This window comes from Dendrobates tinctorius, unplaced genomic scaffold (genome assembly GCF_039654945.1).
Source record: "Dendrobates tinctorius isolate UK_male_01 unplaced genomic scaffold, ASM3965494v1 ptg000073l, whole genome shotgun sequence".
In the NCBI taxonomy this organism is placed as follows: Eukaryota; Metazoa; Chordata; class Amphibia; order Anura; family Dendrobatidae; genus Dendrobates; species Dendrobates tinctorius.
This window is the reverse complement of record NW_027361741.1, coordinates 18,397,067-18,527,500: the sequence shown is the minus strand read 5'-3', so window position 1 is coordinate 18,527,500 and position 130,434 is coordinate 18,397,067. Positions and strand designations below refer to the sequence as shown.

The following is a 130,434-nucleotide window of genomic DNA, read 5'->3' as shown; positions in this document are numbered from 1 at the left end:
CCCTAACTCTAACCCAAACCCCTAAATTCCATTGTCTAAACTAATGTTAAAAAAAAAAACGCATGTGCAAAAAAACGCATACATAAGCATGCCAATGCGCACATATGCGCATCCATAGGCTATAATGGCCATTTTTAGCGCAAAACGTGCGCATACGTGCGCATGCGCTTTTTTGCAGGGCCAAAAAATGCAACATGCTGCGTCTGGAAAATACAAACGCACACCCCAAAAAAACGCAGTGCATGAAAATCACATACGTGCGCATGCCAGCGCGCAGGTATGCGCACCCATGTTAAATATAGGGGAAAAAACGCATGCGCAGGTATGCGTTTTTTTCCAGCGCAAAAAAACGCAAATGTGAAACCAGCCTTAGTCCTGCTTTTCTCCATCTGAGCATGTCCGTGAGACGACCGCTCATTGGTGGTCGGAGGTCACATGCTCAGGTCCTCAAGCAGGTCAGATTGGGCCTTCAGGAAGGTCCCGTAAGGCTGCAGTTGTAAAAGGATCCCATGGCCGCACTAGTATAGACAATATGGTGTGAGTATTGTATGCAAGTATAAATGTCTCTGGTGACCGACTCATTATGAAACCCCTACCCTTGGTACGCATGTGTTGATCAGCCTTGCCAGGTAGTGCAGGCAGGAGGCAGAGTTAGGGCCTAGCGTCAGCGCCAAGTACTGGCTTTACCTGTACGCCACTGTGCACTTGGTCTGCACTCCACAGTAGTCAGCGTCTATTAGTGGCGTTCGCAGGTGCGACACCATGTGCCTAGTGGGTCTAAAGAGGCTCTTACCCTGCATCTTTGGGGCAGAGTCTTGTGACCATACACTGGCGCTGACTCAGCTGTGCCCTGTGACAGTTAACAGGGTACAGCATCTGTTTTATGTGGTACCGTGGTTCTGTGAAGCAACAGAGCCCATCTCTACTACATACTTGGTGGTGTTTAACCCATGTGTGTCCAGTGTGATACCGCCATTTATTGTCTGCCATTACCGAGCAGTAGTTAACATCTCTACACGGTGGACCCCAGGCTGTGAACGCACCTTATTGCCATCTTTTTATTATTTAGTGAGTTCCGCCAGCCCTAACAGTGCCAGATTTGGGAACACCTAACCATTGGCCTGGCAACTTAAGCTGTGTTGGTGCTCAGGTATGAACTGAATATTGTAGGTCCAAAATGTATCAGTATTATAATGCTCACCCATAGAGTATTCTATGTTCTGAGGTTAATTTTGTTGCTATATAAACCTCAAAAAAATTGTTAAAAATGTTATAGTTATTATATTGCTCACCCATAGGGTAATCTGTGATCTGAATTACATTTTCTTGACATATAACCCTCAAAAAACTTGTTCAAGTTGTATTGGTATTATACTGTATTACTCAATAATAAACAGCAACTAAAAGAGGACTGAAATCCTCCAAAAATTCAAAAGACAGCAGAAAAAAAGGCAGCAATGTTTTTACCTGCCTAGCCCTCCAGCCAAATGCACTTCAGGGCACAGCAGGCCCATGTGGTTAAGATGGCAGTAACACAGGTGCAAAGATACTGATGAGACAGCCACTCACTGCCTATCAATCCATGGAGGGGGTGGCTACTTAGTATATGATTGCACAATGAGGACTTGTATGTAGCATTGTTCACACAGTGGTAATGCACAGCATCCAGGTTAACAGCCTATTAGTGATGCCCTTCTATTAGATCAGGCGGGCTGCCCAGTGCTATCAAGATGCATCCCACGTGAACAAGCACCACAATTTACAAGACAAAATGGGCCTAGCTGCACCCTGATATTAAAGTGCAAAAAAATACATATAAAGTGGAGCAAAAGCGTGACACCATTGTTCTCGGCTGCAATCTGGGATTCAGAGATGCTTCCAGGGATCTTCCCCATGCTGTTCTCCTTCCATTCAGCAGTTTTCTCATCCATTTGAACATTTTCACTGCACGCCATACCTCTTTGTAGGGTCTGTCGGAAAAATGTCCGGCTTTCCCATTGACTTCCATTAAACTAGTTACTTGAAACAAGCATGTGAGTATTAGAAATTGCTTGGTTCGACCAACAAGCGTCACTATTCATAGTGGCATCACAGGGGTTAAACTCCTGCAGTCTGTGCTATCACCAATCGTGGGCATTGCTACAGATTGTCAGCTCTCATATATTGCATTTGATTAAGGCGGCGCTCAGTATGAACCCGTGCAATCATAGCACTGTATATATAATTCTTCTTGCAGAAATGCAGCTCCCGCAGAGCAGTATATATGGCGCATGTCAGGAATAGGATAAGGGCATATTATTTAAAGTTTTAAAATTGCACCATTTTCACTTTTTTTGTCAAATTTTTGATATTTTCATAAATATACGCAAATCATACCAAAATTTACCACTAAGATGAAGTACAATATGTCATGAAAAACATTCTCAGAATCACTGAGATCCATTGAAGTGTTCCAGACTCCACAGATATTACCTTATAAGTGTTAACAAGTGACACTGGTCAGATTTGAAATATTTGGTCTGGTCATGAAGGTCAAAATTTGCTCCATCGCTAAGGGCTTAAATAAGTTTCAGCCCTGGGAAAATGGCAACGTTTATGGATTCTTTTTTCTATGATAGAGCTTTAATTTGCATTTGTGAATTTCACAGCCAATTGTGTTCACAGACAATGATTCCTGAAAGTATTTGCATAATTGAATCTTGCCATTTTTTAAATCAATGTCTCCTGAGGGTCTGGAGAATAAAGCCCCCGTTACACATAGTGATATCACTAGCAATATTGCTGTAACGTCACCTATTTTGTGACGTAGCAGCGATATTGCTAGCGATATCGCTATGTCTGATACTTAACGCCGACCGGCTCCCCCGCTGATTATCGCTGATCGTGCGAGAACGTCCTGGACCATTTCTCATCGGGCGCTTCCTGCTGGGCTTCCTGTGGTGCAGACGAGCGACGCGTGGACGCGGGCAGGAGGACGTCAGGATCGCCGCGTCTGACAGGTAAGTAGCGACCCCCGACCCCTGCTATGTCGCTGGTGAAATCTGCCTGTGTGGCAGCTCACTAGCGACCACTTAGCGATGCACCAGCGATCCATATCGTTGTCGGGATCGCTGGTGCATCGCTAAGTGTAACTGTACCCTAAGAGCATCCCATATTGACCATTGGCTTTGTTCTTTGTGTGCATGGATTTCTCCAGAATCTCTGAATCTTTTGATAATAATATGTGATCTGCTTTTCCAGCCTTTTGTTAAACATGTCTCATTTTACTGCCATTAATTTCTAAATAAGTTAATTTTTTAAAATGAGATCAAAACATTTCCAACTTTCAACTGCTGATCTGTGTTCTATATTCTGTTGTGAATAAAATATGTCTAACAGATTTTGAAGTAATTGAATTCTTGCTTTCTTTACATTTTACATAGTTTTTTTTTTAAATGGGGCTGAAATTTTGGGTTCCTATGGAAAGGAAGGATATTGTTGGCTAGAACGGGTGTAAAGGAGAAGTTTCAGAAGTATCAAAAAGGGTATCAAATTTGGTTTATTCGGTTTAAAAAAATCTTCAGAGTGATCTTATTACATGCATAGTACAAAGAACTTCATAATGATCTTTTTACACATGGGTCAGCAATGCCGACAATGGCGCATTCTCAATGTGTAGAGGAAAAAAAGGTTTAATCATTATCACAGCAATTCTTTACTTTGAAAGCAGGGAGACTATGGAACTCTCTGCCAAACAATGCAATAATAGTCAATTCACAAGCCAAATTAATGAAGCACTCCCGGTAACTTTTTAATTGATTTCTGGGAGCATATTAATGTACTTACCTACCGCTACTTTCTCCAATGTCTAACGCCAGTCTGCAGCTCTATTGAATGATGTCACAGCTCTGTAGATGCTCTGGGTCATACTGCAATCTGCATTACCTGTAAGTGACTTTTACAGTGGAAGCCTGTGGAGTGTCAGAACAAGGCTTCATAGGCTTTCACTGTAAAAGAGACTTCTGGGTCACCCTCAGAGAATAGAATGAGCTGGATAGTCTCATTTGCAGTGAACTCACTCAGAAGAGCAAAAAGCCAGTGCTAGGCACTGGAGAGAGAGGGGTAGGTGAGTATATTAATGCACTCACACTACATTGCATGCACATGCACACACATTTAATTGCTAAAAAAAAAAAAAAAAAAAGTTAGTCAGACTGCTTCTTTAAAGAAGGGCTTGGATGTCTTTTTTGAAAAATATATTACAGGCTATGGACACTAGATTTTGTAATGGGACATTGATCCAGGGAACTAGTCTGATTGTCATATGAGTAGTATGGAAGGAATATTTCTACTAAAATCATTAGTATCTTCCTCATAGGATTTTTGGCCTCCCGAGGTCAACACATTAGGTTATAGTTTGAACTGGGTGGACTTATATCTACTTTCAAAATATGAAACTATTAAGTTGAAAATAATCTTGAATGCTTAAAATGTATACAAGTACATACAAAACAATTTTTAAATATATAATTTATCACTAATACCACAGTGCATGCCAAACCTAACTCATGGCTATAAAAGTAACAAAGGATTCAAATAGAAATACAGTTCAGAAAGTCAAAGGGACCAATTCATGAAGACTGGCATTGCACATGCTCACCCTACACCAGTTTTCATAGACTACACAGTGCCAAATTAATTTAGAGGCACATGCCACTTAATACATTTGATGCCTTTCCTAAGTGGCATCCGCTTCCAGTCAGACACTGAAATAATATTTCTGGTATAGAAAAAAACAGCACATTTGATGAATGTGATTAGAGTGTGACTAGGCTCCTTCTCAAACTTGCCCATTTCAGTGTAGCAGTTCAAAAGTGGCGGGAAAAAGCTAAACTATATAGCACAAAAAAATTGCAACTTTTCATAGCTTTTACTTCACTTTTGTTGAGCCAACCCCAAGGCGTTTCAAGCAACTCTAATAACTAGAGATGAGCGACTTTGCCTTTTTTAGGGTCAAGTCGGGTTTCATGAAACCCGACTTTCTCAAAAGTCGAGTAGAACGAAATCGGCCGACTATCGGGAAAAGTCGAAGGTCTGACTGAAACACGAAACCCAATGCAAGTCCATGGGGAAGCAAAGTCGGCAGGGAGTGGAGGACAGTAAACACACCTACATGCCGGACCACTTTTTTTAAAGTGTGCAAAATCTCTCTCTCTCTCCCCGGACGCTGCACATGTCATCTCATTGCCACAGTGTACGTCCTTGCTCAGTGGCTGAAAAAAGTCACGTGCAAACATTCTGGGAAATCTGACTTTGGCGCTCGTTTTGCCAACCACATGGCCGACTTCATGCTGTGGTCAGGTTTCGGTCGGCGAAACCCGACTTTGCCATAAGTCGGCGACTTATGAATCTTGCCGACCTGTTTCGCTCAACTCTAGTAATAACAATTGACCGTAACTTAAAAATACCCATATCCGACTGTGAAGAAACCAGAGAAAAAAAAGCACAGTAAAGACAAATGAACATTCTAAATTTTCTATTTAAGATGAAAAACTCTAGTTAGCACAGAAAGATAGCTAATCATTTGTGATGGGCCAACCCATGGAAGTTCAGGTCTGGCAGGATCGGCCAAACATCTAAAAAAGTTTTTTTTGGACACCAGAATGGTACATAAACCCAATCCCCATTTAGTTGGCCAGAACATCCGTTGTTTACCACGGTCAGAGAGCTGTGGTTCCAATGCTGTGTGAGCCAGCACCTGTGACCAGAGATAAAAAGATGACCTCCGGTCAGAGAGCGTACTACTCCTATCAGCCTATGCTTGCTATCGTTAAAAACAGTGAGAGTAGGGGCTCTGATGGAAGTATAAATTTAAAAAAAAATGATGTGGTGTCTCTTCTATTTTTGATAACCAATACTGGCAAAACTGACACTTGTGGGCTGCAACCCTCAGCTGTCAGCTTTATAACCCTTTATATACCCTCTTATAAATGAAAAAATTTAATGTCCTTATATCAAGATTTGTTATTGCACATTTTCCCAAAAATAATAAGTAGAGTATTAACCCCTTTCTGCCATCCGACGTACTATCCCGTCCACGGTACCAGGGCCCGTATGACCGGGGATGGGATAGTACGTCGGCGCAATCAGCGGCGCCCACGTGGTGAGCGCCGCTGATCGCGGCCGGGTGTCAGCTGATTATCACAGCTGACACACGGCACAATGTGTCAGGGGCGGTCACGGACCGCCCCCGACACATTAACCCCTTGCACACCGCGATCAAACACGATCGCGGTGTACTGGGGGTTAAAGGGAAGCATCGGCAGGGAGGGGGCTCCCTCCGTTCCCTGAGCCCCCCACGGCAGCGCAATGTGCAGCGCTGCTGCGGGGGACTCCCTTCCTCCAGGCCCCCGAATCCAAGATGGCGACGGGGGCTTTCGGGGGCCTGCGGAAGCTGGCTTCCTCAGTGGCTGCAAAGCGCAGGCATGAGGAAGCCTTCTGCACTGCCTGTGTCAGATTGCTGATCTGTCACAGTGATCTGTGATGTGACAGATCAGCGATCTGTCACAGGACAGTGATGTCCCACCTGGGACTATTTAATAAAGTAAAAAAAAAAATAAAAAAAAGTGTAAAAATAATTAAAAAAAAATCGCCAAATAAATTAGAAAAAAAAAAAAAAATATTCCCCCAATAAATCCATTTTTTGGAAATAATAAAAAAACAAAACAATAAAAGTACACATATTAGGTATCGCCGCGTCCGTAACGACCCGCCCTATAAAACTGTCCCATTTGTTAACCCCTTTAGCGAACCCCTTAAAAAATAAAAAACGAAGCAAAAAATAATGATTTATTATCATACCGCCAAACAAAAAGTGTAATAACGCGCGATCAAAAAGACGCATATAAATATCCATGGTACCGCTGAAAACGTCATCTTGTCCCGCAAAAAACGAGCCACAACACAGCATCATCAGCGAAAAAATAAAAAAGTTATAGCTCACTGAATAAAGCGATGCAAAAATAATTATTTTTTATATAAAATAGTTTTCATTGCATAAAACCGACAAAACATAAAAAAACGACCTAAATGAGGTATCGCTGTAACCGTACTGACCCGAAGAATAAAACCGCTTTATCAATTTTACCACACGCGGAACGGTGTAAACGCACCCCCCCAAAAGAAATTCATGAAACGCTGGTTTTTGTTCATTCTGCGTCCCAAAAATCGGAATAAAAAGCGATCAAAAAATTTCACGTGCCCGAAAATGGTACCAATAAAAACGTCAACTCGTCCCTCAAAAAATAAGACCTCACATGACTGGGTCAAAATACGGAAAAATTATAGCTCTCAATATGTGGTGATGCAAAAACTATTTTTACAATCAAAAGCGTCTTTTAGCGTGCGACAGCCGCCAAACATAAAAACCGCCATAAATAGTAAATCAAACCCCCTGTTATCACCGCCTTAGTTAGGGAAAAACAATAAAATAAAAAAAATGTATTTATTTCCATTTTTCCATTAGGGTTAGGGCTAGGGTTAGGGCTAGGGGTGTGTTGGGGTAGGGTTAGGGCTAGGGTTAGGGTAGGGTTAGGGCTAGGGCTAGGGTTAGGGTTAGGGCTAGGGTTAGGGCTAGGGTTAGGGCTAGGGTTAGGGTTAGGGGCGTGTTGGGGTTCGGGTTGGAGTTAGAATTGGGGGTTTCCACTGTTTGGGCACATCAGGGGCTCTCCAAATGCAACATGGCGTCTGATCTCAATTCCAGCCAATTCTGAGTTGAAAAAGTCATATGGTGCTCCTTCCCTTCCAAGCTCTGCTATGCGCCCAAACAGTGTTTTACCCCCACATGTAGGGTATCAGCCTACTCAGGACAAATTGCAAAACAATTTTTGGGGTCCAATTTCTCCTGTTACCCTTAGGAAAATAAAAAATTGGGGGCAAAAATATCATTTTTGTGGAAAAAAATGATTTTTTTATTTTTAAGTCCGAGTGTTATAAACTTCTGTGAAGCACTTGGGGGTTCAAAGTGCTCACCACACATCTAGATAAGTTCCGTGGGGGGTCTAGTGTCCAAAATGGGGTCACTTGTGGGGAGTTTCAATAGTTTAGGTACATCAGGGGCTCTCCAAACGCACATGACACCCGCAGACCATTCCATCAAAGTCTGCATTCCAAAACGTCACTGCTTCCCTTCCGAGCCCCGACGTGTGCCCATACAGTAGTTTTCTCCCACATATGGGGTGTCAGCGTACTCAGGACAAATTGGACAACAACTTTTGGGGTCCAATTTCTCCTGTTACCCTTGTGAAAATGAAAAAATTGGGGACTAATTGATCATGTTTCTGGAAAAAATACGATTTTTTTATTTTCATGCCCGGGCATTATAAACTTCTGTGAAGCCCTTGGGGGTTCAAAGCGCTCACCACACATCTAGATAAGTCCCTTAGGGGGTCTCGTTTCCAAAATGGGGTCACTTCTGGGGGGTTCCACTGTTTAGGTACATTAGGGGCTCTCCAAAGGCAACATGACACCCGCAGACCATTCCATCAAAGTCTGCATTCCAAAACGTCACTACTTCCCTTCCGAGCCCTGACATGTGTCCATACAGTAGTTTTATCCCACATATGGGGTGTCAGCGTACTCAGGACAAATTGGACAACAACTTTTGGGGTTCAATTTCTCCTGTTACCCTTGGGAAAATAAAAATTTGGGGACTAATTGATCATGTTTGTGGAAAAAATACGATTTTTTTATTTTCATGCCCTGGCAATATAAACTTCTGTGAAGCCCTTGGGGGTTCAAAGTGCTTACCTCACATCTAGATACGTTCCTTAGTGGGTCTAGTTTTCAAAATGGGGTCATTTGTGGGGGGTTTCCACTGTTTAGGTACATTAGGGGCTCTCCAAAGGCAACATGACACCCGCAGACCATTCCATCAAAGTCTGCATTCCAAAACGTCACTACTTCCCTTCCGAGCCCCGACGTGTGCCCATACAGTAGTTTTCTCCCACATATGGGGTATCAGCATACTCAGGACAAATTGGACAACAACTTTTGGGGTCCAATTTCTCCTGGTACCCTTGGGAAAATAAAAAAATGGTGACTAAAAGATCATGTTTGTGGAAAAAATACGAATTTTTTATTTTCACGCCTGGGCGTTGTAAACTTCTGTGAAGCACTGGGGGGTTCAAAGTGCTCACCACACATCTAGATAAGTTCCTTGGGGGGTCTAGTTACAAAATGGTGTCATTTGTGGGGGGTTTCCACTGTTTAGGTACATTAGGGGCTCTCCAAAGGCAACATGACACTCGCAGACCATTCCATCAAAGTCTGCATTCCAAAACGTCACTACTTCCCTTCCGAGCCCTGACATGTGTCCATACAGTAGTTTTATCCCACATATGGGGTGTCAGCGTACTCAGGACAAATTGGACAACAACTTTTGGGGTTCAATTTCTCCTGTTACCCTTGGGAAAATAAAAAAATTGGGGACTAATTGATCATGTTTGTGGAAAAAATACGATTTTTTTATTTTCATGCCATGGCATTATAAACTTCTGTGAAGCCCTTGGGGGTTCAAAGTGCTCACCTCACATCTAGATACGTTCCTTAGTGGGTCTAGTTTTCAAAATGGGGTCATTTGTGGGGGGTTTCCACTGTTTAGGTACATTAGGGGCTCTCCAAAAGCAACATGACACCGCAGACCATTCCATCAAAGTCTGCATTCCAAAACGTCACTACTTCCCTTCCGAGCCCCGACGTGTGCCCATACAGTAGTTTTCTCCCACATATGGGGTATCAGCATACTCAGGACAAATTGGACAACAACTTTTGGGGTCCAATTTCTCCTGGTACCCTTGGGAAAATAAAAAAATGGTGACTAAAAGATCATGTTTGTGGAAAAAATACAAATTTTTTATTTTCACGCCCGGGCGTTGTAAACTTCTGTGAAGCACTGGGGGGTTCAAAGTGCTCACCACACATCTAGATAAGTTCCTTGGGGGGTCTAGTTACAAAATGGTGTCATTTGTGGGGGGTTTCCACTGTTTAGGTACATTAGGGGCTCTCCAAAGGCAACATGACACTCGCAGACCATTCCATCAAAGTCTGCATTCCAAAACGTCACTACTTCCCTTCCGAGCCCTGACATGTGTCCATACAGTAGTTTTATCTCACATATGGGGTGTCAGCGTACTCAGGACAAATTGGACAACAACTTTTGGGGTTCAATTTCTCCTGTTACCCTTGGGAAAATAAAAAAATTGGGGACTAATTGATCATGTTTGTGGAAAAAATACGATTTTTTTATTTTCATGCCATGGCATTATAAACTTCTGTGAAGCCCTTGGGGGTTCAAAGTGCTCACCTCACATCTAGATACGTTCCTTAGTGGGTCTAGTTTTCAAAATGGGGTCATTTGTGGGGGGTTTCCACTGTTTAGGTACATTAGGGGCTCTCCAAAAGCAACATGACACCGCAGACCATTCCATCAAAGTCTGCATTCCAAAACGTCACTACTTCCCTTCCGAGCCCCGACGTGTGCCCATACAGTAGTTTTCTCCCACATATGGGGTATCAGCATACTCAGGACAAATTGGACAACAACTTTTGGGGTCCAATTTCTCCTGGTACCCTTGGGAAAATAAAAAAATGGTGACTAAAAGATCATGTTTGTGGAAAAAATACGAATTTTTTATTTTCACGCCCGGGCGTTGTAAACTTCTGTGAAGCACTGGGGGGTTCAAAGTGCTCACCACACATCTAGATAAGTTCCTTGGGGGGTCTAGTTACAAAATGGTGTCATTTGTGGGGGGTTTCCACTGTTTAGGTACATTAGGGGCTCTCCAAAGGCAACATGACACCCGCAGACCATTCCATCAAAGTCTGCATTCCAAAACGTCACTACTTCCCTTCCGAGCCCCGACGTGTGCCCATACAGTAGTTTTCTCCCACATATGGGGTATCAGCATACTCAGGACAAATTGGACAACAACTTTTGGGGTCCAATTTCTCCTGGTACCCTTGGGAAAATAAAAAAATGGTGACTAAAAAATCATGTTTGTGGAAAAAATACTAATTTTTTATTTTCATGCCCGGGTGTTATAAACTTCTGTGAAGCACTGGGGGGGTCAAAGTGCTCACCACACATCTAGATAAGTTCCTTAGGGGGTCTAGTTTCCAAAATGGTGTCATTTGTGGGGGGGTTCCACTGTTTTGGTACATCAGGAGTTTTCCAAACGCGACATGGTGTCCGATCTCAATTCCAGCCAAAAACGTCAAATGGCGCTGCTTCCCTTCCGAGCTCTGCCATGCACCCAAATAGTGGTTTACCCCCACATGTGGGGTATCAGCGTACTCAGGACAAATTGCACAATAACGTTTAGGGTCCTGTTACCCTTGGAAAAATAAGAATTGAGGGTGAAAAGATCATTTTTGTGGAAAAAATATGAATTTTTAATTGTATGGCTTTATGTTATAAACTTCTGTGAAGCCCATGGGGGTTCAAAGTTCTCACCACACATCTAGATAAGTTCCTTAGGGGGTCTAGTTTCCAAAATGGTGTCATTTGTGGGGGGTTTCCACTGTTTTGGTACATCAGGGGTTTTCCAAACGCGACATCGTGTCCGATCTCAATTCCAGCCAAAAACGTCAAATGGCGCTGCTTCCCTTCCGAGCTCTGCCATGCGCCCAAATAGTGGTTTACCCCCACATGTGGGGTATCAGCGTACTCAGGACAAATTGCACAATAACTTTTAGGGTCCTGTTACCCTTGGGAAAATAAAAATTGGGGTGAAAAGATCATTTTTGTGGAAAAAATATGATTTTTTAATTGTACCGCTGTACGTTATAAACTTCTGTAAAGCCCTTGTGGGTTCAAAGTTCTCACCACATATCTAGATAAGTTCCTTGGGGGGTCTAGTTTCCAAAATGGGGTCACTTGTAGGGGGTTTCCACTGTTTAGGTACATCAGGGACTCTCCAAACGTGACATGGCGTCCAATCTGAATTCCAGCCAATTTTGCATTGAAAAAGTCAAACGGCGCTCCTTCCATTCTGAGCTCTGCCATGCGCCGAAACAGTCGTTCCCCCCACATATCAGGTATCTGCATACTCAGGACAAATTGCACAATAACTTTTGCAGTTCAATTTCTCCTGTTACCCTTGGTAAAATAAAAAAAATTGAACCTGAAGTATTTTTTTTATGAAAAAAAGTTAGATGTTCATTTTTTTTAAAATATTCAAAAAAATTCCTGTGACGCACCTAAAGGGTTAATAAACTTCTTGAATGTGGTTTTGAGCACCTTAAGGGGTGCAGTTTTAAGAATGGTGTCACTTTTGGGTATTTTCTATCATATAGACCCCTCAAAGTGGCTTCAAATGTGATGTGGTCCTAAAAATAAAATGGTGTTGTAAAAATGAGAAATCGCTGGTCAACTTTTAACCCTTATAACTTCCTAACAAAAAAAAATTTTGGTTCCAAAATTGTGCTGATGTAAAGTAAACATGTGGGAAATGTTAGTTATCAAGTTTTTTGTGTGCCATATCTCTGTGATTTAAGGGCATAAAAATTCAAAGTTGGAAAATTGCGAAATTTTCAAAATTTTCGCCAAATTTCCATTTTTCTCACAAATAAACGCAAGTTATTTGAATGAAATTTTACCACTACCATGAAGTACAATATGTCACGAGAAAACAATGTCAGAATCACCGGGATCCATGGAAGCGTTCCAGAGTTATGACCTCATAAAGGTACAGTGGTCAGAATTGTAAAAATTGGCCCGGTCATGAACGTGCAAACCACCCTTGGGGGTGAAGGGGTTAAAGTTCATATATCAGAGTGCAGTCATATTCACACCAAATATTCTTGCATATAGACAGCCGAGTATGCACATTGTCGATGCTTTTCCCCACCATTCGGTTCATCAGGAGAACATACTAATATGTATAAACATAAAGGGATCAGGATTTATCTTAGTGTTCCAAAAAGTCAAGGAGACAGTATGGGAGTGGTGTCCATCTGTGCATGTCAGGGAATCAATGTCTGCCTTCAGTCACCACTCTGAATATACAGAGAGGACACTGTAACCATGCCCATCCTTGACTGATGCCCCATACCGGCCTCAATGTAGAGATAGTGTGCGTCAAGGTCAGAAGTGCTTTTACAATGGCCACTCTGTATAATCAGTGGTGACTGATCTGGCACTGCCCTGCCTCCATGACTGAATACTGAATGCTAGCAGGGAGAATAAAGATCATTTCCCTCCTGCTGTATTTGGATATGTTCAGGCTCTGGGCAGCATCATAATGCAGTTAAGCTGCATATTAACCACATATCTGCAGTTTAATAGTTACTTCTGGTAACAGATTCCATGCAAAACAAGGTAAGCAGTGACGATATCTCCACACAGCCCTGACTATTGTTCCAATGACCTGTTCCCAGGAATCTCCCAACCTTGAGGGTATACAGTACAGTGGAGAAAATAAGTATTTGACACTCTGCTGATTTTGCAAGTTTTCCCACTTACAAAGAATGGAGAGATCTATAATTTTTATCGTATGTACACTTCAATTGTGAGAGACAGAATCTTAGAAAAAATGGTGGGATGGTGTTCTTGGGGTTGTACACATTCTTTTGATAGCAAAAAGTTTTATTTTGGTGTCATCTAACCACATGACATTCTGGCTATAGGCAAATTTCAAACGGGCTTGGAAATGCACTGTTGTGAGCACTGGGACTTTGCGTGCCATGCAGGATTTTAATCCATGATGATGTAATGTGTTAATAAGGTAATGTATGAGACTGTGGTCCCAGCTCTCTTCAGGTCATTGAGCAGGTCCTTCTGGGTAGTTCTGGGCTGATTCCTGACCTTTCTCAGAATCATCCTTGCCCCACAAGGTGAGAAGTTTCATAGAGCCCCAGACCGATGAGCAATGACAGTCATGTTGTGCTTCTTCCATTTTCTAACAATTGTGACATTTGTTGCCTTCTCATCAAGCTGCTTGACTACTGTCCTGTACCCCATCCCAGCCTTGTGCAGGTCTACAATTTTGTCCCTGGTATCCTTAAACAGGTCTTTGGTCTTGACCATGGTGGAGAGATTGGAGTGTTTGGAGTGTGATTGATTGAGTGTGTGGACAGGTGTTTTTATACAGGTAACAACTTCAAACAGGTGCATTCAATACATGTAATAAGTGCAGAGTAGGAGAGCTTGTTAAAGAAAAAGTAACAGGTCTGTGAGAGCCAGAATTCTTTCTTGCTGGTTTATTAGGTGACCAAATACTTAATAAAATTCAATTTAATTGCTTAAAAATCAGACAATGTGATTTTCTGTTTTTTATTTTTAGATTCTGTCTCTCACAGTTGAAGTATACCTGCAATAAAAATAAAACCTCTCCATTCTTTGTAGGTGGGAAAACTTGCAAAATTGGCAGTGTATCATCTACTTCCCCACTGTATTTTCTTGGACCCCAATATGAAGATGGACTCAGAGAAAGTTTTTTCAGTTTTGATGTGGTCGGATGATGGAACGTCAAGGCGGAGGCATCTTCCAAGTCTCTACTATCCACCGACCAGGAGAAAGAATTCCAGTTTGTCTTTCAAGGTGGTAGCTGGTGTTGCCAAGAAAGAGATTTTGCAATTCAAGGTTTCTGGTTCTACGCCCGCTTTGTACTACTATCAGGATGTATCTATGTGAGAAGAATACTAATCATGAAGAAGGCTAGAGAAGTAACCTTTCTTTTAGGAAGAATGAAGAGATTGCCCAGAAGAGAAGTCATGGGAGTCCGTGAAGAAGAGTCTGGCTCAACTCACCTTTTTTTTCTTTTATCAGTGTATTGACACATAAGTTAACAGACAATGACTCCATGGCAACTGGTAAAGTGGACATTGTTAAGTCGGAACTGTTTACTAAACTTCATCCGTATTTGAACTGCCACCTACAATCTACTTGGCAACCCTTGGACAAAATCATTAAGTACCACAAACGTAAAAAGAGAAAACTTGGACAGATTATTCTATATGTATCATTTGATAAAGTAAACATAACGTTGAATTACCCTAGTCAATTAGTTTGTTTCATAGGCCCTGTATTGTGATTGCAAAGATCAAGGACATACTAATGGGAATTTAAATTGTTAGTCCCAATGGGAAAAGTGACGATAACATCTTATAAAGAGCTGTGGAGCTTATGGCGATCAGAATAAAATAAATAAAAACACAAAAATCAAATATATGACATTGATTTAAATTACTGCAAGGAGTGATAATATTATTCTTTATAAATTAATGTATCCTATACCTAGAGCTAATGGTATTTCTTTAAAAAGTAGTTTCTTAATAGCCATTTTTACATCTTTGTTACGAAGGCTATATATAAGGGGATTTACCACAGGTGTCATTACTATGTAAACAGCAGACAATACTTTATTAAGTTCAAAGTCTGTGCTGGCTCTTGGGCGAACATATACAAAGGCCACTGCCCCAAAAAATATAAGAACGACTATAAGGTGTGAAGCACACGTTGAGAAAGCTTTAAATTTCCCGGTTGCAGAAGGAATTGTTGATATTGTCATTATAATGCGAACATAGGTTCCCAAGGTCAAAGCAAATGAAAACAAGACAATTGAAGAAGCAGTGAAGAAGTTCAAGGTCTGCAGCTTACTTGTGTTTTGACATGATAGTTGAAGCAGAGGTGAAAGATCACAAAAAAAATGCTGAATATCTCTTCCGCAAAACTTTAAATTGGCAATTATGAAAGTGGGGATTAGATTTGTAGAAAGGCCCATGATCCAACAAGATAAAACTAGAGTGCGACACACAGGGCCACTCATAATTAGCTTATAGCGTAGAGGGTTGCAAACTGCTAGGTATCGATCAAAAGACATAGCCGATAAAAGAAAACACTCAATGGACCCTAGTGCAAAAAAAAAATAAAACTGAGTGATACAGTTTTCAAAAGAAATGGATCTATTCCTCCCTGTTAATAACACAAGGATTTGTGGAATTGTTACAGATGTATATAAAATTTCTAAAAAAGAAAGGTTACTGATAAAGAAGTACATGGGGCTACGAAGACGGATATCAATGCAGGTTATAGTTATAATTATGACATTTCCGGTGATAGTTAAAATGTACATGACAAAAATGACTCCAAACACACTCCAGTGCCATGTATAGAACACTGGAAATCCGAGCAATATAAAGTCTGTAATATTCTCCAAGAACACCTTCTCCATTGTGCATATAGATTCCAAGCAGAGATTAGTAGAGAACTAATACAAAGTCCATATTTTTCTTACATCCGACGTCTAATTGCTTTTTATTTCAGCTCATTTTTCATATTGATTTACAGATGAGTATTTCTTTCGGAAGTCAATGAAAATTGCAGCTGTATTAAGTATTCAGCTTGTTTAATAATACATTTTTTAAACTGGTAATTCTAAAGATGTGTTTAATAAGTAGATCAGATTAATATGCAACTTTCATCCTAATATTAATAACTAATTCAGCAATATAAATGAATACTATTTTCAATATGAGAAGTTTATTCCATTTATTCTCCAAACCAAGCAAATGCATAGGCAGCTGAAAGGTTGTTTCCATAGATCACTGTGAGAATGACTGTCCAACTGTCCTCCTCTTTGTTATCTAAAGAAGAAGGGTTGTATTATTCACAAGTTTCAATAAACTGAAGACTAGTAGCCATTATTTCTTTTTTTTGCTGAGGCACTATTATCTGCGCTTTAGGACTCCCATAGGTAAAGGTACTTTGGATTAAACAGCAATTTTTTTTCTGCTTTTCGGTCTGAGAAGTGAAGTTATGGAACTCTTTGTCACATAATGAATTAATAGTTACGGTAATTCACTGGAAAATTTTGTGAAGCTCCAGGATGCCTTTCTTGAGAAATAATACTAGCCAAATATTAATTTATGTGTCTGATTGCCATACATGGAGTTAAAGGGAATCTGTCACCCTTTTTTTCGGCTTGCGGCTGCTGGCATAGACATCGGGGGCTTATCTACAGCATTCGGGAGAAGAGGATGTCATCGCATGAAGAAGGGAGGCGCCGGACCGGACCGCAACGCCCACCGGACCGGACCGCCCACCCCAGTGAGTATAATATAACTTGTTTTTCTTATCTTTCAGGTTACATCGGAGACTTATCTACAGCATTACAGAATGCTGTAGATAAGCCCCCGATGTTTATGCCGGCAGCTGCAAGGCCAAAAAAAGGGTGACAGATTCCCTTTAAGAATTTTATTTCCCCTTTTATTTCCCCTAATATGAGACAGTTGCCATCTGCCTCATGGGGTTTTTCCCTTCTTCTGGATCAACATGTTATGTTATAGTTGGAACTCAATGGACTTGTGACATCTTGCAACTTTAAAACTATATATTTCTTTCAGCTCACCAATAACATACTAGAATCATATTTGTGGCATCTTGATGGCAGCTCCCTTCTTACATGTCTATAAACAAGAATATCATTGATATTGTCACGATAGTCGCGACATTGAAAATTCACTCTCACGTGATGTTGAGACTATACAAAAGAGTTATTACTTATTCACTGTTAAAAAGAAAAAATGCAGCCAACATATATAAGTACAAGTCAGTATTTCAAAAAAGAATAGGAACCACAATTGTGCTGTATATAAGGATGTCAGCAGAATTTATTTGAACTGGGTATTTGTGTCTTTTTGAATACTGTAGATTTAAATCTTGGCATAAGCTCTGCTTCTCAAATATCTGCCAGTGAATTTGACACCGAGATGGACACTGATATAACTGAGAAATGCTATGTGCATGATAGGAAAGAAAAAGCTGTTGTGGGATAAAAGATTGAAGCATTGGAGGGGGCCTAAAAACTTTGACATCTAACTGCCAAGCCATGGGTTAATGCAGACCTGTAATAGAGTAATATAAACCACATAGATATTAAAGAAATTGATACAGAGTAACATAAAAATAGGAGCATGAAGCCAACGGGAATTCAACTTAAAGTTGAAAAGCATAATGAAACAGATTTCATGAAAGAGCTGATTCTCCTATATGAAAGTAGTAGGAGATGTGTGTACCCTGCTCTGCTTGATATGTGTCCATAAAAAAATCCAACATTGGGTGTAGAAGGTAAGAGTGTGGTAAATTCTCGATGCATTTCGAAGTTCTCAGATATTTTTCTTCATCTTTGTGATTCGCCTAAAGAAGAAGTATAAGTACTTTGAAAGGCGATGAAAATAAACTGCACTGTTGCCTTCTACAACGCATATAGGATTTTTTTGTGGACCCGCAATCAGCATTGTAGGTTAGCCACATATCGTACTACTTTAATACTATGTTTGATCTGCTAACCTTTGGAACTGAAGCAGCTGGAAAAGCTATATTTTGAAACCTTACTAGCATTGTTTCTCACACTCCTATTCTAGGTGTGCAGCATCATTTTCTCTTGTACAATGTTAATTGGATAAAACCCTATTGCGCTTGATTTGTCCCCATAGCCAATTACAACATTCCTGTATAGTTATACTTACACTGTTAAGGTGACCCTCTGAATTATTGGAGGGGGCCTGAAAAACATGGAAGTCTAAATGCCCAGCCATGGGATAATACAGACCTGTGAGAGGGTAATACAAAACAGCATAATTGTTAAAGAAATTAATAGAGAATATCATTAAAATAGGAAAAAGAAACAAACCTTAATTCAAGTTAAAGTACACAAACTAGTAATCTAGGTTTCATAAAAGAGCTAACCTTCCTATATGGTTATACTTACACTGTAATGTGACCCTTTGAAAGGTAATATGTTGAATAAAAATGTTAATTAGAAAGTAATAGTAGCATAATCAATTCCCAACAAATATGTCTGGTATAGATGCATTTGTTATGTATTTAATAGATAGCCAGCACAATGAACTAAAAGAACTAAACTGGAAAAAAAACTAAACAATGTTGCATCAGAAATAAAAGAATCAGAAAGCCTTTCAAAGATTGCACTCAGCAGAGCTGAATGTGATCTAAGACTGTACAAAAGTAACAAGACTGATTTTATAAAGGATTAATGAATGAGCGTTATGTTTCCCCCGTGTATAGTTATGGTATAGATATGGTCCTTTGAGAACTGAGTTTTAAAAACCAATAATAATGATAATTAAAGCATATTGTAGCATATTCCCTGTATTATTTACAGCGCATACCCTGTAGGTTTTATGTTTAATTCATGCTTTCTTTTTACAATTTGGTTATGTATTTATTTTAATTTTCCATTTTGCTATCTTCCCGTTACTTACTGTTCTAAGCAAATGACCTCTCAGTAGAGTAATGCAGTTCTGACGGGATTCTAATTTGCAATTTGCATGGATTTTACCAGGATATTCACGTTAATGTGATTTTATTCTCCATGAATTGAATATCCCTTATTATGCTCTGCGATCTGGAGACAGTTCAAAGCATAATAAAAATAAGATCTAGAAAAAAACAACTAACAACTCACCAATCAACTCTAGGTGGTATTTTTTACTTACAAGCACTAAAATCCCAAGCCTCTTCATGTTAAGTTGGGACTTATGGACAGGACATAACTGTGCATATGGTTGTGGCGCACGTTGTGCCATCATTACATTGCGACCTTAAGAAGGTCACACCCGGAGGTCCAGGCCTTAGAGTGTGTGATGTATGTCAATGAAATTCATGACTATTGTGAAGAGGCACAAGGCTTTAATGTGCACAATATGGTGGACAATGAGTGGTAGGTGGTTGAAGAGGTGAGTTGAGAGGTATTAGATCTTTATGGAGTTAACCATTTGCCCACTCTCTACATTTCAGCAAAATGGTGACCAAATTACAAAAAAATCAGTATACAAGAGAATATCACTTTTTGTAAAATACGGACAGACTTCAGTTCCACTGGAATAAATTCACCCATCTCTAGTTCTCAGCCATCTGTTTATCGTCACAGGAATTATTACAATGAAAGATAACAAGCTCTATATAAAGCATATAAAACTGGATTCCCCTTTTAAATTAGGACAAGTTTACCTGTTACCTCCTCTTTACAATGACCTTTGCCCAGATCAGGGTGAGCAGAAAAATCTCTATGGTAGAAAGTTAAGTGAGTCACTGCTAGTGTGCTGCAGTTTAGGACCATGATTCAGCATCCAAGCTCAAGAACAGGTTGTTAATAAAGAATGGAACAAGACACATGATGCAATATGTAACCAACTTGTTTAATATGTGTCCAAAAGACTAGTTGTAGTAGTCTGTGATGTGAGGAGTATTCATTTTTAAATCAACTAATTTAAATAAAACTGAAGATTTTATAATGAAAGGCCCCCTTTTATAATGAAAGGCCCCCTTGAAGCGTCTCCTTAAAAAAGTATGCGTGAGACAGTTCGGTGTTACTATCTGTGTGGCTTTCTGTTAGCCATCACGTTCACGTGTGTATCATATTTGTGATATACAGGTGACATATGTGTGCCATCCATGAACACCATTCGTGTGACACATACTGTAATAGAAGTTACAGATCTTTATGTGTTAAAGATGTTCAGAGAGACAGATAGAAACAAATACAGAGAGATAGAAAGATAGAGTTTTGTTTTTAGGGTTTGCATCAGTTCATGTAAAGAACATGACTACAACTGTGAACATTTGGTTTTCTTTTTTTTGGGATGCAAGCAACAAATAGGACAAAATAACAGTGTACTATTCACCCCTTAAAGTCAGTACTTTGCAGACCCTCCTTTTCCGGTAATTACAGCTGTAAGTCAATTTGGTTAAGTCTCTATGAGCTTTCCAAGTCTTGTCACTGGGATTTGTGTCCATTCCTCAGGGTAAAACTGCTCCATCTCCTTCAAGTTAGATGGTTTACTCTTGTATAAAGCAATCTTCAAGTCTAACCACAGATTCTCAATTTTATTAAGATCTGGGCATTGACTAGGCCACTCCAAAACATTTACATGTTTCCCCTTAAACTACTTGAGTGTTGGTTTAGCAGTATGCTCTGGGTCAATGTCTTGATGAAGGTGAACCTCTGCCTAGTCTCAAATCCCTGACAGATTGAAACAAGTTTTGCTCAAGAATATCCCTGTATTTTGCATTATCCATCTTTCCCTTGACTCAAAACATTTTCCCCTGTTCCTGGTGCTACAAACATCCCCACAGCATGATGATGCCACCACCATGCTTCACTGTGGGGACAGAGTTTTTGGAGCGATGAGCCGTGTTGTTTTGGCATCAGACATAGGGCTTACCTTACCAGTACCTTTGTGGAGTCTCCTACATGTCTTTTGACAAACTCAAAAAGAGTATTAAAATTTTTATGTGTAACAAAAAGGTTATTTTCTGCTAACTCTTCCATGAAGGCCACCTCTATGGAGTGTACAGCTTATTGTGGCAGTGTGTAGAGATGAACGAATTTGCTCGAAAACGTTCACCAATTTCAAATTCGGCATGAATGTAGCACACTCGGATTTGTGTTTGGTTTCACGAGCAATTTTACTCAAGGTTGGCAAAATACTACTAATATACTAATGCTTTTTGTTATTACTTTGGCTAGGATAATGGTGCTGTATCATGAGCAGGGGGCGGGGTGACATGTTTGAGGGGAGGAGGTGAGATGTTAGAGGAGTGGTAAGCTCTTTTTTTCCCCCTTAACTTTATGTATGTTGATTCTGACAGCCAATCAGGGTGCAGAAACCATCCACAACATCATGAAACAAGGCTGTAAGTCTTCTTTGATTGGCTGCCGAAGTCAAATGTCCCTTTCCTTATAAAAAGCGGACATCTTGTTTTGATGGCGTCATTTGCTCAGTATCACAGTGCAGAGAAGCCTCTCCTGAGAGTGCTGCAAGTGAATTTGTCATTTAGCTTGATAGGATCATGGGATGTGTGAAATCCATCATCCAGCATCTAGCTAGATTGACCAAAAGCTGTGTGGCTGTCTCCGAAGGCCCCACTTGCTACCCCAAATGATTTGTGATAAAACTGTTTCAGTGGCAAATCAGAAGGCAAGATTTCCACTTAAAAATCATTAGGTATAATATTGGAGTGCAATCACAAGACCCCATCAGCTAATCCAAATCATTTGTGATAAAACTGTGTCTCAGTGGCAAATTAGAAGGCCAGGCTTCCACTTAAAACTCATTATGCCTAATTTTGTGGTGCAGCAAAGAGACCTGGTTAGCTAAACCAAATCATTGTGATAAAACTGTGTTTTGGGGCTGGACAATGTAGGGTTCGAGCAGAATCCAGATCCTCATCACCAGACCTGATGAGACTTAGATAAAAGAGGGGCACTCTGACTGTACTGTGGTGTCAGGGCAAGAAGATGAAGAGTGTGACTCTCAGGGTGAGGAGTGTAAGAACAGAGAGGATGATGATGAGGTTGTTGATCCCACGTGGTGTGAACCCAGAGGTATGCATCTGAGTTGCTCAGCAGTGGACGTTGGGGACACGGAGTGATGCAACCATGACAATCACTGGATCCTCAGCCCCAGCTGGCCAGTAGCGGTTTGCGAGTCTGCAGGCAATTTTGCAAAAAACTACTCAGTAGGGACAAGAATTTGTTACACCGCTCCGCCATACTCACCCGGCCTCTGCTCCCATGCCGCAGTTGGCCTCCGCTCCCACGTCGCAGCCTCTCTCCACCCGAAGGCCGCGGCGGTCACCTGAGACGGCTCACGACCGATGCCTTCCCTGCATGCTATGCGCATGCGCCATAGGCCGTGGCCGCGCCTCCCTCCTGCTTCTTATGCTCCGGCTGTGCCCTGACCTGGAAGCACCTTTGGACCAATGGCTGACCAGACGGGGCCATATAAGGCCGCTTCCCCCTGAGGGAGGCGCCTGATCGTTGTGTTTCCTAGCACTCTGGCCTCGCTCCATCGTATGCACTCTGCTCCTGCAGTTTCGTTCTCGGCTGCTCCCCGCAGCAGCTTCTCAGTCCTGCTACCCATGTTTCTTGTTCTCTTCCGCAGTCCTGCCTCCAGTACTCCTGCCGTCCTGCTCCAGTCCAGCCTCCAGTGTTCCTGCCGTCCTACTCCAGTCCTGTCTCCAGTGTTCCTGCTGTCCTACTCCAGTCCTGCCTCCAGGTTTCCTGCCGTCCTACTCCAGTCCTGTCTCCAGTGTTCCTGCCATCCTACTCCAGCCCTGCCTCCAGTTCTCCTGCCGTCCTGCTCCAGTCCAGCCTCCAGTGTTCCTGCCGTCCTACTCCAGTCCTGTTTTCAGTGTTCCTGCTGTCCTACTCCACTTCTGTCTCCAGTCTTCCTACTCCTGTCACTCTTTACTCCAGTCTCAGTCTTACTCCGGTCCATCCTGAGCCGCCCCTCTCGGTACCGGCTACCGTGGTACTCGAACCCCTGGGCCTGCTCCTAACGGTCCCTGTATAGGGGTCGGCTCCACCTGGCAGCTCGCCCGGGGTCCCTCGGTGACACGGTCCATAGGGTCCACTCCCGGAGTCTCCTGCTCCAGACCACCCACGCTAGCAGAATTGAAATAATTTGAATACTATATGCATGAAACGCCACATGTGCAATCAGCATGCCTTACTCTGGGATTCTCACTGGACTAAACTATGGACTAGCCAGCCTTGCCGACCTCCGGCTGCCCCATCAACTGGATCTCCTGCTTCTTTCTCCTCCGTCACCTTGACAAGTGTCTTACACGGGTCTTACGGAAGTGGAAATGCCTGCTGTTTTTATTTCACTGAGCACACCACATGTTTCTCACACCACCATAACATCTCTGCCGGCACTTAACTCACAGTCCAGCACTTATTCATGTTTATCCTACACCACCCTCTGTCAGCACAGCAGCTAGCCCTCAGTCTTGCAGTTGTGGCTATATAAAAGAATGTTTCCTCCTACACAAGCCCAAGGTGTTAGGGACGGCGGAATGCACTAAATATAAAATAATAGAAAGTGCGTTTGCTGCCCGGGGTCCACTGTGCAGAGGTGTTAAACTGCTGCTATATAATGGCAGAAGCACAATATGGCGGTATATCGCACACGGGTTGAATGTCACCCGCTGTGCACTGGGCGTACTCTGTTATATTCACAGAGTCGCCTTAAGGCATAAACATAAATGCCGAGCCTGTTGACCTCACAGGTCTCAGCGGCTGTGCACTAGGGTGACCGCAAAAAATCGATGTTGGAATTTTGTCCGTCTGGACACCACAAAACGATTCCCCTTTCCAGATATTGAGATAGCCAAAATTTGAGCTCGATCAAACGACGTTAACCCGTGCCGCTCGTCGCTCAAAGTTTGAAAAAATCCAAATTGAGGTATTTTAAGATTTAGGTATTTTGCAGTCTGTTAGACTATAAAGAATGTGACAACAACATTGCAGAAATAGCCCTGACCAAATTTTCAAACCATTTGTGGTATTTGAATGCAGAGTTGGTGGGATTATCGTTTTTTGATCCCACCATTACAGACAATGAAAAGTTGTTAATGGCTAATAAATTGCTCAGTAGCACAGATGAACCATCAGAGCACGCTAGGGTTGTAAATCCAAAAGTTAGGAAAGAAAAATTAAAAGAGGTAGGAAGTAACCGACTTTAACGACCTTCTGACAAAAGATGAAGAACAAAAGCAATATGTCCTGCAAGTTGTAAGCAAATGCCGAGCATTATATTCTGACGTTTCAAAAACTACTTTAACAAAAGCTCTAGAATAGATTAGATAACTATGTAAAATTATCAACTCATGTAGGTTAGCGTGCTTCAATGGTTCATCTGTGCTACTGAGCAATTTATTAGCCATTAACAACTTTTCATTGTATGTAATGGTGGGATCAAAAACCGATAATCCCACCAACTCTGCATTCAAATACCACAAATGGTTCGAAAATTTGGTCAGGGCTATTTCTGCAATGTTTTTGTCACATTCTTTATAGTCTAACAGACTATGCAAAATACCTAAATCTTAAAATACCTCAATTTGGATTTTTTCAAACTTTGAGTGACGAGCGGCACTGGTTAACGTCGTTTGATCGAGCTCAAATTTTGGCTCTCTCAATATCTGGAAAGGGGAATCGTTTTGTGGGGTCCAGACGAACAAGATTCTGACATTTTTTCCCCCCCATATGAGATCCGGTCACCCTACTGTGCACGCACGGTATATGGTCACAGGACTCGGGCCCAAGACACAGGGTCGGTATCCGTCTAGACCTACCGTGCGTGCGGCGTCGCTACCACGGATCAGGAGAAGGACCTGAGCACGTGACTCCCGATCTCCAGTGGGAGCATGCCCAGTAGTGTGACGAGAGGACTTAGCCACTGGAGTGGCTTACTGCAGGGCAGCCTGCGCTGCTGTTGCTGACCCAGAGTTGGCAGCAACAACCAGTCATACAGAGCTGGTCTGAGAAGAACGCCAGCAACACTGAGCTTGCTGTGCAGGCTCCTGAGCGGTTGGAGAAGAATGGGAAACCGCAGGATGCAAGGCTCTGGATTCTCGCTGTGCAGCTGCAGGAACCCGACACCTAACATTAGCCCCCTCCCCTCTGAGCCTCGGCATGCTCAAATGCCATGATCAGGTGTGGGGCGTGGATGTTCTCTACTGGCTCCCAGGTCTGAGCCTCCGGACCATGACCTTCCCAGTCCACCAAATAAAATTTTTTGCCACGCACAATCCTGCGTCCCACAATGGCGTTGACCTCAAACTCATCCGAGGACAGGTCTGATGTCCCGGCAGATGACTCGGAAAACCGAGCCATGTGAACAGGCTTGAGAAGGGACACGTGGAAGACATCAGAGATGGCCAAGTGTGGTGGAAGAGCCAGATGGTAGACCACTGAGCTGACGCACTCGAGGACCTTGAAGGGACCAATGTATCGTGGAGCGAACTTGGAGGACTCGGCCTGCAGCTTGATATTACGTGCATAGAGCCACACCAAGTCGCCAGGTGCAAAAGTTGCAGCGGGATGCCGATGTGTGTTGACTAACGCTCTCATTCTCTCTTTAGAGGCTCGAATAACATCCTGGGTGCCATCCCAAATGTCGTGAGCCTCCACTGCCCAGTGTACCACCCTGGAATCAGTTGAAGACACTGGCATCGGGACAGGGAATCGCGGAAGCTGGCCATAATTGAGAAGGAACGACGTCTGACCAGTGGAATCAGCCACTGCGTTATTCAGGGCAAATTCAGCCCATGGTAGTAAGGATGCCCAGTCATCCTGCCTGGCAGAGGCAAAATGTCGCAGGTATGTGACCAGAGTTTGATTGGCTCTCTCAACCAACCCGTTCGTCTCAGGATGATATGCGGAGGACAGATTGAGCTCGATACTGAGTAGACTGCAGAGCTAGCTCCCTCCAAAATCGAGATGCAAACTGAGGACCTCGGTCACTGACTATTTTGTCTGTCATACCATGCAAACGAAATACGTGCTTTATGAACAGTGCGGCGAGACCACGAGCGGAAGACAGCCACGCGAGTGGCACCAGATGCACCATTTTAGAGAAATGATCGGTGACCACCCAGATGACCGTACTGCCACCAGATTTGGGCAGGCCGATCACAAAGTCCATGCCGACCATCTCCCAGGGTCTGTCTGCCACCGGCAAAGGATACAGTAACCCAGCCGGCCACTGCCTAGAGGACCTGTTCCGAGCACAAGAGACGCATGCTTGAATGTACTCTTTAGTGTCCCGAGCCATGTGCGGTCACCAATAAGACCTTGTCAGGAGTTCTGTAGTCCGCTTAATGCCATAGTGACCACCCACCATGGACGCGTGTGCCCACGCGAGGACCTCCAGCCGCAGGTGAGGAGGGACAAAGGTCTTGCCCAGCGGAACTGCCTCAAGAGCGACGGGAGCCACAGTATTTAGGCTCTCCGTGGGGACAATTAGCCGAGGCTCAGCCTCCTCTTCCTCCGCTGAGACCACCGAGCGAGAAAGAGAATCCGCACGGACGTTCTTCTCTCCAGACAGGTTATGCAAGGTGAAGCGGAAGCGGGAGAAGAACCTAGCTTGACGAGAGTTCAAGCGCTGGACCGTTTGCAAATAGACCAGGTTTTTATGATAAGTGTACACCTGGAAGGGAAACTGGGCTCCCTCCAGGAGATGTCTCCACTCAGAAAAGGCCAATTTCATGGCCAGCAACTCCCTGTCCCGATGGAGTAGTTTCTCTCCGCCGGTGAGAAGGTCTTTGAGAAGAAGAAGCAGGGATGCTTCCGACCTTGAGCATCCTTCTGGAAAAGGACTGCTCCTGCACCAATGGACGAGGCATCTACCTCTAGGATAAAGGGTTTATCCACATCGGGACGGTGGAGGATGGGAGTGCTAGCAAAATGGGTTTTCTGAGACAAAAAGGCCATGGAGACCTGCTCTGACCAAACCTTTGGATGGCTCCTTTCATGGTGAGAGCGACCAAAGGAGCTACCAGTGTGGAGAAGTGGGGAATGAATTGGCAGTAATAGTTAACGAACCCCAAAAAGCGCTGCACCGCTTTTTAGAGAATGGGGCTCCTGCCAGTCCATTAGTGCTTGCAATCTGGCAGGATCCATAGCCAACCCCTGGGCCGACATGATATAGCCCAGGAACGGCATGGACTCCTGCTCAAACTGGCACTTCTCCAGCTTGGCGAAGAGAGAATTCGCCCACAAACGGTCGAAGACCTTGCAGACGTCTCTCCGGTGAGAGGCCACATCTGGAGAAAAGATGAGGATGTCATCCAGATAGACCACCACCGAGGTAGAGAGCATATAGCGAAAGACGTCATTTACGAAGTCCTGGAAGACAGCAGATGCATTACAGAGGCCGAAGAGTATGACCAGATACTCATAGTGGCCATCCCTGGTATTAAAGGCTGTCTTCCACTCGTCTCCTTCGCGTATGCGGATCAGGTTGTACGCCCCCCATAGATCTAATTTCGTAAAGATCTGGGCCCCTCATAACCTGTCAAACAACTCAGAGATCAAAGGAAGAGGGTATTTGCTTTTTACGGTAATGGTGTTGAGACCTCTGTAGTCAACGCAGGGGTGCAACTCCCCACTCTTCTTCTGCACGAAGAAGAACCCTGCACCAGCCGGCGACACCGAATTTCTGATAAACCCTCTTGCCAGGTTCTCCCAGATATATTGTGACATGGCCTCTGTCTCCGGGAGAGATAGATGATACATGTGGCCTCTAGGAGGCTCCGCGCCTGGCAATAGGTCTAACGGGCAATCATAAGGAAGGTGCGACGGAAGCTTCTCCGCTGATTTTTTGGAGAAGACGTCCGCATACTGCCGGTAGTATCCACAGAGCGCGGAAAGATCCGTGGGCACCTCCTTGGATGCTGCTTGAACACTGCCCCTCATGCGCCTTCCCTCACAGTCCTTGCTCCAACCCAGTATACTCCCCGAAGACCAGTCTATATGAGGGGAATGGTAATGGAGCCACGAAGTCCGAGAAGCATCTGGCAAAATGAACAGGGACAACGTCTCATGGTGAGAGGGTGAGATTGAGAAACCAAGAGGTGCTGTCTGGTGTGTAACTTGGGATGGTAAAGGTGCACCGTCAACCACCCTGATGGTCAAGGGATGAGGCAGTAGTACCAGCGAAATAGCATGCTATTGGGCAAAGGATGAGGACATGAAGTTTCCTTCTGCCCCGGAGACCACCATGACCTCTACCTCCCAGGTGGAAGCACCGCTATCTAATGTCCCTCGGAATACTGGTTTGAGGGAAAAGGTTTTCATATTAGTTAAACCACCACCACCTACGACCACTGGACGTGATCGTTTTTTAGACCGCAGAGGACACGTGCTAGCCGAGTGACCAAACTGCCGGCACTGGTAACAACATGCGAAGCTTCGCACCGGACGTGGCTTGGGGCCAGCGCGAGGCACCTCCATAAGTTCAGAAGGTGTAAGCTCCTGAGCAGGAAATCATAGTGGCTCGGAGAAGGAAGGAATGATGAGGTTCCCATATGGAGCGGAGGCCATCCTATTGATGTGTGTCATTTGAAGGAAGAGGAGGTGGCCTTGATGACACACAGCACAGCAAAAGCGTTATCAGGGTGGAGAGGCACACCAGGCATCCCCTAGCCAGTACGTCAGCTGCTACTGCCCACTGCACCACTGAAATAAGCACATCATAGACAGCTCAAAAGTAGAGTTGAGCGAAACGGGTCGGTCAAATTCAAAAATAGCTGGCATTAGCTAAAGTTGGGTTTCGAAAATCGAAACCCGACCATAGCGTGAGGTCAGCCATGAAGTCGCCGATCAGAGCGCCAAAGTTGCGTTTCAAATAATGCTTCCAGCACCTTTTCTCAGCCAATGATGGAGGACGCACACTGTGGGCAACGTGATGACATGGGCAGCGGCCACCACCATCTTAAAGAATGGTATTGAAGTGATTGGCTGGCTTTGTGTGGTGTCACAGTGGGTATAAAAGGCTGACCGCCGACCGCCATCTTACTTCTGCCGATCTTACAATAGGGAGAGGTGCTGCTGCTTATTCTGAATAGGGAGAGCGTTAGGCAGGGAAGAAGAAAAAAAACTGCTTCTGCTGATAGCGCTTTTCACTGCACAGTTAGTGTGCAGTGAAAGGGGAGGATTTTTGTTGAGTGCAGCAGCGCTGGTGGTGATTAGGCTGCCTTTTAAGGCTACCTGCTAGCTGCATTGCTGTGTGCACACTGCTGTTCAAACTGCTTTTTTCAAAGCACTCCAACTTTTATTATTTTGTCCTGGTGAGTTACTGAGCGTTCATTTTTTCACACACCGTATAGCAGTGTACGCTCCTCACACATTACCGTGTACCGCCTTGTATCACGGACAAATAGAAGCGATCTGTGTGTGACTCAGGAAAAAAAAGCCGAGGAGTTTTTCCGTTTTTCCAGACCTACACCTTAAAGTGCTCTCCGCTTTTCAAACAGTTTTGTATATCTGTTGTTTGAATACGGTCAAAACCAGACAGAGACAGCATGTGTCAGTCCCAATACAAATAGACGGAGATTGACAATTTTCTATACAGACACCGTATAGAGCTGTCCAATTCTCAAAGAGTATTGTATATCTGCCGCTCGCATTACAGTCACATCTATACAGAGTCAGTGTGTGTGTGTGACACTCCGTAAATACATATACGGAGATTGTTAGTTACACAAAAACGTATACAGCTGTACACTTCTGATACAGTTCCGTATATATGCTTGTTGGATTACGGTCAAATACATACTGTGAGAGCGTCTGTGACTAACAAAATATATACGTAGATTTAATTTTTTTAATACACCTTACACAGCTGGATGCACCTCATACAGTACTATCTCTCTGCTGGTATTTTTGGTACATTTTCCCAAACATGAGGAAGTATGGTGGAAGAGGCCGCAGACGTGGGCAGGGGGGGGGCACAGCTGGTACTGATGGTGGTGGTGCATCGGCTGGTTCTGGCAAAAGCACAAAAGCAGCTAAGGCAGGAGGTGTTGAGCCTGTGTCATCATCTGGCCCAAGAAGGCCTGTAGGGTTGCCTTTTCTTGGAGTAGGAAAACCGCATTTAAAGCTGGAGCATCAGGAACAGGTTTTGGCGTACATTGCCGAAACAGCCACCTGCTCTATTGCCTACTCTTCTGAACGTTCGAAACCTGCAAGCACGGAGTCGTCAGTGCAGGGTTCTGGTCAGGAAAAACACCTTTCCTTGTGTCCTTCACCCCCATCAAAAGTTAAGGATGCCGCAGCCCACAATTCAGATTACTCTATGGAACTCTTTTCACATACCATGCCTGGGTTATCCAGTCAAATCCTGAATTCCCCAGTCCAAGATGAATCTGACATGGAGTGCACTGATGCACAGCCACTGCTAGATGATTCTGCTTGTACATTCACCCACAGCACTACATTCCCCTCACACTCTACAGAGCCATAATCTGACCCTGATGAAACTCAGGTGCCCCTTCCCGCATACTATACCACCTTACATGGTGACACAGAGGAAGGTAAAGAAGAAGGTGCAGATGACTTTGAAGAGGAGGTGATGGATGACCCAGTTCTTGACCCGGATTAGCATCCATTGGGGGAGGAGGGTAGCGCTGGCAATAGTTCAGATAAGGAGAAGTATCCCAGCAGGCATTGACATTGCAGCAGCGGTTATCTGGCAGGCCCGTAGCTGTCCAAAAACGTGGAACAAAAACTAAAAGAGTTGCAGGACAGCTTGGCCAGATGGTCAACTTAGCACAGCATGCAAGGCCAGAAAATGTATACCATAGTAGGAAGAGTGCAGTGTGGCACTTCTTTGTCCAAAATCCTACTGATGAAGGAAGGTTTACCTGTAAGAAGTGTGGAAGGACCTTTAGCCAAGGTAAGCAACTTGGAAATTTGAATACCAGTTGCATGCTTAGACATTTAATCAACATGCACTTGCAAGTGTGGACTGACTACAAAACCTCAGGTAGCACATGTACACCTGTTCCGACTGAAGGTAGCCAGCAACGCTCCATCGCTTCCCCCACTGTAAGACCACCGCCACCGTTAAGCACACCACCAGCACTAAATGTGGAGGTGTTGTCGCAAGGCCAAAGCACTCAGGGAATCACAATGGTTTTGCAACAAAACACTGAATCTAGGCCATCAACACCAATACCATCACCAACCTCCTCTCACTCCGTTCGGTCTACCGATTCTTCCCCCATATGCAGCTCTCCAGTCCAGCTCACCCTACCAGACACTCTGAGTAGGACAAGAAAGTACTCATCCTCTCATCCGCGTACACTTTGTTTGAACACCTACATTGCCAAACTAATCTCATTAGAGATGATGCCCTACTATTTGAGCGAAAGCGAAGCTTTCCGCGACCTCATGGCCTACGCTGTCCCACACTTTGACCTACCCAGTCGGCACTTCTTTTCTCGAAAAGCCATCCCTGCCCTCCACCGGCATGTGAAAGACCGCATTGTCCATGCATTAAAACAGTCAGTGAGTGGAAAGGTGCACCTAACAACAGATGCATGGACCAGTAGGCATGGCCAGTGCCGTTACGTGTCCACCACTGCACACTGGGTTAATGTGGTGGATGCAGGCTCCACTGGAGAAAGCAGCGGTGGAACAGTGCTGCCTAGCCCACAGTATAGGAAACAGTTGGCTGTAGGCTTTCGATCCTCCTCCTCCTCCTCTGTTAGCGAAAGCTCGTCCACAGAGCGCAGTCGACGAGCACTCCATTCGCAGCTGACAGTGTTGCACACAAGGTGTCCCACTATCGAACAGCTAGTGGTAAGGGTCAGCAGGCTGTGTTAAAGATGATGTCTTTGGGCGACAACAAACACACCGCGGAGGTACTGGCCGACTACTTGCAGCGACACACTGAGTCATGGCTGTAAATCAATAATGAAAAAGTTTCCAGCTTCCAAATATACAAAAATTTATTCAAGGTATAAGAACAAGGATAAACGGACATGCCCCATCATAGCGGAAAGACACAGCAACGCATATCGAACAATATGTTCTTTTTCAAGCTGCTTTGGGGTGAACATAATGGGAGATATATACTACCTACCACCCACCAATCAAGTTACAACACACATGGTGTATAACCACAATAAAATTACATACTGTGAGAATCATGTGGGAATAGTGGATGAGGGCAGGTATATCTCGCCCAGATTCCTTTCCTATGTGGCCTAGTCTGGTCAGTATCGCACCTGCTTGCTAATGAATAATGGGAGGTGGATATAAAAGGATGCCAGGTGGTTGTGTGAGTGTCTCAGCCTGGGAACACAGAGAGCCTGTCTGTGTGAGAGACACACGTGAGTGAGAGCAGTGCCCACTGCAACTGTGGTTTGGCTGGACGGGAGAAGCCCGCCAGTTGGTAGTTAGGTTGTACTTTGTTTAGTTAGTGCCGGACAGGCAAGGATTTGTTTTATGTTTTATTTCTTTATGCATTGCTTTCACCATTAATAAACCTGACCCAGTGTCAGTTATACCCGAATCCCAGCTCTGCGCCTGAGTTTCATGCTGAACGCACATGACCTTTGACCCCAGCAAAGGCGATCCCGGAGTGTTTTATCACATTGTGGAGGAGAACGCGGGCATCACGTTGCAAGCATGAGCATGGAGGACGTGGTGAAAGCGCTGGTACAGTCCACCGCCGTCCAGCAAGAAGCTAATCGGGTGATGATGGCCCAGCTGAAGGAGTTGGTGGACATGACAGCTACCGATCGTTCGCTTCTCCAGCAGGTGGCGCAGCGCCTGGCAAGCCTACATGAGGTTAACCTGGAAGCCGAGTCGAGAGTGATTCACGTGAGTCGGTACTGGCAGAAGATGACGACCGAAGATGACGTCGAGGCATACCTGACCACGTTTGAACGGACGGCGGTACGAGAAAAATGGCCGAAGGCACGATGGGACGGCCTGATTGCCCCGTTTCTTTCCGGTGAGGCCCAAAAGGCTTATTATGACTTAGAGCCTGAAGCTGCGCAGGACTTTGACAAACTGAAAGCCGAGATCTTGGCCCAGCTGGGAGTGACGACCGCTGTCCGTGCACAGAGAGTGCATCAATGGACTTATCAGCCGGATAAACCACCGCCGTCACAGATGTTCGACCTGATCCACGTGACGAAGAAGTGGCTACAACCCGAGGTGCTGACAGCACCAGAGATAATCCAGAGAGTCGTCATGGACAAGTACCTGAGAGCTCTACCGCCAGCCCTGAGGAAGTGGGTAAGCCATGGAAATCCTACAATGGCAGATCAACTGGTGGAACTGGTTGAACGTTACTCCGTGGCGGAAGGACTCCGAGACGACGTTACCCCACCTCGTTCTTCATCATCTCCACGTGGAACCGGTAAGACTGTTCCAGGGAGTAGGGGAGATGGAAAAATCCCTAAGACAGTGGGGGAGGAAAATGGGACAGCCCGCACTGCGAGGCCAAGAGTAACGAACTATGGTCTAAGCAAGGGGCCCGTTAGGTGTTTCCGCTGCCAAGAGATGGGACATATTGCTGCGAACTGTCCGGTCACTACTGAACCCATGCAATGCGACGTCACAGACTCTAAAAACCGCATGTCTATGGTTGCACGGGTAGTGAGTGTGAATGCCGGTCAAAAGGATGCGGAAAAACACTTGTGTGATTTAACTGTTGATGGCAAAAATGTGGTGGCATTGTTAGACTCGGGAAGTGTGGTGACTCTGGTGAAGGCCAGTCTGGTGTCAGCCCCGACTGGACCATCAGACAAATTTTCTGTAACGTGTGTGCATGGAGACACCTGTTCGTACCTCACCACGGTCATATGCATTACTACTTCCTATGGGTCTGTGCAACATAAAGTGTGACTCGTCCCGGCGTTATTGCATGATGTTATCCTGGGCCGGGATTTTCCCCACTTCTGGCAATTGTGGGAGAATCAGTTGATGCCCTTGGGTAATCGTGTACATGATTCTTCTCCCAGGGCGCGTGGGGGTCCCGAACCCCTGGAAGAGGTCTCCCCGGAAGACTCGGGGGAAGAGTCTGCGGGAAATGACCTGCAGTTCCCGTTTTCAGTCATGGCGGGTGATACGGAGGAGACCGGGGAAGAGGAGGAGGCCGACAGCTGTCCACCTCCCCGTTTGCCAGATTTAAAAGTTCAGAAAGATGACTTTCAAAGCGAGCAAATAAAGGATCCTACCCTTTCTCAGGCTAGGACAAATGTAAAAGTGATAAACGGGGTACCCGTAGAACCTGGCTCTAGGCTGGCATATCCTTACATGGTTCTGGAGAATGATTTACTCTATCAGATAGAGAAAAAGGGGGAAGGTACGGTGCAACTATTAGTCGTGCCAAAACCCTACTGGCGGCAGGTGCTGGACCTGGCCCACGGACATGTGATGGGAGGTCACCTGGGAGTCCAGAAAACCACCGAACGGATATTACACTGTTTTGTTTGGCCAGGCATGCATCACGATATTCGTGTATATTGTGAGTCTTGTCCTGACTGCCAAGCCTCTGCACCTAAGCCCCGGTTCTGTAGCCCTTTGGTACCCCTACCTATTATTGAAGTCCCGTTTGAGAGGATTGGGATGGATTTAGTTGGACCCCTTCCACGGTCTGCACGTGGACACCAACATATCCTGGTCATCTTGGATTATGCCACTCGTTACCCGGAGGCCATCCCTTTGCGTAACACAGCCACCAAGACGATTGCCAAGGAACTGGTGCATGTGTTTAGTCGAGTCGGTATACCAAAACAGATACTCACCGACCAGGGGACCCCCTTTATGTCCAGGGTAATGAAGGAGCTCTGCCGATTGTTACAAATCGAACCATTACGCACATCCGTGTATCATCCTCAAACAGACAGGTTGGTCGAACAGTTCAATAAAACTCTGAAGCAGATGCTGAGAAAGGTGATAGACAAGGATGGGAAGAACTGGGACTATTTACTTCCATATTTGCTTTTTGCCATCAGGGAAGTACCCCAGTCTTCCACGGGATTCTCGCCTTTCGAGTTATTGCACGCCCGACGTCCTCGCGGACTGTTAGACGTTGCAAAAGAAACCTGGGAGGGTCAGGTCACTCCGTTTAAAACAGTGATAGATCACATCACACAAATGCAGGACCGTATTGCGGCTGTTATGCCTATAGTCAAAGAACACATGATGCAGGCTCAAGGAGCCCAAAAAAGAATCTATGATAGGGGCGCCAAGATCCGTACGTTTGCACCAGGAGATAGGGTGTTGATCCTGGTCCCCACGGTGGACAGTAAGTTCCTGGCAAAGTGGCAGGGCCCCTTTGAGATTAAGGAAAGAGTTGGTGAAGTAAACTACAAGGTATACCAGGCAGGTAAGCGGAAACCTGAACAGATTTATCATGTAAATCTGATAAAACCCTGGAAAGATTGGTCTGCCTTGTCAGCGGAGCTGGCCCGTCCCGCCTGCTCGCATAACGTACCGGAGGTACGGGTTGCAGAGACTCTCTCGGAGCGGCAAAAGACTGAGGTCAGGCAGTTTCTACTTCACAACCAAAAATTTTTCTCAGAAAAACCCGGGCAGACTACGCTAATGAAACATGACATCGTAACAGAAACTGGTGTCACAGTTCACGTAAAGCCCTACAGAATCCCGGAAGCGTGCCGTGAAGCCGTATCCCGAGAAGTGAAGGCAATGTTAGAGTTAGGTGTCATTGAGGAATCGCACAGTGCTTGGTCCAGCCCGTTGGGCTAATTCCTAAACTGGACGGCACCATCCGGTTCTGCAATGACTTCAGGAAACTGAATGCGGTCTCAAAATTTGATGCCTATCCTATGCCCCGGGTCGACGAGTTAATAGATCGGTTAGGAAAAGCCCGGTATATTACGACCCTAGATCTAACAAAGGGGTATTGGCAGATCCCTCTGGCTGAGGCTGCCAGAGAAAAGACGGCATTTGCTACGCCGGAAGGTTTATTTCAGTATGTGTATATGCCGTTTGGACTGCACGGGGCACCGGCGACCTTCCAGAGACTGATGGATCGAGTCCTGAGGCCACATAGGTGGTACGCTTTGGCCTATTTGGATGACATTGTCATTTACAGCTTGGACTGGGAAACTCATCTCCAGAAAGTACAAGCTGTGATTGACGACCTGTGGGAGGCAGGTCTAACCGTGATCCCCAAGAAATGTCACATCGGGCTAGAAGAAGCCCGGTATTTGGGGTATGTAATTGGGAGGGGTGTTGTTAAACCCCAGGTTGATAAGATTCAGGCGGTTCAGGACTGGCCACAACCTGTCAACAAGAAGCAGGTACAAGCCTTCCTGGGGATCGCCGGCTATTATCGCCGGTTCATACCCAATTTTGCAGCCATCGCTACCCCCATGACAGATCTTACAAAAGGGAAAGACTCCGTCATGATTAAATGGAGTTTAGCGGCTGAAGAAGCCTTCCATAGCCTAAAACGGGCACTTTGCTCTCAGCCCGTACTGGTGACTCCGGACTTCCGCAGCGAGTTTGTGGTACAAACGGATGCCTCTGATACCGGTATCGGGGAAGTACTCTCACAAGTGAGGGACGGAGTAGAACACCCAGTCCTCTATCTCAGCAGGAAGCTGAATAAACACGAGCAAAGGTATGCAGTCGTAGAAAAAGAGTGCCTCGCCATTAAGTGGGCTCTAGAGGCCCTCAAATATTACCTGGTGGGCCGAAAGTTCAGGCTGATCACTGACCATGCCCCTCTCAAGTGGATGCACTTGAACAAGGAACGGAATAGCCGGGTGACCCGGTGGTTCCTTGCCCTGCAGGCCTACACTTTTACGGTGGAGCACCGCCCAGGGGTACAGATGGGAAATGCAGATGCCCTGTCCCGAGTGCACTGTTTGGCGGGTGTCATTGCTCGACAGGAGAGGTCTGAGCAGAGGGGGGGGATATGTGAGAATCATGTGGGAATAGTGGATGAGGGCAGGTATATCTCGCCCAGATTCCTTTCCTATGTGGCCTAGTCTGGTCAGTATCGCACCTGCTTGCTAATGAATAATGGGAGGTGGATATAAAAGGATGCCAGGTGGTTGTGTGAGTGTCTCAGCCTAGGAACACAGAGAGCCTGTCTGTGTGAGAGACACACGTGAGTGAGAGCAGTGCCCACTGCAACTGTGGTTTACCTGGACGGGAGAAGCCCGCCAGTTGGTAGTTAGGTTGTACTTTGTTTAGTTAGTGCCGGACAGGCAAGGATTTGTTTTATGTTTTATTTCTTTATGCATTGCTTTCACCATTAATAAACCTGACCCAGTGTCAGTTATACCCGAATCCCAGCTCTGCGCCTGAGTTTCATGCTGAACGCACGTGACCTTTGACCCCAGCAAAGGCGATCCCGGAGTGTTTTATCACAATACCATAAAAAAAAAACAAGGAATAGTTAAAAACAATCTAATATAAGATGTATTACCATGTATGGCAAAATAGATACATGAACAATTCCAATGTGCAACAAAGAGAAAAAAAAATATTTGTACATATCAATACTGAAACATAATCTCTTTGCGTGCATTCAATCCATTTGGGACACAGGTTTTAAGCTGAAACATCCATAAAGCTTCTCTCATCATAAGGCATCTTTTAAGATCACCGCCTCTCAACGGAACACATACTTTCTCAATTTCCATCACTTGAAACGAAGATATATTTCTTTGATGTTGGGAAATAAAATGTTTGGAGGCAAAATATATATTCCGATTGGAGCTGCAAAGAGAAATTATGTCAGTTAAGTGTTCAGAAATTCTTATTTTTAACTTTCTCATGGTACAACCCACATAATTCAGTTTACAATCTGTGCACATGATCATATATACAACATTCTTAGTATTGCAGTTGATAAACTGCCGAATTTTAAATTGCTGCGTGTTTTTACTATCTGAAAAAAAATTTTATTACCTGAGAATGTGTACAGGTCCTGCATCTGACTTTGTTATGGAAATATATATATGTATTTCATATAGATCTCACTTGCCTGATATATATATATATATATACACTCACTGGCCACTTTATTAGGTACACCTGTCCAACTGTGTGTTAAGACTTAATTTCTAATCAGCCAATCACATGGCGGCAACTCAGTGCATTTAGGCATGTAGACATGGTCAAGACAATCTCCTGCAGTTCAAACCGAGCATCAGTATGGGGAAGAAAGGTGATTTGAGTGCCTTTGAACGTGGCATGATTGTTGGTGCCAGAAGGGCTGGTCTGAGTATTTCAGAAACTGCTGATCTACTGGGATTTTCACGCACAACCATCTCTAGGGTTTACAGAGAATGGTCCGAAAAAGAAAAAAAATCCAGTGAGCGGCAGTTCTGTGGCCGGAAATGCCTTGTTGATGCCAGAGGTCAGAGGAGAATGGGCAGACTGGTTCGAGCTGATAGAAAGGCAACAGTGACTCAAATTGCCACCCGTTACAACCAAGGTAGGCAGAAGAGCATCTCTGAACGCACAGTGCGTCGAACTTTGAGGCAGATGGGCTACAGCAGCAGAAGACCACACTGGGTACCACTCCTCTCAGCTAAGAACAGGAAACTGAGGCTACAATTTGCACAAGCTCATCGAAATTGGACAGTAGAAGATTGGAAAAACGTTGCCTGGTCTGATGAGTCTCGATTTCTGCTGCGACATTCGGATGGTAGGGTCAGAATTTGGCGTAAACAACATGAAAGCATGGATCCATCCTGCCTTGTATCAACGGTTCAGGCTGGTGGTGGTGGTGTCATGGTGTGGGGAATTTTTTCTTGGCACTCTTTGGGCCCCTTGGTACCAATTGAGCATCGTTGCAACGCCACAGCCTACCTGAGTATTGTTGCTGACCATGTCCATCCCTTTATGAACACAATGTACCCAACATCTGATGGCTACTTTCAGCAGGATAATGCGCCATGTCATAAAGCTCGAATCATCTCAGATTGGTTTCTTGAACATGACAATGAGTTCACTGTACTCAAATGGCCTCCTCAGTCACCAGATCTCAATCCAATAGAGCATCTTTGGGATGTGGTGGAACGGGAGATTCGCATCAGGGATGTGCAGCCGACAAATCTGCGCCAACTGTGTGATGCCATCATGTCAATATGGTCCAAAATCTCTGAGGAATGCTTCCAGCACCTTGTTGAATCTCTGCCACGAAGAATTGAGGCAGTTCTGAAGGCAAAAGGGGGTCCAACCCGTTACTAGCATGGTGTACCTAATAAAGTGGCCAGTGAGTGTATATATATATATATATATATATATATAAACAACGACAGAGCAAAGTCCAGCAATAACGTGAGCAATCCAGGATGCTGTTAAAAAATTATTTTCTCTTTCTTTTTATTGATATATCCATTAAAATACAATGGTCCAAGCAGTTCAAAACAGCAATAACGCAGGAAAGTAGTGCAGATAGGACTACGCGTTTCAGCGGTAAAACCCGCCTTCTTCACGGTCCAGAATCTGATCTGCTTTCCAAACATGGAACCTTATATACATCCCATTCCCATTAGGATAATTATAAACATATGTGAGAGACTAAAAAACATGTGTTATAAAAGCAGATCAAACATATAAACTATCCACATATTGATCAGTATACAACATGCATAAGAATTATAAAGAAAGGATTCAACATATTAGAGAAAAATTCATTAGGAATGTCCAATAACCTGACCAAAAGATTTAAGTGGTACAAAAACATATAACAATAGTACTAACCAGTGTTGTATAGTACAAATATATCAATAGTGCATAATGATATCCAGACGGTTATTAAAGCCCTGTGGGATGTGTGTCCCCAACTCAAATATCCACCTACTTTCTCTTGCAAGCACTTTTTTGTGAAAATCTCCACCCCTAAATGGTTTTTTTACATGCTCAATGCCCATAAAGAGTTGGTGAATCAGTAGTAACCCGACATTTTTCAAAAAAACATAATGGAGATTTACGTGGTTTCACCTTTATGGGCATTGAGCATGTAAAAAAAACCATTGAGGGGTGGAGATTTTCACAAAATAGTGCTTGCAAGAGAAAGTAGGTGGATATTTGAGTTGGGGACATGCATCCCACAGGGCTTTAATAACCGCCTGGATATCATTATGCACTATTGATATATTTGTATTATACAACATTGGTTAGTAGAGTTGAGCGACTTTTGGTTTTTTAGGGTCGAGTTTCGTTTCGTGAAACCCGACTTTTCCAAAAGTCGGGTCGAGGAAGATCGGCCGATTATAGGGAATAGTCGGGGTCGTCCCGAAACACGAAACCCAATGTAAGTCAATGGGGAATAAAAGTCGGCAGTGAGAGGAGGACAGGAAACACACCTACAGTGCCCATTTGAATGCCAAAAGCATCAATTCTTCTTACTTAAGCTTGTCAACCTTAATTAACTTCATAATACAAGTTACGCACTGAAAAATGGGGGTTATTTGGCTAAAGTTGTGGGGGGGTAGGGCTGGCTCCAGGTTTTCATGTGCCCTGGGCGAAAGAGCGCCCCTTTAACACATACCACAACTCATCATGCTCCGATACGGCAGAGAAATAGCAGTATAGTACAATGAAAAATACTTCACTTTTTATATCTCATGACGAGGCCCATCTATTTCTCCATACAGAATCATTGGTCCCATATAATGTTTGAAACAGTATATTATGAGCTCCACAAAATGCTACAGTATATGTTGGTCCCCATGGATGAAGCTCCACTGTCTTATGGGCCCAAATAATGCTCCAAACATAATGGGCCCCATTTCTAATGCTCTAGTGTATAATGGGCCCTGTAAATGCTGCTTCAGTGTCTGATGTCCACCTTTGGAATGTTCCAGTGTATGGTGGGCCCCATCTATCATTCTCCAGAGTATAGTGCTCCCCAAAAATTGCTGTCCTAACATTGAAAACAATGAAATAAGTCTCCTCGCTAGGGAATCCCTGTACTAGTCTGGACTCCTCGTCGTCCCCATCTTCCATCTCACTGCACAGTATTTCAACCTTGCAAGTGCTGTGATCCTGAGCAAGCAGAGGGGGCCCACTCGTTGGCGACGGCACTGGCACAGGGCCCCTGATAGTATGGTGGTGTGTCTGATGGCGGGTGGGCCGAACCTGCACTTTCATCTGCAGCTTCCTCTTTGTCACCGTGTAAGATGGAACTGTATATGGGAAGGGTAACCTGAGTTTCATCAGGGTCAGATTCAGGCCGTGTAGCGTGCGAGGGGAATGTAGAGGTCTGGGTCAATGTACCAGCAGATTCATCGAGCAGTGGCTGGGCATCAGTGCACTTGTGTCGCCCCCAGGAGTACGGTCGCCACAGTGGCATTACCTTCCTCCTAGGCAGTGTGATGTCATGCTTGGGAGCAACGAAGGATCTCTCTAGCAGGTTAACTGATTGGGCGGCGTTATTCCCACGAGTCATGACCCTCCAAACAGCGTTCATGAAGGCAAAGTGTTTGTTTTACGTGGGCAGTATGGTTGCAAAGCTGAACCTTAAAGGAATGTCCAGAAGGGCACCACCAGGAGTGGAGCCTACGGTTAAATTCGACTCCACCTGGGAAACCTCAACCATGCCAGCTACAGAACAGATGCACACATTGCAAACTTAATTCCGTTAACGAACGAGACTCCGTCATGCCCCGCGGTCCGAGTCCGGCTTACTAGAGGGACACGTGAGGCTCTGGCACATGAGATTGGCCAATAACTGGTGTGTCATGCCCTTACATGTCCGTGGCTGCATGTGCGCTACACTGAAAAGGCCAGCGTTTGTCGCTTACAGGTGCAGATAACCCGCTGAACAACGTTAGTGATGGGGATCACTGATTACAATTATTACTCGCGAATGATGATTTCCCAGTAAGTGCAGGTCAACCGCAGTTCCGGAATTAGGCCTAACCGTCATTCCTGAAAAAATGAAAAACTTACGTGTGCAAACCACAGGTGCTGTAGCTTGCTTAACAGCTCGCCAGCCGTTCTCACGCCCAGTATGGATTACACGTGATTGCACAAAGGTGAGAAAGGGTACCGTATCCCCGGATAACATGTATGGATAGCGTACACATTCAAAATATATGTCTATACATCAGGAGGCAGGCTCAGACGGTGTTAGGCCCAGTATGGCTTGCACGTGATTGCACAAAGGTGAGAAAGGGTACCGTATCCCCGGAAAACATGTATGGATAGCGTACACATTCAAAATATATGTCTATACATCAGGAGGCAGGCTCAGACGGTGTTAGGCCCAGTATGGATTGCACGTGATTGCACAAAGGTGAGAAAGGGTACCGTATCCCCGGATAACATGTATGGATAGCGTACACATTCAAAATATATGTCTATACATCAGGAGGCAGGCTCAGACGGTGTTAGGCCCAGTATGGCTTGCACGTGATTGCACAAAGGTGAGAAAGGGTACCGTATCCCCGGATAACATGTATGGATAGCGTACACATTCAAAATATATGTCTATACATCAGGAGGCAGGCTCAGACGGTGTTAGGCCCAGTATGGATTGCACGTGATTGCACAAAGGTGAGAAAGGGTACCGTATCTCCGGATAACATGTATGGATAGCGTACACATTCAAAATATATGTCTATACATCAGGAGGCAGGCTCAGACGGTGTTAGGCCCAGTATGGATTGCACGTGATTGCACAAAGGTGAGAAAGGGTACCATATCCCCGGATAACATGTATGGATAGTGTACACATTCAAAATATATGTCTATACATCAGGAGGCAGGCTCAGACGGCGTCAGGCACAGTATGGATTTGACGGCCCAGACTACACAGCGGAGGAGCAGGGAGAGGTAAAGATTGCAAATGCTGGGGCCCTGCCCAAGCAAGGGGGGCCCACTCGTGGGCGTCGGTACTGGCACTGGGCCCCTCATAGTACGGAGGTGTGTCTGACGGCGGGTGTGCACCACCACCGTCAGAGACACTTGATTGCACTATGAGGGACCCTGTGCCAGTGCCCGCGCCCAAGAGTCGGCCTACCCACCTGTCCAGGGCAACGGCACTCGCACGGTGTAGTGCGCTAGGTGGTGACCCCGGCCATGGGGGGGGGGGAGGCAGCACAGTTAGGGAGTTTTAGAAAGTGGCATATGTTGATGTTGGACATTGAGCTGATGCAAAAGGCGAAATAGGTCAAGTCCCAGGAAGAGGTGGACCAAAGCAAGCCATTTTTCTGTCACCCTATGTGTCATCAGGGGAAGGTGGGACAAAATCCTTGGAAACCCATGCATGGTTCATTTTAATGAAGGTTAGATCATCCACATTTTGGGTTGACAGACGGGTCCTTTTTTCTGTCAGGATTGATCCAGCTGCACTGAAGACTCTTTCCGATAGCACACTTGCAGCTGGGCAAGCGAGCTCCTGTAACGCATATTGTGCCAATTCAGGCCAGGTGTCCAGTTTAGCGGCCCAATAGTCAAAGGGGAATGACCTGTGTGGGAGAACATCGATATGGGAGGAAAAGTAGTTTGTAACCATAGTTGACAACTGCTGTCTACTGTCACTTTCTATCGATGCAGTATTACCAGTTGTGTGAGCGGTATTTGAAAAATCAGTCCACAACATTGTCATGAAACCCCTGTCTCCAACGCCACTTCTGCTGTGTGCACCATGAACACCTCTACCAAGCTGCCCCCGGCCCGTACGGCTCGTGTGAGAACCATCACCGCTGCTGTGTGCTGGGAATGCCTCAAGCAACCGATTTACCAGAGTTGCTTGTTTATTAGCCAATATTAAGTCAAGGTTCTCCTGTGGCATGATGTTTTGTAATTTGCCTTTATAGCGTGGATCCAGGATGCTGACCAACCAGTAGTCGTCATCGTTCATCATTTTGGCAATGCGGGGGTCCCTTTTTAGGATCTGCAAGGCATAATCTGACATGTGGGCCAATGTTCCCGGTGTCAATGATGCACTGCGAGTGCTGGTTGGAGGAGCACTTTCTGGCAAATCCACATCCCTCCAGTCACGCACAAACCCTGTACCAGACCTTGCCACGCCAACATTTTCACTTGCCCCACGAGATGCATCCTCCTCCCCTAAGTAATCATCCCCATCATCATCCTCCTCCTCCTCTTCTTCCTCCACCTTGTCCAGGAGAGGTCCCTGAGCAGACAATGGCTGAATGTCATCAAGGATTCCCTCCTCCTCTTCCTCCTCATCAACATTGGCTGCAGACGCCTGCTCCTTAAGGTGCGTCAAAGTTTGCATGAGCAGACGCATAAGTGCGATGCTCATGCTTAGGATGGCGTCGTCTGCGCTTACCAGCCGTGTGCATTCCTCAAAACACTGAAGGACTTTACAGAGGTATTTCAGCTTCGACCACTGCACACCTTTCAACTCCATGTCTGCTCTCAAAGTGCCTAGCCGTGTATCCTCCCACAAATGCATTATGGCCTGCCTCTGCTTGCACAGCCGCTCCACCATGTGCAGGGTGGAGTTCCACCTTGTTGCAATGTCGATAATGAGGCGGTGGTTGGGAAGGTGGAGCAATCACTGCAGCTTCTGCATACGAACGGAGTGTACAGGCGACCGGCGGATGTGCGCGCACAGTCTATGCACCTTCTGGAGCAGGGCTGTTAACTCCGGATAATTTTTGAGGAAGCACTGCACCACCAGGTTCAAGGTGTGAGCCAAGCAAGGTATGTGGCTGAGTTTTGAAAGGGCTATGGCTGCCACAAAATTACGGCCGTTATCACTAACTACCTTGCCTGCCTCAAGATGTACACTGCCCAGCCATGACTCAGTTTGTCGCTTCAAGTACTCGGCCAGCACCTCGGCGGTGTGTCTGTCGCCCAAACACATCATCTGCAACACAGCCTGCTGACGCTTTCCACTAGCTGCTCGATAGGGGGACACCTCGTGTGCAACAGTGACAGCTGCAGATGGAGTGCTCGTACGACTGCGCTCTGTGGACGAGCTTTCGCTTCTGGAGGAGGAGGGTCGAACGCCTACAGCCAACTGTTTCCTATACCGTGGGCTAGGCAGCACTGTCCCACCACCGCTGTCCCCTGTGGACCCTGCATCCACCACATTAACCCAGTGCGCAGTGATGGACATGTAACGGCCCTGGCCATGCCGACTGGACCATGCATCAGTTGTGAGGTGCACCTTTCCACTCACTGACTGCTTGAGTGCATGGACAATGCGGTCTTTTACATGATGGTGGAGGGCTGGGATGGCTTTGCGAGAGAAGAAGTGGTGACTGGGTAGGTCATAGCGTGGTACTGCATAGGCCATGAGTTCGCGGAAAGCTGCGCTTTCCACCAACCGATAGGGCATCATCTCAAACGAGATTAGTTTGGCAATGTGGGCGTTCAAACCCAGTGTACGCGGATGAGAGACTGAGTACTTTCTTGACCTACTCATAGTGTATGGGAGGGTGAGCTGGACTTGAGAGCTGCATATGGTGGAAGTAGCGGTGGACAGGGCGGACTGAGAGAGGGTTGATGATGGTGATGGAGTTGGTGTTCTTTCTGATGGCCTAGATTCAGTATTTCGTTGATATAACAGTGGGATTCCCTGACTGCTGTGGCCTTGCAACGACACCTCAACATTTGCTGCTGTGCTAACCGGTGGGCTTACAGTGGGGGAAACAATGAAGCGTTGCTGACTACCTTCTTTGTGATCAGTTGCACATGTGGCACTTGAGGTTTGGTGTTGTGTCCACGCTTGCAAGTGCATGCTAGTTAAATGTCTAAGCATGCAACTGGTATTCAAATTTTTCAGATTTTTCCCTCGGCTAAAGGTCTTTGCGCACTTCTTACAGATAACCTTGGCCTGATCATGAGGATTTTGTTCAAAAAAGTGCCACACTGCACTCTTCCTACTTTGGCAGACATTTTGCGGCCTAGCACGCTGTGATATTTTGACCCTCTGGACAAGCTGTCCAGCAACTCTTTTGATTTTTGGAACCTGTCTTTGGAGTGCTCCGGGCCTGCCAGATAACAGCTGTTGCGATGTCGATGTCTGCTGTGGATGCTCCTCATCTGAGCTATTGGAAGCAGCACCCTCTTCACCCAATGGATGCCAATCTGGGTCAACAACTGGGTCATCCATCACCTCCTCTTCAATGTCATGTGCACCTTCCTCTGTGTCACCGTGTATGGTGGTATAGTGTGCGGGAAGGGGCACCTGAGTCTCATCAGGGTCAGAATCTGGCTCTGTACACTGCGAGGACAATGTAGTGCTCTGAGTGAATGTACCAGCAGAATCATCTATCAGCAGCTGTGCATCAGTGCACTCCATGTCAGATTCATCTTGGCCTGGGTAATTCACCATTTCACTTGATAATCCAGGCATGGTATGTGAAAACAGCTCCATGGAGTAATCAGTAGTATGGCCTGCATCATCCTTCAATCTTGGTTGGGGTGAAGGACACAAGGAAAGGTGTGGTTCATGAACATGAGCCTCCAATGACGACTCAGTGCTTTTATTTTTTACAACTTCAGAAGAGGAGGCGATAGAGCTGGAGGCTGAGTCAGCAATGTAAGACAAAACTTTTTCCTGAAGCTCTGGCTTTAAAAGCGGTTTGCCAACTCCTAGTAAACTAAGCCTTCGAGGCCTTGTGGAGCCAGACGATGATGCAGGCTCAACACCTCCTGTATTCGGTCCTATTTTGCTTTTGCCACTACCATCAGATCCACCACCAACACCATCATTACCAGCTGCCAACCCCCGCCCAATTCCACGGCCTCTTCCACCAGCCTTCCTCATTTTTGGTAGAAATGTAGACAAAATCCAACAAACTATATAGTAATGTAAAACAAGGTACAAGGTGTCTATAGGACAGGGGAGATTTTGAATTTCTGCAGACACTTGTGGACACTGGACACTTTTGGATTGTGTGAGGCCCACTGAATATCACAGCGCTATGTCACTGGCTCGATGTCGCAGGTGTGAAAAATGTCACTAGAGGATAACGGAGATTTTGAATTTCTGCACACACTTGTGGACACTGGACACTTTTGGATTGTGTGAGGCCCACTGAATATGAGAGCGCTATGTCACAGGCTCGATGGCACAGGTGTGAAAAAAGTGACTACAGGATAATGGAGATTTTGAATTTCTGCACACACTAGTGGACACTGGACACTTTTGGATTGTGTGAGGCCCACTGAATATCAGAGCGCTATGTCACAGGCTCGATGGCACAGGTGTGAAAAAAGTGACTACAGGATCACAGAGATTTTGAATTTCTGCACACACTAGTGGACACTGGACACTTTTGGATTGTGTGAGGCCCACTGAATATCACAGCGCTATGTCACAGGCTCGATGGCACAGGTGTGAAAAAAGTGACTACAGGATAAGGGAGATTTTGAATTTCTGCACACACTAGTGGACACTGGACACTTTTGGATTGTGTGAGGCCCACTGAATATCAGAGCGCTATGTCACAGGCTCGATGGCACAGGTGTGAAAAAAGTGACTACAGGATAAGGGAGATTTTGAATTTCTGCACACACTAGTGGACACTGGACACTTTTGGATTGTGTGAGGCCCACTGAATATCAGAGCGCTATGTCACAGGCTCGATGGCACAGGTGTGAAAAAAGTGACTACAGGATAAGGGAGATTTTGAATTTCTGCACACACTAGTGGACACTGGACACTTTTGGATTGTGTCAGACCCACTGAATATCAGAGCGCTATATCACAGGCTCGATGGCTCAGGTGTGAAAAAAGTGACTACAGGATAAGGGAGATTTTAAATTTCTGCACACACTAGTGGACACTGGACACTTTTGGATTGTGTGAGGCCCACTGAATATCAGAGCGCTATGTCACAGGCTCAATGGCACAGGTGTGAAAAAAGTGACTACAGGATCACAGAGATTTTGAATTTCTGCACACACTAGTGGACACTGGACACTTTTGGATTGTGTGAGGCCCACTGAATATCAGAGCGCTATGTCACAGGCTCGATGGCACAGGTGTGAAAAAAGTGACTACAGGATCACAGAGATTTTGAATTTTTGCACACACTAGTGGACACTGGACACTTTTGGATTGTGTGAGGCCCACTGAATATCAGAGCGCTATGTCACAGGCAGAAATTGGCTAGTGTATCACAAACTACAAGGTGTATGTAGAATTGGGCAGAATAGGAATCTCCCTAGACTGTATGTCTGTAAGAACGGAACAAGTCCTCCACTTATCCTTCCACAGTGACACACAGATAGCTTCACTGTGGCCATGATAACAGCCGTTACACGGTACTGAGAGGAGCGTGCACGTACACGGCTGTCCGGTGTACGTAAAATTGTCAAGCTCCGTGTTTTTTAAGTATACGGACTGACACACGCTGTCTCTCTATAGTTTTGAATGTGATCAAACAGCAAATATATTTAACTGTTTGAAAGCTAGACAAAACTAGTAGGTGCAGGTCTGTAAGAACGGAACATGTCCTCGACTTATTCTCACAGAGTGACACACAGATAGCTTCACTGTGGCTGTGATAACAGCCGTTACACGGTACTGTGTGAGGAGCGTACACTGCTGTATGGTGTGAAAAAATGCACGCTCAGTACCTCAGCAGGACAAAAAAAAAATTGGGATTGCTTTTAAAAAAGCAGTTTGCAGAGCAGTGGGTAAACAGCAATGCAGCTGTCAGGAAGCCTTAGAAGGCAGCCTAACAACCAACACCGCTGATCCACCACAATATAGCCTCCCCTTGCACTGCACACACAGTGACTGGTGTGTTGTACAGGCAAAATTGCTAGCAGCAGAAGCAGTTTTTTTTTCTTCTTCCCTGCCTAACGCTCTCCCTAAAGAATCAGCAGCAGCAACCTCTCCCTATGCTAAGATCGGCAGAAGTAAGATGGCGGTCGGCGTGCACGCCCTTTTATAACCCCTGTGACGCCCACCAAAGCAAGCCAATCACTTGCATGCCCTTCTGAAAGATGGTGGTGACCCTTGCCTATGTCATCACGTTGCCCACAGTGTCCGTGGATCCTGATTGGCTTAAAAAGAGCGCAAAACAAACTTTTGAAACGCGACTTTGGCGCGTAAGTCGCCGACCTCGTGGCCGACCTCATTCTAGGGTCGGGTTTCGTTTCATGAAACCCGACTTTGCCAAAAGTCGGCGACTTTTGAAATTTTTCGACCCGTTTCGCTCAACTCTACTGGTTAGTACTATTGTTATATGTTTTTGTACCACTTAAATCTTTTGGTCAGGTTATTGGACATTCCTAATGTATTTTTCTCTAATATGTTGAATCCTTTCTTTATAATTCTTATGCATGTTGTATACTGATCAATATGTGGATAGTTTATATGTTTGATCTGCTTTTATAACACATGTTTTTTAGTCTCTCACATATGTTTATAATTATCCTAATGGGAATGGGATGTATATAAGGTTCCATGTTTGGAAAGCAGATCAGATTCTGGACCGTGAAGAAGGCGGGTTTTACCGCTGAAACGCGTAGTCCTTTCTGCACTACTTTCCTGCGTTATTGCTGTTTTGAACTGCTTGGACCATTGTATTTTAATGGATATATCAATAAAAAGAAAGAGAAAATAATTTTTTAACAGCATCCTGGATTGCTCACGTTATTGCTGGACTTTGCTCTGTCGTTGTTCACATTTGTATGGATGGACTCCTACGTCCAGATCCGGGCCCAACGGAGTTAACCAGGTCAGCTGAGGTCCCAGGTGGTTCACAGGAGTGAGCTGGTCTACATTGTTGCATTTATATATATATATATTTATATATATATATATATACTCTTATATAGGCTATATACTGCTATATAGTCATATATATATGTATTTCATATAGATCTCACTTGCCTGCTATATATATATATATATATATATATACTCTTATATAGGCTATATACTGCTATATACTCATATATACTGCACACAGATACATATTGACAGTTTGAACCTTATAACTAGTTGGTGGAAATAACCTGCTACCCAATCATCTCATTGTCTTGTGACTTGAGAAATATCTAGCAGACATAGGGAATGAGGAACTTAGGCCAGGTGGTCCGGCCGATATTGGAGACTTGCTGACAAGTGCAAGACTCCGGACAGTAAATCACGTGGTGTCTAAATAACCCCAGGTCGGACACCAATATACGTTTATGCATTTAAACTGACCAATTAGCTAAGAAGTAAAGCCTTTATGTTAATGAGTAACCACTCCTTTATACGAACTGATAAAAGACCATATATGAATAAAGTTTCCAGAGTTCTGCTGGAATGAGTTGTTGCTAACTAAGTGTAGCTTCCTCTTTTCCTTTGAGCGCTCAATAAGACTCTGTCTAATCAGGACAGGCCACAGTACGCACAGGGGTAAATCTACATCATGGTGATGGAGTTGGTGTTCTTTCTGATGGCCTAGATTCAGTATTTCGTTGATATAACAGTGGGATTCCCTGACTGCTGTGGCCTTGCAACGACACCTCAACATTTGCTGCTGTGCTAACCGGTGGGCTTACAGTGGGGGAAACAATGAAGCGTTGCTGACTACCTTCTTTGTGATCAGTTGCACATGTGGCACTTGAGGTTTGGTGTTGTGTCCACGCTTGCAAGTGCATGCTGGTTAAATGTCTAAGCATGCAACTGGTATTCAAATTTTTCAGATTTTTCCCTCGGCTAAAGGTCTTTGCGCACTTCTTACAGATAACCTTGGCCTGATCATGAGGATTTTGTTCAAAAAAGTGCCACACTGCACTCTTCCTACTTTGGCAGACATTTTGCGGCCTAGCACGCTGTGATATTTTGACCCTCTGGACAAGCTGTCCAGCAACTCTTTTGATTTTTGGAACCTGTCTTTGGAGTGCTCCGGGCCTGCCAGATAACAGCTGTTGCGATGTCGATGTCTGCTGTGGATGCTCCTCATCTGAGCTATTGGAAGCAGCACCCTCTTCACCCAATGGATGCCAATCTGGGTCAACAACTGGGTCATCCATCACCTCCTCTTCAATGTCATGTGCACCTTCCTCTGTGTCACCGTGTATGGTGGTATAGTGTGCGGGAAGGGGCACCTGAGTCTCATCAGGGTCAGAATCTGGCTCTGTACACTGCGAGGACAATGTAGTGCTCTGAGTGAATGTACCAGCAGAATCATCTATCAGCAGCTGTGCATCAGTGCACTCCATGTCAGATTCATCTTGGCCTGGGTAATTCACCATTTCACTTGATAATCCAGGCATGGTATGTGAAAACAGCTCCATGGAGTAATCAGTAGTATGGCCTGCATCATCCTTCAATCTTGGTTGGGGTGAAGGACACAAGGAAAGGTGTGGTTCATGAACATGAGCCTCCAATGACGACTCAGTGCTTTTATTTTTTACAATTTCAGAAGAGGAGGCGATAGAGCTGGAGGCTGAGTCAGCAATGTAAGACAAAACTTTTTCCTGAAGCTCTGGCTTTAAAAGCGGTTTGCCAACTCCTAGTAAACTAAGCCTTCGAGGCCTTGTGGAGCCAGACGATGATGCAGGCTCAACACCTCCTGTATTCGGTCCTATTTTGCTTTTGCCACTACCATCAGATCCACCACCAACACCATCATTACCAGCTGCCAACCCCCGCCCAATTCCACGGCCTCTTCCACCAGCCTTCCTCATTTTTGGTAGAAATGTAGACAAAATCCAACAAACTATATAGTAATGTAAAACAAGGTACAAGGTGTCTATAGGACAGGGGAGATTTTGAATTTCTGCAGACACTTGTGGACACTGGACACTTTTGGATTGTGTGAGGCCCACTGAATATCACAGCGCTATGTCACTGGCTCGATGTCGCAGGTGTGAAAAATGTCACTAGAGGATAACGGAGATTTTGAATTTCTGCACACACTTGTGGACACTGGACACTTTTGGATTGTGTGAGGCCCACTGAATATGAGAGCGCTATGTCACAGGCTCGATGGCACAGGTGTGAAAAAAGTGACTACAGGATAATGGAGATTTTGAATTTCTGCACACACTAGTGGACACTGGACACTTTTGGATTGTGTGAGGCCCACTGAATATCAGAGCGCTATGTCACAGGCTCGATGGCACAGGTGTGAAAAAAGTGACTACAGGATCACAGAGATTTTGAATTTCTGCACACACTAGTGGACACTGGACACTTTTGGATTGTGTGAGGCCCACTGAATATCACAGCGCTATGTCACAGGCTCGATGGCACAGGTGTGAAAAAAGTGACTACAGGATAAGGGAGATTTTGAATTTCTGCACACACTAGTGGACACTGGACACTTTTGGATTGTGTGAGGCCCACTGAATATCAGAGCGCTATGTCACAGGCTCGATGGCACAGGTGTGAAAAAAGTGACTACAGGATAAGGGAGATTTTGAATTTCTGCACACACTAGTGGACACTGGACACTTTTGGATTGTGTGAGGCCCACTGAATATCAGAGCGCTATGTCACAGGCTCGATGGCACAGGTGTGAAAAAAGTGACTACAGGATAAGGGAGATTTTGAATTTCTGCACACACTAGTGGACACTGGACACTTTTGGATTGTGTCAGACCCACTGAATATCAGAGCGCTATATCACAGGCTCGATGGCTCAGGTGTGAAAAAAGTGACTACAGGATAAGGGAGATTTTAAATTTCTGCACACACTAGTGGACACTGGACACTTTTGGATTGTGTGAGGCCCACTGAATATCAGAGCGCTATGTCACAGGCTCAATGGCACAGGTGTGAAAAAAGTGACTACAGGATCACAGAGATTTTGAATTTCTGCACACACTAGTGGACACTGGACACTTTTGGATTGTGTGAGGCCCACTGAATATCAGAGCGCTATGTCACAGGCTCGATGGCACAGGTGTGAAAAAAGTGACTACAGGATCACAGAGATTTTGAATTTTTGCACACACTAGTGGACACTGGACACTTTTGGATTGTGTGAGGCCCACTGAATATCAGAGCGCTATGTCACAGGCAGAAATTGGCTAGTGTATCACAAACTACAAGGTGTATGTAGAATTGGGCAGAATAGGAATCTCCCTAGACTGTATGTCTGTAAGAACGGAACAAGTCCTCCACTTATCCTTCCACAGTGACACACAGATAGCTTCACTGTGGCCATGATAACAGCCGTTACACGGTACTGAGAGGAGCGTGCACGTACACGGCTGTCCGGTGTACGTAAAATTGTCAAGCTCCGTGTTTTTTAAGTATACGGACTGACACACGCTGTCTCTCTATAGTTTTGAATGTGATCAAACAGCAAATATATTTAACTGTTTGAAAGCTAGACAAAACTAGTAGGTGCAGGTCTGTAAGAACGGAACATGTCCTCGACTTATTCTCACAGAGTGACACACAGATAGCTTCACTGTGGCTGTGATAACAGCCGTTACACGGTACTGTGTGAGGAGCGTACACTGCTGTATGGTGTGAAAAAATGCACGCTCAGTACCTCAGCAGGACAAAAAAAAAATTGGGATTGCTTTTAAAAAAGCAGTTTGCAGAGCAGTGGGTAAACAGCAATGCAGCTGTCAGGAAGCCTTAGAAGGCAGCCTAACAACCAACACCGCTGATCCACCACAATATAGCCTCCCCTTGCACTGCACACACAGTGACTGGTGTGTTGTACAGGCAAAATTGCTAGCAGCAGAAGCAGTTTTTTTTTCTTCTTCCCTGCCTAACGCTCTCCCTAAAGAATCAGCAGCAGCAACCTCTCCCTATGCTAAGATCGGCAGAAGTAAGATGGCGGTCGGCGTGCACGCCCTTTTATAACCCCTGTGACGCCCACCAAAGCAAGCCAATCACTTGCATGCCCTTCTGAAAGATGGTGGTGACCCCTGCCTATGTCATCACGTTGCCCACAGTGTCCGTGGATCCTGATTGGCTTAAAAAGAGCGCAAAACAAACTTTTGAAACGCGACTTTGGCGCGTAAGTCGCCGACCTCGTGGCCGACCTCATTCTAGGGTCGGGTTTCGTTTCATGAAACCCGACTTTGCCAAAAGTCGGCGACTTTTGAAATTTTTCGACCCGTTTCGCTCAACTCTACTGGTTAGTACTATTGTTATATGTTTTTGTACCACTTAAATCTTTTGGTCAGGTTATTGGACATTCCTAATGTATTTTTCTCTAATATGTTGAATCCTTTCTTTATAATTCTTATGCATGTTGTATACTGATCAATATGTGGATAGTTTATATGTTTGATCTGCTTTTATAACACATGTTTTTTAGTCTCTCACATATGTTTATAATTATCCTAATGGGAATGGGATGTATATAAGGTTCCATGTTTGGAAAGCAGATCAGATTCTGGACCGTGAAGAAGGCGGGTTTTACCGCTGAAACGCGTAGTCCTTTCTGCACTACTTTCCTGCGTTATTGCTGTTTTGAACTGCTTGGACCATTGTATTTTAATGGATATATCAATAAAAAGAAAGAGAAAATAATTTTTTAACAGCATCCTGGATTGCTCACGTTATTGCTGGACTTTGCTCTGTCGTTGTTCACATTTGTATGGATGGACTCCTACGTCCAGATCCGGGCCCAACGGAGTTAACCAGGTCAGCTGAGGTCCCAGGTGGTTCACAGGAGTGAGCTGGTCTACATTGTTGCATTTATATATATATATTTATATATATATATATATACTCTTATATAGGCTATATACTGCTATATAGTCATATATATATGTATTTCATATAGATCTCACTTGCCTGCTATATATATATATATATATATATATATATATATATACTCTTATATAGGCTATATACTGCTATATACTCATATATACTGCACACAGATACATATTGACAGTTTGAACCTTATAACTAGTTGGTGGAAATAACCTGCTACCCAATCATCTCATTGTCTTGTGACTTGAGAAATATCTAGCAGACATAGGGAATGAGGAACTTAGGCCAGGTGGTCCGGCCGATATTGGAGACTTGCTGACAAGTGCAAGACTCCGGACAGTAAATCACGTGGTGTCTAAATAACCCCAGGTCGGACACCAATATACGTTTATGCATTTAAACTGACCAATTAGCTAAGAAGTAAAGCCTTTATGTTAATGAGTAACCACTCCTTTATACGAACTGATAAAAGACCATATATGAATAAAGTTTCCAGAGTTCTGCTGGAATGAGTTGTTGCTAACTAAGTGTAGCTTCCTCTTTTCCTTTGAGCGCTCAATAAGACTCTGTCTAATCAGGACAGGCCACAGTACGCACAGGGGTAAATCTACATCATGGTGATGGAGTTGGTGTTCTTTCTGATGGCCTAGATTCAGTATTTCGTTGATATAACAGTGGGATTCCCTGACTGCTGTGGCCTTGCAACGACACCTCAACATTTGCTGCTGTGCTAACCGGTGGGCTTACAGTGGGGGAAACAATGAAGCGTTGCTGACTACCTTCTTTGTGATCAGTTGCACATGTGGCACTTGAGGTTTGGTGTTGTGTCCACGCTTGCAAGTGCATGCTGGTTAAATGTCTAAGCATGCAACTGGTATTCAAATTTTTCAGATTTTTCCCTCGGCTAAAGGTCTTTGCGCACTTCTTACAGATAACCTTGGCCTGATCATGAGGATTTTGTTCAAAAAAGTGCCACACTGCACTCTTCCTACTTTGGCAGACATTTTGCGGCCTAGCACGCTGTGATATTTTGACCCTCTGGACAAGCTGTCCAGCAACTCTTTTGATTTTTGGAACCTGTCTTTGGAGTGCTCCGGGCCTGCCAGATAACAGCTGTTGCGATGTCGATGTCTGCTGTGGATGCTCCTCATCTGAGCTATTGGAAGCAGCACCCTCTTCACCCAATGGATGCCAATCTGGGTCAACAACTGGGTCATCCATCACCTCCTCTTCAATGTCATGTGCACCTTCCTCTGTGTCACCGTGTATGGTGGTATAGTGTGCGGGAAGGGGCACCTGAGTCTCATCAGGGTCAGAATCTGGCTCTGTACACTGCGAGGACAATGTAGTGCTCTGAGTGAATGTACCAGCAGAATCATCTATCAGCAGCTGTGCATCAGTGCACTCCATGTCAGATTCATCTTGGCCTGGGTAATTCACCATTTCACTTGATAATCCAGGCATGGTATGTGAAAACAGCTCCATGGAGTAATCAGTAGTATGGCCTGCATCATCCTTCAATCTTGGTTGGGGTGAAGGACACAAGGAAAGGTGTGGTTCATGAACATGAGCCTCCAATGACGACTCAGTGCTTTTATTTTTTACAATTTCAGAAGAGGAGGCGATAGAGCTGGAGGCTGAGTCAGCAATGTAAGACAAAACTTTTTCCTGAAGCTCTGGCTTTAAAAGCGGTTTGCCAACTCCTAGTAAACTAAGCCTTCGAGGCCTTGTGGAGCCAGACGATGATGCAGGCTCAACACCTCCTGTATTCGGTCCTATTTTGCTTTTGCCACTACCATCAGATCCACCACCAACACCATCATTACCAGCTGCCAACCCCCGCCCAATTCCACGGCCTCTTCCACCAGCCTTCCTCATTTTTGGTAGAAATGTAGACAAAATCCAACAAACTATATAGTAATGTAAAACAAGGTACAAGGTGTCTATAGGACAGGGGAGATTTTGAATTTCTGCAGACACTTGTGGACACTGGACACTTTTGGATTGTGTGAGGCCCACTGAATATCACAGCGCTATGTCACTGGCTCGATGTCGCAGGTGTGAAAAATGTCACTAGAGGATAACGGAGATTTTGAATTTCTGCACACACTTGTGGACACTGGACACTTTTGGATTGTGTGAGGCCCACTGAATATGAGAGCGCTATGTCACAGGCTCGATGGCACAGGTGTGAAAAAAGTGACTACAGGATAATGGAGATTTTGAATTTCTGCACACACTAGTGGACACTGGACACTTTTGGATTGTGTGAGGCCCACTGAATATCAGAGCGCTATGTCACAGGCTCGATGGCACAGGTGTGAAAAAAGTGACTACAGGATCACAGAGATTTTGAATTTCTGCACACACTAGTGGACACTGGACACTTTTGGATTGTGTGAGGCCCACTGAATATCACAGCGCTATGTCACAGGCTCGATGGCACAGGTGTGAAAAAAGTGACTACAGGATAAGGGAGATTTTGAATTTCTGCACACACTAGTGGACACTGGACACTTTTGGATTGTGTGAGGCCCACTGAATATCAGAGCGCTATGTCACAGGCTCGATGGCACAGGTGTGAAAAAAGTGACTACAGGATAAGGGAGATTTTGAATTTCTGCACACACTAGTGGACACTGGACACTTTTGGATTGTGTGAGGCCCACTGAATATCAGAGCGCTATGTCACAGGCTCGATGGCACAGGTGTGAAAAAAGTGACTACAGGATAAGGGAGATTTTGAATTTCTGCACACACTAGTGGACACTGGACACTTTTGGATTGTGTCAGACCCACTGAATATCAGAGCGCTATATCACAGGCTCGATGGCTCAGGTGTGAAAAAAGTGACTACAGGATAAGGGAGATTTTAAATTTCTGCACACACTAGTGGACACTGGACACTTTTGGATTGTGTGAGGCCCACTGAATATCAGAGCGCTATGTCACAGGCTCAATGGCACAGGTGTGAAAAAAGTGACTACAGGATCACAGAGATTTTGAATTTCTGCACACACTAGTGGACACTGGACACTTTTGGATTGTGTGAGGCCCACTGAATATCAGAGCGCTATGTCACAGGCTCGATGGCACAGGTGTGAAAAAAGTGACTACAGGATCACAGAGATTTTGAATTTTTGCACACACTAGTGGACACTGGACACTTTTGGATTGTGTGAGGCCCACTGAATATCAGAGCGCTATGTCACAGGCAGAAATTGGCTAGTGTATCACAAACTACAAGGTGTATGTAGAATTGGGCAGAATAGGAATCTCCCTAGACTGTATGTCTGTAAGAACGGAACAAGTCCTCCACTTATCCTTCCACAGTGACACACAGATAGCTTCACTGTGGCCATGATAACAGCCGTTACACGGTACTGAGAGGAGCGTGCACGTACACGGCTGTCCGGTGTACGTAAAATTGTCAAGCTCCGTGTTTTTTAAGTATACGGACTGACACACGCTGTCTCTCTATAGTTTTGAATGTGATCAAACAGCAAATATATTTAACTGTTTGAAAGCTAGACAAAACTAGTAGGTGCAGGTCTGTAAGAACGGAACATGTCCTCGACTTATTCTCACAGAGTGACACACAGATAGCTTCACTGTGGCTGTGATAACAGCCGTTACACGGTACTGTGTGAGGAGCGTACACTGCTGTATGGTGTGAAAAAATGCACGCTCAGTACCTCAGCAGGACAAAAAAAAAATTGGGATTGCTTTTAAAAAAGCAGTTTGCAGAGCAGTGGGTAAACAGCAATGCAGCTGTCAGGAAGCCTTAGAAGGCAGCCTAACAACCAACACCGCTGATCCACCACAATATAGCCTCCCCTTGCACTGCACACACAGTGACTGGTGTGTTGTACAGGCAAAATTGCTAGCAGCAGAAGCAGTTTTTTTTTCTTCTTCCCTGCCTAACGCTCTCCCTAAAGAATCAGCAGCAGCAACCTCTCCCTATGCTAAGATCGGCAGAAGTAAGATGGCGGTCGGCGTGCACGCCCTTTTATAACCCCTGTGACGCCCACCAAAGCAAGCCAATCACTTGCATGCCCTTCTGAAAGATGGTGGTGACCCCTGCCTATGTCATCACGTTGCCCACAGTGTCCGTGGATCCTGATTGGCTTAAAAAGAGCGCAAAACAAACTTTTGAAACGCGACTTTGGCGCGTAAGTCGCCGACCTCGTGGCCGACCTCATTCTAGGGTCGGGTTTCGTTTCATGAAACCCGACTTTGCCAAAAGTCGGCGACTTTTGAAATTTTTCGACCCGTTTCGCTCAACTCTACTGGTTAGTACTATTGTTATATGTTTTTGTACCACTTAAATCTTTTGGTCAGGTTATTGGACATTCCTAATGTATTTTTCTCTAATATGTTGAATCCTTTCTTTATAATTCTTATGCATGTTGTATACTGATCAATATGTGGATAGTTTATATGTTTGATCTGCTTTTATAACACATGTTTTTTAGTCTCTCACATATGTTTATAATTATCCTAATGGGAATGGGATGTATATAAGGTTCCATGTTTGGAAAGCAGATCAGATTCTGGACCGTGAAGAAGGCGGGTTTTACCGCTGAAACGCGTAGTCCTTTCTGCACTACTTTCCTGCGTTATTGCTGTTTTGAACTGCTTGGACCATTGTATTTTAATGGATATATCAATAAAAAGAAAGAGAAAATAATTTTTTAACAGCATCCTGGATTGCTCACGTTATTGCTGGACTTTGCTCTGTCGTTGTTCACATTTGTATGGATGGACTCCTACGTCCAGATCCGGGCCCAACGGAGTTAACCAGGTCAGCTGAGGTCCCAGGTGGTTCACAGGAGTGAGCTGGTCTACATTGTTGCATTTATATATATATATTTATATATATATATATATACTCTTATATAGGCTATATACTGCTATATAGTCATATATATATGTATTTCATATAGATCTCACTTGCCTGCTATATATATATATATATATATATATACTCTTATATAGGCTATATACTGCTATATACTCATATATACTGCACACAGATACATATTGACAGTTTGAACCTTATAACTAGTTGGTGGAAATAACCTGCTACCCAATCATCTCATTGTCTTGTGACTTGAGAAATATCTAGCAGACATAGGGAATGAGGAACTTAGGCCAGGTGGTCCGGCCGATATTGGAGACTTGCTGACAAGTGCAAGACTCCGGACAGTAAATCACGTGGTGTCTAAATAACCCCAGGTCGGACACCAATATACGTTTATGCATTTAAACTGACCAATTAGCTAAGAAGTAAAGCCTTTATGTTAATGAGTAACCACTCCTTTATACGAACTGATAAAAGACCATATATGAATAAAGTTTCCAGAGTTCTGCTGGAATGAGTTGTTGCTAACTAAGTGTAGCTTCCTCTTTTCCTTTGAGCGCTCAATAAGACTCTGTCTAATCAGGACAGGCCACAGTACGCACAGGGGTAAATCTACCCAAATCAAAACTAAATCCACATCAACTTCACCACATCGGTAAAATCCTTCATGTTGTAGCCAGGCGCGTTTATTGCTGTGGACATCTGAAAAACTGGGAGAAATTATATTACCTAATGTGGCTGCTTTTTTAGCCACTATATGGCAACCCTCTGACAAAATAGCTGACAGAGTATCATCCTCATGTAAAATTCCTATTTTTTGCGAATAATTCATTTAATGGCATTAAATTGTGGACTAAAATTAATGGAACGCACCAATTTTTTATTTTTTGTATTATCTATACTATTATGACCACATGTTTTTTGCGAATTCAATAAATCCTCTCTATTTTTATTATTCACAATTTTTTAGCTCGATCCAATGCCCAATGAGGATAACCTCATTTTCGAGTCTATTACAAGAATGAATTTCTTGTGTCAGCATCAGTGTGTCACTACAGTTTCTGGTAATTCTGGTGAGTTCCCCCACCGGAATTGCTTTTATAGTATGCTGGGGATGACTACTCCTGGCATGTAAGATATTATTCCCCACAAGTGGCTTACAATGTGTAGAAGTAATGATGGGAGAGCCTGGAATACTTTGTAATTTCAAATCTAAAAAAGAAATACAGGTGAAATCCAACTGATAAGTAAAACGCAAGTTGCAATCATTATTGTATAAATACCCTACAAATTCCGGTATGGCAGACACATCGCCCCCCCCCCAAATAAAGAGGGTGTCATCAATGTATCTGCCATACCAGAAAATGTCTGGCACAAACACATTCTCTACAGTATATAAAAATCTTTCTTCCCAATATGCCATAACCAAATTGGGGATGGAAAGTTAGTGTTTTCCCCCCATTGATACTCCCTTACACTGGAGATAGTAATGATGGTTGAACAAAAAATAATTGTGCTTTGAAATAAAACAAATTTCCAAAATGATATAGTCACTTAAATCCTTGGAATAATCATTATATTTATCCAGATGCAATTGAACCGCTTCGATCATGATATGTTGCGGTATGGGTGTGTACAAAGAAATAACGTCACATCCTAACCAGTGAAAGTTTTTTCCCACATGATTTTAGACAATTCATGCCCCCCGATGAAGCCTAGCGCGAAACGTGCGTAGGGGTTTTGGGGCTGGACGCTACGCACATGCACTTTTGTAATGGGTAAGCATGATCACCTTTCTATAAAATTCCCCATGTTTTCTTGCACATAGCACTTAATTGGAAAGTTTTTGTATGAACTCCCCATGCTGTGTGCTATGCACTTCACTTTGATACTTGACGGTTAAATGGGAGACTCTTCAGCATGGGTACCTGTCTTGATGCATTCCTTTGGGGCGCTGTAATTTGATTTGTTGGTATCATTGCATTTACCATACATGTGCGGTGTATCCATCCCCTTTATCTTTGTAGTGTCATATCCGACATCTGATCATATGATTACATTTTGTAATGTACACTTTTTATGCACCTGTATCAATAAAGAGCGAATATTTTTTGACATTATAACCTATTTTATTGACTTCATGGCGTCATACTCCGTTTTCTATGTAGGTCTATATACTCTTCCTACTATGGTATACATTTTCTGGCATTGCACGCTGTGCTAAGTTGACCGTCTGGCCAAGCTGACCTCCAACTCTTTTAGTTTTTGGTCCACGTTTTTGGACAGCTACGGGCCTGCCAGGTAACCACTGCTGCAGATCCTTCTCCTTATCTGAACTATTGGCAGAGCCACCCTCCTTCCCCAATGGATGCCAATCTGGGTCAAGAACTGGGTCATCTATCACCTCCTCTTCAAAGTGGTAAGGTGGTATAGTATGCGGGAAGGGGCACCTGAGTTTCATCAGGGTCAGATACTGGCTTAGTAGACTGCAAGGGAAATGTAGTGCTCTGGGTCAATGTACCAGGGGGCATTTATGCACACTTTATCGAAGTACAGTTTATCAAAGTACTGGCAGTTATAACATTGATGAATTGTGACACGCATCTCTATTCTCTTCATACAGGTAACCACCTCTTTCAATCTCTGCTCTGAATCAACTCCTCCATTCAATGTCAGCAAGCAGTTAATCCTGAATGCTCTATGTCATTTCAACTATGCAAGCTTATATCTGGTAACCACCTCTGCTCTGAATCAACTCCTCCATTCAATGTCAGCAAGCAGTTAATCCTGAATGCTCTATATGTGTTTTCAACTATGCAAGCTTATATCTGGTAACCACCTCTTTCAATCTCTGCTCTGAATCAACTCCTCCATTCAATGTCAGCAAGCAGTTAATCCTGAATGCTCTATATGTGTTTTCAACTATGCAAGCTTATATCTGGTATATAGTTATTTCAACTTACTCTGCTTGTCCCCTTGTGTTGTGAGGTCAAGAAACTTATCAAAGTGCTTTATGATCCAGGTAGTGCTGGACATCTGTTTATCTGACCACAACATTTTATTGGGCCCTGCTGTCTCACTTTAGTTTGATTGATTAAGGAGAAGAGAGAGAAAGACAAACCAAAAAAAAACAATCCTTAGCCTCCTATATATTCAGACATAGTTTGGGGAAAGCATTTATGCAGGGGGCATTTATGCACACTTTATCGAAGTACAGTTTATCAAAGTACTGGCAGTTATAACATGGCAGTTAGACAGGGCAGGAGACAGGTAAGACATTTATATACATCTACTTCCTGTACATTTGGAGTACAACAAATATATTCCATATGCATTTGTGTAATTTATATCCTGGCAGCTGCATTCACACACATCCACTGCCCTGGCATTAACTCTCTACACTCCATCCATATCGGCCCCTCACTTCTTTCCTCTCCTATGTATAGCACTCACGCTCTTTTCACATTGTTAAATTGCACAGATCCAGTCAGTCCCCCCATTCAACATAAGAGACGCTCCCACAAATCACTTAACCATCTGCTCACTCTTTCTATGCTCCTTCTCCTAGTCGCAGGAGACATTGCTCCCAAAACTGGTCCCCCATGTTATAGAAAGTCAAACCCCCCAACTGCTACACTCAGAAACCCCTCTTGTTATGAACGGGAAATAAAAAACAACACAAGCTAAGTTTCAGAAAACCAAAGAGGTTGGTAACTATGCAGACTGCAGACCCCTGATCCTAACACACAACTAGCAGCAGTCGTGGAGCGTTCCTACGGAGGTCCTAGATGCCTTGTCACAACCGGAGAAACTAAATAAGCCTAAAGCAGGAAAAGGGGAAAACTAACTGCCCCAGAGCAGACCCCAAAGGAGAGACAGCCCCCTGTTGTGAGTTCATTTTCCCCTTCACCGTCGATGTCTGATGAACTCCCTCTTCTGGTGAAGGAAGGTAGTGAGGCTGATTACCAAACACCTGATCTGGTAGATGATGACTGGGTAACAGGAAATTCTGACTGGATATAAGGCAGCTGACGCCCTTCTGAGTCGCTGGTGATTTCTCTGCTGGATTCTTGGAGACCAGTCTGATTCCTGTTTCCCAAAGATAAGTTTTTGCTCTGCTATTGAACTTATTAGTTTTGTTTTGTTTACCTTGTTTTTTGGAGTTCAGCCATCCCCGGTCGGGGGTGTGCTGAGTTCCATTTTTGTCTCTGATCAGTTTGTCTCTTTGCTCTGTCTTCAGAATTTACCTGAGTGCTGATATAGTCTTTTTGAAGTCCTAGCAACTTCAGGGCCTGTTTTTCCTATCAGTCGATTGGGACATTTTTTGGTAGGGTTTTTTACGGATTGCAGACAGCAGCTTTTCTATCCTGTCCTTTTTAGTTAGCTTGGGCCCCATCGTTTGCTCAACCTATCTTTCTATCTGTGTTAGTGTTTTCATCTTGCTTCACCGTCATTATATGTTGGGGGCTGCCTATTGCTTTGGGGTCTGCTCTGGGGCAGTTTAGATTTCCCCTTTCTTTCTTTAGGCCTATATAGTTCTCCGGCTGTGTTCGAGGGGTCTAGGGCATCGTAGGGACCCCCCACGGCTACTGTTAGTTGTTGTGGATAGGATCAGGGGTCTGCAATCCGATAGCTACCAACCTCTCCGGTTTTCTGGACTTGTATTTTTGATTTTTCCTTCTTCGGTGACTCATTCATAACACCTAAGTGTTGTTTGTCTAACCTTGTCTGTTATCTTTCCTTGGTGTTATATTAGTGCAGCGGTGGGACGAGTGTCCGCACTTACCAATTCCCTATTGAGGGATAGGTGCAGGGCAAGTGAGGGCAAGTGAGGGCTAAGGTATCCTGCTCAGCGACAGGTTGAAAGAACCTGTATAGGGAAGTCAGGGAGATCAGGGAACATCCTTAGGAGAGTGCAGGAGGTGTCCCTTTCCACCCCCCTATAGCAGGGCCCACCGTTGTAATTATGTCCCTGGTGTTCCCTTGTTTGTCTAGTTGTTTTGGTAACCGACCGATCGTCGGGTCGAGTCACGCAGGGCCAGTCACATATCGTGACATAGTGATGAGGGTCTGAATTTAGCTCGAACCCTACTTTTTCTGGCCCCGGATCGAACGGGAAAAATTTTCGGGTATCAGTGCAGATGCTTTCCTTCTCTGGATTCTGCGAATCTTTGGAGCAGACCTCTGATACCCATGGAATAGAATGTATGAATATCTCTGCATAATGGCCCATCTGTAGTTCCCCACAGTAAGTTGGGAGGTTGGAAATTTGTGACATGGGGGGAATCAAGGGTGATAGGGGTGCCACCTATGAAGATTGTACTGTGTGATGTTAAGGTAGAGGAAGAGGAGAGACTACTGATGGAGCGCTCGCCATCTACTGGAGCACATGCTTTTTCTGAGTCTCATCTACAAGGCATGCTGCTGTGCAGCTGCCAAAGAAAGGCAGTCGAGTAGCCCATCCAATAACAGGTGCCAGTTGTCTTTGGATAGGATGAGACGGTGTTTGTTTAGTAGATCTTTCAGTAACATTTCCAACTAACCCATATACATGTCGAACACCAAGCCTGTTCCCCCTTCCACAATGACCTGGATTTTTGCCATCAACGCCATAATAATAATAATCTTTATTTTTATATAGCGCTAGCATATTCCGCAGCGCTTTACAGTTTGCACACATTTCATCACTGTCCCCCCGATGGGGCTCACAATCTGAATTCCCTATCAGTATGTCTTTGGAGTGTGGGAGGAAACCGGAGTGCCCGGAGGAAACCCACGCAAACACGGGGAGAACATACAAACTCCTTGCAGATGTTGTCCTTGGTGGGATTCGAACCCAGGACCCCAGCGCTGCAAGGCTGCAGCGCTAACCACTGAGCCACCGTGCTACGCCATGATGCAAAACCATGAGTGTTGTATGTACCTTTCCACTCTTTTAACCTGCTGTTTCACAACCTTAGGCCCAGACCTGTCAGTCATCTGTCACTAAATGAGCAATCAGTATTTATTAGAGATGAGAGAATATTTTAGTGTTCAGTTTGGATTACGATAGCCAATTTATTGGTTGTATATTTGCCAAACGTAACCGAACCCCATTACAGTAAATGGGAGGCAAAAACAAACGCACACACACTTTCAAAAGCTGCCAAAACTCATCAAATTTGGGGGAAACACCAGGAAAGTTCCCTCAATTCACGAACAGTACAAATTATAGCATGGCATGGCAGCAATCAGCCATGCATCAGGGTTCGGGGTCTGGGCCATTATTTACAGTTTTCAATTGAATGTCAAAGTAAGATGAGGTGGGTTTAGGATTGGTGTAGGTCTGCTATGCTGTGAGCCCTAATACCATTTGCAACAGATCAACCTTTCATGCTCAGCCACACTCAGGTGGTACAAATATCAGTTTTGAGGACTAATAATGTCCGAAAGCTCTAATGATAGTATCACGGAAAGTTTACTCAAAGAAAGTGGATGTCACGCTGCTACAATGTGGGTAGGTGCAGGCTCCACTAGATGGCAGTAGAGTGGAAGCCAGGCTGCACCTAAACAGAGCTGGCCTACAGCGCAGCAGTGAGGCTACCACAGGTGGCACAGTTGTGACAGAAGGCTGGCGAGAAAACTGGGACCAGGGGCACCTTTCCTGGCCCTGACAGTAGGGGGCACCCTAACTCACCCTGTTCCCCAGGATACCTCAGATGGCGAGGATGCTGGGGCCTCCGCCCTAGCCCGGTCTCCTAGTTTCAGCCCTGCGTCTGTCCCCTTCCCTCCACCCGGGGAAGAAAGGCGCTACTGTGTACCGAAGTACACAAACCCGACAGACAGGGGAACGAGACAAGGGTAAAAGAAAATTCCACTCACAAATAATACTCTCACAAACCACAGAGGTATACACCAGGGTGTGAAGAACAGGGGAAGAAAATAAAGCAGGAATGGATGAGGAATTTCCAAGTGTACAAACCAAGCACCAGTCGCATAATAAATTCCTCCAGCACTCCAACCACCAGCTTCTCCTTCTCCAGATCTTTGTAGAAAATGCTAACTCAGACAAAGATCTGGCCAGCAGACCTAGCTTTTATAGGAGAGAAGAGTGGTTAACCAAGCACATCTGGTAGCAGGGATTTCCACATGGCAGATTAACCCCTGTCCTGCTGAAAGCAAACAAATACCTTAATATGCCGGAGAAGTGCTTCTTCTCAGCGGCATAGCAGGAGCCGTCAGAAGCTGCGGTCTTCCGGCTCTGTTCTGTTGTGGTAACCCCATGACAGTGGAGGCCTGACTGTCTCAGAGGCCTACTGCTACAGGCAACATGCATGAAGGAGACCCAAACAGGAGTCCACACATTTACAAATATTAGTGGCAGACACCAACAAAGTGGCATCATTTGCAATAGAGTAGAAATAGTATAGCGGGGACTGACTCCTCTTCTACTTCTGCAATCTGTTATGATGAGTCACCGAAGGAGGAAAAAGCAAAATACCAGCTAAGTCCAGAAAAACCAGAGAGGTTGGCAGCTATCGGATTGCAGACCCCTGGACCTATCCACAACAACTAGCAGTAGCCGTGGGGGGTTCCTACGGTGCCCTAGACCCCTCGATCACAGCCGGAGAACTACATAGCCTAAAGACAGAAAGGGGAAAAACTAAACTGCCCCAGAGCAGACCCCAAAGCAATAGGCAGCCCCCAACATATAATGACGGTGAAGCAAGATGAAAACACTAACACAGATAGAAAGATAGGTTGAGCAAATGATGGGGCCCAAGCTAACTACATAGGACAGAATAGGAAAGCTGCTGTCTGCCATCCGCAAAAACCCTATCAAAATGAGCCAACCGACTGATAGGAAAAACAGGCCCTGAAGTCGCTAGGCTTCAAAAGACTACATCAGCACTCAGGTATATTCTGAAGACAGAGCAAAAGATCAACAGATCAGAGACAAAAATGGAATTCAGCTCACCCCCGGCCGGGGATGGCAGAACTCCCAAAAAACAAGGCAAAACAAAAACAAAACTGAAGAGTACAAAGCAGAGCAGAAAAACTTAGCTTTGAGATGCAGGAATCAGACTGGTCTCCAAGAATCCAGCAGGAAAATCACCAGCCAGGAAGAAGGGCGTCGGCAGCCTTATATCCAGTCCTCAATTCCAGCCACCCAGTCATCATCTAGCTGCCCAGGTGTTTGGTAATCAGCCTCACTACCTTCCTTCACCAGAGGAGGGAGTTCATCAGACCTCAATGGTGAAGGGAAAAATGAACTCACAACAGCAATCCCAGCAGATGGAGACTGTAACAAGCAAAGTGGCATATCTCTCGGAAAGCTTGGAGGGGAAAACTAGATTGCCTACCAAATCCTAACTTGGATAAGTGGCAGCAGGTGAAAACTGCGAACCAAGAACGGACAAGCAGGTGGAACCAGTTGCTACCCCAGGGCTGACCGACAGAAGGTGGCAGCTGACCCCCAACAGTGGGTAGGCTGCTATGGCCCAAAGTAGGGTTGAAAAATTCAGGTAGGCACTGCAACCCTCTTCTCCCACTCTTGACACACTGATAGCAACACTGCAGAAGAAATGCTAGCACAGGCTTATAGTATCCAATTTCAGATGCTGCACACCTCGTATCTTCAAAGCATAGACAATTGCCTTCAGATGAGCCCAAAGATAAAAGTCTAAGGGGGTCAGATTAGGAGACCTTGGTGGTCATTCAACTGGCCCACGACGACCAATCCACTTTCCAGGAAACTATTCTTGTAGGAACGCTCATACCTGACACCCATAATTGATGGTATGGTGGGGTATATGGGGTACAAAGATAGTGGCTCCATTCTTCATCAATGGAAACTTCAATGCCACTGGATATCTGAAATTGCTACATGATGATGTGTTGCCCTCTTTATGCACTGAAGATGGCATGTTCCATGAGTTTTTCCAGCAAGATGGTGCACCACCACATTATGGGTGTCAGGTCCAAGCATTCCCACAAGGAATCTGACCTCCTTAGACTAGCATTTTTTCTGCAGTGTTGCTATCAGTGTGTCAAGAGTGGGAGAAGAGGGTTGCATTGACAATCCAACACAAACACAATGAGCAGCACTTTGAACACATTTTATAAGTGGTCAAAAACTTGTAAATAACTCATTAAAAAATAAAGTTGCGCTAAAATCAAGCACACCATTGTTTTTCTTGTGAAATTCTCAATATGCTTGATGTGTCCCATGACCCTCTTCCTATTTAAAAAAAATAAAGTTGGATTCAAAATGGCCAACTTCAAAATAGCCGCCTTGGTCACCACCCATCTTGAAAAGTTTCCCCCCTCCCACATAGTAATGTGCAACAAACAGAAAGTTGATACCACTAACCATTTCCATTTTATTTAGGTGTATCCATATAAATGGCCCACCCTGTGTGTATGTAATATATACAGTACAGACCAAAAGTGTGGACACACCTTCTCATTCAAAGAGTTTTCTTTAATTTCATGACTATGAAAATTGTAGATTCACTCTGAAGGCATCAAAACTATGAATTAACACATGTGGAATTATATAATTAACAAAAAAGTGTGATACAACTGAAAATATGTCTTATACTAGCTGATTCCAGCCAGATAACGCTCATTGCTATCTAATTAACGCTGCTGGTGATTAAACTAAAGTAAATAAGGACAACATTCAATAGCCCTTACGCAGGTGGTAAATTAAATTAAAATGAAGTTAATAACAATAATAATCATTAAAAATCTGAATAATACTAATGATACATTTTATTCACAGTGTAAAATCAAAAACAAACTGGATTCAGTAAGATGTGTGTTTTTTATTCATTCCAGCATCTAAGCAAATTTCATAACGATACATAAATTAAGTTAAAATTTCTCTGTAAACACAATTAAATGTGCGTTTACCTTGGCTGAAGTGGTTGAATTACATAGAAAGGAAGTGCTGCGTGTGGTAATGTGGGGGGCGGAGCCTCATGTGTTAATGTGTGGGGACGGAGCCTCGTGTGGTAATGTGTGGGGATGGAGCCTCGTGTGGTAATGTGGGGGGACGGGGCCTCATGTGGTAATGTGGGGGAAGGGAGCCTCGTGTGGTAATGTGTGGGGACAGAGCCTCATGTGGTAATGCATGGGGACGCAGCCTCGTGTGTTAATGTGTGAGGATGGAGCCTCGTGTGGTAATGTGTGGGGACGGAGCCTCGTGTGGTAATGTGGGGGGACGGAGCCTCATGTGTTAATGTGTGAGGACGGAGCCTCGTGTGGTAATGTGTGGGGACACAGCCTCATGTGGTAATGTGTGGGGATGGAGCCTCGTGTGGTAATGTGTGGGGACAGAGCCTCATGTGGTAATGCGTGGGGACGCAGCCTCGTGTGGTAATGTGTGAGGACGTAGCCTTGTGTGGTAATGTGTGGGGACGGAGCCTCGTGTGGTAATGTGGGGGGACGGATCCTCATGTGTTAATGTGTGAGGACGGAGCCTCGTGTGGTAATGTGTGGGGACGCAGCCTCGTGTGGCAATGTGTGGGGACGGAGCCTCGTGTGGTAATGTGTGGGGGGCAGAGCCTCATGTGGTAATGCGTGGGGACGCAGCCTCGTGTGGTAAAGTGTGAGGACGGAGCCTCGTGTGGTAATGTGTGGGGAAGGAGCCTCATGTGGTAATGTGGGGGGACGGTGTCTCATGTGTTAATGTGTGAGGACAGAGCCTCGTGTGGTAATGTGTGGGGATGGAGCCTCGTGTTGTAATGTGTGGGGATGGAGCCTAGTGTGGTAATGTAGGGGGATGGCGCCTCGTGTGGTAATGTGTGGGGACGGAGCCTCGTGTGGTAATCTGTGGGGACGGAGCCTCGTGTGTTAATGTGGGGGAACGGAACCTCGTGTGGTAATGTGTGGGGACGGAGCCTCATGTGGTAATGTGTGGGGACAGAGCCTTGTGTGGTAATGTGTGGGGACGGAGCCTCGTGTGGTAATGTGTATGGATGGAGCCTCGTGTGGTAATGTGTGGGGACAGAGCCTCGTGTGGTAATGTTTGGGGACGTAGCCTTGTGTGATAATGTGGAGGGACGGAGCCTCGTGTGGTAATGTGTGGGGACGGAGCCTCGTGTGGGGATGGAGCTTCATGTGGTAATGTGGGGGGACGGAGCCTCGTGTGGTAATGTGTGTGGATGGAGCCTCGTGTGGTAATGTGTGGGGACCGAGCCTCGTGTGGTAATGTGTGGGGACGTAGCCTCGTGTGGTAATGTGGAGGGACGGAGCCTCGTGTGGTAATGTTGGGGGGCGGGATTATGCGTGGTAATGTGATGGGGGTGGGATTATGTGTGGTAATGTGGTGGGGGCGGGATTATGTGTGGTAATGTGGTGGGGGGTGGGATTATGTGTGGTAATGTGGTTGGGGGGCAGGATTATGTGTGGTAATGTGGTGGGGGGTGGGATTATGTGAGGTAATGTGGTGGGGGGTGGGATTATGTGTGGTGATGTGGTGGGAGGGTGGGATTATGTGCGGTAATGTGGGGGCGGGATTATGGGATTATGTGTGGTAATGTGGTGGGGGCGGGATTATGTGTGGTAATGTGGTGGGGGGTGGGATTATGTGTGGTAATGTGGTGGGGGCAGGATTATGTGTGGTGATGTGGTGGGGGTGGGATTATGTGCGGTAATGTGGTGGGAGGAGGAATTATGGGATTATGTGTGGTAATGTGGTGGGGGTGGGATTATGTGTGGTGATGTGGTGGGGTTGCGGGATTATGTGTGGTGATGTGGTGGGAGGCGGGATTTTGTGTGGTGATGTGGTGTGGGGCAGGATTATGTGTGGTGATGTGGTGGGGGGCGTGATTAGGTGTGGTAATGTGGTGGGGGCGGGATTATGTTTGGTAATGTGGTGGGGGCGGGATTTGGTTTGGTGATGGGGTGGGGGGGCGGGATTATGTGTGGCGAAGTGGGGGGCGGGATTATGAATGGTGCTGTGGTGGGGGGGCGGGATTATGTGGGGTGATGTGGTGGGGGGGCCAGGATTATGTGTGGTGATGTGGTGGGGGGCAGGATTATGTGTGGTGATGTGGTGGGGGGCGGGATTATGTGTGGTAATGTGGTGGGGGGCAGGATTGTGTGTGGTAATGTGGTGGGGGCAGGATTGTGTGTGGTAATGGGGTGGGGGGCGGAATTGTGTGTGTTGATGTGGTGGGGGGCAGAGCTACTGTGCAGGGGGCGGGATTAGCGAGTAATCACGATGCCTCTTATATATAGATTCTAGGTTCTTCAAAGTAGCCACCTTTTGCTTTGATTACTGCTTTGTGCACTCTTGGCATTCTCATGTAGTCACCGGAAATGGTTTTCACTTCACAGGTGTGCCCTGTCAGGTTTAATAAGTGGGATTTCCTGCCTTATAAATGGGGTTGGGACCATCAGTTGTGTTGTACAGAAGTCTGATGGATACACAGCTGATAGTCCTACTGAATAGACTGTTAGAATTTGTATTATGGCAAGAAAAAGCAGCTAAGTATAGAAAAACAAGTGGCCATCATTACTTTAAGAAATGAAGGTCAGTCTGTCCGAAAAATTGGAAAACTTTGAAAGTGTCCCCAAGTGCAGTGGCAAAAACAAAACCATCAATCGCTACAAAGAAACTGGCACACATGAGGACCCCCCAGGAAAGGAAGACCAAGAGTCACCTCTGCTGCGGAGGATAAGTTCATCCGAGTCATCAGCCTCAGAAATCGCAGGTTAACAGCAGCTCAGATTAGAGACCAGGTCAATGCCACACAGAGTTCTAGCAGCAGACACATCTCTACAACAACTGTTAAGAGGAGACTTTGTGCAGCAAGCCTTCATGGTAAAATAGCTGCTAGGAAGCCACTGCTAAGGACAGGCAGCAAGCAGAAGAGACTTGTTTGGGCTTAAGAACACAAGGAATGGACATTAGATCAGTGGAAATCTGAGCTGTGGTCTGATGACGAGTCCAAATTTGAGATCTTTGGTTCCAACCACCGTGTCTTTGTGCGACGCAGAAAAGGTGACCGGATGGACTCTACATGCCTGGTTACCACTGTGAAGCATGGAGGAAGAGGAGGTGTGATTTTGTGGGGGTGCTTTGCTTGTGATACTGTTGGGGATTTATTCTAAATTGAAGGCATACTGAACCAGCAGGGCTACCACAGCATCTTGCAGCGGCATGCTATTCCATCCAATTTGTGTTTAGTTGGACCATCATTTATTTTTCAACAGGACAGTGACCCCAGACACACCTCCAGGCTGTGTAAGGGCTATTTGACCAAGAAGGAGAGTGATGGGGTGCTACGCCAGATGACCTGGCCTCCACAGTCACCAGACCTGAACCCAGTCGAGATGGTTTGAGGTGAGCTAGACCGTAGAGTGAAGGCAAAAGGGCCAACAAGTGCTAAGCATCTCTGGGAACTCCTTCAAGATTGCTGGATGACCATTTCCGGATTACTACCTCTTGAAGCTCATCAAGAGAATGCCAAGAGTGTGCAAAGCAGTAATCAAAGCAAAAGGTGGCTACTTTGAAGAACCTAGAATATAAGACATATTTTAAGTTGTTTCACACTTTTTTGTTAATTATATAATTCCCCATGTGTTAATTCATAGTTTTGATGCCTTCAGAGTGAATCTACAATTTTCATAGTCATGAAAATAAAGAAAACTCATATATATATATATATATATATATATATATATATATATATATATATATATATAATGTATGTATTTATGATAGATAGATAGATAGATAGATAGATAGATAGATAGATACAGTGGGGAAATGAGTATTTGATCCCTTGCTGATTTTGAAAGTTTGCCCACTGACAAAGACATGAACAGTCTATAATTTTAAAGGGGAGGCTAATTTTAACATTGAGAGGTGGAATTTAAAAAAAAATCCAGAAAATCACATTGTATAAATCATATAAATTTATTTCCATTTTGCAGTGAGAAATAAGTACTTGATCCCCACCCACCATTAAGAGTTCTGGCTCCTACAGAGCAGTTAGATGCTCCTAATTAACTTGTTACTTGCATTAAAGACAGCTGTCTTACATAGTCACCTCTTGTCCATAGTCTCAATTAATCAGTCAAACTCTAAGGGTACCATTACACGTAGCGATGCACCAGCGATCCCGACAACGATATGGATCGCTGGTGCATCGCTAAGTGGTCGCTAGTGAGCTGCCACACAGGCAGATCTCACCAGCGACATGGCAGTAGTCTGGGGTCGCTACTTACCTGTCAGACGAGGCGATCCTGATGTCCTCCCGCCCGCGTCCACGCGTCGCTCGTCGGCGCCACAGGAAGCCCAGCAGGAATTGGCCGATGAGAAATGGCCCAGGCCGTTCTCGCGCGATCAGTGATCATCGCGGGGGAGCCGATCGGAGGTAAGTGTCAAATGTAGCGATATCGCTAGCAATATCGCTGCTGCGTCACAAAACCAGTGACTTTACAGCAATATTGCTAGCGATAGTGCTACGTGTAATGGGCCCTTAACCGCAACAACATGGGCAAGACCAAAGAACTTTCTAAGGATGTCAGGGACAAGATCATAGACCTGCACAAAGCTGGAATGGGCCACAAAACCATACGCAAGGTGTTAGGTGAGAAGGACACAGCTGTTGGTGCAATAGTAAGAAATACAAAACGACTGTCAATCAATATCGATCTGGGGCACCTTGTAAAATCTCATCTCGAGGGCTATCCTTGATCATAAGGAAGGTGAGAGATCAGCCTAAAACTACACAGGGCGAACTTGTTAATGATCTCAAGGCAGCTGGGACCACAGTCACCAAGAAAACTATTGGTAGCACATTACAATGTAATGGTATAAAATCTTGCTGTGCCAGCAAGGTCCCCCTGCTCAAGAAGGCACATGTGCAGGCCCATCTGAAATTTGCCAATGACCACCTGGATGATTCTGTGAGTGATTGGGAGAAGGTGCTGTGGTCTATGAGACAAAAATTGACCTCTTGGCATTAACTCAAATCTCTGTGTTTGGAGGAAGAGAAATGCTGACTGTGACCCAAAGAACACCATCCCCACTGTCAAGCATGAAGGAGGAAACATTATGTTTTGGGGTGTTTCTCTGCTAAGGGCACAGGACTACTTCACTGCATCAATGGGAGAATAGATGGAGCCATGTACCGTAAAATACTGAGTGACAACCTCCTTCCATCCACCATGACATTAAAAATAGTCGTGGCTGTGTCTTCCAGCAAGACAATGACCCAAAACATACAGCAAAAACAAAGGAGTGGCTCAAAAAGAAGCACAGTAAGGTTATGGAGTCGCCTAGCCAGTCTCCAGACCTTAATCACATAGAAAACTTATGGAGGGAGTTGAAGCTTCAAGTTGCCAAGTGACAGCCTCAAAATCTTAATGATTTAGAGATGATCTGCAAAGAGGAGTGGACCAAAATTCCTCCTGACGTGCGCAAACCTCATCATCAACTACAAAAAATGTCTGACTGCTGTGCTTGCTAAGAAAGGTTTTGTCACCAAGTATTAAGCCTTGTTTGCCAGAGGGATCAAATACTTATTTCTCACTGCAAAATGCAAAAACATTTATATAATCTGTACAATGTGATTTTCTGGATTTTATTTTTGATATTCTATCTCTCAATGTTAAAATTATCTTACCCATAAAATTATATACTGTTCATGTCTTTGTCAGTGGGCAAACTTACAAAATCAGCAAGGGATCGAATACTTATATCCCCCACTGTAGATAAAAGAAAACCTGGCAATTCATTTGCCGCGTACAGTAATATCACAGCATGACAGGTTAGAATAGAATAGATAGATTAGATATATCCACATGGGATAGATAGATAGATAGATAGATAGATAGATAGATAGATAGATAGATAGATAGATAGATAGATTGATAGATAGATGTTAATGACACACACATATATATATATATATATATATGCATATATATTACATACATAGATAGAAGAAAAGCTGGCAATTCATCTGCTATGTACTGTAAAATCACTGCAGGAGATGACAGGATAGAAGAGATGGATTACATACAGTAATTACAAATTGTATAGGTAGATATATAGATGTCAGTGACAAATACAATTAGTACAGTGTGTGTGCAGCTTACTGTACATGTATTTAATTAATAAAAGATTATTTTTCTGAAAAAAATGTTGTGGGCTCCAGCATAATTTTGCTAACCAGCAGAGGGAAAGCCGACGGCTGGATGCAGATGTTTATAGCCTGGGAAGGGGGTAATAGCCATGGAGCTTCCCAGGCTAATAAAATCAGCTCACAGCTGTATGATTAGCCTTTACTGGCTACTAAAATGTTTTGCCCCCCAAATATTTATATCGTCATTTTCCAAGACCCGTAACGTTATTTTTTTGTCTTACAGAGCTGTATGATATCTCATTTGCAAAAATATAAGCTGATGTTTTTAGATGTGACTTTTTGATCGCTTGTTACAGCATTTTTTGAGGAATGTTGACAACCAAAGAAACGTAATTTTGTCATTCTTAATTTTTTCTGTCTAGGGTGTTTACTAATTGGGTTAATTATTTTTCTATTTTGATAGGTCAGACTAGAATGCAGCGATACCAAATATGTGTATTTTTTTTAATATCTTTATTTTCACTGGGGGGAAAGGAGGGTTATTCTTTCTTTACTTGTTACTGATATTTTTAGCCCCAGAGATTGACATCGACATTTAACAGGTTAACTGTTGCTTCATCCTTCATTGTTAGCAGCATATTCTGGCTGTATTACACAGGTATCACCTGCCATCACCAGCGCGCTCCATACACCTGCTACCAAGGGAAGCTTGGCGGAAAACAAACCTAATGCTAGTGAAATGGGAATAAATGGTTCTCTTCTTGGAAATTTTTCTAGAGAGAGAGACTACCATGTTGGTCAGTGAAGGTTTGGAAATGTTTTATTTTTTTGCTCCGTCTCCATCTATTTATTGTATTTAGAATCGTAGTTTTGTTGATGCTGATATGGTGACAGAGAAGTCAACATTTTTAGAAGAGCTTAATCTGGGTTCAATTTCTGGATCTTTTTCAAAGCCTTCATTTACATTTTTTTTTTATTTCTCCTCTGGGTGTTGACATGAATACCTTTTTTCAAGTAAAGCAAATGTTACAAAGTAATAATAAACAAGAGTTTATTCAAGTTGGCATAGGGCCTATTTCTTTAGTGTTGCTATGTTGTATTTGCTTGATTCAAAGTTTTGTCTGACAGTGCGCTCTGTTGACAGCTCACCTCTTTTCATTACAGCATACAAGGGAGCACACTGTCACTGTGCATTGAAAAAAAATTAGCACAGTGACAAGGGAGCTTATACTAAGCATATGATGGAAGTGAGAGCCGACGCGTGTTCAGTAGTACTGGGACTGATGTCACTGTACATTCCTATTTCAGGGTAAATACAGAATCTGTAATAAGGCCTCCTGATAAATGCACTGGGAATTCTCAAACAAAATGTCAGAAAAACGAAAGTGGGTAAAGAAAAAGCAGTTAGATTGATTAGAGAGTGAACAGTAGGGACATTTAAAAGTGTATTAAAAAAGCATTCAGATTACTACTATAAATAGATGGCCATTTAAAATCAAAATTTTATTTGGACCACACCTTTAATCGAATAAAATATGGTCATAATGCTGTCAATAGCAAGTCTACTGTTCTACAAGTTTTACAATGTTTTTTAAGCTGGATTGATTTGGAGAGGTCTATTTTGGATGTTATTGCTTGCTCTATACTATAGAAAAAAAAGTGGTTTTCTTTTTAAAAGTAAGTGAAATGCTGCCATCTACTGACTGAACATAGGAACTGGGTGAAACAACAGTTTATTTGAAAGCATACAAAAATTGGTAACATATTATTTATTTTACTCGGTTTATATAGCGCCATTCATTCCACAGCGGTTCGCAGACATTGTTGACACTATAATTATATAATCTGAATAAACACACTACATTATTACATTGAATTATTTATTATGTGCTTATTTATTATTTGTTGTGCACAGCTTGTATTGTGCAATGCTTGCTTTGGGAAGAAGCTATTACACCAGGCAATACATCAGAGAGCATTGTTGTTGCTGGATAAAACTGTTAGATTTAGCCAATAACCCATTGCACTTGACGTTTTTCCTAAACATATCGGAAAAAATCAGGTCACACTATGCTCAGACTGTGATCAAGCTCTGATCAGAGTGCAACTAGCACAATCGGCCCGATTCTTTACAGCACTTTGATTAGCATTTGAACATAATGAATACAAAGATACAGTAGATGCTGGCAGATGAACATACAGACAACACTCTTTAGACCTACATATGGTCACAGCTATTAGACCAGAATTCTGGCATGAAAGCTTTGATGAATGGGGCCCATTTTTTTTTATTTTTACTTACTTTGTTAATACAAAGGGACATTATGGGTAGAAATACACCCCCTGGTTGTAGGAGTTGTCCACATTTTGCAAATGTCTGCAGGCACTCTACATGAGCGCAGACTTTGAATCCTTAAAGGCCCCGTCACACATAGCGATCTCGCTAGCGAGATTGATGCTGAGTCACAAGTTTTGTGACACAACAGTGATCTCACCAGCGAGATCGCTATGTGTGACAGCGATCAGCGACCGGCCCCCCTGCCGGTATCGCTGATCGCTCTGGGAAATCTCTGGACATTTCATTCCTCGCTGATCTCCCGCTGGCCAGCATGCATCGCTGCGTGTGACAGGCAGGAGACCAGAGATCAGTGATAAAATAATTAAAAATATATATATATATTGTTATTCTCACCTTCCGACATCCCGCGCAGCATTCCCGCCTCTCTCCACGCTCCGGTCCCAGTAATCCTTTGCAAGATTGACCGCGAGACTTCGCGATCCCGCGAGAACGGACGTCATCACGGTAATTCTCGCAAAGGATTACTGGGACCAGAGCGTGGAGAGAGGCGGTAAGGCTGCGCGGGACGTCGGAAGGTGAGAATAACAATATTTTTTATTTTAATTCTATTTTTGACAGCTCAACAGCGATCACATAGCGACTCACCAGCGATCCTGACACGTTGATATCATTGTCGAGATTGCTGGTAAGTCGCTATGTGTGACGGGGCCTTACAGTGCATGCCCCACACACCGTCGGGATTCTCTGGTGTCTGCGGTTATGAGTGGGCCATGACCATAGGTGTACATTTGCATACTTACAGCCACATTGAAACTAGAAATACAAGGTAGATCAAAGCTTATTTTAGTCTTTCTATACATTTTTTGGCCTGCTAAAATGAGTTGTCTACCTTTGTGTACAATTTTTTTTGTTACTTAAATGCATGCAATTTATGCTAAAAATCATTTTTGCAATTGAGTTTCTTTAAAAATTTTGCACCATTTCAGATGTCAGTGTGGCCAGTATGCGTGATGACAGTTGACACACACGTAGACCCATTCAAGTGAATGGGTCTGTGCACATTTCAGTGTGTTTCCACTGACCGTGTGTCCGTGAGCAAAATACGCTGACATGTCTGTTTTTTAAAGCAGCACAGGCCGCAAAGTGTCCTGCACACGTGCACATGGAAAACACACAGGGATGTCATCCATGTGATATGTACCGGCACCTGAGACGTAGTGGTACAGCTATCACTGTTCCCCGATGCTGGTGCTGAAGAATGCTTGCATCATTCTTCCCTGCTCTACTAGTGTTCAAGGGATAATGATGACAGTTATGTTCAACTGATATTAGCAGCAGCAGGTGGTGAGTCATGAGACTATTGCTCCTCTCAGCCTAAACCTGCTGCTGCTAATAACAGTGAGAGCAGGCGTCAGCTGATGGGAGTATTCATCATCCAACCACCTGCGCTATAAATAAATAAATAAAAAATCCGGCATGGGTCCTCTTGTATTTTTGATAATCAGCCAGGAAAAACTCACAGCTGAGGGCTGCAAACTTCAGCTTTTAGCGTTAGCAAGGCTGGCTATCAAGAGTACAGGGGTCCCCACACTGTTTTTTTAATTATTTAAATTCATAATTTTAAAAAATGGCATAGGGTCCCCTCCATTTTTGACAACCAGCCTTGCTAAAGTAGACAGCCGGGGGCTGGTATTCTCAAGCTGGTAAGGAGCCATAGATATTGACCCCTCACCAGCCTAAAAATAGCAGCCAGCAGCCACCCAGAAAAGGCACTTCTATTAGATGTGCCAATTCTGCACTTTGTCCAGCTTTTCCCACTTTCACTGTAGTGGTGAAAAGGGGGGTAGTAATTGTGGGGTTGAAGTCACCTTATATTGTCTGGTGACATCAAACCCACATATTAGTAATGGAGAGGCATCTACAAGACACCTATTCATAACTAATCCTATAGTTGTATTGTAAATAAAGACACAGCAAGTGTAGTCGTTTTTATATCAAAAGAAAACACACTTTTCCATTTTTGTAAAATAACAACAAACACAGTTATACTCACCTAAAATCCATTGATACACTCATCTCCTGTAATAAAACAAAAATAAAAACCAACAATATCCATCACCTGTCTGACAGAATGTCCCATGCAGTAATCCATGTCTGGAGAATAATAGTTTTCAACCTGGATAGTGCCAAGATGCTACCATCCAGTCTGAGAACTACTGGAGCAGCTGCGAGCGCAGCATAAGTGAGCAGCGGTGACCTTATCAAAGTTACCGCCAGTCACTGATTCTGCGTTTTCTGCTGGGCAGAACTGCGATGACCTCAGCACCATGAGAAAAAGTCACTCAGTTCACTGCAGTTCAGCTCAGTGAGATCACCACAGATTAACCCCTTCGTGACATGCACCAGACTAGTACTACTCTGTGGGAGGTGCGATTGTGCCCGGAGCAGTACTTGTATTGCACCATGATCGTGCGGCCTCATGCTTAGCACCACGGCAATCGGGTGTGAATGACAGCTGTATGTGACAGCTGCACCCCGCAGCAATAAAATGCATTTGACCCCTCTGATGCCACTGTCTGCAGTGACAGCGGCATAGAGAAGCATTGCACAGGGAGGGGGCTCCCTGAGCGCTCCCACCAGAACAGCTTAATGTGATCGCGTTGTTCTGGAGGTCTCCATGGAGACCCCCAGCACAAATATGGCTGCAAGGTCCTTCTGGGTCCTGCAGGAAAGGTGGCTTGTGAGTGCCTGCTGACAGCAGATGCCGGCATGCCTCCTTCCCTGCCTATCAGATCGCTGACCTGATACTCTGCTGTGCACTGTCAGATCAGCGATCTGATGTAAAATAGTAATATCCCATACTGGGACAATGCAATGAAGCAAAAAAAAAATATTATAATGTGCAAACATATTTTCTTTATAATCCCCAAATAAAGAAAAAAATAAATATTTTACCAATAAATGCATTTATTTATGTAAATAAAAAAACAAGAAATACACATATTTGGTATCGCCACATCCGTAGTGACCCGCTATATAAAGCTGTTCTACTTGTTAACCCCTTCAAAGAACATCGTAAGAAAATAAATAAAAAACAAGGCAAAAAGCAATGCTTTATCATCATACCGCAAAACACAAAGTGCAATAAAACGCGATCAAAAAGACGGATGTAAATAAAAATGGTACCGCTGAAAACATCATCTTGTCCTGCAAAAAACAAGCTGCCATACAGCTCCATCAGCAGAAAATAAAAAAGTTATACCTCTCAGAATAAAGCGATGCAAAAATAATTATTTTTTCTATAGAAGAGTTTTTATTGTGTAACAGCACCAAAACAAAAAAAAAAACTATATAAGTGAGGTATGGCTGTAATCGTATTGACCCGAAGAAAAAAGCTTCCTTACCAATTTTACCACACACGGAACGGCATAAAAAAATGCCATTCCTGAATTGCTGGTTTTTTTCATTCTGTCTACAAAAATTAGAATAGAAAGTGATCAAAAAATGTCATGTGCCCGAAAATGGTACAAGTAAAAATGGCAGCTCGTCCTGAAAAAAACAAGATCTCTCATGACTCTGTCGGCCGAAATATGAAAAAATTATAGCTCTCAAAATATGGTAGCACAAAAACTTGTTTTCACTATAAAAAGCATTTTTTAGTGTGTGGCAGCAGCCAAACATAAAAACCCGATATAAATCTGGTATCGCTGTAATAACACCAACCCGAGGAATAAATTCACCTAATCACTTATACCGCATGAGGATGGCATAAAAAATAAATAAAACTAATTGTTCACATACTGTTGATTTTTTTATTCTGCCTCCTGTTAGGCGTCAGGTTTTTTCCCCCTGCACAGGAGGAATCGTGAACCTTGCCATCTGCAGTCTCCCATTCTTTCCCGACCGCAGAGGAGGCTGCTCAGCAGAGACATCGATCCCGGTGTTTTGCCCAAGCTAGTGCTGTCGGTTCGGTTGCTGCTGTCACCGCTGGTCCAGCTATAGCAATCTACACTAGCCTGCAGCAAGCAGCTCCTGAAACTAAGTCGCTCTTTCGGTCCACTGAGCATGCCCGTGAAATGACCTCTCATTGGAGGTCAGAGGTCACATGCTCAGGTCCTGTTGCTGCTCCGATTGGACCACTAGGAAGGTCCCAGAAGGCTGCAAATATAAAAGCCTCGCATGGCCACGCGCTAGTATAGAATTATGTACTTGTGTGTGTGATGATGGATGCATGTTTCTGGTGACTGACTCATTATATATTCCCTCTCTCTGGTTGTGTATGTGGTAGGGACTTTGATTTAGCTAGCACCAGACTGTGCCATCCAGCGATAGGCACATATATACTGCATCTAATTAGTAGCTACCATCAGTTGCAGCGCCGTGCACAATTCGTGCACCTTCCAAGCCCTAGTTAGGGTGGTTAGTGGCGTCTGCCAGAGCGGTGCTACATGCTAGTAGTGCGCATAATCTATTAGCGCAGTCTCTCCTTGGCGCCTCAGTTGTGGCGCCGAGCGTTGGTGGGACTCTAACCCTGTGTCTTTGGGGCAGAGTCCTGTGACTGCACACCAGCGCTCACCTTGCTGAGGTCTGTGAGCATAACAGGCTATGGAGTTTCTGTTCCATGTTAGCGAGACTCTGTGAAGCAACAGAGACTGCCTCTGTACACACCGGGTGACGTTAACCCGCGTGTGTTCATCTTTAATACTGCCATTACCGAGCAGCAGGTAACAACTCTGCATGGTGGACCCAGGGCTACGAACGCACCTTATACCAATTTTATTGTTTGGTGCGTTCCGCAAGCCCCTAACACCTCCCAAAGATCCCAGTAAGCCTCTGCGCATATTTATCTTGTGTTCTGCGCTGAGTGCTTACATCGGGGTTTCCGTTTAAATCCCTGAAATATGTGATTCAGACAGAACCCCAGGTGGAAAATTCCCTAAAATGAGGCAGATGGAGGCACTGTGGTCTCCTTTGGACCTGTGATATGGGGGGTGTCCGTCTATTTGGGATTGTATAAAAGTACCGTCGGCCACAGTTATGTGCACTTCTGAAAAGAAGGAAGCTGCAGAACAGAAGCCAGATGGAGTCCAGAGTAACTTTGCTGCCTCACTATAGTGAATGGATCTATCAGGAGTTTCTTCTGAATCATGTCACTCAGAGATTTAGATGGAAGCCCCAAAGTAATTTTTCAGCGTTGAGCCCCGGATAACTGTGATCCCAAATGTTATGTAAAATGTTCCCAATAAAAGCTTTAACTCAGTCCACAAAAAAAGCAAGTCTCCACTCAGATCTGTAATCAGTTAATGGAAATATTGGGGGTGTTCACATTACTGGATGCATAAAGGCTCTGGAAAAGCGAAATGGCTGCTCACCAATAAAAATTCAGCAAATTATCTGCTCCCAAATCCAAATGCCCCCCTCCTTTCTGAGCCCCAGTGTAGCTAAACCACATACTGTATAACGCCCACATGTTTGCCTGTTTCTGGAAAAAACCAATGGAGTCAAAATCGTCACTACATCTGTAGATAAATTCACAAAGGGTTATAATTTCCAAAATGAGGTCACTTGAGGGGGATTCTGCTTTTCTAGCACTTAAGTGCTCTCTATATACGAGTCACTCCATATAGCAAAGTAGTACTGTACAGCCACATATGAGGTATTTCTACATTCAGCAGAAATTGTGGGACAAATTCTGGTGCCATTTTTACCCATTTCCCATTGTGAAAATATATAACTTGGTGCTAACACACAATCTTGGCGGTAAAAATGTAAATTAATTTTTCATCACTGCCCAATGGTATAAAAGTTTGTGACTCACCTGTGGTGTCAATATAATCACTGCACCCCTACATGAATTCATTGAGAGGCTTATTTGGTAAAATGAGGTCACTTATGGCGGGTTCTACGGTTCTGGAACCTGAAGACCTCTGTCAATGTGACATGGTACCCTCAAACAAGAGCAGCAAAATCTGCACTGTAATATGGCACTACTTCCTTTCTGAGCTTTGTACTGTGCATCAAAAGTAGTTTTCAACCACATATGGGACATCAGTGAACTCAGGAGAAATTGCACAACAAACTTTGGTCTCCTAGACAAATTATCTTCAGCAGAGCCTGTTGCTGCTTCGCTGAGGCACTGCTGCAGAGCTTCTGACCGATGTGTGCTCTGACACAGCATGTCAGACATGTAGGATGAGGAGGAGCAGGAGGGGGTGCAGGAACTGGTGTAGGAAGTAGAGGAAACCCTGATAGAAGGAGGGCCATTAATCCTCAGTGTCGGAAGCACATATCCCATGCCAGGTTGAAACTCTGCCCCAACTTCAAAAATGTTCACCCAGTGTGCAGTCAGTGAAATGTAGCATCCTTGGCCACAAGCAGTTGTCCACATGTCAGTCATTACGTGGACGATCCCAGTAACTGAGTTTGAAAGGACACGAGTGATGTTCCTGGACATGTGCTGGTACACCAGAAGAAATAGTGGCAGGGATCAAATTTGTACACCTATAGCAAGCCAATTTTGGTTTTATTTCAAAGCAATGAAAATGCACACAAACCAAGTTCTCCAGCATATATGACAAAGTAAATTTTCTGAACAAAAATATTTTTTGAACTGTATCAGGCCAGGCATTTTTTTAAAAATTGAACCCACTATAATTTTGCACAAAGCACGTTAAACTGTATGGATGACTAATTGAATCCATAAAAAGTATTGACACTTTTTTGGAGTCTTACATACCAGAAATTTTGCACAAAGCAGGTATTACAGTATGGACGAGTAATATAATCCAGACAAAATTTTCAATGCTTTTTTTGGAGTGTTATACAGGGTGGGCTATGCATATGGATACACCTAAATAAAATGGGAATGGTTGGTGAAATCAATTTCCTGTTTGTGGCACCTTAGTATATGGGGGGGGAACTTTTCAAGATGGGTGGTGACGATGGTGGCCATTTTGAAGTCAGCCATTTTGGATCCAACTTTATTTTTTCCAATGGGAAGAGGGTCATGTGACACATCAAACTTATTGAGAATTTCACAAAAAAACAATGGTGTGCTTGGTTTTAATGTAACATTATTCTTTCATGAGTAACTTACAAGTTTCTCTTTGTTTACAGCCATAAAATTATACCTCCATTCATGTAGTCCATAATACCCCTGCCACAAAGTAGCCAGTAAATATACAAGTGTCTATGTAACTCAATTGCCCACAGTCTATTACACAACTGTGAGGAGAGATTGCATACTAAATATCACGTAGCAAAAATAAACCTCACAAAGATAGTAATAGCGTCTCCCCACCCCAACGCGTGTTTCGCCGCTGGCTACTTCACCCCCTGTAATGATGCATGTCGATGACCCTTGGGGTTCACACTGTTATTGAACAAAGCTTGCCCTGGCTTCAGGTTCAGTGAAGACAGCCATTGCTCAAACTTGGCTTACATAGCTGTCCACAACACTTGAACTGTGAGACTGCGATCTCCAAGGCATATTATTTTAACACTATCAGATTGCGGTCAGCCCTGGCTGTGCAGTACAGAGGTGGGGAGGATTTTCTCTGCACTATTAGAATGCATGTCTGAAAAAGGGAGAGGTCGAGAATGTAGGTGGAGGCCATAGAGGAGGTGGAAGAGGCAGAAGCAGTGGTAGAAGTGTTAGATACAAAGGTTTGTCCCACAAGCCTTTGAGATATCATGACTTGTGGAGCAACGCCTTCTCTGCCTGCCCCCACAGACACCAGAGTCACACAATGCCCATTCAGCGAGATGTAATGCCTTTGGCCATGCTTGCTTGTCCAAGTGTCAGTGTTGAACTGCACCCTGTCAGACAAAGATTTTTTCAAGGAACTAGTGATTTTGTCTGAGATATGCTGGTGTAGCACAGGCACAGTGGTCTTAAAGATCTAGTGGCAGGATCTTATTCCTCAAGAAGGGTTCATTCTCTTCCCTTCCTTCTTGGATCACATACCAGCGATGTTGCCCTTCTATTTTGAGGAAAATGACCATGGGTCCAGCTGTCAGCTCTTGCAGCCTTCAAGGCAAGTGTTCCATTTCTACTTCCTGCTGGTTGAACAAGATGTGATGATGGAGCCCAAGCTCTTCGATGGACCCTCTTCTCCTTTGCAGGTTGCACAGAGCAGTCGCCCCCTGGGATACCAACTGTCAGTACCTTGCGGCTGGTCCTCGCTTGTTTCCTTGTTTCTTCTGACCAGCCGAGGCCCAGCAGTCTGCTCTCCAGTTCTTGGCTCTCTTGTCTGCAGTCCGCAAGAACCTCTGTGGTGAATACTGCTACCTGGGTTCGGGTCTTGGTACTTCCCGGGAAAGCGGCTGGTCCCAGACAATAGGCTACTGTCACGCCCACTTTATTGCCACCATGGTCCAATATTCCTCCGGTCACTCCTTCGAGAGTCTCACATGATTCTGCCATTTTTGTCTCCCACTATTCCGTTACACTGCATGAATAACTAATTGAATCCATAAACATTTTCAAAGCTTTTTTGGTGTGCTATATAACACATGTACCACAAAGAATATACCCCAAAATATACCCCACAGCACGTAATACTCTATGGATGAAAATATAGTCAATTTTTTCACATCCCTCCAAAAAACATATGGTTACATACAGCAGTTATATACTTAGTAATGTACTACCATCCCTAAGCCCTGCTTAGAGATTGTATTCTGCCACTCTCCCTGTTCTTGCCACTGTCCCTCCCTAGGTTAAATGCAGAATGTATCAGAATCAAACATCAAAGTACAGATTTATCCCTTAAAAGGGCAGTTAGTATGGTGGCTCAGAATGAGCATTAGTATCAACGCTAGAGGACTCTGATTCATTCAACTGTGAACATACAACGCTGGATAAGCACTCTCTCTCTGAAATAAGAACTGCCTCTGAGCTGTGCATTGGTGTCAGCGTGCCGAGCACGACAGCGCCTGTTCTTTTATAACCCATGATGATATCATACGGCCAGCCAATAACAATAATGCCTCTACCAAGATGGTTACAGTATTATAGTGACTCACAGGCAATTCCAGTTCTCCAGTCCAGAAAATGGATTATGATTGAGGAGCATATGACCAGACCACTACATCAGTCTCCTCTAATAGAGAAACAGTTTTCTTATGTGAGGTTTTCAGTTTGACATGACTAGGGACAGGTCTGGTTACAAATTCGTCCACTAGCAGCCATTTTATAGACAGTTTGCAGTTTGTGAGGAAAGCACCACTAACAAGAGCAGGAAGAGAACCTGTTGTAAAGGTGGAGAAGTTGGCTAAACATCCACTCTGAAGACTTCTTACATATTATTGCAATGACCTGCTGTTATATATGTTTTTCTCATGTGAGCTGCAGTTTCCTGGTTATTTAGAGATGATGGGGTTAACTGTTAAGAGTCAGCCAAGGTTGTGAGAAGTTAAGTGAGCTCAAGAAGCTAGTTTCTGGTTGTTAGTCAGTTAGAAGAAACCGCAGAAGGAGAAAGTATTCTTCCATTATTCTGTCTCAGCTTGAGATGTGTCAGAGTACTGGGCGCGATGACGTGCCTGCTGTTCTGAGATGTGCAGCGCTTCACACCACAAGCTCAGGAAGTTGGAGCATAAGGTGGAACATGGAGAGGTGAGTATTGTATTTATTTATCTATTTATTTCAATCAGTGACTGGTGGCCATAATAGAGTATAGAGGACCATGGGGGTGCATTATATTGTGTGGAAGACCATGAGGAGAGCATTATATTGTATGGAGGACCATGGGGAGTGCATTATATTATATGAAATATCATGGGAAGAGCATTGTATTATATGGAGGACCATGTAGAGAGCATTATATTGTATGGAGGTCAAAGGGGAGTGCATTATATTGTATGGAGATTCATGGGGAGAGCATTATATTGTATGGAAGACCATGTGGAGTGCATTGTATTGTATACAGGACCATGGGGAATGCATTATATTCTTGTTAGTACTATGGCGAATGCAATATATTCTATGGAGGATCATGGGAAGTGCATTATATTCTAAGGAGGACCATGGTGAGTGCATTATACTCTATGGAGGACCACGGGGAATGCGTTATATTCTATGGAGGACCATGGGTGGCACATTATACTATAGCAACACAAGGCCACTGACAGGCAAAGGGGTAGGAAACTGGAAGGGCCAGGCAGGGATGGCACAGCGCACAGGAAGGCATTCGGCAGGTACTGGCAGACACAACTGATATACTGGTGGACATGGCAGGTTCCAGATGGCACGGCTGGTAAACAGATAGGCATGCAGGTGCTGGCAGACATGGCTGGCATACAAGCAGGCACAGTAGGTGATGGAGGACATTACTGGTATACAGACAGGCACGGCAGGTGCAGGCAGACACGGCTGGTATACATGCAGGCAAGGTATTTACTGGTGGACATGGATGATATGCAGTCAGGCATGACAGGTGCTGGTAGACATGGTTGGTATACAGACAGGCACAGCAGGTACAGGCAGACACAACTAGTATAGAGGCAGGCATGGCAGGTGCGGCAAGCATGGCTGGTATGCAGGGTTACAAGCACAGGTGACCTGACAATTAGCAATCGTGCAGACAAACTGAAAATACACATTGCTCAAGCACCTCCCAACATGAGGAGATGCTTTAAATAATATATGTCTCCCCCACTATTGGCTGGGGACACTTTAGGACAATCTGGGATACACATCTCATCATTGATCAGCAAGCATGGAAATCATCCACAAACCTCGACTTTCTTTCCAGGATATCATTTGATCATTTACTAACCTGTGGATCTGCTGCATCTGATGTGCTTCATTGCATGCTTTACAGATACTCACAAAAGCTCAGTGTAATTTTGATTTTATCACCTGCCATACTCCTCGGATAAGACTCTATGTTGCGCTGATCTCTCCTACAGATAGCTTTGTGACTAGAGGAACTAAGAGGCGATGAGCAACACGTCTACCTTGAACTGTCCTCCCATCTCTCTTCTTGCTCCCTCTTCGACCGCTTACAATCTGGCTTCCGGTCACACCACTCCACTGAAACTGCCCTTACTAAGGTCACCAATGACCTCTTAACTGCCAAGAGCAAGCGACACTACTCTGTCCTCCTCCTCCTGGACCTGTCGGCTGCCTTTGACACAGTGGACCATTCCCTATTATTACAGACCCTCTCATCCCTCGGCATCACAGACTTGGCCCTCTCCTGGATCTCATCATACCTAACAGACCGGACATTCAGCGTCTCCCACTCACACACCACCTCCTCACCTCGCCCCCTATCTGTCGGAGTCCCACAAGGTTCAGTCCTAGGGCCCCTGCTGTTCTCTATTTACACCTTTGGCCTGGGACAGCTCATAGAATCTCATGGCTTTCAGTATCATCTTTATGCTGATGACACACAGATCTACATCTCTGGACCAGATATCACCTCCCTACTAACCAGAATCCCTCAATGTCTGTCCACTATTTCATCCTTCTTCTCCACTAGATATCTGAAACTCAACATGGACAAAACAGAATTCATCATCTTTCCCCCATCTCACGTGACCCCCCCTACGAACCTATCAATTACAGTAAATGACTGCCCACTCTCCCCAGTCCCACAAGCTCGCTGCCTCGGAGTAATCCTTGATGCTGATCTCTCCTTCAAACCACATATCCAAACCCTTTCCACTTCCTGCCGACTTCAACTCAAAAATATTTCACGCATCAGTTCATTCCTCACCCAAGAATCTGCAAAAACCCTAGTCCATGCCCTCATCATCTCTCGCCTTGACTACTGCAACCTCATGCTCTGCGGCCTCCCCTCAAACACTCTCGCACCCCTCCAATCTATTCTAAACTCTGCTGCCCGACTAATCCACCTGTCCCCCCGCTATTCCCCAGCTTCTCCCCTCTGTCAATCCCTTCACTGGCTCCCAATTGCCCAGAGACTCCATTACAAAACCCTAACCATGACATACAAAGCCATCCACAACTTGTCTCCTCCATACATCTGTGACCTCGTCTCCCGGTACTTTCCTGCACGCAACCTCCGATCCTCACAAGATCTCCTTCTCTACTCCCCTCTTATCTCCTCTTCCCACAATCGCATACAAGATTTCTCTCGCGCATCACCCCTACTCTGGAACTCTCTACCACAACATATCAGACTCTCACCTACCATCGAAACCTTCAAAAAGAGCCTGAAGACCCACCTCTTCCGACAAGCCTATAACCTGCAGTAACCACCGATCGACCAAACCGCTGCACGACCAGCTCTACCCTCGCCTACTGTATTATCACCCATCCCTTGAAGATTGTGAGCCCTCGCGGGCAGGGTCCTCTCTCCTCCTGTACCAGTTATGACTTGTATTGTTTAAGATTATTGTACTTGTTTTTATGTATACCCCCCTCACATGTAAAGCGCCATGGAATAAATGGCGCTATAACAATAAATAATAATAATAATAATAATAATAATGAGCTGGTAAGCAGGAATGGCGTTAGGGGGGAAACTAGGCCCCCATGCTCTTAAATTCCCCCAGCTTTTCTATCCTGAGGATAAGACTGATTAAGGACCTTTTGTGACATTAGGGTCATGTGCCCATGATATCACCAAAGATCCTTTGACTGCAGGAGAGGAACTGAAGAGGAGACAGGCAGATATTTACCATATGTGCAGTGTACGTATATTTGCTTGTGTATGTTCAGTGTGTGTATACATGCGTATGTGCAGTGTGTATACACATGTGTATGTGCCGTGTGTCTGTGATGACATGATTATATTTGTATAAATGTTATTTTTTTTGTTCAAGAATAAATGTGTATTGCTGTTCATGGAAAAAAATAAGACATCCCATGAAAATAAGCCCCTAAGGGTACCGTTACACTAAGCGATGCACCAGCGATCCCGACAACGCTATGAATCGCTGGTGCATCGCTAAGTGGTCGGTAGTGAGCTGCCACACAGGCAGATCTCACCAGCGACATAGCAGCGGTCGGGGGTCGCTACTTACCTGTCAGACGCGGCGATCCTGACGTCCTCCCGCCCGCATCCACGCGTCGCTCGTCGGCGCCACAGGAAGCCCAGCAGGAAGCGCCCGACGAGAAATGGTCCAGGACGTTCTCGCGTGACCAGCGATAACCAGCGGGGGAGCGGTCGGAGGTAAGTATCAGACATAGCGATATCGCTAGTGATATCGATGCTGCGTCACAAAACCAGTGACGTTTCAGCGATATTGCTAGAGATCTCGCTATGTGTAACGGGGGCTTAACCCATCACTCAGAGCAAAACATGATAAAAGAAGATACTGACTTATTTTTGGAGGAACACGGTAATATCAATGGAATCCCCTAAACAAAAGTAGCAAAGCTCCTCACATTGCATCTCTACATTTTCTTTATTGTATGTTATAAATTTGCCCATCTTTATAGTGTAAAAAAAATCTAAATGCCAAATTGAAGTAAGAAGTGCATAAACTTCAGTCAAAAAAGCCATTAATCAGAAACCAAATTATGGATAAAAATCTAGTGGAAAAACTTGTATTCAATTAGTACAGTAGATGTTCTATGAAAATTCTGTCCTTATAATTTTCTATAAGCCAACAATTTACTTCTAAACATTTCAGACATTTGCTCTTTTTTTTCAAGATATGCAAAATTCTGATCTTATCCTGGGCATTTATTTTCTGAAAAGCTTGCTCGAAGTTATTTTTCAGACCTAAGGAAAGCTTTAGTTCAATTCCTCAGCTAATGAAAGTCACACTGTCATTCTCATAAACTCTAGTGATAGACATTATATTAGTGCTGTAGGCAACTTTATGTAAAGAACACCTGGACTCAGCACCATTTTATATAATGTAAATTCAGCTGTCTTTTATCCTTTTATGTTGATTTTGCCAGGAAGGTCAAAGAATGCTGTAGATGCAGGTCATTGTCTTTACATTGTGCTATAAAAACTATTATTGCTTGACATTATAAAAGCTTGCTTTATACCTTTATTTGCATTTACAGCCGCCATCTGGTTACTGTTGATCATTTCTTATTTGCTGGTGACTCTCTTCTCGATGCTCAATCGCATCATTATATAGGTTAACAAACATTTTCATGGCATTGTAAACTAAATGCAAAGAAGAATGTACAGTATGTTCTTAATTATAAAAGCCCCACTGTATATTTGGTCTTAAATTGTAGTTTCCATTTGTCATTTAATTAAACGCAAGATGGAAACTATTTTTTACTTTCTAGTTTAAAGAGGATCTTTCATTAAACTTTTCATGTTTAACTAGACTCGTAGCGTAATAGTGCCTGCAGAGTAGAATCAAATGTTTTTGCTGTTTTTAAATTGTACCTCTCCATTGTGGATATATTAGCAAACAAAGTATTTGACACCTAATGAGTTAACTTTTGTTATGCTCAAGTGGGTGTTATCAGAGAGCAACTCATACAGGGAGAAAAAGTGCACATCACCAGTGGAAAAAAAATCAGACTCAACTAGTGATGAGGGAACGTGCTCGGATAATGTGTTATCGGCTCACACTCAGGTGTTATCCGAGTATCTTGGGAGTGCTTGGATAATATATTTGAGTTCCAACGGCTGCATGTTTTGCTGTGGTAGACAGCCGCAGCACATGAAAGCAGGCCCAGATTGATAATCTGCCCAAGCAGGCAGATGCCCGCTGGGCCGGCAGCTATGAGCTTCAAAATGGGCCACTGGCCCTTTAAATCTTCTGCACAGGTCCTGGTGCACGCTTACTCTATCGGTGCATGCGTTGACCAGGGCCACGGCGCCCTGCGTCAACTAGTGAGCGCGGCCCTCGTCAGTGCAGAGAAGCAGGAGATCGCGCACCAGGGCTTATGCAGAAGTTTGAAAAGCCCACTGCCACCCTCTCCTGATGCTTTCCCTGGGGCTTTGTTCCTTCATGTCCCGCAGTGGCTCCCAAGTGCTGCTGCTGCAGTTGTGGTAGTGGTGCTGGTGGTGGCTCTTCCACCTAGCCGGCCCCCCTTTACCTGGAGAACGGAGGTGCAGCACAGCCGGCCTGAGTGAGCAGGCACTGAAAGCCATCAAGAGGATGATGCGGCTGGCAGCATAGCTCCTGCTGCAGCTGGGACTTGTGCTGCGAGGGAGTCCTGCCAGCTCAGCCAATGTCACCAGCCAGCACAAGGTGAGTCTGCTCCTGGCTAACACACTCCCACAAAGTTTAGGAAAACTGTGGGGGAGGGGGTTAAAGGGGAACTGCACATGATGATGTGGGGAGGGGGTTAAAGGGGGTCTGCACATGATGATGTGGGGAGGGGGGTTAAAGGGAGACTGCACATGATGTGGAGAGGGGGGTTAAAGGGGGACTGCACTTGATGTGGGGAGGGGGGTTAAAGGGGGACTGCACATGATGATGTGGGGAAGGGGGTTAAAGGGGGACTGCACATGATGATGTGGGGAGGGGGTTAAAGGGGAACTGCACATGATGATGTGGGTAGGGGGTTAAAGGGGGACTGCACATGATGATGTGGAGAGGGGGCTAAAGGGAGGCTGCACATGATGTTGTGGAGAGGGGGGATTAAAGAGGGACTGCACATGATGATGTGGAGAGGGGGGTTAAAGGGGATTGCACATGATGTGGAGAGGGGGGTTAAAGGGGGACTGCACATGATTATATGGAGAGGAGGTTAAAGGGAGACTGCACATGAAGTGGGGGTTAAAAGGAACTGCAAAGGATGACATCGGGGTAAAGGGGACTGTACATGATGATGTGGGGATGGGGTTTAAAGGGGGACTGCTCATTATGCGAGGAGGGGGGTTAAAAGGGGACTGCACATGATGTGGGGAGGGGGTTAAAGGGGGACTTCACATGAAGTGGGGGTTAAAAGGAATGGCAAAGTATGACATGGGGGTAAAGGGGACTTCACATGATGATGTGGGGGGTTAAAGGGGGACTGCACATGCTGATGTGGGGAGGGAGGTTAAAGGGGGACTGCACATGATGATGTGGGGAGGGGGGTTAAAGGGGGACTGAACATGATGATGTGGGGAGGGGGGTTAAAGAGGAATTGCACATGATGATGTGGGGAATAGGTTAAAGGGGACTGCACATGATATGGGGAGGGGGTTAAAAGGAACTGCAAAGGATGACATGGGGTAAAGGGGATTGCACATGATGTGGAGAGGGGGTTAAAATGAACTGCAAAGGATGACATGGGGTAAAGGGGACTGTACTTGATGAAGTTGGGGGAGGAGACAGGAGACTGCAAATGATGAACTGAGAGTGATTGAAGAGGGACAGCAATTGAATTGAAGGTGGGGGTGGTGAGAGCAAATGATGACCTGGGGAGAGAGCAAATAATGAATTTTTAGGGAGGGGGAGTAAATTATGTATTAAAAGTGGGGGAGAGCTGTTGATAATGAATAGCGGGTGGGAGTGAGAAGACATGACAATGAATTGGAGCAGAAGGGGCATGTAAATGTAATGAGTCTGGGGAGCGGGAGCTACATAGTGGGGAGGCATTGAGTATGCAGTAACTGGTAATGAATTGGGGAAAGGGTACAGATGCTAATTAATTTATATATTTATTAGTTGGGGAAAGCTAGAAAGGACTCAGTGGTGTATTATAATTTATATTTGGAATGATGGGTAATAATAACCAATTATGTATTAATGATGGGTCCATATCTGTATTCAGATGTGTAGTGTAGAAGAAAGGGAAAAAAGAGGGGAATGTGCTCTGGAAGTTGTGCTCTAAGTAACTGTGTTATTTTATGCAGGGATGTGTCCTGGCTGGAAGAAGTGATGGTGGTCTGCACTGCATGAAAGAGAAAAGCAAAGATGAACGACTTGAGCTAGAGATGTCACTGGTGAGTCAGTGTGTTTCCTGTACACTGACACTATACACTGTATACTCTGTACAGAGCTCCTGTGTATAATATTTCTGGTGTACACTGTATTACCTGTACACTATATACAGAGCTTCTGTGTAATGTCACCAGTGATCACTGTATTACCTGTACACTGATACTGTATAATGTCACTGGTGATTGCTGCATTACGTGTACACTGACAATAAATACAGAGTTCCTGTGTATAATGTCACTTAGTATTGTGTTTTTTTTTTATTAATGATTAGTATTGGGCGGCACGGTGGCTCAGTGGTTAGCGCTGCAGCCTTGCAGCGCTGGGGTCCTGGGTTCAAATCCCACCAAGGACAACATCTGCAAGGAGTTTGTATGTTCTCCCCGTGTTTGCGTGGGTTTCCTCCGGGCACTCCGGTTTCCTCCCACATTCTAAAGACATACTAATAGGGAATTTAGATTGTGAGCCCCATCGGGGACAGTGGTGATGATGCATGCAAAATGTAAAGCGCTGCGGAATATGTTAGCGCTACATAAAAATAAAGATTATTAGTATTATTATAAAGTATTGTAGTATTCAGTCACTATGTGGTGGCAACATGTGGTCTGGTCATGGTGTGGTGATATTTGTTACTTGTGTGTGGTGTTATTTGGCCACTATGTGGTGGTAATATGTGTTCTGGTCATGGTGTGATGGCATTTGTCCCTTGTATGTGGTATTATAGGTCACTGGTCACTATGTGGTGGTAACATGTAGGCTGGTCACGGATGGAGCAATGGCATTTGAACCTTGTATGTCATGTTATAGGTCACTATGTAGTGGTAATATGTGGTCTGGTCATGGTGTGATGGTATTTGTTACTGGCTGTTTCATTTGGTATTTATGCACCTGTGCAGCTGCCATTTTACTTGGGTCCGCTGCACCCTGGATTAGTGCAGATGCATTTGGGCCTGTCTGGTTTGTAACTGAATTTTTTTGGAGGATTTTTTTTTCCTCTTTTTGAGGTTTTCATGTGATGGTATTTGTCCCTTGTATGTTGTATTAATCGTCCCTGCCATGCTTTGCTTGCAAGCATAAAGCAGCTGCTGGCATCGGAACAAGATGCTACGAGGGAGCGCTGGGAGGGTAAGCATACTGGTTTGTTTTTTTATCTTTTCTGATGGGGCCATGCATACCAGGATAAGGAAAGGATGGGACCAATCATACCAGGATAAGGATGGGACTATGCATACCAGAACTGGGATGGGGGCCAATCATAACAGGTAAAGGATGGAGCCCTGCATAACAGGATAGGGATGGGGCCCTGCATACCAGGATAGGGATGTGGGCGATCATTCCTGACAGGATAGGGATGAGGAGGCTATGCATACCAGGCCAGGGATGAGGAGACATGCATACCATGATGGGGATGAGTGTCATGCATACCAGGATAGGGATGAGGGGCCATGTGTATCAGGATGGGGATGAGGGGACCATATTTACCAGGATAGGGGACATTAAGTACAGAATTCAACACATTTTTTTGCTTCGGTTTTTCCTTCCCTAATTTCCTCTAAAATTTAGGTGCGTCTTATAGTAAAAATATGGTGTATATTTTGGAAAACCAATTTAAATGGATTATGCAAAGTAATAACCCATCCCGAGACCTATGTAGTCGCTGGGGTCCAACCGCTGGGACCCCCATGATCCCGAGAACCGGCGCTCTAAAGAAGAGGTCGATCATACACACTGTGGCGGCATTCACACGTGGCACTTCAAATAACGCCTTTAAGATGAGTGTTGAAGGGCACAACAAAGTATAACAAAATCCACTGATCGGGTGTGGGGGGAGTGTTATAGTATGTGGGCTGGTGGGGTTTGTGTGGCAGGGCTGCTTTTTTGTCCCAGTCCGGTCCTGCATGCAAGGATTGTATCTTGTAGGCAATCCCTGCATGTGCTGTAGTTAAAAGGCCTGTCATACTAAGCGATATCGCTAGCAATATCGCTATAACGTCACTGGTTTTTGTGACGTTATAGCGATATTGCTAGCGATATCGCTATGTCTGATGCTTACCTCCGACCGCTCCCCCGCTGGTTATCACTGATCACGTGAGAACGTCCTGCATCGTTTCTCGTCGTCAGCTTCCTGCTGTGACGACGAGCGACGCGTGGACGCGGGCGGGAGGACGTCAGGATCGCCTCGTGTGACAGGTAAGTAGTGACCCCCGACCCTTTGCGATGTCGCTGGTGAGATCTGCCTGTGTGGCAGCTCACTAGCGACCACGTAAGAATGGTAGCAGCTAACTTCGTGGGCACAACTCTTAACGTCCAAGGTCTATGGCCTGGAAAGGAATGAAGAGCCATCCTTCAACTTCACCTTCAGAGAGGTAAGCGGGCAGGGTTCTCCTGAAGCAGGTTACTCTGACCAGTCAGGAAGCTGCGCTGTCGGCGGATACGGTACGGAAATGTGACATTCCTGGAGGAGTGAGGGGCAGTACAGGGAACAGAATGGTTATATTCTGGTAAGAATCTTGTGCTGTTTCTGTGACTAAACTGGATGAGCTGAGTAAAGTTGTTTTGCTGAAATGAACTTGGACTCTGACTATCATTGTGTGGTGCTAAAAGAAAAGGAACCCTGGCAGTTTAGAATGGACCCTGGCTTACAAATGAGTGAACTACAATGTGTTAATGTGGCAGGGAGTCAGGGTGTGCCAGCACTGCTGCTGTCAGCCACCACTACCCCCCTGGCCTCCGTTACAGTAGAATCAGAAAACTAAAATATAACGCCTACAACTGCATTTTAGATTATTTCAATTTCACCTTTATGTCTAAATTATGAAATTTCTATGTTATACCTTATAGAGCAGCATTTTAAAGGCACCCTATCACCAGGTTTTTCCCATAAAAAGTAGAGCCAGGCCCTGTAAGAAATATGTGTCAACATTCTAGAATTCTGTCTATATGTCCCCAATGCGTTCCGCATAAAACACAAAATAGTATTATTATTCTCACCGACGGGGTGGTCCGGTCCAATACATCATCCACACAGTGTCCTCGGCTTCTATCTCCTGTGCAGCTGCTCTTCTCTCTGCCCTGCTGAGGGTAGAGCAAAGTAGTGTAATGCACATGCACGGGGAAAGACCAAAGAGTGCAAGCACATGCACACTACAATACTTTACTCTGCCCCCGGTAAGGCAGAGAGAAGTGTGCCTGTGCAGTAACGCGATGCTGAGGAAACTGTGTGGATGGTGTAGAATGCGTCATCCACACAAAGCACGAAGAGAGAAGGTGCCAGATCAAGAACAGCGACAACCATCAGAGCAAACCGCCCCATAAGTGAGTATAATTAAAACTATTTTTTGTTTGAATGTAGAAATCATTGGGGAGATAAATACAGCATTCTAGAATGCTGACACATAAGGCTTACAGATGCTGGAGAAATGAGGAAAACCTGAGGATAGGTTCCCTTTAAGCAAAAATCTATTTACAGATTAATAAAAGCACTCAGCTGTCACGTCAGCTTATTTTTCATGATTATTGATATTTAAAAATATATATTCCTAGTAAAATTGATTTTTAACATTGTACACATGCTGTAATAATTGGCCAGTAGTTTTGATGTAAGTGTCCTAAAGTCTGAAACTTTTGATAGTATGTTATTTTTTGCAGCTATTGTAAACATTTTTTGGGTTCATTGTGCAGCAAATATGTAGCATCCAAATGGATATTTTGTATAGCTGGATTAGGGATTAGGAAAGACCAGGTCTAATCTTCAGTGACTTTAGTTCAAGACAATATAACATTTAAAAAATACTTATGACCTAATTCATGGTGTTTTTTTTTATAAATAATTTTGGTGTTTTGTTTTTATGTCACTGTTAATACTATGTATTAGTATACTAAGCCAAAGAGACCAAAAGTTGGTCTCTAAATAGCTGCATGTTTGGTTTTTCTGTTAGGCTAAACATTTTTGGTTTTATAGACGAATCAGAAAATGAAAATGTAACACCCACAACTGTATGTTAGCTTATTTCAATTTCACCTTTATGTCTAAATTATGGCATTTCTATGCACTACCTTATAGACCAGCATTTTAAGGGGAATCTGTCACCAGGTTTTTCCAATATAAAGTAGGGCCACCCACTGTGATCACCAGGGGAGACAGAATAGCCTAATGCTGCCTGTTTTCTGCAGCCAACTGGTCAGGCCTAATTTATTGACAAGGGCAAATAAGATTCTGGTAGTCAGAACATACAAATCAGAAAATGCTGGCTGTTAGGCTGGCGGAACGCACCAAATAATAAAATGATAATGAGGTGCGTTCGCAGCCTGGGGTCCACCATGCAGAGATGGAATACTGCAGATAAGTAATGGCAGACACTACATGGCGGTATAATAAGTGAATGCACGTGGGTTAATGTCACCGGATGTATACGAGGCGGACTCTGTTGCCTCACAGAGCCGCACTACCGCCGAATATAAATGCCGAAGCCTGTTAAGCTCACAGAGCACGGCGAAGTGAGCGCTGGTGTAAAGGCACAGGACTCTGCCTCAAGACACAGGGTCGGAGTCCCTCTAGACTCACCAGCACTCGGCGCCGCAGTAGATGCGGTACTTATGTGCCTTGCGCTGAATGGCACAATATGGCGCTACATGAGGTGCTGACCTGGAAGCACTGTGGCCTAAAGCCTAGCCACTGACAGGCGCTGACTCTAACCAGTAGACCATAACAACAGGCACAACCAAGGGTAGGGGTTTCAAATGTCAGTCACCAGATACATGCATCCATCTTCATACACACCTTAAGCATAAGAGTCTATACTAGCGCATGGCCAAGTGGCCATGTGACTCTTTTATAGTGGCATCCTTCCAGAACCTTCCCAGTAGTGGACCAATCAGAGCAGGAACGGGACCTGTGCATGTGACCTCCGACCTCCAATGAGAGGTCATACCATGGGCATTCTCAGTAAGCAAAATACAGGACTTAGTCCCTGGAGCGTCTGCTTGCTGCTGACTCGAGCATGGTGTTAGAGCAGAGCCTGAAGCAGCAGCCAGTCACCTAGCATTTGCCTGGGCAAGACGCCTGGACCGATGTCTCTGCTGAGCAGGAATCTCTGCGGGCGCAGAGGAATGGGAGACCACAGAGGACATGGCTTGAGATTCCCCCTGTGCAGTGGGAGAAACTCGACGCCTAACAGCTAGCAATGCACCATACTTTTGGATATGGGAATAAGCTTCTAAATCAATTTAATAAGCCTTATGGCAAATTAAATACATAAGCCAATTCCTTTTAATATTGTCTGTATTTATTAATTGCATAAAATAATTTAACACACATGAATACAAAATTTCATTTACTCAATTTTACAGCATCAACGCTTTTTAAAAAATTATATTCTGTTATGTATTAAAAAATCTAACTAAATAATCTAAAATTGGCATGATATATTTATAATAATGTATTATAATAATATAACAATAAACATACGTCAACATTAATGACATTACAATGCAGTATATTGCATATAAAGCATGCTCAATGACTTAATTGGAACAAATTATTAAAGTTAATATTTTCTTGTAGAATCCCTTCTGAATCAGACACAGAAACCCTATGCTTTCCTCAGCACAAAAATGAAGGCATATAGAGATACAGTAGGGCCCCTTGAAATTCTATATGTGCCATGTTATGGATCTACATAAGGCTGCATCCACACAACAATATGGTTTGGTCTCAATGCTGTCCGTGTAAAAAACTGACCTTACTTGGACCAATGTTGTGGAATTGGGCTTTTTAAATGACAAATGGCTGCATAAATGGCAGCAATGCTCTAGACTTTTGGATATTTTGGAAGAGACTCGCCTATTCAAGTCTATGTGTGCACAAAAAAAGCCTTATCCCATACATATCATCCATAAAGCATCTCATTTTTACGAAATCATTACCGTTATAAAGATAGGAAACTGCATTTGGTGTTGTATATTATATTACGTGTTGGTGTATGAAACAGATGCCAAATAGATGACAATACAGATGAACATTCATAGCTTTTTTATTGAATAAAATCAGATGATTTTGTGATACGTGCATGTGAACTTAGCGTAAAAAGGAGTTTACTTAAAATCTCACTTGTAAGGTCAACAAGCCTTACCCAACAGATTTAATAAAACCAAGGGAACTTTCATAAAAATGACGCTCTGAATTTACAAGATTTATTATTTATTTAAATATTGCAATAATAAAAAAATAAATTACATTAATTTGAAATCATAAGAGTGACAGACGTTCCTTGAAAAATAGTGTACACATAACATCATTACTGTAGAATGTTTTATGAGCTTGTGGAAAGGAACATTTATGTGTGTGCATTAATTACTAAGAGTAAGTCAATACTAGTTTGCTCTATATAGATTCGTATTCAACAAAGAAACACCATTTACATTATGATCATATTGTATTCACATTTTATTTAAAAAAGCATTCATTTTTAAAACAAATAAACTAATGAAATCTTTATTAAACAGAGATTTAAAATCTAAGGTATAACATAGGGAATAAGGTATTGCAGATTACAATGTATACATTCGCTTTTGTTTTACAAGATTATGACAGAAATGCTTATACACAAATTAATAGTTATGCAGCTGTACATTCTTAACTAATGATTGGAACACTAATGAGAATACTTTGGCTGATAATAATAGTAATAATAATACTTATTGTTTTTAGTAGTAGTGGTAGTAGTATCAACAATAGTAGTAGTGGTAGTAACAGTAGTAGCAATAGTAGCAATAGTAATAGTGTTAGTAATAGCACTAGTAGTAGTAACAGTAGTGGTAGAAGTACAGTAGTAGTTCTAGTAGTGGTAGTAGTAGCAGTAGTGGTAGTAGTAGTAGTACTAGTAGTGGTAGTAGCAGTCGTAGCAATAGCATTAATAGTAGTAGTGTTAGTAATAGCACTTGTAGTAGTTGTAGTACTAGTAGTGGTAGTAGCAGTCGTAGCAATAGCATTAATAGTAGTAGTGTTAGTAATAGCACTTGTAGTAGTAGCAGTAGTGGTAGAAGTAGTAGTTCTAGTAGTGGTAGTAGTAGCAGTAGTGGTGGTAGTAGTAGTAGTACTAGTAGTGGAAGTAGCAGTTGTAGCAATAGCATTAATAGTAGTAGTGTTAGTAATAGCACTTGTAGTAGCAGTAGTGGTAGAAGTAGTAGTTCTAGTAGTGGTAATAGTAGCAGTAGTGGTGGTAGTAGTAGCAGTACTAGTAGTAGCAGTCATGGCAATAGCAGTAATAGTAGCAGTGTTATTAATAGCACTTGTAGTAGTAGCAGTAGTGGTAGAAGTAGTAGTTCTAGTAGTGGTAATAGTAGCAGTAGTGGTGGTAGTAGTAGTAGTACTAGTAGTGGAAGTAGCAATAGTAGTAATAGTAGTAATGTTAGTAATAGCACTTTTAGTAGTAGCAGCAGTAGTGGTAGAAGTAGTAGTTCTAGTAGTGGCAGTAGTAGCAGTAGTGGTGGTAGTAGTAGTATTAGTAGTGGTAGTAGCAATAGTAGCAATAACAGTAATAGTAGTAATAGTAGTAGTGTTAGTAATAGCACTAGTAGTAGCAGTAGTGGTAGAAGTAGTAGTTTTAGTAGTGCTAGTAGTAGCAGTAGTGGTGGTAGTAGTATTAGTACTAGTAGTGGTAGTAGCAATAGCAGTATTAGTAGTAATAGCAGTAGTGTTAGTAATAGCACTAGTAGTAGCAGTAGTGGAAGAAGTAGTAGTTCTAGTAGTGGTAGTAGTAGCAGTAGTGGAGGTAGTAGTAGTAGTACTAGTAGTGGTAGTAGCAATAGTAGTAATAGCAGTAATAGTAGTAATAGTAGTAGTGTTAGTAATAGCACTAGTAGTAGCAGTAGTGGTAGAAGTAGTAGTTCTAGTAGTGGTAGTAGTAGCAGTAGTGGAGGTAGTAGTAGTAGTACTAGTAGTGGTAGTAGCAATAGTAGCAATAGCAGTAATAGTAGTAATAGTAGTAGTGTTAGTAATAGCACTAGTAGTAGCAGTAGTGGTAGAAGTAGTAGTACTATTAGTGGTAGTAGCAGTAGTAGTAAAGTAAATATGTCACATTGAAAATGTATTCTAATTTTCAGGCGGCATGTTATCATGTTATAGAGCAGGAGGAAATGAATAGAGTGAAGAGTGATATATATATATATATATACAGATAAATATGTATACAGTTTTGCAAGAAATTATTATTTATGACTTGTTTTATTCATTAATATCTCTGCTCATTCTAAGCTTTTTGGTCAAATAGGTGTTCCCATTGAGTGATTGGCATCCTTCTCTGTATAAGAGTGCAGACAGATAGATGTGTCAATCGCTAATTAAGACCACCCACTTGACTTCCACACTCAGAATGAGCAGAGATATAAATGAATAACACCCGGGTTATACTGACTTTCCCCAAACCCCACCAATCAATATATCACTGTGTTCAGCTCCTGCTGTGCACCATAGCGTATGACGATTGGATTGGATTTTCAATGTCACAAGTTGATTTGAAAGCAATATTATTTTACTGCTTACTGAATTTAATATAAAAACATGCATCTTAAAGCCTGTGATATTGTTTTCAACAGCAGTTGAAACAGACAGACAAATTGAAGGATTGACGAAGAGATGGATACTTATGATTGTTCTACTGTCATAAGATACTTAAGCGTCGTTAGTTTGTCAGGAGTGCTGTCGAGTGTACACCGTAAAGTTTAGGGAAGCTGTAAACTACTCAATTAGTTCTCTAAAAATCAATGTGAGGGGCATTTCAAGCCGAGGTCCCTAACCAAGGGCTCTTCATCAGTTAGAATAGAACAGTTTGGAATTACTTTTTTTGGAGGAGATCACTGCGGCATGTAGTTTCTCATAGAAAAGTAATATCCAAAGTTTTTTAGAGGACTGAATGAGAGACTTACAGATTTGCTGTGCTTCCTACCCACTATTCCAGTTCCCTTTCTTACTATACATGCTTGATAACTCATGACAGTGGCACTGATTAACCATATGTATTTGTGCCTTTATTTCTTTGTGCTTCTGATTACAAACTGTTGGTTATTTCTTCCAATTAAGGTAGTTTTCTCTTGAATTCTACAAAGCATGCACATCCCAAGTCATGTGTTAGTAAGTTAGTGAAATCCATGCGGAAGACCACAAGAATCATCAGTAGCTCATAGTCAAAGCCTTGCTACTGGTAATGACTTGGATTTTGTACAAGTCCTTGAATTGCTTGATATTTTAATGTGTTAGAAAATTTAGTCCAGAAGACAACATTAAGGCAAGGTAACTATTACATTAATCCACGGAATAAGGACAATCATGCAATGCATTTCAACGTCTAAAAAGGGGCAACATATGTTTCAGTAGAATTGTTAGGCCAGAGGTAAGCAACTTTATTGGCTATTCAACATAAAGTCCAACATTTGCCCGACTGATGGAGCACAATATGAATATGGTGTTCCAGTTAGCCTGAGTCTAGGATCTTGCGCTTGAAGTGGCATGCTGTGCAAACAGTTCTTCAGCCAATAATGTTGCATAGCCCTAAAGAAAATAGTTCACTTTTTTTCAATTTGTTTTAGAAAAAGAAGACAATTTGTACTTATTATTTCATCTATTGATGTTATATAGCTTTTTTGCACACAATTTTTAATTATTCAATTGTAAGTAGCAAGTATGTCTGCAATCATTGTCTGCTAACAGTTTATTGAATCTCATATTTTTGTAAAAAAAAATAGCTTTATAGTTAAGCTGTCTTGTAAAATTTGAGGACAATTATGGACTTGTTAACTAGAAGAGAAGCATATGTATAGGAGATGAAGTGGTAGCAATATCAACAAGGTCACTATGGTGAACCTATAGTCCTTATAGGGGTCTTCTCATCTCCAATATCCCAATATGTAGTAGGTGTAATTATAATAATATTAGCAAATAGCTAAAATTAGAAATGTAGTATAGTTTTTCTGATTCGCTATGTCTCTTTCCTCATGTGCAGGGCATTGCAGGGTCTTAGATAGCCAATGTTATGGCCGTTTGCAACTAGCTAACTAACTGTCACTATATCAGTGGACGTAACCATGGTCCTGCAATTCTTGCACATGAGGAAAGAGACCCAGAAAATCAGAACAACTATATTACATTTCCGGAGATATTTGCTAATATTATTACTGTTACACCTACTATATATTGGGTAGGATCTTGGAGCTGGGAAAACCCTTTTAAGCCTGTAAAAAGGAGGCTTATTACCATGTCACAGCTATCACATTCTAGAAATTAATATTTTTATGATGAAATGTTCAGGTAATGTGTCATTATTAGGTACAGGAGAATGTAAAAACATTGCAGTGGAAACTAGGAAATTCTGGCTATTGCTTTAACTTTATAATGTTTTTAGCTGCATGCTGTATGTGAATTAACTTTTTATTTGTCTAAATACATGTACCATATTTTTAGGACTATAAGATGCACTTTTTTCCCCCAAATGGGGTGGGGTCTTATAGTCAGAATGCACTTATTTGGAGGCAGCAAGGAGTTGGGTGATTCGGAGGTGCTCGGTGGTGCCGGGGCTCGAGGGATGAGGTCTCGTTGACAAGATCTCCATCTGCGCATGTTCCATCTCTGGCTGCCATTTTCCCGGAGGCCACCACATTGCAGCAATGGATGTGCGGGGGCTTTTCACAAAATGTCATCAGATCCCTTGTGCCTCTGAGCACCACCGAACCTACCACACCAGTCTGGGATGGGAGTCATATCATCGCAGAACCACCGAACACCCCCTGTGACCCCACTCCCCTGCTAAGTTTAATTCAGACTGTAAGACGGACCCCAATTTGATGCAATCACTTTTTTCCCTGTTTCCCTTCTGAAAATTTGGGGTGCGTCTTATGGTCTGGTACAATTTATAGTCCGACAAATATGGTAGTTATTATAAATAAAGCTGAAATACCATCACAGTCAATATTTCTGTGACCACATAAAAAATCTTTGATTATTGATATTTTTTCTCTAATTCTTTGGAGAGTTGGAGAGGATAGATTACATTAAACTTAATTTTAAGCTGCAAAGGCAAAGTACTGAAAACTGTAATTTCTGAACTTTTTCAGTATATTTAGCTTCCATAGTCCAAACTAAAACTATAAGAAAACAGGACAAAAAATATATTTAAAAAATGAAATTGAATTTTCTGATTATATGAATTTCACCCAGTTCTGATTATATGAATTTCACCCAGTACATTAAAAAGTGAAATTTGACATAGCATTGAATGTACTGTAATATCCATCAAAAGCAGTAAATGTTCTGGTTCCTAAGATTTATTTTAGAATTCTCATAGAGCCAACTGAAGATTTAATTTAGCTATTGTCTTCTTTCCCTAACATTGTAATTTTGTATTTCATTGCCCAGAAACAGTGTAAAAAGAACAGTAAACCATAAATATAAGTTATTTTGTATAGAACAGATAAAACAAATCACAAATACATATGTAATCATGTCATATTAATTAAAATCTTGCTGTATGAGGGGCCCAAAGTAAGCTAATCAAAGCTTTAGACGGGCTGTCCAAAGGTTTAAAGGGTTAATAATGTAATAATCTAGCTAATAGCCTGCTTTAATGAAGGTGCATCTAGATTTTTTTGTTTGTATCTTCCATGGACTATATAGCAAATCTCTTATAGATGAGAAACCCAATCAAAGATACAATAGCTTTGGCCTTCACCATAACAATGCTAGCTTAGTGCCGTAAGACTTGATAATATACTTTTAGCATGGACGACAATTTTAAAACTAAATCCATGGACTTTGGTAATGGTAATACGTCATTCTTACATATGTATATATTTGTGAATTCTCTATTTTACAGTAAATAACCCCGTATTTTAGGTTTAGAAAACCTTGACAAAGAAATTAGCTCTTAAGAGCTCATAGAACAAGACAATAATCACATCATTGGAGCAACCAGAAGGAAACAATGTAATTATGTCTTTCTGAACTTTACTATATCTAAGAAATAAAAAAAAATCATATTTAACATTTGTCATTGATAATTTTGAGTGGTTCTAGTGCACTGTGCTGACAGTTCCATGTAAGAAGAAATAAATGCAATAATTTAACCAAGGTACCCAAGCATTAGCAAGTACCCCATGTTTTCTTGAAAATGCATAAGAAGAAAGGGGATGATTTCTTCCCTTTGACCTTCTCAATGGAGACAAAAGCAGATACTGCTACTTTCTAAATAACCAGGACCCCTTTGACAAAACTCAATATTTTTGCAGTTAATATATATTCTCTATATAGCCGTTTTGGCATTTAAATATTAATTTATAGTTGTATAGACAATTATTGACTCAAAACATACACAAGACTAAATAGGATAAAAAAAAAATATTCCTTGTTGGTTGCACCTATGACAGATTAGGTTAGAATAGCACAATGTTAGTATAGAGGTTAATACAATATTAGGGCTTTAGTAAGTTAATAGAGATTTGTTAGAATGTTGTATTATTAGTTCTTTATTAGTCAGTAATATTAATCAGATACATTCATAGCAGAATTAGGACAAAACATAGTTAAAATTGTTAGTCATGCTTACAGATTCAATTCTGTCATGGAATCTAGATGAACATATAAAAAAGAGTCAAATGCAAACTTTCATGTTTAATTTTAAGACTTCCTAATAATGTACTAAACCAATAATGAAAGGTTTCAAACTACCATAATAATAAAGGGTTGCTTCTATTCTTCAGAAAAATGATGCATTTTTCGTCTTTGAAATATTTCTTATTTCCACTTTGTGCATAAAATAAGGCCATGACAGAAGTGTGCTGTAGATTAAAATTGCACCATAATCACCATAGAAAATTGTTAGAAGTCTGTTAGTATTTAATGCATTTCATATGTTAGGACACAGTCGGTCAGCAATCTCTTTATGGTTTAACCTTCACAAATAATATTATGTGACCCTACTGTTCTACGCCTGCAACTTAGTTTTTCCACAAATAAAATCCTGGTTGCCCATAATTAAAAACTTGGTAAATACTTACGTGTTTTTGAACCAAAAACTTTTCACAGAAACTAATTTAAAAAGGAATCTGAGGAGTAACATATGTCTAAAGCTTATCAAGTTCAAGGAGCATGCATGAATTAGTGAAAGGCAAGAGTCCGTACATTTACACAATACAAATGGCACTACTCTAGTGCCACATCGGAGACACAATTGAGCAGGTGTTACAGAGGTGTTAGCATTTGTAGGCATGTGTACTCTTTTTTAGAGTAGTTTTGCATATGATTAGGCAGAATATTGGAAAACCTCTTATCTAGGTACATTTAGAATAGTAAAAATTTAGGGTGAGCCACAGAATTCTACACATTTCTACAAATTCCTGATTTGCTGAAATTTGAGTCCAAGTGTTTTTCCCAAATCCCATCTATTCTGCACCGTAGAGTCAAGTGATTTCCTCGACCTGTTCTTTCTCAGCACGCAGACAAATAATATGTCCAAGCTAGAAAGCTGCCACCATTTGCCCCTGCTGGCAACAAGTTTCAAGTACATGAAAATGGCTTTGAAGGTTATTATATAAAGTGCACTGCTGTGCATGTTTTCAGTTCTCCTTCTGATAAACTCTTTTTACCTTTTCCTAAATACAGCCCAGTCTCCATGTTCAGCTGCTTTTGTGTTAAGTGCTATATTTTACCATTAAGCCTGGCTGATATTTCCAGCCACTTACAAATGTTACCTACTAAGCTCCAGGACTAATTCAATAATTTCTACTATTTTCTATGAGTTTGAATTAAAAAGATAAGTCGCCAAGCAGCATGAATGTGGGCTAAGACTTGAAAATGTATGATGGAATGACTAATCAACTGCATAGAAAATAATAGAAAAAAAACAACATGACATTATCATTATTAATTTCTATGGAACAAAGACAGTCATTCCAACAAAAACATTAGGAAGTCTGTTGTGTATGGTAACCTGACTTGGCCAAATGCAGTCACTTCTAAGAAACTGCATAATGACTTGCTTTTAGCTCCTGTAAGTCCAAATTTTTACTTTAGTTATAGTAATATATCATGGTTTTAACATTTTTCAGCATAGTATTCTATGAGTAAGGCCAAATCAATGCATAGATCAAAAGAGATGAGACAAAAAGATGGTGTGAGAATTACAATCATTAATGCTGGAATTTGTATAACCTCAGATGCAAGAGAAAAAACAATATAGTCACTTACATTACTACATTGGAAATTGTGCAATACACTATAAAACATATAAAGAGCTCATAGCTGTTGATATGACTTCATAAACAAAATATGTGTTAATCAATCGGGTTAGTGTAAAATAGAATTTTGATGGGGCACACAAAAATCAACATGAGGCTCTGTTCACATTTGTGTTGGAGGCTCTGTTTGGAGCCTCTGCCTCAAACTATGTTATATGTGATTTGAAGAATAGCAGTATTCCCCATCAGAACCATTTAGGGTTCATTGATTGTTGGTGGTATCTATCCTTTGATGCAGCATAGATTTGAACAAAACCCTACTAGGAATACTCCAGACAAAACTAAAACACTGTGTAATGCTTAATGCACAGTCTGGGGGGGCAGATCATGACATTGAGGGACTTTTTTTGTCCTTTAAATCCCTGTGTCAAGTACTGTCCCCTTAGGCCCTGCACTAAGTATAATACAATATATCAGTTTTTCCCAGAGTGTTCCTAAAAATGAAGAAATAAATAAGGATATTCAAGTTCCAGCACATGAGCTGACTAAACCTATAATACAATATAAAAGGCCATCTGTAACATTAACATATTTTAACATCTCACTTAAAATGTAAAACTGTATTGAAAGTTTCTATACAGTCAGGCAAAACTATTTTCTGAATAAGAATTCTAGATTAACTCTCAATTTTAACATGTTACTAGATGGTGGCCCAATTCTAGTGCATCGGATATTCTAGAAAATGTATGTAGTTTATTTATGAAGATTTAAAAATAATGCAATGAATACACAGGATGTTTCAGGTAAAATATATACATTATCATTAAATGTTACTGCTAATAGAATTTGCAACCATCGGGAGATCAGTGGCTAGCTCTGCAGATATCCTGACTATAGCGGTGGCGTGCATCGTTTGAATTCCGCGCCAATTTGCGGCCAGACTGCGCCAGTCACTAATTGGTCGCGGCCGGCCGGGTTCAACCAATCAGTGACGTGGGATTTCCATTACAAACAGAGAGACATTCAGAATTAGACAATTATATAGTAGATTTCAGCTTAGAAACTTTTCTTAGTTAAAAAAAATATCACTTACATTGGAAATTTTTGTAAAACTGTACAGAAAATTTTAATTTTTATTTGTCATGTCTATTATGGAGTAAATTAAATAGTTAATTTAGAAATTGATTATAACCCCTTCAGGCAAAATGGCTACTGCCTTTATTTTGTAATATTTCAAAATAGGTAATTCGCCTTCCATCAAATTATATATCCTAATAGATCAATGTGTAAAGTAGATGTGGTCACCATAAGAGCAATTCATAGTGATTGCTAATATGTGGCCTAATAGAAAAGAAAAATCTGAAATGCAATTTAGTCTCCTAGACAGAAAACTTTTCTAAATGTACTACCGAATGTTACCAACGCTGCTTTCTTTTAGGACCCTGCTTGTATTTTAGGTTTAGTCACTCCTTAAAAAACATAGTTTATTCTTTAATGCTACATTGTCCTATGTCTCGACACATACTTGACAAAGTTTCTATACATTACTATATGAAAATAATGAGGTAGAAATAAATGTTCATTCATGATTCAACAATAAACATTTCATTAGGTGATTTTCGAATATGTAATACAAATCCACTACTAGTAAAGTATCTGAAGTGAAAATTGCAATTCTCACATTTTTAGCTGAGATACAGTTTGTTTATATCGCTTATAGCAATAGCAGCTTGTTCACAATCCTTATGGTAAGTGCCAATGATAGGATCAGATCCAATCCTGGAAGGTAAGCAAAAGCTTTTTCTTAGCTAGTCTTTGGAAAAGGCTTTTATGATCTCTCAGAATAGAATCCAATCTTATGCTTGTTACCAAACATATGGCTCAAGCAAGTAGTTTGCTCTAGCATTGTACAGTATGAATTTTATTTTGTGGTGGAATCCAACTATAATAAGATACGTTTATACTAGTTTTTCATTGAAATATATATATATATATATATATATATATATATATATATAAAATCTGATAAACAAGGTTGCCTAAAGGTGCATTTACATTGCAAGATTATAGCGCAGGTTAAACAGACTGACGATCAACAGACAAATGAGGGAAATGCTCATTCATTGGGTGAAATGATCTTTTGATTGGGAAAATGATTATTGTTCATGGCAGCATATCATCCTCTGTAAACAGGACCTGTGCTGCCAAAAACAACGGCAGTCTGTGGGTACTGAAAAATCTATTAATGAACATTCAGAGCACATCTGAAGTAGGGTCGGCCTGTGTAGACAGGCTGTTAAACAGCCGCTAACCGGCAAACATGTTGTCAGTTTGTGGTCATTTAACATTGCACATCGCGCATTGTAAATGGACCTTAAGACAAATGTAGCTTCAGTTCTGTTCTCTGCTGGGAGTTTAGCACAATGTGAGTTCAGCATTGAGATTAGCATTTGTTGTCAGGGCTCATCACAACCGGTCTGTCACACATTTTGTCAGAGAATTGCCACTGAACTACTAAACTGCAAGCATAGAAGGAGAATGAATCTAAACTTCAACCTTCATTCTTAGGTGCTGCCACGTTTAAAAGAAAAAAAAAAACAGTTTAAAAAAACTAACATTATACTAATTGTAAAAGGCTACTATTCATCCTTCATCAGCTGCGTAAGAAGATTGCTGTTTATTTAAAAGCCATTAATGTGCTTTCCATTAATCTTTGTAGATGCATTGCGGCTTAGTGACAATGCCTTCATCCAGGTGCTGCACAATCTAACAGGATTACAGCTGCTGTTTATCTAAGTCTTATACATGCATTTTTGAAGAACTAAAATCATCCTGAGGGATAGTTTAAACTAAGAGCATATTTACTTTCTAGAGTATATAAACATGCATGAAACTCTTAATTCATTTAGCGAAGTCACAAAATTGATGAAATAAGAACACTGAGGCTCATTCAGGTAAAGCGTCTTTTCAAAGGAGATCACAAATGTGTCCATCAATGTCACAACTGTAATCTTTAATTCGAGTAAAAGAAATTATGTGAATATCCCATATTTAGTCACAAGGATAACACTATAACATAATAGGAAATTATATAGGTATTGGGATTGAAAATAATCTTCTTAGCATCTTAAAAGAATATTCCAGTATAGACATGTAGGGAAAAATAGGTAAATCCCTAGGTTTTCTCATACTGTTAAATTATACTTTGACATAGTCTCTGAATACCAATCTTGGGAACTGTAGTGGTGAAGCGGTTATTTATTTTTTTACTTTGTGTGTGCATGGCATTTTCTAAGCAAATAATCCTCCATGTTGCCCTCACGGCAAGAGTTGCTGCTTTTTCCACTAACTCTCCTACCACCACTGATGGTTGAAAGTAAGTTGAAGTTGAAAGTAGCTTAATCTGGAACAAATCTGTGTTCACCAGAGAAAAGCTGCGAGTTTGGATGAGCCTGTAACCTTATTTACAGGAGTATTTTCTCAAGTTCTCAAGCCATGATCTTTCAGCAATGAAGCAATAAATCTTTTGTAAAACAGATAAGTCTTCTATTCCATTCCATGCTACTGTTCTCCACGGACACTACTAAATATTCCCCTCATACTATGATAGGAAACATGTGCATGATGATGCCATACAAAACTTTGAGTTCACCAGTGTCCATGTGGCTAACAGAAGCAGATCAACTTTTGGATCAATATGTATTACTTAGACGGCATAACTTGAGAAGTCACACATGTGGACAAACCCATAACTTCAATATGCCTCTAGTATCATACCTGTCCCAAAGAAAATTTGTGTTTTGTGCCTGTAGTGACCAATGAAACTCTAGAAATTCAAATTGTTTGTTGGAAATGGGCCACACGAACACTTTTTCTGTGACCCAGCTTTGATATTTAAGGCCCAATATATCTATGTAATGTCAATATGTTCATTACAAAGAAAGGAGAACATAATAATAGTATGATAACATCTTGGATCAACACAATGACTTTGTTGTAATTAGTAATATGCATATCATTGAAAGATCCATTAAGTCAACAAAAAGTTTACAATCTCTTCTGAATGTAGAACATAGGCATGTTACTTCTACTATATAAGACCATTCTGAGTTTTACACACATTCAAGTACTATATAATGCTTATTTGCTCTCTTTTCGCAATATGTTGAGATTATATTATAGGATTACATGATAGGTTGGTCCAATGAATGTCATACTATTAACACTTTCTTTGCTCATAAGCTAAGAACTGTTCATGAAAGCTAATATTAGTGTATACATAAGCATGCACTATGTTAATCATGGCATAGTCCACATAACATGTTAAGATGTACTGAGGGTTTACAAGGATATACACCAGAGTACATGATATTTCAGCAAAGTCCCTGAAAGCATACAACACTTTAAACAAGAAAAAAAATCAATGGTAGATGTTTATTAGAAAGAACCAATGAGTCCTGTAATGTGAACATAAATCTCCATATTGGTTTGTACTGAAGATTTCCACCATTCACATAGAATAAAGACAACCTTACATTCCAAGATGAAATCTTACGACAATCATTAGCAAAGCAATTTATGGTTAGAGTCAGACAGGGTAATACACTGATAGTATATCAAGTGTGTCATGCTGTAGATTAGTAGAAGATCAATTGATAGGTTAATTGCAGATGCTCTCGGTGGAGCCTTCAGCATGCATCGGAAGTTAGTAGGTATTAGTCATTTTCTGAACAAAAATTGTCAGCATTGCCTTTTATTTTATGAAGCGTTATGCGTGCATTTTGCGTTAGTATTATTGCCACAAAGAGTAGGAACTACTGAATAGGAGGCTTTTTCTTTTTTTTCATGCATTACTGGTAATTCTGACATGCAAGATTTTCTATTTGGATGAAGGAAAAATACTTTGTTCCACAAAGAATAAGAAAGCACAATTTAAAATTTAGCTTCTAAGGTGCACTAAAGCAAAATACCGATTTCCACGAGACAGTAGGACATCATGGCAAGCTACTCTACTGTAGTCACTAAACATTGGTTTGCGGTCAGAGGAAAGACATGATTTCTGGGTGATAGATTCAGAATTTACTGTAACAAACTTTGATGGTTTCAACAACATATACGTGTAACGACTGCCTATGGGTAATGGTTCTCAAGTTCTTTGCCAGTCATGTTAATTAGGCCCAAAGGTTAGAGCTTTCATGGTCTATGTCCTTGTAATGTGTAAGCATTGAATAAACTCATTTTGTACAATAAATACATGGCAAGGCAAAGACTTTACTGCCACTACTCCAAGGTAGGTATGTAGGAGGCTATGTATGTAGGAGAGCAAAGAAAAATCCCCTTTACTGACCAGTTCTCCTCCACATTTGGTAAGATTATATCGGACACAATTATGTTGTATGTAAATCACATATCTGTAATAAATATACTGTATAACACTATGAAATGCTTTACTTATCTCTGTGATTTCGAGATTTAAAACTTTAAATAGTAGATTGGTCAACAAGATAGCCAAAAGATTGATAGATGTTACATATGGTAACAAGGTCAAGATGTGATATAAGCCACGAGGTCCAGTAGGGGGACAAACTTTAGTGGTGCCATCCATTGTGCAGCTCTGTTGTTGCTGATGTTTATATAATTTTTGGGTTATTTTCCAATTTGAATGTGTTGTGTGAAGATGAAGGGTGAGTACTTAGAATAATATTTTACTGGCTCAAGGTAGATAATTTGCCATTTAAAAAATCCTCATACATAGCCTCACTCACAAAAATCATATATACTGTACAGTAATAACCCTGATTATTATTAATCATAATAATAATAGGAGTATGTTAACGGGAACCTGTCACCAGGACAGGCCCCTTTACATGTATTAAATCTGTAAGAAGCCTTAATGGTGCTAAACTAGTAGGTGCAATTGTGCCTGTTAAACTGCCTCCAAAAAATGTAAATGACTTTAAAATGGCTAAACACAGCTATTAATCAAAGCCAAGAGATGTTATTTGACATACTGCCTGGCAGCCCGCACCCCTAAGAAGCATTTTACTTCTTAGGAGTCAAGTGGGTGAGCTCACTTCTTATTTGTCACTTGTTGAGCCATGTATTGGGTGTAATTGCACATACTTGTTCAGCTTTCATTGGGCGTCATTTAGGTGCCCTAATCTTAAAGAAACCTATCCTGGTGATAGTTTCTCTTTAAACGCTGTACTTTCCTTTTGGTCTCTCAGTAAACTGAAACCTTGTTCAATTATCAGTGAGAGTAACACAGAACTGTTTCAGTACGTTAGTGTGTTTAATACTGTTAGTGTTGTTAGTAGTAGAAAACGTTAGTAAATGAGCATTGCAGACTCCAGATCATTTCCTCTGAGTTGTCACACTCAGTTGAATCACATCACCAGACAATTGAGAAGACAGGACAGGCAATTCATGTTAGTGAGTTTACTATTTACAAGTTAGTAGTAAAAAGAGAAAAACTGGCAGAGTCAGTAACTGGAACAGTTTGCTGTGTCTCTGCATGGTTAGTAGAAAGTGTGGTTAGTACAGCATGCTTTAGTTCCTGGTTAGTTTGGTTAGTTAATATTAAGTGGTGTTAGTTTTAACCAAAGCTGTAGACTCAGTTATTGAATTTACTGTGTGTCTGCAGTTGTTAGTATGTTAATACACATGCAGTTGGTCACCAATAATACGACTGGGATGCACACATAGACTGGTAACAACAGATATCAAAGTTATTTGATTGACATCAAATTTTTACAGACGTTACGTCAATCTTAGGAACCTTGAATTATGTCTCATAGTAAATTATAGACCATGATCCTTCATTTAGTTTCCTTAAAGGCCTGCCATTCCCTATACATCATAAATGCTCGAAACATGAAAATATGAAGAACATGTTAAGCGTTCACATTCTCATGTGTTCTTAGAAGAACTTTTGAATAACCACCGTGATATAAAAAAAAGAGTACTGATATATTGATATTTGTCACATTTCTTTTGCCTTTTCCTAGCTGATGATCTGTTTTTATATCACTATGCCATTCTTAGATTCAATGACTATAACTTGGACAAAGTGTATAATTGATTTGGCCTTAATCATTTGTATCGCTCTTACGAGGACAAAACAATACTTAGAATTCTTCGCTCTTACTAGGACAAAACAATACTTAGACTTCATCAAGTAAAAAGAGTTTTCAACAAGGAGGACAGAACATGCAAGTCAACATACTTAGAAGGACTTGACAATCTAAAGAGTTGTCACTACATGACCATCAATTTGATGTGGTGGTGTAAATGGAATGGGAAATGTTAATTGGCGCAATGAACCATGTAGGATATGAATATGATGTCATATCATCTCAAGGTCTGCTAACCATATTAGCTTCCAATCAGGCTGGAAGTGACCTATATTCTGCACATGTATCTCTATCATCTCTTCACATTTCCACAACCTTGATTTCAGTTTTTCAGTCTCACGTCTACATCCATTTCTAACTGTTTAAAAATAACTTTCAATTTGAAATTCAAACATAATATATCCTGAGGTAATGAGTCGTACTACTGAATAGATTACCAGAGCCATAAGTGGCAATTATTTCAAAATGTGTAATTCACCATACTTATCATTGCAGAGATTATAGTGGTGGGGAACTTGTATATCTCCTAATGACATTCCTCGTATATTGAAGAGTCTAAAGTGCTCAAGAGCAAAACCCTGAGGTAATGGCTTCTTTTCTCTAATACTGCCTTGAAAATGTCATTTTTATAGCAGATTCATACACCCACAAGATAGAGGGTTGAAAGTGCAAAAGAACAGTGCCCTGAATGACAGCATCTTATGCTTTGACCTGTAATTGCCATATTCAAAGCATGATCATTGACAATTTTTTTATAACCTTCAGGTACTACAAGATAATTAACATCAGCAGAGACAAGACAAGGAGGTCACTGGTAGTACAATCTATAGAGAATATATTGCCTATTATAGTCACCTTAAGGAATAGACCACATGTTACAATTATTGCATTAAAATAAAATTACATTGCCATACGTCAATATTCGGCATTTACACCAGCAATCCAATAGTATTCACTATGTCATAGACTGGTTTCTACCTACAGTCCCTATCATTGTTCCTCATATACTATTTTTTTTCTATTACATGAACACATTAACTTGTGTTCCCTACTCAACAGTATTTTACCCATAAAATCACCAATAAGTAGAAGCAATGGATCAGTCACCAATTTTATCTTCCAACTGTACTATACTAGCAAAACATCAGATTAGAAAGCAGAAGCATTTACCATCTAGCGCGTAGAGAATATAAACATCTCATTCCCAGTCCACCATCTCCTCCTTACATAATATTAAAGCTTTTGATAGAAAAGTAACATTAAAGCCATGGACTAATAAGCTACATCCAGTCACTGTAATTATCCCTTGCCTGAAATCCATTAGATGTTCTTTGATATCTTTCAAAGTGCTTTGGCATTAACATACAATGGCCAAGGACCTTCCTTTAATAATCACTATGGATGATCCATCTCCATCAGCCTCACAGGAAGCAAAGTACAGCTAACTACTTTATTGTACGCAGCAGATGAGTAATCTACTAATTCAAGCATAATAAAAAATAAACAATCACATAAGAGCAGATGACATTGGAGAGGTAATTATCTTAATTGTCTTTAAGCATCAAAGGAGTGTGAAAGCTTATTCCGATTTCTAGTTGCTAATTATTCCCATAAAGAAAACTGCATTTTCCAAGATAATCTGCTCAAACAAAACATCTGCAGATCATTTGAAAACACACAAAGGTTCTAAGAGTCACAAAGCACCTTGTAAAATAAAAGGGAAATATGCAGCGTAGAAAATAAAATAGCCTTTTCTTCAACAAATATATTGTGTTTCAAGGTTAGGAACAGACTAAATGCAATATGGGACTGCTTCAGAGCTCACTGTGAGAAATCTTAATTAAGGAGTAATAAAGATATAATGTCCTAGATTGCTAAATGGTGGATGTTCAAGGATGCAGAAAATGTTCAAACACCAACACATATATGGTAAGATCTAAGTCCCAAACCTACTTTTGATCAAGAGTCAATTATTTCTAAACAGGGATTAACTTGTAAGACTGTCCCAACTTTTTATAATACTAGATGAATATCGGAATACTGAAAATAAGGCTAATTTTCACTAAGGTAGAATGCTGACATGAGTACTGTAATATCAAATCAATAGCTGACAGACTACAAATGGACTCCAATGGCAAACAAATGGGAAAATAAGCTTCATACCATTTACACAAATGGACTTCAATGGCGAAAGTATGGGAAAATAAGCTTCATACCATTTATACATATGGACTCCAATGGCGAAAGTATGGGAAAATAAGCTTCATATCATTTATACATATGGACTCCAATGGCGAAAGTATGGGAAAATAAGCTTCATATCATTTATACATATGGACTCCAATGGCGAAAGTATGGGAAAATAAGCTTCATACCATTTATACATATGGACTCCAATGGCGAAAGTATGGGAAGATAAGCTTCATACCATTTATACAAATAGACTCCAATGGCGAAAGTATGGGAAAATAAGCTTCATACCATTTATACATATGGACTCCAATGGCGAAAGTATGGGAAAATAAGCTTCATACTATTTATGCAAATGGACTCCAATGATGAAAGTATGGGAAAATAAGCTTCATACCATTTATATAGGCAGTGTCCCAACTATATTGCATAATGTATGTTAAAATTTGATCCTGAGGGCTGATCTCCAGGGTTATGTCAAGGAGTGATTATTCACATAGATACAAACAAATGGTAGTCAACGTAGATGTGATCAGAGGTATAAATATGGCAGGTAGCTTTTACTGACTTTTGCCAAAGAAAACAATACTATAGTCCAACCAATGATGCAATAGATGATAGGGGCTAATATAGAATAAGCATTACGCTCTGGGGTTGATCAAGTTAATTCTCTGGAAGAGTTACATATACTGTATATTTAAATAATTACACAATTTCTTGAAAAAAAGCATTTTATACTGGTTGCAATATGATTTTGCCTAGGTAAACTATCATACCACCCTACTACAGCAGATCAGCACTCAGAGACTAAATTTCCATATATACTGCATTATACTCCCTCATTTCCCAGCATACATCAATTGTATTCAGCAGCCTACATAACGTAACAATTTCATTTGGTATTCTTCATTTCCTTTTCTTGAGCTGAAATCGGTATTCCAGTTTTCAGTCATGTACAAGAAACCATCTGTGCCGGTCCTTATAATAAAATATCACTCTGGTGATGCGATCACATTGTTGAGGTGTACTGTACGTGCAGAGTAACGGATCATGGCGTCTTCCCTGCATGCTGCAACACATTGATTTTGGGAAATAGCACTCCACAGACAAAGCACTTATCTGAAAAGAATTGAAATAAATACATCATCAAATGCCATTCAGTTGTGCCTGCAATGTTATGTACCAGTAATTCAATTCTGCTGCCTCCTAATTACATCTGGCCTCAAAACACATCTTAAATTCATGCTGATTGGCAAAGTAGGTGGCAGATCATTGTCACAAATTGTATACACTTGGGTCTTCAAGGCTTAAAGGATGATATTGATTAGAGCTTGTTGACATTCAGACAGAAGCAAAAAATAATTGGTTCTGCAGATTATCGTACCTTTGGTTCATTTCCTTGACACAAAGACGGTGTGACATATGACTGCAGGTTTATATTTAGCTTTACTTCATGATGAACTGACACTTTGGAAATTACCATTAAACATGTGATCTGGTGCAATTCCAAGCTGACAAGCAAATGATCGTTAGCTGATTAGTAAAATGAAGGCACTTAGTTAAGGCTCTGGTCTCATTTATAGTTAGAAATGACGGAAGAATATTTTGTCTGTGCTATAACTGCATCTCCGTACTGGCTTTTGCATCACCGTTGCAGTAGCTTCACTTGGAAAGCTTATGCCCGATGTACAATCTGTTATATAATTATATACCATATTTTTCGCTTTATAAGACGCTCCGGATTATAAGACGCACCCCAAATTTTGAGGAGAAAAATAGGAAAAAACGTTTTTTAATAAAATGGTGGTGCTTCTTATAATCCAGGCGTCTTATTGCTTACCGGTCTGTCCCCGGGTTGCTGTCGCCCACTCTGTCCCCGGGGTGCTGTCGCCCACTCTGTACCTGGTGCTGCCGCCACCGCGCTGGGTCCTCCGGGTGCTGCCGCAGCGCTGGTCCATCGGGTGCTGCTGCTGCCGCCACCGCGCTGGGTCCCTCAGGTGCTGCTGCCGCCGCGCTGTGTCCCCCGGTGCCTGCCGCTGCCACCGGGCTCTGTCCCGTGCTGCGTGGGGGGCTTTGCCATTCCATCCATGCCTGCGCGGTGGCTTGCTTCCTGGAAAATGGCCGCCGCGCAAGCGCAGATGGAGATCTCGGCACTGAATTCTCGGGAGATGAGATTTCAGCACCTGAGGGACCCAGCGCGGCGGCAGCATCCGGTGGACCCAGCGCGGTGGCGGCAAGTAACGGACACCCGCAGCGGCAGCCCAAAAAACATATGTTTGCATTGTAAGATGCACCCATATTTTCCCCCAAAATTTTGGGGAAAAAAGTGCGTCTTACAAAGTGAAAAATATGGTATATAATAATATTGATAATGAAAGCTAAGTACACGCTAAATAAAGTCAATGGTTTAAAGTATCAGGACATAGTAAAAAAAATATATGGTCCTTATAAGGTCTAAAAATTAGGTAAATACATCTCAGATGAGCAGCAACACATCAAATATTAAACTACATCATTATTTTTTTATTAATAGCTAGGTAAAAATGCATAAACAGTGTGTGAAAATGTTTGTGCACCCTTACTACTTTTCTAGGAACTGAGAAGTCAAGTTGCTGCAGGTGCTGCCAATCAAATGCCCTTGATTAATTTTTCATTACAAAGTGAGATCACCACTATAAAAGCAGAAATGTAGTGAATTTGCTGGTCTGATGCATTCAGGCATATGCTAACACAATGTCAAGGAGGAAAGACATCAGCAATGATCTTTGGCAAGCAACTATTGCTGCCCATCATATTGGAAAGAGTTATAAGGCCATTTCCACACATTTTGGAGTCCATTATTCTAAAGCAGGGTAGATTGTTTACTGTCTCGAATGCATTCCACTTGTGAATAATTTTCCCAAGAGTGAATGTCCAAGCAAATTCTCCCAAAGGTCAGACTGCAATACTAAAAATAAATTACAGAAAACCCAAGAGCTACAGCTTAAGCGCCCGTCACACACAGCGATCTCGCTAGCGAGATCGCTGCTGAGTCACAAGTTTTGTGACGCCACAGCGATCTCGCCAGCGAGATCGCTGTGTGTGACAGGTATCAGCGACCGGCCCCCCTGCCAGGTATCGCTGATCGTTCTTGAAAGCTCTGGACTTTTTTTGGGTCATTGGTCTCTTGCATGTTTCAGGCGGGAGACCAGCGATCAGCGAGCAGGAGCTGGTAACCAAGGTAAACTGCGGGTTTCTAAGTGCCGTGCGGCGCTTAGAAACCCTCTGTGTACTTTAGTTACCAGCGCACTGGTGGAGGGAACTAGTAACCAAGGTAAACAGTGGGTTTCTAAGTGCCGCGCAGTGCTTAGAAACCCGCTGTTTACCTTGGTTACCAGCTCCCTGCATCAGCGCGCTGGTAATTAAGATACACAGCGTTGCGCCCGCTTGTCGTCGCTGGTGCTGATTGCTTGTGAAGCTGCCTGTTTGGCAGCTCACTAGCGATCATGTGGCGACACACTAGCGATCCTGACAAGTTCATATGCGCGCTGGTAAGTCGCTATATGTGACGAGGCCCTTAGAGTCTGAAGACCTCAGTTAACATGTTAAATATTAAAGTTCATGAATGTACAATAAGAAAACTTCTTACCAACTTATAAAGTACTTATACCCCTAATTTATACCTTTTTATGTTTTACCACTTTTGCACAAGAAAATCACTTATTTAAAAAAAAAACTTTTTTGCATCATAGTCTTAATGCCTCCAATCACGTTAGATTAATGTTGGCCAACTCTATCAATGTAGACATCTTATGTTTTTGGGTGTGCCAGCCAACTGATTTCAGATTGCTGATCGCAATGATCTCCCAAAGATAATCCACCAGCCAACCTGTAAGCTGGAGGCTTTGCTGACAGAAAACACTTGGCTGAACATATGCTCCTGTGTATGAGAGACTTTGCTGAGATGGCTGTAGTTTGAACAATCATCCAAATCATCGTTCAGCAGACATCTGATTAATGTCTTTAAGTTTTTCATAATACTGCCATAGCTTTTTGTCTTCTTGGGGGAAGGGGGGGAGACACCATTCACCAGGAAGGAGAAATAATTCTATATATACTGTATACTGCTTATAATTGATACTGATGTTTTGAAAATTTTGTTTCTATTTTTTCTTCAGTTGCTTATCATTAACATGTCTAATAATCCTGTGATTTCCATGCTGCAATTTCGATGTTGAGGAGTGTTTATTTATTAATACATGTGCTAATAATATACAAATAATAATAAAAAAAAAAACTCTCAAAACATAATGATCAAGTATGAGTACCATACATAGGAATACATGTACACGCGCACCTTGGCATGCAATCAATGAGATTAATAATGGTTATCTGAGGAATGTTATACCATTCTGAATGCACTTAAACATGCAAATCATCAAGACCCGCTGCTGGCTGCTCCCTAAGCAATGACATCCCATATGTGCCTGATGGGAGATGAGTCCAGAGACACTGTAAACCTTGGTAACATGTTTTGGCAACCCATCCTGCTCAAAGTAGCATGATCAACAAGCAGCCTGGTTTTGTTGTGTTGAAAAATGGCTGCTAGGGTACGTTGGTTCCACAATCAAATCAATAATAAATAGCTGGAATGAAGGCTGGAGAGATCTTTCTATTATACAGCATGCCACCTGACACAATCATGATATTAGGACCAGAGTGATGTTACCTCATGAAGCCCTCATCCTGGCATTGACCACATGGTCTCCAAACCAATCTCCAGCTTTTCTTGTGTAAAAAGAAAGCAAAACTCATCACTGAAGAAGATAGACTTCCATTTCAGCCTCTATTACTGTCTCGCTATAAACAATGATGGCATTTGAGAGCAGTGGCTTAGCTGAAAGTCTGACTTGTAGCCAAATGTCATGCAAATCACTTCTTATAGTTTGTGTAGACACTGTTTGAGGACTTGGACTTGGTTGCGATGTATAATTTCACTTGCAAAACGGAATGGATTAATCATGGAATCAGTGGTGCAGTGATTTGTATAAAGTGTCAAATGTTATTTGTGCTACTTAGAGGAGAATGTATTACCTAAATGTGCTACCATGGCCTGCACCATCACTGGACTTGTCTCCCATCAAGCATATCTGTGATGTCATTGGTCAGCAATTGCATAGGGAGATGCTTGTAAAGGATCTTGATGATTTGGTGCCAAATGCATTCAGCATGGCAGAACATTCATCAAACAGCCATTAATAACGTCATTGATAGCATGCCAAGGCACGTAATTGCGTATATTTCTACTCATGCATTCATAATCGATATTAACAAAACAAGTCATGCACATCCCAACTGATTGTCTTTTTTAGGAACATTTAAAATAAACATAAGCCTGTGGCACATACAGTATATCTACCAGCAACAGTCCTAAAGATAGTTCATAAAATCCAGATGACAGATCCCACGACCCTAGCACGTGTATCCAGGCTAGCCAACAACCGATCTCCAATCTTCTTAGGCCATTCATGCAGAGGTACCAAGGACCTCACCAACAGATCCTGCATGAACTCTCTCACTAAACATGTGACTTATTGATCTCCCTCCCTGGGATAAACCCCCTGAAAGGGGAGAAGTATTCATAACCCTCCCACACCCCAAAGTGAGCTGTGCAATGGTGAAGTTATTTTCCTCAAGCTGAGCCCATCACCTGGGACTGCAAGTGAGTCACCCTGTTGTGACAGCACTGCTGGGTCTACTGTCCACTTCCACACAATGCTACTAGTAGCTGGTAAAACAATGGCTTGAGGCCCCTGAGACACTAATTAGAGCCATGGAATGATTGCTTTCCATGATTACCATTCTTGTGTCTGGCCTTATGTATGCATAAGATTCAGCCTGCAAGTCTTCCTCTTCTTACTGTCACTGAATGGAAACATTGATTCCTGAGGCTGAACTGACGAGCAAGCAAATCTCTAATAAAACACAGCAAGCAAATCTCTAATAAAACACAACAAGAAAATCTCTAATAGAACACAGCAATAAGAATGGCGTAACAAGTGCTCTGTGCTGGAAAAAGTCTGCATTCCTTAGAGTCGTGGATTCTGCTGTATGCCCATTGGTCCAATAGTCTTCAGAACAAGCCAGCTCATGACATTGATATCCCTTGGTTTCTTTATTGCCTGTGTTTTTCCATTCTGCATTTATCATATTTATGTGCTTCTTTTTATATAAGGCCAGGAGAAAGCTCAGCGTTTGCTAAATGCACATGGAAGGAAAGTTTACCTCCATAAATTATTTTAATCAATACATGCCTAAATTTTTTGTTCTGTCGAGCAACCCCTTTAATTATAAACAATTCTAGAGCTGTCATGTAGAGAAGGCTTTAGATAGATCTCATTAGATATACCAAGTTATTATCTATTATGTTACATTACAACCTGTATTTTAATATTTTTGTAATCTGATTTGTGTGTGATGCATCAGCGCTATATAGTCTAAGTTGTTGAAGTGAGGTAAGAAAAAGATAGGTATAAATTTAATTTATGGGATCAAATAAGTAAAAATTGGCATGTGCATATGTATTCACCCCTTTTGCTACAAAGCGCCTTCCTGGTGCAAGCAATTATCTTCATTAGTCTCATGCTTAGTGAAAGGTAGTCCACCTGTGTGCAATCTAAGACTCACTTGGTCTTTCAGTATATAAACACCTTTTCTGAAATACCACAGAGGCTGCAACACCATTAATCAAGAGGCACGACTAACAAAACAACACTGCAAAGACCAAGGAGATCTCTAAACAAGTCAAGGACAAAGTTTTTGAGATGTACAAGTCAGGGTTGGGTTATAAAAAAATCCCAATCTCTGGTGATTCCCAATAGCACCATAAATTCCATTAACATCAAACAGAAAGAATATGGTATCACAACAAACATGCTAAGAGAGGGCTACCCACCAGAATTCTCAGCCCAGGCAAGGAGAGCATTAATTAGGGAGGCAGCACAGAGACCAAAGGTGACCCTGAAGGAGCTGCAGAAATCTCAAGCAGATAATGGAGTATCTGTCCATATGACCACAATAAGCCTTAAGGCCCCGTCACACACAGCGAGATCGCTAGTGAGATCGCTAGCGAGATCGCTGATTTTGTGAGGCCACAGCGAGCTCACCAGCGACATCGCTGTGTGTGACACACATCAGCAACCGGGCCCCCTGCCGGGTATCGCTGATCATGCAGGATCGCCCTGGGCCATTTTTTGATCGCTGCTCTCCCACTGGCCAGCGCGCATCACTGCGTGTGGCAGCGGGAGCCAATGATCAGTGAGGCTCCCAGCGCTCTAAGCAGGCGCTGGGAGCTGGTATCTAAGGTAAATATCGGGTTACTAAGCGGCGCGCTTCACTTAGTTACCTGATATGTACCTTAGAAACCTGCATGCTCACAGCTCCCGGCGCAAGCACGCAGGCTTCTAAGGTACACATCGGGTAACTAAGTGACGTGTGACACTTAGTAACCTAATATTTACCTTAGATACCAGCATCCTCGCTAGTGCTGATCGCTGGTGATGCTGCCTGTTTGGCAGATCACCAACGATCATGTAGCGATGCACCAGCGATCCTGACAAGGTCATATCGTTGTCGGGATCGCTGGTGCATCTTTAAGTGTAACGGTACCTTTTGACTCCATAGAGATGACCTTTATGAAAGAGTGATCAGAAAAAAGCATTTGCCCACACACAAAAATGTAAGGCTCATTTTCAGTTTGCCACATGTAGGAGACTCCCCAAATGTATGGAGAAAGGCCCTGTGGTCAGATGGGACAAAAATTGAATTTGTCCACTATGGTAAATGCGATTTCTGGAGCCAAACCAACACATCTCATCACCCCAAGAACCCCAAACCCACAGTGAAACATGATGGCAGCATCATGATGTGGGGATGTTTTTGGCAGCAGGGACAGGGAAAATGGTCTGAGTCGAGGAGTAAATGGATAGTGCAAAATACAGGGATATTCTTGAGCAAAACCTGTTTCAGTCTGTCAATGATTTGTGACTGGGACACATGTTCACTGTTCAAACAGACAATGACCCAAAGCATACTGCTAAATCAACACTCGAGTGGTTTAAGGGGAAATGTGTAAATGTTTTTGAGTGGTCTAGTCAAAGCCCAAACCTTAACCCAATTGAGAATCTGTGGTCGGACTTGAAGATTGCTGTTCACCAGAGTAAACCATCTAATTTGAAGAAGCTGGAGCAGTTTTGCCTTGGGGAATGGACAAAAATCCCAGTGGCAAGATGTGGAAAGCTCATAGAGACTTATTCAAAGCCACTTGCAGCTGTAATTGCCAAAAAAGGAGGCTCTACAAAGTACTGCGTTAATGGGGATGAATAGTAATGCACACTGAAGTTTTCAGCTATTTTGTCCTATTTGTTGTTTGCTTCCCAAAAAAAAGAAAACCAAATGCTCACAGTTGGAGGCATGATTTTTACATGAACTGATGCAAACCCTCAAAAAAAACTGTGAAATTCAAAGTTTTAAAAGTAGCAAAACATAAAAAATGCCAAGGAAGGTGAATACTTTTGTAAGCCACTGATAATCAAGTCTTCTTAATTTACCCATGCAAAAATAAAGATGGCCAAATTTAATTTATGTCTGCCAAGTGCTGCTTGTATTTCTAGAATTTAAAAGGAATCTGACAGCTGATACATACCACTGGATCCACAGATGCAGCTATTAAACTCACCTCAGCGTTTCAGAATTAAACATACCTGGCTGGAATCGCGCAGCCACTGTTTGATACATGCTGTTCGTGGACAGGGCAACAAATATCAGCTATCAGGTTTACTTTAAATATTTTACTGGAGCTTTGGATTAGGGCTTTGAGGCTTGCACTGGTACTTATTGCATTCTGCCATTTTCCTTTTTTACAGACAAATAAGGAAGGGATAGGGGAGGGCAATCACATTGACCACTCATCCATATAGTATCCGTTTTTATACATTAGAAGTTATTAAAAATGAAAAGATACAGTTTCCTATTTTAAAGAAAAGCCCCTTATCAAAAGGTCGAGTAAAGTAAAGAATAATGTTGAGAATAATGTACAAAGATGAGTGGAACCTGAATCAAATAAGGGCAACAACAAAAAATCTCTAGAAACTTTCCAAGCTTCTGATAAACCTGCATCAGAGTTACAGAAATATGTGAAGCCTTCATGTTATCATTTAGAAAACTTTCATCTACACCAGATTATACTATCAAAAAATGCTTATGGTTCAGGAGATAATTCCCATTCACTCTTCTTGCAATCCTCTCAACATTAATGGAGATACCATAACAGATAAGGATACTCCTGACTCTAATATACCGGTCTTAGAATTATATGTCAAAAACTGATAAGTAACCTACTATCATCTATTCAACAAGTCATGATACCCCAGATGGCAAAAATATCTCCTGAAATGAAAGATGTTAATACAAAAATTGATAAAACAGAGAATGCAACTAAATAAAAAGGCTTTTCAAATTAAATTCATTACAAAAAGAATTGTCAACAAAATTGGAGTTAACGTCTAGAGATTCCTGAATCCTCATTTGTCCAAAGATGTTCCCAGAGACATAATCGTCACCTTCCAATCTTTCCATATGGAACAAACTGCTAGATTTAATAAGGAATACAAAGAAATTCCCTGTTCCACATAACTCTATCTCCCTCTTCAAGGATTTATCCAAATCCAAAATACTGGCTAGAAAACAATTTCAAAATATTACATCTAAGCTCATACGTGTTGGCATCAAGTAACTTTGGTTGAAATCAGCAAAAGTTCAGATCCATGATGAAAATGAGACCTTCCTAATTTCAACCCCAGAAGAAGGACCAGATCCTTCTACACCAAAATCCAACTCTCTTCAAAGACACACAATTGTTTGCTCACTTTGCTGAATTACAATTAATCATTATTAACTGATTAATAGAATCTTCACCTTTAAAAAAAAACTTTAACTTATTAACATGAGTTTATGTAAGTACTTTCATGCATTTGTAACAACAATTCAGTTATACAATAATGATCCACTTGAAGACTTTATTCACGGTATTCCAGAACCGAACGTTCCCACTAGCAGGTACATTGATTTTTTCTTGCCTCTGACAAGTGTGCAAGCAGCAACTACCATATTTTTCGGATTATAAGATACTACAGATTATAAGACACACCTCAAATTTAAAGGAGAAAAATAAGAATTTTTTTTTTTAATAAAATCGTGGTGCTTCTTATAATCCATGCGTCTTATAGCTTACCAGGGGATGGTGGTTGTGGTGAAGCAGGGTCCCAGGGATGCTGCTGGAGGAGGCAGGATTGAGGTGATTCTGCAGTCCATAGGCTGGGATGAGGGGGTGTTCTGATGTGCGATGCGCCACTGCGGGTGTCTGGTGGTGCTGCGGTGTCTGATGTTGCTGCCGGGTGTTTCTGGTGCTGCCCGGCGGTGCTACAGGTTCCTGCTGCTGCGGGTGTCTCTGGTGCCCAGCAATGCAATGAGGGAGTCTGGTGCTGCCGGGGTTCTGCCGACATTTTGTGACAGGCCAGAGCCCTGGCAGTTCCACGGTTTTCTGTGTGGTGGACTCTGGTAAAATGGCCGTTGGAGGCTGCAGAAGTGCAGATGGAGATCAAGGAAACCAAGATCTCAAGAGATGAGATTTCAGTGCTGAAATATCTCGAGATCTTGGTGCTGAGATCTCCAACTGAACATGCGGTGCCTCCGGTGGCCATTTCCCGGAATCCACCGCACAGGAAACAATGGAACTGCCAGGGTTCTGGCCTGTCACAAATTGTCGGCAGAGTCCCGGCAGTGTCGGACACCCCCGTAACACCGCTGGGCACCAGAGATACCCGCAGCACTGGGAAGGAACGACTGGGCACCTGCAGCACACCCAGACATCCCCTCATCCCAGCCTGTGGCCTGCAGCAACAGTACTGGTAAGGTACATACGCATTATAAGACGCACCCCCAAATTTTGGGGAAAAAAGTGCGTCTTATAATCCGTAAAATACAGTAGTTAAACCAGTGTCTATTGTGCCTTACTAACCTGTGTTATTTAGTTATTCCAGCATTCTACTTTAATTTTAGCTACCATAATACACTATTAAAGATATTGCATAATAAACTATAGTAAATGTATAAGTTGGGTTACTACATTGTACTGTTATCTACTGTCCCTATTTTTATAGATTTTCTTTTTATATTTACCCCTCATTTCTTTTGCTCTTTCCCATTCCTTTTTTCCTGCTTATAAAAAAATTGTTGACTTCCCTTCCTCCCTCCACACTATCTATCCTTTATTTCTATTATGTAGGATGTGTATTTGTTTGTTTGTGCTTGATTTGTTTGAAATGTTAAATGAATAAAAATGATTGGAACAAAAATTCAGTCGTGTGAACATACCCTAAGAATGAAACAGATAGATGTTTCATTCTTCATTAAAGGCAATGGAAGTTAAATGGGTTCTGCAGTCACATGCTATTGATGAATAATCCTCAGTATTGGTCATCAATATCATCTTGATTGGGGTCTTACAGCTGTCTCCTCTACTAATCAGCTGTTATTCGCAACGGCAGGATGTAAACATTGAATGGAGATGTTGCTGTGCTGCTCTGTTCAATTTTTTCATCCAGTCAGATAGGTCATCTAATATCACGTGACTAGTGAAGCCCTTTAAGGGAAGAGAAGAGCAAATACTCATCTATATCTTGCTTAATCATAAATGTTTAATGTGGTAAAATTACTTTTAATAATTTCTATGGGACCTTTGCTTTAAATAAAAACAGGAACCGGTTGTCTTTTTTTTATATAATGTTTGCAATCACTGTGGAGGTGCTTTTTACTAGCCATGTCTAAATTCTCTTCATTATAAATTAT

General features: G+C 42.8%; 1 protein-coding gene and 1 long non-coding RNA gene across 2 annotated transcripts; both read right to left on the bottom strand.

Annotated features, from left to right (window-relative positions):
* Positions 1-15,251: 15,251 nt before the first annotated feature.
* On the bottom strand, positions 15,252-16,211 carry LOC141096284 (olfactory receptor 6M1-like). Its single transcript, XM_073582825.1, has one exon. The coding sequence runs from the start codon at positions 16,209-16,211 to the stop codon at positions 15,252-15,254; it is 960 nt and encodes a 319-aa protein (XP_073438926.1).
* A 304-nt stretch (positions 16,212-16,515) lies between these two features.
* On the bottom strand, positions 16,516-98,122 carry LOC141096311 (uncharacterized). The gene is made up of 3 exons (XR_012233645.1): positions 97,994-98,122; positions 18,508-18,590; positions 16,516-16,623 (listed from the first exon to the last, which is right to left on the bottom strand). It is a non-coding gene; the product is annotated as an uncharacterized lncRNA (long non-coding RNA).
* Positions 98,123-130,434: the final 32,312 nt, after the last annotated feature.

Bases quoted from the DNA above. Each gene is read 5' to 3' on its own strand.
- LOC141096284 (XM_073582825.1), bottom strand. From the start codon at position 16,211: ATGGAGAAGGTGTTCTTGGAGAATATTACAGACTTTATATTGCTCGGA.